Raw genomic sequence first — 144,179 nt, 5'->3', positions numbered from 1 at the left:
TGTAAACACATACATGGTGTCAATACACACAAGTTATTATACAAATCCTGACAGACTACACATGGAATATTGCTATTCAGGAGAATTGAGAACTGTATATTGTTGTAAAGTGATTGATCTGTGTAATAGCCTATAAGTCAAAACCTTACTCTTTAGCTTCTGTACATCAGTGGTACACATGCTTGACAAAGATATAGACCAAATCAGACTACTCACCTTGGCTTTTATGCTCTCTGACTGTAACTGTTATCCTGTCCCATCCCCACAGATTCAATAAGAATGGTAACTCCATAGTAACTTTACAGATGTAGGTACCCGTGTCATTTCTAGTGAGGTTTGAGATGCTCCAATGTGAGCAGTTACAGGCTACAGTCTGTTGAGATGCCCTGTCATGACACTGCTTTGTTGACCAGTAAACTATTATATTTTCTCGGTGTGTCCTTCTTTATGCCAATTAACTGTCGCTCTCGACACATTTGTATTCCAGCACACTGGATCTGAACAGTGTCACCCTCTGTTACTGTTACATTATGAGGAGACTGGATCACCACCAACGTGCCGCTTATACCTGTGGAGAGACAGAGAAAACAACATATTACTATATCAAATGACAAGGATACACATAAAATCCAATGTAATGTATAGATCCTTATGACACACACACATCTGAGTCATTATTCACTCATTTTACCATGGTATAAACAAGGTTTTCTTTTTGTCAACAATTGATTTTTATTGAGTCGGTATAATCAATGAATCTCACCACCATTTAACAAACACACAACCTCTTCCAAACAAACCGGTTTTATGAGTTCTACATCAGACACGTAAAACAAGCATGAGGAAGAATACAATCATTTGTTTCACCAGTTATTTCAAATAATTTCTAAAGTATAAGTTAGGTTTTGATCAACCCAATATGAACGGTCTGCACTTACCGCAGGATGAGAGAAAACAGATTGACGAGCAGAGCAGGTGTAACAGTATAGCTTCCATCCCTCTCTTCGCCCCAACCTGGGCTCGAACCAGGGACCCTCTGCACACATCAACAACTGACACCCAAGGTCTCAGAGCGAGTGACGTCACCGATTGAAACCCTATTAGCGCGCACCACCGCTAACTAGCAAGCCATTTCACATCGGTTACACAGGCAGCAACACAACAAGTTATAAAAGCACCTCATGTGAGATGACTGATGGGGTGATCTGTTCTCTCACTTATACCAACCCCTTTCTGACTCTCCCTCTCTCTCCGTATTTATTTATTTCACACTTTCACAGCCAATCACAGCTTGGCATTTCTCTCTCCCCTTTGTACTGGCAACACTGCTGTGGACTCCACTACCCATCTCCCCTTGCGTAAGTATAGTGAAAATTGACCTCAAAATTACAGTAAGCTTGGAAAAAAAATTCTGCAGACTGGAGAAATGTAACAGTCATACGATCTGTATTAAAGGAATCTTAACTAGGGCCCAGAGTGTATCCAGGGACCATCTCCTTGGTATCCCTCACGTCAACCTTCAGAGGCTTCACCTAGACCAGGGATGTCAAACTCATTCCACGGAGGGCCGATTGTCTGCTGGTTTTCCCTCCTCCCTTGTACTTGATTGATTAATTAAGATCATTGATTAGTAAGAAACTCTCCTCACTTGGTTGTCTAGGTCTTAATTGAAAGTAAACACCAAAAACCAGCCCAACACTAGGCCAGAGACGGTATAGAAACCAAGACATCCCTCCGCCTAATTTTTTCTGATTGGGGCGAAACCACTCTGGTCCACTATGGGGGCGTCTCAGAGCAAGACATCTCACTGGCAAAGAAATGTGGGTCGGGGCGGGTGAGCAGACAAGTGGAGCCTGATGTTCCCTCTCTTGCGTGAGCATGCCAGATATTGGTTGCGTTCCCCTGCTCAGATGTTGCATGCATCAACGAGTAATATGTTAACAATACCTATCCAGGTATTTGTTGAGACTGGAAAAATCGCACACACACCTGGGTAGAGGAACAAGCCCCATTTGGATGAACCAGTTAGCTCACATGGGAAAGCCATGCTTACGCAGAGGGGAACACCCACTTAGACAGGAACATTCATATTTTTTACAATGGTAAATGGCTTGAGTGAACCCCATCTTCATTTATCCACCATCTTTGACTAGGCCAAGGAATGAGTTTGGCACCATTGACCTAGGCAGGGCTGCCCAACCCTCTTCCTGCGAGACCTCTGTCCTGTAGATTCAGTCCAACCTAATTTAGCCTATCTGATTAAGCTAGTTAAGGTGTTGAGCAAGCTATTAGCAGAAAACAGGTGTGTTAATTAGGGTTGAACTGAAAACCCACAGGACTGTAGATCTCCAGGAAGAGGGTTGGACAGCCCTGACCTAGAGTGTGGTCCCAGCACCATGTCCTTTCTGAAATCTCAGTATGTCCACAGTAACCAAGCAAAGTATCTCCCATCATCCTTTTGCAAATGTGATAAAACGCATGTCAGGTAAAGTGGCAAAGGTCTATCCCTTAGTTTGATCACTTCGTACTATTTGCATGCTTGCCCAAAACTGCCCCTTCAAAATGACGCTTGCTCATCTCATTGTCTTTCTCCATTGAACAGGTGCAAAATCCTATGAGTCACCGCTGTAGACGTCACAAGAAAAAGCAATGCATTTAATGGAAATTTCTCTGTGTGTGTGATCATGTTTGGCATAATGCTGCTTTTCTAATAACCTGTCTTGGTTGGGTTCATGCGAGTGGCGAGTTGACTGCACAAAGGAGTTAACCACACTCATAAGCAATTTGGCAGTACGCCCAGAACATTGCTCTGGGAACAAGGAATGACAATATCTCATTTAAGGTAAGAAGCCTGGTGTGCTATCAGTCACATGCAGGAACCAACCATGCTTAGAGGACTTGTTTGTGTTGCAGTATAAAGGGAACCTCCCCTTTAGAGTTCCATCAGGCTTGTACTGAATTAATGAACCTCTGTGTATTAAAGATTGCTTAACTTACTTCGACTTTTGGGGCGGCAGGTAGCCTAGTGGTTAGATCGTTGGGCCAGTAACCGAAAGGATCGAATCCCCGAGCTGACAAGTTAAAAATCTGTCATTCTGCCCATGAACAAGGCAGTTGGCCTACCGGCGAACAGTTAGTTGTCATTGTAAATAAGAATTTGTCCTTTACTGAGTTGAATATATATATATATATTTGTTTTAACTAGGCATGTCTTTAGCGGTGAATTTCCACAACTCCTCTATCAATGGATCTGAACAGAAACCCTGGATGAGTTTATATTTGAACTTTCAGATTGATCACTGGGTGCTCTTGATTTGAACGGCGCATTTTAGAGCCACTGGAAAGGGACAATTCAAGTGAACCAAGTGCAGCTATAGACTAATGTCACCCTACCTTTACACTTGTAGTTGTGAAATTGATAGATGTTACGGCATGGTCGGAACTAGAAGCACAAGCATTTCGCAACACTCGCATTAACATCTAACCATGTGTGTGACCAATAATATTTGATTTATAGACTGTCACCCTATGGAAAGTTGTTATTCGCTAAGGCCAATAACAGGAAGTGGCCGTGTGGTCTACTGTGGACTGTCAGCACTGCGCTCACTTGCAAACAGGAAGACCGTTTCTCACCTACGGCGTACAGATGAACAACCTTACCGCTACTCAAACAGTGAGAACCTAACCCAGTAGTTATGAGGGTATCAGATGCTTTGAGGCATCAATAATGACCTTCCCCTCTCCAAGGCCTTAAAACAGAAGCACTTCAACTGAGGAAAATAAAGAAATAGACAAAATGTACATTACAGAATGTTTAATCCCATGTTCTACATGTCAGAAGGCCTCTCTGCAGACTAGTTATCCATCTTCACAGAAGACTGAAGGGGAACTGGAACTTTCTACTTGAGCTTGAAGTAAACAAAGAAGGTCCTGATTTCTTTGGGTGATATGGTCACGTTGAACTCTCCTCTCACACCAACACTTGACCTCTTGACCCCTGAAACAAACAAATACGAACACTCAGGACATAGACAAAAACAAACAATTGTAAACACATTTTCTTCTTCAGATTTCACAGCTGGTTAACAAACACTACAGCCTACTCCATTGTGAACTGAATTGACAGCTCCTGAATCTCAAGGTACACTGATACAGTAACTTCTCTCATCTTTAACAAAAGGCATGTGTCCAGATGCAATATTTCACCCCCACCAATGCTGAACTGAAGCTTACCAACACTCACACCCCTCCCTGGGTCTTCTGAAGCCTTCCACTTCCACCTCTGGAGGTCGGCGATATCCCAGGTTCCTGTGAGAGAGCGCTCCTCCAACGCTCTCACTTCCCCCATGCCCCGCAGCACTTCCTGGTTTACACAGGAAATGGATTTTCAAACCAAATACAGTGTAAATGGAGTAGTGACCTGGGCTGTTGCAGTGACCGTATTACCGGCAGTCAAACTCCAGGTCAAATCAAAGTTTGTTACATGCGCCGAATACAACACTAAGGTCTACACCTGAAATGCTTACTTACAGGCTCTAACCAATAATGCAAAAAAGGTATTAGGTGAACAATACGTCTTTAAAAAAAATAATAAAACAGTAAAAAGACAGGCTATATAGAGTAGCGAGGCTACATACAGACACCGGTTAGTAGGGTTGATTGAGGTAGTATGTACATGTAGATATGGTTGAAGTGACTATGCATATATGAACAGAAAGTACCAGTAACGTAAAAGAGGGGTTGGCGGGACACAATGCAGATAGCCCGGTTAGCCAATGTGCGGGAACACTGGTTGGTCAGGTCAATTGAAGTATGTACATGAATGTATCGTTAAAGTGACTATGCATATATGATAAACGAACAAATGTGACCGTTTAGTCACGGTAATTAGGCATCTCCAAGCTATGATGCCGATGGTCGTTATGAGCCTACCAAACTTGCTAACTGCCTGGTACTCAGCTCTCCATTGTCCCACTAATCACTCCGATATCAATGCAAATGTCATTGAAAATCTAATCAAACACTTCAAGAGTGCCCATGTTGCGCAACATTTCTATAAGCTATGCAATCGCACGAGAAAACAGGGTGATGGCCTCATAAAGAGAATGATCCCATCAGCTTTCTATAGGCTAGGTCTACTATATTTCTCAACTTTACTAATATTAAACACATTGCATCTTTACAACAGGAGTATAGCCCAGTTGAATTAAAAAAAAAAAATTGCCAAAGAAAAAACCTGTTATTGCTTTGTCATTATGGGGTATTGTGTGGAGATTGAGGAACAAAAACTATTGAATCCATTTTAGAACAAGGCTGTAACGTAACAAAATGTGGAGAAAGTCAAGGGGTCTGAATAGTTTCCGAATGCATTGTAGGCTAGTGCTTTTGCTATCCGATGTGTCTTCACTGTGAGAAAGACCCAATCACATGGAGAGCCATGTGAGTGAGAGGAGCGTAGGAAAGCACAGGGCACAACGCAGCATTCCCGGGCAAGGGCACAATGGCCGCTGCTCGCAAAAGGCATGGATTTTCATCGGGTGCATTACAGACAAAGGGGATGGGGCAGTGACATGAGGCATTATCAAGTGCTTGTCAAATTGTGAATGAGAGAGACTAATGAAGGGTGTACAGCATGAGCAAAACAAAGCAGAGCTCAAGCCTTTCAAGAAACTTTTTTCAAGTCATTATAGTTACATTGTGCACAATTAGAATATATTTAAAAAAAATAAACATACAACTAAACTTGCATAAATAACTAAACTTGCATAAATAACTAAATTAAGCATATACAGAAGCAGTCAAAAGTTGACACCTACTCATTCCAGGGTATTTTGATATTTTTACTATTTTCGACTTTGTAGAATAACTATGAAGTAACACATATGGAATCAACTAGTAACCAAAAAGAAATAAAAATAAAAATAAGGAAAATTAAAGAACTTTGAAAGTTTCTTCAAGTGCAGTCGCAAAAACCATCAGCCGCTATGATGAAACTGGCTCTCATGAGGACCGCCACAGGAAAGGAAGACCCAGAGTTACCTCTGCTGCAGAGGAAAAGTTCATTAAAGTTACCAGCCTCAGAAATTACAGCCCAAATAAATGCTTCAGAGTTCAAGGAACAGACACATCAACAGTTCAGAGGAGACTGCGTGAATCAGGCCTTCATGGTCAAAGGACACCAATAACAAAAAGAGACTGGCTTGGGACAAGAAACACAAGCAATGGACATTAGACCGGTGGAAATCTGTCCTTTGATCTTATGAGTCCAAATTTGAGATTTTTGGTTCCAGCTGCCATTTCTTTTGAGACGCAGAGCAAATGAACGGATGATCTTCGCATGTGTGGTCCCCACCGTGAAGCATGCAGGAGGTATTGTGATGGTGCTTTGCTGGGTACACGGTCTGTGATTTATTTAGAATTCAAGGCACACTTAACCAGCATGGCTACCACAGCATTCTGCAGCAATACGCCATCCCATCTGGTTTGCACCTAGTGGGACTATCATTTGTTTTTCCAACAGGACAATGACCCAACACACCTCCAGGCTGTGTAAGGGCTATTTGACCAAGGAGGAGAGTGATGGAGTGCTGCATCAAATGACCTGGCCTCCACAATCACCCAACCTCAACCCAAATGAGATGGTTTGGGATGAGTTGGACCGCAGAGCGAAGGAAATGCAGACGAGTGCTCAGCATATGTGGGAACTCCTTCAAGACTGTTGGAAAAGCATTCCAGGTGAAGCTTGTTGAGAGAATGCCAAGAGTGTCCAGAGCTGTCGTCAAGGCAAAGGGGGGCTGCATTGAAGAATCTCAAATACTTTTTGGTTACTACATGATTCCATATCTATTATTGCATAGTTTGGATGCCTTGACTATTATTCTACAATGCAGAAAATAGTAAAATAAAGAAAAACCCTTAAATTAGTAGGTGTTTCCAAACATTTGACTGGTACTGTAGGAGTACCCATTTCTTTGCTAACCTCTCAACTCAGAAAAGCTGCATGTACGCACTCCCTCAAATCGTTGAGAAAATATTTACTTTATTCAGCTTTGTTCAATTGTATTCCTCAAACTATAATATAAAATAATACACTGAATTCTAAGCAAATCTTGTCTGCTAAATGAACTAGTGTAGCCCACAGCCATATGGCATAAGCCAGATCAGGACAACTCAGAATATGCTATTCTGTTCTTCTGAAATAGACTACATTTTCTTCATATCATGCTTCTTTAGACCTGTCTAAAATAAATAATGGGTTTATTGTGAAGGTGTAGGCTATATTACATGGACTTATTAGACTTTATAATATGTAGAGGTTTGATAGGTCTGCATCAGTGGCTTGTAGGTTGTGTCTGGAAGCCAGGAGATGCTACATGTGTTTGTTAATTAACAGTCAAGTACCGTGAGACCAACAGTTATTTGCTTGACAATCCCCGGCTAACTAAATTTCGTAACCGCCACAGCCCAAGGAGAGACCACCAAATGTCAATATCTCAACTATTTGTTCACTAATTTAGCATTTAATACACAAACATCTGTTATCAAAGTCTCTTCATTTTGATCTCATCTAGCGGTGTTCTCTTACCTTCATGTTAATGGTAGATGGCTGAGACAGAACCGGGTCTTCCCCCTTCTCATACAGATGCATGATCCTGAGTAGGACCCGATCGTAGTCCGGCTGTGTGGAACCAGTCTCTATGTTGCGGAGGTGCAGGGTGTGGTTGGAGTTGTAGACCCAGCCCGGGACACTAAGCGTCAGCAGGTGGAGGTTGTCAGGCAGGACCACGGGGCGAATCGGAGATCTGGTCCGAGGCTCCTTCCTCCAGGCCTTCTCTAGAGGGGGCAGTGAATGGCATTGTGGGTATGAGATCATACATTGTGACAATGCATAGTACAGGTGAGCAAAAACATGGTCGACTCTATTTGGGAAGGTTTCAATTGTGTATTTGTTTTTAGAATGGATTCCACTATGGATTTCCAGGGAAAGTTTAGTGGAAAGTAGCTGTGCGTGCTTTAAGCAGGTTGGTATTTACTGTCATGAATCTTGTCCTGAAGGCAGCTCTGCAGAGTGGTCACTAACTAGCACAGCCACAAAGTCATAAAATCTGATTTTAAACCTAACCTTAACCCATTACATACTGCTAACCCTAATCTTAAATTAAGACCAAAATGCACATTTTGTTTTCATGAATGTTTACGATATAGCTAATTTTCACTTTGCAGCTGGAGCATCTAGAGGAAAATTGTTCAGTTCTGCCTCCAGGTCAAGATTCATGACAATAAAGTTCAACCTGCGAGCCTGGAAACAGGAGAGCTATAAGGAGTGGACTCACGTGGCCTGTCGATGGGCATGACCACAGGTCTGTGCTGCAGCTCTAGCGCCTCCCTCTGGTAGAGAGAGGAGGTAGCAGCCAGGGAGCCCAGTGTCATCCACAGGACAGGTCTCACCACCGAGCTGTCGTTCAGGGTCAGGTTATAACTCAGAGTCCACTCCTGGTTGTTCCACAGACGTCGGTGGAGCATCACCTGGGACAGATACAAGGGGTTGAGGTTGTGTGTGTGTGTGTGTGTGTGTGTGAGTGTACGCATCTCATACATAAAACACACTCACCTCCAGCTCTCCCTCACTCTGGCTGGATGCACCATGAGCTCTCTCACTGAGGAGGACCAGTCTGCTAGAGTCATCTTCAATGTAGGCCATTCGAACCATGGGGTAGTAGTTCTGCAGTACACAAACACGGGAAGAAACACAAGCAATTGTCACAAAGTCCTGAACAGTAACCCAGGCCTGAACCACCAAAAAGGAAAGCTGAGGAGACCAAACACCCAAGTAGGAAGAAACCTTGAGGAACCAGGCTCAAAGTGTAGCACATCTTCTGGCTGGCAAGGTACTGTGGAAGTTGTGTACATTTAATCCTCTACACAAAACTGTCCTTAAATACAACCCACTCACTCTGGCAACAGAATCATTGACGAACGTCCTGGAAGGCCTCTTCATCATCTGGTACCCGTTGTCGTCAGTGAACAGAGTCCTGTTGTTCTTCAGGCTGGTCTTGGTCCTGAGGACAGCCTCGGTGTTGACCACCAGGGGGCCCAGCGAGTAGCTCTGCTCCAGCCTGTAACACAGCCTGCCCCTGGGGAAACTCTGTGGTACTCTGGTGGTGACAGAGTAGGTGTAGTCCTCATCTGTTTCCTCCCTGCAGACAGAACCCATTGTTAATGTGAGCCACCCAATATTAGACCTGCACCTTACTAAGGTGTAGTGTGGTATGAGTGTGCGCGTGTGTGAGAACGAGAGGTGATAGATGGAATATTAAAGAGATAGTAGCCACGGAAGGAGGGTGCATGGAAACCAAAGACTGACAGAAAGGAGTTGTTCACATTCCCACCTGTAGAAGTACTGTCTGATCTCAGTGATGATCTTCCCAGGGACAATCTCCATCTTGACGGCCTTGTACGCCCTCACTGCCGAGCCGTTAGCACTGAAGATGTAGTTGTCAGAGATGGGCCCTGCGCTGACATTCCCATTGACCTGGTACTCCCAGAAATCCTGACTCATTCTCACCGTTCTCTTCTCATGCCTGTCAGGGTCACAGAAAGGTCTCAGGGGGCATTGTTGACCTAACACTTGGGCTGCATTCAAAAGGAAAACGTTGTGCAACGTTCAGTAAAATAAAGATGCTTCTCTTCTCTGTAGAAGAAATCACATCAGCTCTATTAATGACCTTTATCTGCAACGTTCCACAACGTTTGCCTGTTGAATGTGCCCCTAATGTGAATGTTGACTATAACTACCTGTCGGTGATGCTATGCAGTAGGTTAGTATCCTGGTCCAGCATGATCTTATAACACTCATTCAGAACCGGTAAGAGTCTCCTTCCTGTCTTCAACTCCTGTGAAACATTTAGTCTCTTGAACGACACAACCCAGGCCTGGTGGGTCAAGGACCCCTCTTTACCCGGCTTCTCTGAGAACTTGATGAGGTACTTCTTGTGTTGGAGACCGCCAAGGTCCACCACGATGAACAGGTCATAGGTCATGTTGGAGTCAGCTGAACTCTGGGTCTGTTGGGAGCAGAGAGACACAGGCCGTGTTCATTAGACACTAACAGAAGAAAACAGACAAACTGAGAAGGAATACCTGGACTCGTCCAATAAGAAACACTAATTTTCATTTTCGGTTGCAAAATGTTTCTTGCTGAGTGCCCAATGAACACAATCAGTTATCTGAAAACTGAGTGTGTTTATAAGGTATGATATATATCTGCAGTTCCATTAACCTCTAGGGTAGGGGGCAGTATTTTCACATCCGGATAAAAAACGTACCCGATTTAATCTGGTTATTACTACTGCCCAGAAACTAGAATATGCGTATAATTGTTTGATTTGGATAGAAAACACGCAAAAGTTTCTAAAACTGTTTGAATGGTGTCTGTGTATAACAGAACTCATGGTGTCTGTGTATAACAGAACTCATATGGCAGGCAAAAACCTGAGAAGATTCCCAACAGGAAGCGCCCTCTGACCATCTACACTCTCTTTATTGAAAACTGAGGATCTCTGCTGTAACATGACCCTTCCTACGGCTCCCATAGGCTCTCAGAAGGCGGCAAACCGGTGAATGATGTCTTTGGAGCCCCTGGCTGAAAAACATTAGCGCATTTGGTAAGTGGTCGATCTGAGAACAATGAGACGGGCGCGCACGTGCACGTGAAGAGGCCATTTTCAACTTTGAACGAAAACAGGGTTTCCCGGTCGGAATATTATCGCTTTTTTACGAGAAAAATCGCATAAAAATTGATTTTAAACAGCGTTTGACATGCTTCGAAGTACGGTAATGGAACATTTAGAAATATTTTGTCACAATACGCGTCCGCGCGTCACCCTTCGGATAGTGTCTTGAACGCAAGAACAGAACAGAGGATATTTGAACATAACTAGGGATTATTTTGAACCAAAACAACATTTGTGGATGAAGTATAAGTCCTGGGAGTGCATTCTGACGAAGAACAGCAAAGGTAATCCAATTTCTTATAGTAAATCTGAGTTTGGTGAGTGCCAAACTTGGTGGGTGTCAAAATAGCTAGCCCGTGATGGCGAGCTATCTACTCAGAATATTGCAAAATGTGCTTTTGCCGAAAAGCCATTTTAAAATCGGACACCGCGATTGCATAAAGGAGTTCTGTATCTATAATTCTTAAAATACTTGTTATGTTTTTTGTGAACGTTTATCGTGAGTAATTTAATAAATTCACCGGAAGTTTGCGGTGGATATGCTAGTTCTGAACGTCACATGCTAATGTAAAAAGCTGGTTTTTGATACAAATATGAACTTGATTGAACAAAACATGCATGTATTGTATAACATAATGTCCTAGGAGTGTCATCTGATGAAAATCAAAGGTTAGTGCTGCATTTAGCTGTGGTTTTGGTTTTTGTGACATTATATGCTAGCTTGAAAAATGGGTGTCTGATTATTTCTGGCTGGGTACTCTGCTGACATAATCTAATGTTTTGCTTACGTTGTAAAGCCTTTTTGAAATCGGACAGTGTGGTTAGATTAACGAGAGTCTTGTCTTTAAAATGCTGTAAAATAGTCATATGTTTGAGAAATTGAAGTAATAGCATTTCTAAGGTATTTGAATATCGCGCCACGGGATTCCACTGGCTGTTGAGTAGGTGGGCCGATTTCGTCCCACATACCCTAGAGAGGTTAACACATGGCTTTTAAGTGATATAATGGTGACTCATTGTTCTACAAAGTGTTTAACTGGATAAATCCACACTACCTGTGCAGGTACGGGCTGTCCTTGGTCGTCGAACACGGTTGCCATGGGGAAGGTTACCGTGACGTTGATGATGGCGGTGGTGTTCCATGCCAGGGGGTTGTACACAATGATGTGCTGCTCCAGGTCCTGATGGGAGCCTGCAATTACATTCATTATCAAAATGTTGATTTATGTAAAAAAGACCCATGTTGTAGTTGATGAAGATCGTCATGAAATGACGCCTTGGACCAAGCTGAACCTTGGGCCTTGTTAGAATACAAAATATATCCTTTTGCACCCCCTTCCTTGATGTGTACTCACTGATCTGTAGTGTGTGATTGGATAAGTGAAAACCCGCTTCCCATCCTACTACTTTCACAAATCCACATCTCTGAGTTCATGTCAAATAATTAAGGATAAATATTTTTCAATTATTCATTATTATTTTGAAGTACAGTACTTTACCCTTGCTATGAGAGTCTTGTCTATTGAAGGCTTCAGAGTTGCTAGCGGTGCCCAGGGCCTGGGGCAGGAGGAAGAGGGCAGCTAGGAGTTCTTCTACTCCCATCATAGCCTGGGTTAGGTGCTCTATGTACATGTCAGACACCTTGGGAGACTCTGTCCCTGTGATCCCATCATGGTGCTGCACCTGGAGATAAGACAGAAGGAGAATAAGAGGAGAACAGTACTTCTATTACATCTATTACAATAATTCCTTTTGTGGGTCTTTAATTTCAAAATGTGTCTGACAAAAGTGGGATATGAGATTGTTTAATCACTTGGTTACAATGATAGGTATAATTAATACATATAAATACACAATGAGTCACAATCAGTGAGTATTTTGATCAGGCACCTCAGAGACATCCCAGCAGTGGTCCTACAGCTTCTGCAGAGCTTCTTCTTTTGTGAATGGTCCATCTGGGTAGCTGACCCGGTACCGGGTGAACAGAGTCTCTGCAACCTGCAGCTGGGAACTAGCTCTCCTGGCTGTCCCCTTCAGGACATTCCAGGAGGCATAGAACCCAGTTCATGACTGAAAAGGTTCTGTAGAGATGAAAGGTTCCTTTTTAGCATTTTTCACCCCTCTGCTTCATAGCAGTTATTACTCCTACATGTTTTGACTGTGCCAAGTCTTGGTCATTGGAACCATTGATACTGTATATACAGTGCATTCGGAAAGTATTCAGACCCCTTGACTTGTTCCATATTTGTTATGTTAGTCTTATCCTAAAATGTATGAAAAAATATATAACTATCATCGATCGACACACAATACCCCAATATGACAAAGCGAAAAAAGTTTTTTTGAAACATTAGCAAATGTAAAAATAAAATAAAAATCTGAAATAACTTATTCAGACCCTTTGCTATGAGTCTCGAAATTAGGCTCAGGTGCTTCCTGTTTCCATTGATCATCCTTGATGTTTCAACAACTTTATTGGAGTCCACTTGTGGTAAAATCAATTGATTAGACATGATTTGGAAAGGCACACACCTGTCTATATAAGGTCCCACAGTTGAAAGTACATGTCAGAGCAAACACCAAGCCATTTTTTAAAAACCTTTATTTAACTAGTCTAGTCAGTTAAGAACAAATTCTTATTTACAATGAACTACCCCGGCCAAACCTAGACAACGTTGGGCCAATTGTGCACCGCCCTATGGGACTCCCAATCACGGCCGGTTGTGATACAGACCGCAACGCCACTCAGGAACCATGAGGTCGAAGGAATTGTCCGTAGAGCTCAGAGACAGGATTGTGTCGAGGCACATATCTGGGGACGGGTACCAACACAATTCTGCAGCATTGGAGGTCCCCAAGAACATAGTGGACTCCATCATTCTTAAAAGGAAGAAGTTTGGAAACAACAAGACTCTTCCGAGAGCTGGCCGCCCGGCCTGAGCAAATGGGGGAGAAGGGCTTGGTCAGGGAGGTGACCAAGAACCCGATGGTCACTCTGATGGCACTCCAGAGTTCCTCTGTGGAGATGGGAGAACAACCATCTCTGCAGCACTCCACCAATCAGGACTTAATGGTAGAGTTGCCAGACGGAAGCTGTTTCTCAGTAGAAGGCTCATGACAGCTTGGAGTTTGCCAAAAGGCACATAAAGTCTCCTAGACAATGAGAAACAAGATTCTCTGGTCTGATGAAACCAAGATTGACATTTTTGGCCTCAATGCCAAATGTCACATCTGGAGAAAACCTGGCACCATCTCTATGGTGAAGCATGGTGGTGGCAGCATCATGCTGTGGGGATGTTTTTCAGTGGCAGGGACTGGGAGACTAGTCAGGATTGAGGGAAAGATGAACGGAGCAAAGTACAGAGAGATCCTTGATGAAATCCTGCTCCAGAGCTCTTAGACCTTTGCCCCAGTCGGAGGTCCTGGGGATGAAGGTTCACCTTCCAACAGTACAATGGCCCCTAAGCACACAGCCAAGACAACGCAGGAGTGGCTTCGGGACAAGTCTCTGAACGTCCTTGAGTGGCCCAGACAGAATCCGGACTTGAACCCGATCGAACATCTCTGGAGAGACCTGGAAATAGCTGTGCAGCTACGGTCCCCATCCAACCTGGCAGAGCTTGAGATGATCTGCAGAGAAGAAATGGGAGAAACTCCCCAAATACAGGTGTGCCAAGCTTGTAGCGTCATACCCAAGAAGACTCGAGGCTGTAATCGCTGTCAAAGGTACTTCAACAAAGTACTGAATAAAGGCTCTGAATACTTACGGAAATGTGATATCTTTTTATTATAAAATGTTCAAATTTCTAGAATCCTGTTTCTTTTTTCATTATGAAGTATTGTGTGTTGAGAGGAATAAAGACTATTTTATACATTTTAGAATAAGTATGTAACGTATAATGTGGAAAAGGGTTGTTATTCCTTTCCGAATGAACTGTAAAAAATAATAATAATGTTTAGACATAGGTCTTAAACATATAATAGATAAGAACATTTAAGGAAAAACCCACCGATGTGTTACGTGGAGCAGGTGAACCCAAGAGCAGACTCAGACGAGAAGACTGGGATCAGGTAACCAAGGTATTTATTGAAAAACAGGGGGAAGATGAGGTGCAGGCCAGGGAAAGCTTGGGCGAGTTGCAGGGAGCCAGGTGCTGAGGTTGGAGCGAGGGGAGTTGGGGCTGGGTGAGCAGGTCCGGAGAGGAATCCAAGGAAACAGTAGAGTGGGGGATCCAGGACAGGGTAGCAGGATTGACGAGATGTGGGACCGGACACAGGGACCAGAGTCAGAGCGGACAGACCTGTAGCGGCGAGGAAAACCAGGAACAACACGAAAGCAGGCGTAAACAGCTAAAACCACAGACTGACTGAGCAGAGATTACGATCTGGCTACGTGGAAGTGGCAGGGCTGCGTATTTGTAGAGGTCTTGATTATGGAACAGGTTGCAGCTGGTGGGGATCTGCTCCGCCTCCAGCACACCTGTCAACGCCCACACAATCACACACACACACACAGAAAGACGGAGAGAGCACTGGGGGAGTGGCGGCAGAGTAGGGAAACACAGGATGAGCAGTAGGGGGCGTGGCAGGCACAGATGTAACACAGTAAGGAAGGGAGTCCTCTCCACACACTGAAGTCTCTTCTTTATGTGCGTAATTTGTTCTTTCTTCATGCTGAACATTTGACCCAATAATGTCATCTTCTTTTGGTCTTGCTCTCTGCTTTATACCAGATGATTTCAAGTATCGGCAGTTCTGAACCAGCTTTATTTGTTGATTAAAGATCTAGTCTGTCATGTGTGCTCCCTCTCTGGCCTCAAGGTCACCAGGCTGCTCATTATGGCGCACACCTGTCACCATCGTTACGCGCACCTGCGCGTCATCAGACTCACCTGGACTCCATCACTTCCCTGATTAGTTCCCTATATATGTCACTGCCTTTGGTTCCTTCCCCAGGTGTCATTGTTTCTGTTTCATGTCTGTGCGTTGTTCGTATTTTGTATTATGTTGCGTTTATGAATTAAAACGCTCACTCCCTGAACTTGCTTCCCGTCTCTTAGCGCAGGGCCGATTGTCTGCGGGTTTTCCCTCCTCCCTTGTACTTGATTGATTAATTAAGATCATTGATTAGTAAGAAACTCTCCTCACTTGGTTGTCTAGGTCTTAACTGAAAGTAAACACCAAAAACCAGCAAACACTAGGCCAGAGACGGTATAGAAACCAAGACATCCCTCCGCCTAATTTTTTCTGATTGGGGCGAAACCACTCTGGTCCACTATGGGGGTGTCTCAGAGCAAGACATCTCACTGGCAAAGAAATGTGGGTCGGGGCGGGTGAGCAGACAAGTGGAGCCTGATGTTCCCTCTCTTGTGTGAGCATGCCAGATATTGGTTGCGTTCCCCTGCTCAGATGTTGCATGCATCAACCAGTAATATGTAAAATACCTATCCAGGTGTTGTGAGATCTGGCATCAGCAACACCTGGGCAGAGGAACAAGCCCCATTTGGATGAACCGTGAGCTCACATGGGAAAGCATGCTTACGCAAGAGGGAACACCCACTTAGACAGGAACATTTCATATTTTTTACAATGGTAAATGGCTTGAGTGAACCATCTTTATTTATCCACCATCTTTGACTAGGCCAAGGAATGAGTTTGGCACCATTGACCTAGGCAGGGCTGCCCAACCCTCTTCCTGGAGACCTACTGTCCTGTAGATTCAGTCCAACCCTAATTTAGCATATCCGATTAAGCTAGTTAAGGTGTTGAGCAGCTAATTAGCAGAAACAGGTGTGTTAAATTAGGGTTGAACTGAAAACCCACAGGACTGTAGATCTCCAGGAAGAGGGTTGGACAGCCCTGACCTAGAGTGTGGTCCCAGCACCATGTCCTTTCTGAAATCTCAGTATGTCCACAGTAACCAAGCAAAGTATCTCCCATCATCCTTTTGCGAATGTGATAAAACGCATGTCAGGTAAAGGTCTATCCCTTAGTACGAAGTGATCAAACTATTTGCATGCTTGCCTAAAACTGCCCCTTCAAAATGACACTTGCTCATCTCATTGTCTTTCTCCATTGAACAGGTGCAAAATCCTATGAGTCACCGCTGTAGACGTCACAAGAAAAAGCAATGCATTTAATGGAAACTTCTCTGTGTGTGTGAGATCATGTTTGGCACAATGCTGCTTTTCTAATAACCTGTCTTGGTTGGGTTCATGCGAGTGGCGAGTTGACTGCACAAAGGAGTAAACAACACTCAGAAGCAATTTGGCAGTACGCCCAGAACATTGCTCTGGGAACAAGGAGTGACACAATATCTCATTTAAGGTAAGAAGCCTGGTGTGCTATCAGTCAGTCACATGCAGGAACCAACCATGCTTAGAGGACTTGTTTGTGTTGCAGTATAAAGGGAACCTCCCCGTTAGAGTTCCATCAGGCTTGTACTGAATTAATGAACCTCTGTGCATTAAAGATTGCTTAGCTTACTTCGACTTTTGGGGCGGCAGGTAGCCTAGTGGTTAGATTGTTGGGCCAGTAACCGAAAGGATCGAATCCCCGAGCTGACAAGTTAAAAATCTGTCATTCTGCCCATGAACAAGGCAGTTAACCAACTGTTCGCCGGTAGGCCGTCATTGTAAATAAGAATGTCCTTTATTGACTTGAATATATATATATATATATATATTTTTTTTTTAACTAGGCATGTCTTTAGCGGTGAATTTCCACAACTCCTCTATCAATGGTTCTGAACAGAAACCCTGGATGAGTTTATATTTGAACTTTCAGATTGATCACTGGGTGCTCTTGATTTGAACGGCGCATTTTAGAGCCACTGGAAAGGGACAATTCAAGTGAACCAAGTGCAGCTATAGACTAATGTCACCCTACCTTTACACTTGTAGTTGTGAAATTGATAGATATTATGGCATGGTCGAAACTAGAAGCACAAGCATTTCGCAACACTCGCATTAACATCTAACCATGTGTGTGACCAATAATATTTGATTTATAGACTGTCACCCTACGGAAAGTTCTTATTCGCTAAGGCCAATAACAGGAAGTGGCCGTGTGGTCTACTGTGGACTGTCAGCACTGCGCTCACTTGCAAACAGGAAGAACGTTTCTCACCTACGGCGTACAGATGAACAACCTTACCGCTACTCAAACAGTGAGAACCTAACCCAGTAGTTATGAGGGTATCAGATGCTTTGAGGCATCAATAATGACCTTCCCCTCTCCAAGGCCTTAAAACAGAAGCACTTCAACTGAGGAAAATAAAGAAATAGACAAAATGTACATTACAGAATGTTTAATCCCATGTTCTACATGTCAGAAGGCCTCTCTGCAGACTAGTTATCCATCTTCACAGAAGACTGAAGGGGAACTGGAACTTTCTACTTGAGCTTGAAGTAAACAAAGAAGGTCCTGATTTCTTTGGGTGATATGGTCACGTTGAACTCTCCTCTCACACCAACACTTGACCTCTTGACCCCTGAAACAAACAAATACGAACACTCAGGACATAGACAAAAACAAACAATTGTAAACACATTTTCTTCTTCAGATTTCACAGCTGGTTAACAAACACTACAGCCTACTCCATTGTGAACTGAATTGACAGCTCCTGAATCTCAAGGTACACTGATACAGTAACTTCTCTCATCTTTTAACAAAAGGCATGTGTCCAGATGCAATATTTCACCCCCACCAATGCTGAACTGAAGCTTACCAACACTCACACCCCTCCCTGGGTCTTCTGAAGCCTTCCACTTCCACCTCTGGAGGTCGGCGATATCCCAGGTTCCTGTGAGAGAGCGCTCCTCCAACGCTCTCACTTCCCCCATGCCCCGCAGCACTTCCTGGTTTACACAGGAAATGGATTTTCAAACCAAATACAGTGTAAATGGAGTAGTGACCTGGGCTGTTGCAGTGACCGTATTACCGGCAGTCAAACTCCAGGTCAAATCAAAGTTTGTTACATGCGCCGAATACAACACTAAGGTCTACACCTGAAATGCTTACTTACAGGCTCTAACCAATAATGCAAAAAAGGTATTAGGTGAACAATACGTCTTTAAAAAAAATAAAAAAAAACAGTAAAAAGACAGGCTATATAGAGTAGCGAGGCTACATACAGACACCGGTTAGTAGGGTTGATTGAGGTAGTATGTACATGTAGATATGGTTGAAGTGACTATGCATATATGAACAGAAAGTACCAGTAACGTAAAAGAGGGGTTGGCGGGACACAATGCAGATAGCCCGGTTAGCCAATGTGCGGGAACACTGGTTGGTCAGGTCAATTGAAGTATGTACATGAATGTATCGTTAAAGTGACTATGCATATATGATAAACGAACAAATGTGACCGTTTAGTCACGGTAATTAGGCATCTCCAAGCTATGATGCCGATGGTCGTTATGAGCCTACCAAACTTGCTAACTGCCTGGTACTCAGCTCTCCATTGTCCCACTAATCACTCCGATATCAATGCAAATGTCATTGAAAACAACAACACTTCAAGAGTGCCCATGTTGCGCAACATTTCTATAAGCTATGCAATCGCACGAGAAAACAGGGTGATGGCCTCATAAAGAGAATGATCCCATCAGCTTTCTATAGGCTAGGTCTACTATATTTCTCAACATTACTAATATTAAACACATTGCATCTTTACAACAGGAGTATAGCCCAGTTGAATTTAAAAAAATAAATTGCCAAAGAAAAAACCTGTTATTGTTTTGTCATTATGGGGTATTGTGTGGAGATTGAGGAACAAAAACAATTGAATCCATTTTAGAACAAGGCTGTAACGTAACAAAATGTGGATAAAGTCAAGGGGTCTTAATAGTTTCTGAATGCATTGTAGGCTAGTGCTTTTGCTATCCGATGTGTCTTCACTGTGAGAAAGACCCAATCACATGGAGAGCCATGTGAGTGAGAGGAGCGTAGGAAAGCACAGGGCACAACGCAACGGGAGAAAGGCACAACGCAGCATTCCCGGGCAAGCGCACAATGGCCGCTGCTCGCAAAAGGCATGGATTTTCATAGGGTGCATTACAGACAAAGGGGATGGGGCAGTGACATGAGGCATTATCAAGTGCTTGTCAAATTGTGAATGAGAGAGACTAATGAAGGGTGTACAGCATGAGTTAAACAAAGCAGAGCTCATGCCTTTCAAGCAACTTTTTTCAAGTCATTATAGTCACATCGTGCACAATTAGAATATATTAAAAAAAATCTAAACTTGCATAAATAACTAAATTAAGCATATACAGAAGCAGTCAAAAGTTGACACCTACTCATTCCAGGGTATTTTGATATTTTTACTATTTTCGACTTTGTAGAATAACTATGAAGTAACACATATGGAATCAACTAGTAACCAAAAAAAATAAAAAATAAAAAAATAAGGAAAATTAAGAACTTTGAAAGTTTCTTCAAGTGCAGTCGCAAAAACCATCAGCCGCTATGATGAAACTGGCTCTCATGAGGACCGCCACAGGAAAGGAAGACCCAGAGTTACCTCTGCTGCAGAGGATAAGTTCATTAGAGTTACCAGCCTCAGAAATTGCAGCCCAAATAAATGCTTCAGAGTTCAAGGAACAGACACATCAACAGTTCAGAGGAGACTGCGTGAATCAGGCCTTCATGGTCAAAGGACACCAATAAGAAAAAGAGACTGGCTTGGGACAAGAAACACAAGCAATGGACATTAGACCGGTGGAAATCTGTCCTTTGATCTTATGAGTCCAAATTTGAGATTTTTGGTTCCAGCTGCCATTTCTTTTGAGACGCAGAGCAAATGAACGGATGATCTTCACATGTGTGGTCCCCACCGTGAAGCATGCAGGAGGTATTGTGATGGTGCTTTGCTGGGTACACGGTCTGTGATTTATTTAGAATTCAAGGCAAACTTAACCAGCATGGCTACCACAGCATTCTGCAGCAATACGCCATCCCATCTGGTTTGCACCTAGTGGGACTATCATTTGTTTTTCCAACAGGACAATGACCCAACACACCTCCAGGCTGTGTAAGGGCTATTTGACCAAGGAGGAGAGTGATGGAGTGCTGCATTAAATGACCTGGCCTCCACAATCACCCAACCTCAACCCAATTGAGATGGTTTGGGATGAGTTGGACCGCAGAGCGAAGGAAATGCAGACGAGTGCTCAGCATATGTGGGAACTCCTTCAAGACTGTTGGAAAAGCATTCCAGGTGAAGCTTGTTGAGAGAATGCCAAGAGTGTCCAGAGCTGTCGTCAAGGCAAAGGGGGGCTGCATTGAAGAATCTCAAATACTTTTTGGTTACTACATGATTCCATATCTGTTATTTCATAGTTTGGATGCCTTGCCTATTATTCTACAATGTAGAAAATAGTAAAAATAAAGAAAAACCCTTGAATGAGTAGGTGTGTCCAAACATTTGACTGGTACTGTAGGAGTACGCATTTCTTTGCTAACCTCTCAACTCAGAAAAGCTGCATGTACGCACTCCCTCAAATCGTTGAGAAAATATTTACTTTATTCAGCTTTGTTCAATTGTATTCCTCAAACTATAATATAAAATAATACCACTGAATTCTAAGCAAATCTTGTCTGCTAAATGAACTAGTGTAGCCCACAGCCATATGGCATAGCCAGATCAGGACAACTCAGAATATGCTATTCTGTTCTTCTGAAATAGACTACATTTTCTTCATATCATGCTTCTTTAGACCTGTCTAAAATAAATAATGGGTTTATTGTGAAGGTGTAGGCTATATTACATGGACTTATTAGACTTTATAATATGTAGATGTTTGATAGGTCTGCATCAGTGGCTTGTAGGTTGTGTCTGGAAGCCAGGAGATGCTACATGTGTTTGTTAATTAACAGTCAAGTACCGTGAGACCAACAGTTATTTGCTTGACAATCCCCGGCTAACTAAATTTCGTAACCGCCACAGCCCAAGGAGAGACCACCAAATGTCAATATCACATCTATTTGTTCACTAATTTAGCATTTAATACACAAACATCTGTTATCGAAGTCTCTTCATTTTGATCTCATCTAGCGGTGTTCTCTTACCTTCATGTTAATGGTAGATGGCTGAGACAGAACCGGGTCTTCCCCCTTCTCATACAGATGCATGATCCTCAGTAGGACCCGATCGTAGTCCGGCTGTGTGGAACCAGTCTCTATGTTGCGGAGGTGCAGGGTGTGGTTGGAGTTGTAGACCCAGCCCGGGACACTAAGCGTCAGCAGGTGGAGGTTGTCAGGCAGGACCACGGGGCGAATCGGAGATCTGGTCCGAGGCTCCTTCCTCCAGGCCTTCTCTAGAGGGGGCAGTGAATGGCGTTGTGGGTATGAGATCATACATTGTGACAATGCATAGTACAGGTGAGCAAAAACATGGTCGACTCTATTTGGGAAGGTTTCAATTGTGTATTTGTTTTTAGAATGGATTCCACTTTATGGATTTCCAGGGAAAGTTTAGTGGAAAGTAGCTGTGCGTGCTTTAAGCAGGTTGGTATTTACTGTCATGAATCTTGTCCTGAAGGCAGCTCTGCAGAGTGGTCACTAACTAGCACAGCCACAAAGTCATAAAATCTGATTTTAAACCTAACCTTAACCCATTACATACTGCTAACCCTAATCTTAAATTAAGACCAAAATGCACATTTTGTTTTCATGAATGTTTACGATATAGCTAATTTTCACTTTGCAGCTGGTGCATCTAGAGGAAAATTGCTCAGTTCTGCCTCCAGGTCAAGATTCATGACAATAAAGTTCAACCTGCGAGCCTGGAAACAGGAGAGCTATAAGGAGTGGACTCACGTGGCCTGTCGATGGGCATGACCACAGGTCTGTGCTGCAGCTCTAGCGCCTCCCTCTGGTAGAGAGAGGAGGTAGCAGCCAGGGAGCCCAGTGTCATCCACAGGACAGGTCTCACCACCGAGCTGTCGTTCAGGGTCAGGTTATAACTCAGAGTCCACTCCTGGTTGTTCCACAGACGTCGGTGGAGCATCACCTGGGACAGATACAAGGGGTTGAGGTTGTGTGTGAGTGTGTGTGAGTGTACGCATCTCATACATAAAAACACACTCACCTCCAGCTCTCCCTCACTCTGGCTGGATGCACCATGAGCTCTCTCACTGAGGAGGACCAGTCTGCTAGAGTCATCTTCAATGTAGGCCATTCGAACCATGGGGTAGTAGTTCTGCAGTACACAAACACGGGAAGAAACACAAGCAATTGTCACAAAGTCCTGAACAGTAACCCAGGCCTGAACCACCAAAAAGGAAAGCTGAGGAGACCAAACACCCAAGTAGGAAGAAACCTTGAGGAACCAGGCTCAAAGTGTAGAACATCTTCTGGCTGGCAAGGTACTGTGGAAGTTGTGTACATTTAATCCTCTACACAAAACTGTCCTTAAATACAACCCACTCACTCTGGCAACAGAATCATTGACGAACGTCCTGGAAGGCCTCTTCATCATCTGGTACCCGTTGTCGTCAGTGAACAGAGTCCTGTTGTTCTTCAGGCTGGTCTTGGTCCTGAGGACAGCCTCGGTGTTGACCACCAGGGGGCCCAGCGAGTAGCTCTGCTCCAGCCTGTAACACAGCCTGCCCCTGGGGAAACTCTGTGGTACTCTGGTGGTGACAGAGTAGGTGTAGTCCTCATCTGTTTCCTCCCTGCAGACAGAACCCATTGTTAATGTGAGCCACCCAATATTAGACCTGCACCTTACTAAGGTGTAGTGTGGTATGAGTGTGCGCGTGTGTGAGAACGAGAGGTGATAGATGGAATATTAAAGAGATAGTAGCCACGGAAGGAGGGTGCATGGAAACCAAAGACTGACAGAAAGGAGTTGTTCACATTCCCACCTGTAGAAGTACTGTCTGATCTCAGTGATGATCTTCCCAGGGACAATCTCCATCTTGACGGCCTTGTACGCCCTCACTGCCGAGCCGTTAGCACTGAAGATGTAGTTGTCAGAGATGGGCCCTGCGCTGACATTCCCATTGACCTGGTACTCCCAGAAATCCTGACTCATTCTCACCGTTCTCTTCTCATGCCTGTCAGGGTCACAGAAAGGTCTCAGGGGGCTTTGTTGACCTAACACTTGGGCTGCATTCAAAAGGAAAACGTTGTGCAACGTTCAGTAAAATAAAGATGCTTCTCTTCTCTGTAGAAGAAATCACATCAGCTCTATTAATGACCTTTATCTGCAACGTTCCACAACGTTTGCCTGTTGAATGTGCCTCTAATGTGAATGTTGACTATAACTACCTGTCGGTGATGCTATGCAGTAGGTTAGTATCCTGGTCCAGCATGATCTTATAACACTCATTCAGAACCGGTAAGAGTCTCCTTCCTGTCTTCAACTCCTGTGAAACATTTAGTCTCTTGAACGACACAACCCAGGCCTGGTGGGTCAAGGACCCCTCTTTACCCGGCTTCTCTGAGAACTTGATGAGGTACTTCTTGTGTTGGAGACCGCCAAGGTCCACCACGATGAACAGGTCATAGGTCATGTTGGAGTCAGCTGAACTCTGGGTCTGTTGGGAGCAGAGAGACACAGGCCGTGTTCATTAGACACTAAACAGAAGAAAACAGACAAACTGAGAAGGAATACCTGGACTCGTCCAATAAGAAACACTAATTTTCATTTTCGGTTGCAAAATGTTTCTTGCTGAGTGCCCAATGAACACAATCAGTTATCTGAAAACTGAGTGTGTTTATAAGGTATGATATATATCTGCAGTTCCATTAACCTCTAGGGTAGGGGGCAGTATTTTCACATCCGGATAAAAAACGTACCCGATTTAATCTGGTTATTACTACTGCCCAGAAACTAGAATATGCGTATAATTGTTTGATTTGGATAGAAAACACGCAAAAGTTTCTAAAACTGTTTGAATGGTGTCTGTGTATAACAGAACTCATGGTGTCTGTGTATAACAGAACTCATATGGCAGGCAAAAACCTGAGAAGATTCCCAACAGGAAGCGCCCTCTGACCATCTACACTCTCTTTATTGAAAACTGAGGATCTCTGCTGTAACATGACACTTCCTACGGCTCCCATAGGCTCTCAGAAGGCGGCAAACCGGTGAATGATGTCTTTGGAGCCCCTGGCTGAAAAACATTAGCGCATTTGGTAAGTGGTCGATCTGAGAACAATGAGACGGGCGCGCACGTGCACGTGAAGAGGCCATTTTCAAGTTTGAACGAAAACAGGGTTTCCCGGTCGGAATATTATCGCTTTTTTACGAGAAAAATCGCATAAAAATTGATTTTAAACAGCGTTTGACATGCTTCGAAGTACGGTAATGGAACATTTAGAAATATTTTGTCACAATACGCGTCCGCGTGTCACCCTTCGGATAGTGTCTTGAACGCAAGAACAGAACAGAGGATATTTGAACATAACTAGGGATTATTTTGAACCAAAACAACATTTGTGGATGAAGTATAAGTCCTGGGAGTGCATTCTGACGAAGAACAGCAAAGGTAATCCAATTTCTTATAGTAAATCTGAGTTTGGTGAGTGCCAAACTTGGTGGGTGTCAAAATAGCTAGCCCGTGATGGCGAGCTATCTACTCAGAATATTGCAAAATGTGCTTTTGCCGAAAAGCCATTTTAAAATCGGACACCGCGATTGCATAAAGGAGTTCTGTATCTATAATTCTTAAAATACTTGTTATGTTTTTTGTGAACGTTTATCGTGAGTAATTTAATAAATTCACCGGAAGTTTGCGGTGGATATGCTAGTTCTGAACGTCACATGCTAATGTAAAAAGCTGGTTTTTGATACAAATATGAACTTGATTGAACAAAACATGCATGTATTGTATAACATAATGTCCTAGGAGTGTCATCTGATGAAAATCAAAGGTTAGTGCTGCATTTAGCTGTGGTTTTGGTTTTTGTGACATTATATGCTAGCTTGAAAAATGGGTGTCTGATTATTTCTGGCTGGGTACTCTGCTGACATAATCTAATGTTTTGCTTACGTTGTAAAGCCTTTTTGAAATCGGACAGTGTGGTTAGATTAACGAGAGTCTTGTCTTTAAAATGGTGTAAAATAGTCATATGTTTGAGAAATTGAAGTAATAGCATTTCTAAGGTATTTGAATATCGCGCCACGGGATTCCACTGGCTGTTGAGTAGGTGGGCCGATTTCGTCCCACATACCCTAGAGAGGTTAACACATGGCTTTTACGTGATATAATGGTGACTCATTGTTCTACAAAGTGTTTAACTGGATAAATCCACACTACCTGTGCAGGTACGGGCTGTCCTTGGTCGTCGAACACGGTTGCCATGGGGAAGGTTACCGTGACGTTGATGATGGCGGTGGTGTTCCATGCCAGGGGGTTGTACACAATGATGTGCTGCTCCAGGTCCTGATGGGAGCCTGCAATTACATTCATTATCAAAATGTTGATTTATGTAAAAAAGACCCATGTTGTAGTTGATGAAGATCGTCATGAAATGATGCCTTGGACCAAGCTGAACCTTGGGCCTTGTTAGAATACAAAATATATCCTTTTGCACCCCCTTCCTTGATGTGTACTCACTGATCTGTAGTGTGTGATTGGATAAGTGAAAACCCGCTTCCCATCCTACTACTTTCACAAATCCACATCTCTGAGTTCATGTCAAATAATTAAGTATAAATATTTTTCAATTATTCATTATTATTTTGAAGTACAGTACTTTACCCTTGCTATGAGAGTCTTGTCTATTGAAGGCTTCAGAGTTGCTAGCGGTGCCCAGGGCCTGGGGCAGGAGGAAGAGGGCAGCTAGGAGTTCTTCTACTCCCATCATAGCCTGGGTTAGGTGCTCTATGTACATGTCAGACACCTTGGGAGACTCTGTCCCTGTGATCCCATCATGGTGCTGCACCTGGAGATAAGACAGAAGGAGAATAATATAAAAGTACTGTTTTCATAATTCATTTTGTGGGTCTTATTTCTAAATTTGTGTGACAGAAATGGGGATATGAGAACGTTTAAATCACTGGGTTACAATGATAGCTATAATTAATACAGACAAATACACAATTAATCACAATGAGTATTTTGATCAGGCACCTCAGAGACAGCCCAGCGGAGGGCCTTCAGCTTCTGCAGGGCCTCTTCTTTAGGGACCGGTCCATCTGGGTAGTTGACCCGGTACCGAGTGAACAGAGTCTCTACAGCATGCAGCTGGGAACTAGCTCTCCTGGCTATCCCCTTCAGAACATTCCGGGAGGCATAGAACCCAGTCCACGCCTGGAAAGGTTCTGGAGACATAAAAAGGTTCCTTTTTAGAACTTCAAGAAGCAGATTGGAATTATGTGAAAAAAAGCATTTTTTTGTCCCTTGGCTTCATAATAGTTTTACTGCTACATGTTTTGAGTGTGCCAACTCTTGGTCACTGGAACCATTGATATATACATATTCCTATAGAAGTTGTATTCATATTCCATTTACATGTTTGAAATGTATAATAGATAAGCACATTTAAGGAAAAACACACCAGTGGAGTAAGGAAGGAAGTCCTCACTTCCCCTCACCTCCCAAGTGAGATTTGATTGGTGGACAGCCTGGAAATACTCGCTGAGAGTGGCGTACTGGACTGTCACTCCAAACTCCTTGCTGTTCTGGTTGATGTATTCCACTAAGGGATCCATGTTGGAAAACTGCACAGAGGAGTTGTAGAACTGCTTGTCACAACCCTATGGAGTGAAATAACAGGAGAAACATATTGCTCAATGGTGAAGTTACTAGAAAGAATACTCATTAACTTGTGATTGGAAACAGTTTCCTGATCTCTGTACATCCATGTTGACTCACCCAGGGCCAGAGGACATGGTTTGTCCTGAACCACACTGCCCTCTGCTGGATGTTCTGCACCATGGTCTTGGCATAGGAGTGCAGCGTCTCTTTGGTGACAGGCAGACTCATGTTGGGGTAGATGCCGTTTTTAGGGGGATCAGGGAACAGAGCCACGCCATTCCAATAGAAACCAGAGCTGAGAGAGAACAACTGATTAGTTTCACTGAGACAAACATGTGCTTGTAATCTATTAAGAGCCCATTGTGATAGGCAAAACTGATCAAATGGATCAAATGGAGATTTAACTAAAAAAAAAAACAATATGGAGACTTAATTCAATTACAGCCTGTAGGGGTAAGTCTAAGTGAGTAGAATATGCTAGGAGAGTTATGGGGGAAAGGAGATGTAGGAGACCTGTTAGAGAAAGGCAGGTAAGATGGAGTACAGTAGCTGAACTGGTCCATGGTGTGAGTGAAGATCTCCTGCTGCTCTTTCAAGGAGGGGGAGCCTCTCCAAACAAACTGTAGTTTCTGTTCCAAACATCAAGACCATGAGAATAACTTCATGTAAATATACTGTAAACATTACTGTAGCTCAGTTCATAGAGCATGGTGCTTGCAACACCAGGATAGTAGGATCAACTCCTCGGATCCCCCATACATAAGATGTATGCATGACTAAGTCGCTTTGGATAAAGACAGCTGCTAAATGGCATACATTATTAAGTCATGCCTCTAAACCAGTTAACTGCTTATAAGTGACTGATCATGGTCAAGACTGCTCAATAGAGATGGTAACCTGCCTGGTAGGCTGTAGCTGAAACGATGGTGACTACCATACCTTGCTCTTCTGCATGCCATCTTTGAGGTCATAGTCAATACGTGAGATGAGGTGGGCATGGAACCCAGCCAGGGCAAAGAGGACAGGGGTGGTGGCAGAGGCTCCAAACGGGTCCACGTGCCACGAAAACCGGGGACGCACCCCAAACGTCTCGTACAGGAACCCATGGCCCTCTAATTACAGTGTGTGTATGAGACAGAAAGGGAAATTGAGTCCATGCGTGTTTAAACCAACCAACGAAACAAATATTCTACATCAAGTATGAAACCACTTTACCCGTCAGCTGCAGTATCTCATCATCTAGATCGGTTACAGCTTCATCATGCATCACCTGCCCCCCGATGACGAACTCAAGTCGACTCTCCTTCAGTAGCTGTCGCACCTGGGGGGAGGGAAATAGAGTCATACAAAGATGAGACTTCTGCATGAGCAGCACTGAATTCACATGGGGGGGTATATAAAGATTATTCTATAGTATTCTACTTGTTTCTTGTGCTTGTCTGTAGCCACAGAATCCCACCACAGCCGAAAGAACTCCTGCTCTACTGCGATGAACTTGCGCTGTTTGTTCTGTGTCAGCGCCTCTGTCACGCTGGAGTACACGTTCGCTGCATAGGCATGCATGCTCTCCTGTTTGAAGAGACAAGAGACAGAAGAACACCATGTTCAATGCAGTGTACTGTGAACACTGACAGTATAGAGTTGTAGCTATATTTGGACTGACATTTCAGTTTGTGACATTCTTGAACCTCCCAAAATAAAATAATGTCCCTAGTTCTAACGTCCAAGAAACCAACATAATACAATAGTACAGGAGTTAACGTTAGCTCGGTAAGCTAGTAACAAACCTGAATAGTATATACCCAGCCAACATCCATGTGACTGTGCGGGATAACAAACGTCTGAATTGGTCCATTTCTCTCTGCACAGATAACCGTGAAAAATAAAAACAGTGTGAAAATTAAAAACCCCATCTCTGTCAAAACATGAGATGTTCTACAAGTTCAAGCTAGTCCACGTCCTTATTATGGTTTTGCAGCATGTGACAATCACGCGGCGCCCCGCCCCTGGAGGTACGGTGAGCGCAGAGGTAAAAAAAAACACGTGAAACCGCAAATTAAAACCAACCGTTTTAAACAGCGCAGAACTTCGTGATAGTGAACAAAGTTCACTGGTAAACTTTACCCCGGAAAAACATTCAGGGAAACACACATATTGTGCATTTGGAGGTGAATGCGCAACAAAGATGTCAAGAAACAGAAGAATCACGTTAATATTTGGAGGATTTATAACAGCAATTGCTGCTGCATTTTACCCTATATTTTTCCATCCACTCACGCACACAGCTGACTACAGTAAGTAACTATCGTTACTCGAGGAATGTACTAGTCGACTCTGTCACAAGAGCGCATCCATGTCTTGTTACACAACGACATGCTAGCTAGGAAGTCTTGTCAGGGTACTTTTTTTAAAACTAGCTGCTATTATCCTCATGTGGACACAATTTTGCCCTGGCCAGTCGGACCGTAAAAATTGCATTGACAAATTAGCTATGCCATTTGTTTGTAGCTGTAGCCGTGTCTTCTAAAAACCCATGCGATAACGTAGCACCATGGTCTCAGTATAACAGTTTTCTGTTTTTAAATATACACTGTTATTTTAATGCTGTACAATTGTGATCATACTACAAGTTCTGTCAAACAGTGGTCTGATTGCACCAGTGGACAATGCCTGTGGTAGTGCACTTGCCTTGTCTATAAGGATCCTGGTTCAAACCCACCCCAGTCCCCCGCAACACAATTGAAAACCCCACTCACTTCTCTGCAGATCAAGTCCAGAGAGCAAACCGAGCAGGAATCAATCAAGCAGACGTGCAACCAGTGGGTAAGTAGCCTACTAACTTCTGTCATGCAATGGTTCTTCTTTGTTGTTGCCATTGTGTATTGTTCCATCCCCTGTCCTGTCAGCAGACTTGAATTTTTCACTAACCATATATACATCAGTTATAATTTGGTGTATTTTCAGGTGTCAAAGTATGGTCTGATCCCTACAAGCCAAAGTGAAGCCTGAGACAACTGTTCCCTGGTATGGAAAAGAAGACGCTATGCTGATGAAGACTGTCCACTGAAGATGATGCTGAATCCCAATTGGAGTGTGTTTGTATGAGTGAATGCTTAGGTGTGGTGGATGGATGCTTACCACTTTATCCTATGAATAAAGTTTAAAGACCAATGTGTTTTTTTCTTTGTTTTTGGAACTGTTTGGGCCTATGTATTTGGGAATTAAATTGGCCACTTCATTTCTTTAGGCTACTTGTAGTGCATTGGATGTTATACACATGACCACAAGGTGTCACTATTTGCTCAGACAGTGGCAGAGAGGCCGTTTAGTACATTATGTGCTCAGTAGGCCTATATCCTAGATGTATTGCTTTCAAAGAAAACCAATTCGTTTTTTTCTTCTTTCGGGTATATTTAAGCAATAAGGCCTTAGGAGGTGTGGCATATGGCCAATATACCACGGCTAAGGGATGTATCCAGGCACGAAGAGTTGCGTCGTGGATAAGAACAGCCCTTAGCTGTGGTATATTGGCCGTATATCACAAACCCTGAGGTGCCTTATTGCTATTATAAACTGGTTACCAATGTAATTAGAGCAGTAAAAACTTTTGTCAGACCTGTGGTATACAATCTGATATACCATGGCTGTCAGCCAATCAGCATTCAGAGAACCACCAAGTTTATATTTGTCAATACATTAGTAGAGGTGCTTTAGAACCAACTAAAAGGCAAATGATTAAATGAAACTTGAGCCAAGCTCATCTAGACAAGTGCTGCTAGAGGCAAGCACTGTATCCACGACAACGGGAATGCACCCACACTTGGAACACCTGCAGATCTTTCAAAACCTCCTCCCACTTCAAACTCTCGCACACTCAACCATTCCGTAGTTGGTAGAAGGCCCAGTTTGTGGAATCGGATACTTTTGCTTCACAACTGGAAATGGTGTGATAATGAGATTAGTAAGATACAGTTGAAGTCAGAAGTTTACATACACTTAGGTTAGAGTCATTAACACTCCACAAATTTCTTGTTAACAAACTATAGTTTTGGCAAGTCGGTTAGGACATCTACTTTGTGCATGACACAAGTCATTTTTTCCAACAATTGTTTACAGACAGATTTTTTCACTTATAATTCACTGTATCACTATTCCAGTGGGTCAGACGTTTACATACACTAAGTTGACTGTGCCTTTAAACAGCTTGGAAAATTCCAGAAAATTATGTCATGGCTTTAGAAGCTTCTGATAGGCTAATTGACATAATTTGAGTCAATTGGAGGTATACGTGTGGATGTATTTCAAGGCCTACCTTCAAACTCAGTGCCTCTTTGCATGACATCGTGGGAAAATCAAAAGAAATCAGCCAAGACCTCCACAAGTCTGGTTCATCCTTGGGAGCAATTTCCAAAGGTACCACGTTCATCTGTACAAACAATAGTACGCAAGTATAAACACCATGGGACCACGTAGCCGTCATACCGCTCAGGAAGGAGACGCATTCTGTCTCCTAGAGTTGAACGTACTTTGGTGTGAAAAGTGCAAATCAATCCCAGAACAACAACAAAGGACCTTGTGAAGATGCTGGAGGAAACGGGTACAAAAGTGTCTATATCCACAGTGAAACGAGTCTTACATCAACATAACCTGAAAGACCGCTCAGCAAGGAAGAAGCCACTGCTCCAAAACCGCCATTAAAAAAAGCCAGACTATGGTTTGCAACTGCACATGGGGACAAAGATCGTACTTTTTGGAGAAATGTCCTCTGGTCTGATGAAACAAAAATAGAACTGTTTGGCCATAATGACCATTGTTATGTTTGGAGGAAAAAGGGGGAGGCTTGCAAGCCAAAGAACACCATCCCAACCTTGAAGCACGGGGGTGGCAGCATCATGTTGTGGGAGTGCTTTGCTGCAGGAAGGACTGGTGCACTGCACAAAATAGATGGCATCATGGGGAAAGAAAATAATGTGAATATATTGAAGCAACATCTCAAGACATCAGTCAGGAAGTTAAAAGCTTGGTCGCAAATGGGTCTTCCAAATGGACAATGACCCCAATCATACTTCCAAAGTTGTGGCAAAATGGCTTATGGACAACAAAGTCAAGGTATTGGAGTGGCCATCACAAAGCCCTGACCTCAATCATGTAGAACATTTGTGGGCAGAACTGAAAAAGTGTGTGCGAGCAAGGAGGCCTACAAACCTGACTCAGTTACACCAGCTGTGTCAGGAGGAATGGGCCAAAATTCACCCAACTTATTGTGGGAAGTTTGTGGAAGGCTACCAGAAACATTTGACCCAAGTTAAACAATTTAAAGGCAATGCTACCAAATACTAATTGAGTGTATGTAAACATCTGACCCACGGGGAATGTGATGAAAGAAATAAAAGCTGAAATAAATCATTCTCTCTACTATTATTCTGACATTTCACATTCTTAAAATAAAGTGTTGATCCTAACTCACCTAAGACAGGGAATTTTTACTAGGATTTAATGTTAGGAATTGTGAAAAACTGAGTTTAAATGTATTTGGCTAAGGTGTATGTAAACTTCTGACTTCAACTCTATCTCATGCACAAAAACATCATGGCCCATGCGATCTCAGAAAGGCACTAATCTGAAAAATGTCCAAATAATTTTTGGCTTTGCCTTGTGATGTTTCACTGTGACTGACCCTAACTTTCCCATCAGAATGCAGGACCCAGAACTGTCCTGCAGAATCTTTTAGAAATAAAAGAGGTCTGGATAAATTATGGGATTTGATTACCTCCCTAAAGAGATGGTGCATTTCTAAGTTATAAGCAGTCCAGTCCACACTACAATGTAGCCTACGTCTAAAACTTTCAGTTGGGGCCTTCTGCCAACAAAACCCAGTGCCAAGGCCTTACACTCACCCCCCCAATTAACAAGCCCCATTGTTTATGAGATGTTGTTATTGTTCGTCTGCTTTCAGAAACAAAGGAAAACTCAAAGAGCCCAGTGAGCGCAGCCACTTCCAAATAAAGAGCGGAGAGAAAGGAAGAAAAAGTAAGGCGAAATTACTCTCATTCCCTGCTGGTGTTTTCCAGATTCTTCCAATGACAGCTCCCGGCATGTGTGAGTGAAGTAATACGACAGAGGGGAAATCAGTGCTGCGAGAGGAAGAGAAGCACATTCTTGCGGGGTACGCGTCACCTCCACGCACACTGAACAGAAAGACACGTCATTGCGGGACTATGTATTTTGGTAGGGTGAAATAGTATGAATAAATTCATCAAAATACATGTTTTTATGAAAATATGGCAATCATTTTAATATGTTGGTAATCCATTATATAAAAGTGATAACGGTTTGCCCCATGCCAATATATCCTCCAAACACCGGCTTCTCGGGCATTATCACTTAACAATTTACTGTACAGTTTACCTCAATAAATCACTTCTCATTACTGAAGTCTATTCTCACTTCACTGAGGTGTAAGAAATCCCTGACTCTCCAATTACCTGGGGCAAGTCTTTTAAATGTCAAACGTCTCACTCCTAGGCCTATATCTGCAATTTGTAATGAAAAGGCCTATATCATAATCCTATCATATGGTATCCTGTTGGTTCTACAGCCCTCTGAATAGAGGTCGTGACCCCGGCCCGCTATAACCAACAACAGTCACACATTGCATCTCCGCAACAGTTTTATCACCAAGCAATCGATCCATTACCCAAATCATAGAGTGCTTTCCTGAACTCAACGGTGACTTAAATTCGACCAGTTGTTTTGCCCACCTTCAAGAGTGCCGGTAATTGGCAACGTTTCTCCCCCTAATTACTATGGGAACCAGGGTTGAAATACAGAGAAGCCGGGGGGATTGAGAAGCAGCAGGATGTATTTAAATGTAGGAGGGGGAGGAACTGAATGTAATATACTACTTGGGTTCTAAAGGGGAATCTGTCATGAATGGAGATGAATGGAGATGCATGGAGATGAATGGAGATGCATGGAGATGAATGGAGATGCATGGAGATGAATTGAGATGAATGGAGATGCATGGAGATGCATGGAGATTAATGGAGATGCATGGAGATGAATGGAGATGAATGGAGATGCATGGAGATGCATGGAGATGAATGGAGATGAATGGAGATGCATGGAGATGAATGGAGATTAATGGAGATGCATGGAGATGAATGGAGATGAACTGACAGAGTGAAATTAGTGGATACAGGGAATGAGAATTAACAAACCAAACAACTGTAAAGAGTTCTAACAGTCGCTAATGAAAGACAGAGCGAGCTTTGAGGCATGTTGCTTCTGTTGTTGGGGAAGTTTTCCAATCAAATTGGGATGACTTTTACAGCTCTACAGTCTGTGAACACTTTGTTGTCAACTCTCACTTTGGAGGATCCTTTGGATCAATGGAACACGTGTATCCAAGTTTCGGTTATTGTGAGGACAATTGTGTCGACATGTTTTTTTTGTCACAAAACACAGGCATGCACACGTCCGTACACACGCACGCACACATACACACACACACACACCACATCTCCATTCATTATCACACACATGCACACACACACTCTCGCTCTCTTGCTATCTCACTCTCTCTCGCCTGCGCTTTCGCTCTCTCTCGCACTCTCCATTTCACACACGGCCAATTAACCATGGTCCATGGTCCATGGTCCTTGCCCTCAAAAACAATGTACCGTAGCGCTGGGCCACATCCTTGGGTTACCAGGCCTAAACGCTGTGGAAACTGATACCGTAAGTATTTAACAATGTCTGGAAAAAGCACATCCTAGCAAGCAGTCTAACAGGTCAAGTGACAGTGTGGTCCTGGGCGAGCTAACAGCTACATAACATTACTTCATCTCATTGGCAGAAAAATAGAAAGAAGCATCTTGGAACACACATTCACGCACGCACACGCCACACACACACACCTCCCACAAACACGCACATACATTTTCTGTTTCTCCTGGGTTTTAATCAGAGCACTGTGGATGACAACAGAAACTCTAAACTAAACAATAATGTTAGACTTACTGGAAGGCCATCATGGTTGTCCTGTGTGTGTGCTTGTGTTGAACAATGTTAAAAAAAAATCTGCGAAGAACCGCAATACATAATTATGGTCAGTGTTGGGTTCCATCTCTGCTGCTCTGTTTGTGGAGATCTGTAATTTGTTTATTTCAGCAAATCTTTAATGGAAGCCATGTGCATGGGCAGAGACTTTGAAATGTGACTGACGTATTGATGCTCTCCCTTTTCTTACTGTTTGTGTTTGTTTGTGTTTTGAGGTCTTTTTGAAATGATTAGACACATGCTGAGGTCCGTGGAAACATCATGGAAGAGTCTATATGTGTGTTCTTGTGTGTGTGTGTGTGTTCTTGTGTGTGTGTGTGTGTGTGTGTGTGTGTGTGTGTGTGTGTGTGTGTGTGTGTGTGTGTGTGTGTGTGTGTGTGTGTGTGTTTGTTCGTGTGTGTGCATGTGTCATGCGCCCGAGCACATTTGTGTGAGCACAATAAAAGGTGATTTTTCACTCTCTTCTAGTCCCAACAACTGACCTCCTGACCTGTCCGGCCCATTAGCTTCGTAAGTGTGTCACCTACACAATAACAACCACCCTCCACACAGAATAACTATTTCTCTCTTTCACCCTGATTTCAAAAATCAGACAAATGTGAGGTAGCGAGAGAAACAACACTCAGCAACCTCTTACTCATGTAAAACAGGTTCTCCTTCGCCATTCTATGGAATTATATGGGTTAAGCTCAGAAGGGTTCTTAAAGGAAGTTGATGGCACGTTTTAAGGCTACATTGTATAGATGTAAGTGGGAGGAAGGTAGGCTCCTAGGCTCTCCATATGTCACGTCCTGACCAGTGAAAAGGGTCATTTGCCATAGTAGAATGGTCAGGGCGTGGCAGGGGGGTTGTTTTGTGTGTTTTGGTGTTTTTTGTTTCTAGGGTATAGGTATTTGTTCTAGTTTTCTATTTCTATGTTTCGTTTTCCATGTTTGGCCGAGTATGGTTTCCAATCAGAGGCAGGTGTCTTTCGTTGTCTCTGATTGGAAGCCATATTTAGGCAGCCTGTTTTCCTTTGAGTTTTGTGGTTATTTTCCGTTTAGTTGTTTTACCTGACAGAACTGTTGGTCGTTTTTGTTATTTTGTAAAGTGTCATTCATTAAAGAATTAAGAATGAGCACTACCCACGCTGCGCCTTGGTCTATTCAATACGACGCTTGTGACACCATACAGCTGGTGAATGAGACTTAAGACGGAGGTGAAAAGGGAGTTGAGGTCTTGAACGCTGCCAAGTGTTTTGAAATGTGTCAACAATGTCTCAGAGTGTCAACACAATTTATTTTTTGATAACGAATATTTACCTAACTATTTTCCACATCTCCACAGAATATTACTGTTTTACAATATACTAAATCTGTGTCTGTAGTTTTTCTGCATTAACATTTTCCGTCAGAACATAGCTGATTGAAGTAGTTCTGTCTCTTGTCCAATACACACCATTGCAGCACTGATGTATCAGGTCAGGTGCAGCTTGGCTGTCACTCAAACTGCTCTACACAGTTCCATTTTAATACAGTTCCATTAGAATCTTTATATCCATCATACATTTAGCAGCATTCCTGAACTTTCTTGAACGTTCTCAATAAAAGTAAGAAAATTAGTTGTGATTTACTAGGAGCATTAAGACTTCACACTTTAATTTGTGAAAATAATTCCACGTCGTAATCAAAGCGATCACCCACATTACTTGCTGTGGAAAGCTCTTTAATAAAAGCGACTTTACACGCGCTCAGCTGATTTGTATTCATATTTCCTGGCAAGGGCGTTTTTTCAGAAGTCACAGGAACTAAATAAAAATTAACAGCAAAGCCTCTAGACGGTGCTTTTGGATGGGTGGAGGCTCCTCGGAAGAGGAAGGGGAGGACCATCCTCCTCAGTGAAATTTCATACAAATAAAAATTGTGAAACATGAAAAAAGTTATCCTTTTTAGATAAAACTATATTAAATATATTCATATGTCACCAAATAATTGATTAAAAAACACTTTTTTGCAATGAAGGTCTACAGTAACTTCAACAGCACTGTCTGGGCTAGCACCACGATGCAGCCGGAGGACAGCTATCCTCCGTCCTCCGCTGGCTACATTGATCTTAATACAAAACATAGGAGGCTCGTAGGCCTCACCCCCTTCCATAGACCTACATGGTAATTATGATCATTCTCCAACCAATCAAAGCTTTTGCAGTATGAACTGACATGTTGTCCATCCAATCATAGAATTAGGATCAGATTACGGACCTATTGAGTTGTATTGGGATTGTGCCACAGAGCATTATGCCACAGAGACTATGTGTTGAGAAGCTTGGTGACATTAAGAGTGAAAAGTGATAGTTGAGCAATTTTTTGATATTGTAATGAAACAGCAGAGAGCAGGCCTTGAACCCTCGACCTTCTAGCCCGAAGTCCAGCGCACTATCGACTGTGCCGCAAAAGCATGCTCGAGCGCCAGATTCGATATCCGCGCTTATAAACCCAGGGTCCTTACAATATTATTAATTTCAAATTAGTTTTTTCAAATGATAGGATACTGAGGAGGTATATTATAAATAGTTTTCTTGGTTTTAGAACTTTATTTTTGTGTCCTGTTAGTGCAATTTATTTAAATTGTTCTTGCTCACTTAAGTAGCTAGCTACCAGCACGAGTGTGCAGTTTTCTGCGCCAGAATGGTCTACGCTGCCGAAAATGTTGTTGACTTTTTGTTGAAGAACCCCTTTCATTCTCTGGGGTAAACAGAAAAGGTGCGAATTAAAAGCGAGCGTTGACCTTTGCCTGAGATCAGTTTCATGAAGAAGGATGAAAAAGTGAGGGCGTTCAATACCACCTGGTATCAAAAGTATAGCTGGTTAACAGGGTGGCCTTGCCTGCGTTTTTGGGCATTAAAGAATTTGCCTTTAGAGGACACTACGAGATAGAAAGTTCCGGCGACAAGGGCAACTACAAGGAGCTTGCAGAGGTAATTGCACGTTACGATGCTTTACTTGCTGAACATATCGAACTTTCAACTGTCTTTTCTGGGATGTCGAAAACAATTCCGAATGATTTGATAGCTTCCATCGCATCATCCATTAAAAGTTAGATTAAAGAGGGAGGTTGACGCAGCACATTTTTCCGTGTGCACTCAAGTAGGCTTTCCACTTTCCTCCGGTATTTATTTAGCAAAGATGATAACACATAATCACTCCGGACAGACACAAGCAAAAACTCATGACATAAATGTTGCAGCAGCCTAGGCTACACCTCGACATTAGAAATCTGACATGCTGTATGGGATGAAACTAGACCATTTTTCAGTATGATCAACTGTACAGTCGTGGCCAGAAGTTTTGAGAATGACACAAATATACATTTTCACAAAGTCTGCTGCCTCAGTTTGTATGATGGCAATTTGTATATACTCCAGAATGTTATGAAGAGTGATCAGATGAATTGCAATTAATTGTCCTTCTTTGCCATGCAAATGAACTGAATCCCCCAAAAAACATTTCCACTGCATTTCAGCCCTGCCACAAAAGGACCAGCTGACATCATGTCAGTGTTTCTCTCGTTAACACAGGTGTGAGTGTTGACAAGGACAAGGCTGTAGATCACTCTGTCATGCTGATTGAGTTCGAATAAAAGACCGGAAACTTCAAAAGGAGGGTGGTGCTTGGAATCATTGTTCTTCCTCTGTCAATCATGGTTACCTGCCACCAGTCTGACCGCTGGTGGACCTATGGTGGCACCAGTCTGACCGCTCTGGGACCTATGGTGCCACCAGTCTGACTGCTCTGGGACCTATGGTGCCACCAGTCTGACAACTTGTAACGACTGCCATGAGAGAGAGTGGACCAAAACGCAGTGGAGTTAGTGTTCGTCATATTTAATTGAGAAAGAACACTATACAAAAACAAAACAAGAAACTGACAGCCAAACAGTCCTGCCAGGTGAAACACAATGACAGAAACAATTACCCACAAAACCCCAACGGAAAAACATGCACTTATGTGTGACTCCCAATCAAGAACAACGAACTTCAGCTGTGCCTGATTGGGAGCCACACACGGCCCAAAACAAAGAAATACAAAAACATAGAAAAAGAACATAGAACGCCCACCCAATGTAACACCCTGGCCTAACCAAAATAAAGAACAAAAAAACCCCTCTCTATGGCCAGGGCGTTACAGTACCCCCCCCCCCCAAGGTGCGGACTCCGGCCGCAAAACCTGACACTGAAGGGGAGGGTCTGGGTGGGCCTTCCTACGGCGACGGCTCAGGTGCGGGACGTGGCCTCTGCCCCACCCTCTGCGTCGCCCTCTTAGGTGGCGTACCTGGCCGCGCCGAAGGTCTGGTGGGCGACCCTGACTTCGCCCGGCTGGCGGGCGACCCTTGTTGCGCCCGGCTGGAGGACGACCCTGGCTGCACCCGGACAGGCGGGCCACTCTTGCAGATCCGGCACGGCGGGCCACTCTGGCAGATCCAGACAGGCGGGCCACTCTGGCAGATCCGGACAGGCGGGCCACTCTGGCAGATCCGGACAGGCGGGCCACTCTGGCAGATCCGAACAGGCGGGCCACTCTGGCAGCTCCGAACAGGCGGGCCACTCTGGCAGCTCCGAACAGGCGGGCCACTCTGGCAGCTCCGAACAGGCGGGCCACTCTGGCAGCTCCGGACAGGCGGGCCACTCTGGAGGCCTAGTCCTGGGAGGTGGCACCGGACGGACCAGGATGGGGAGACCCACTGGTGGCCTGGTCACTAGGAGGAGGCACAGGACTGACCAGGATGGGGAGATCCACTGGGGGCCTGGTCCAAGGAGGAGGCACAGGCTTAACCAGGATGGGGAGACCCACTGGAGGCCTGGTCCGTGGAGCAGGCACAGGACAGACCAGGATGGGGAGACCCACTGGAGGCCTGGTCCGAGGAGGAGGCACAGGCTTAACCAAGATGGGGAAACCCACTGGAGGCCTGGTCCTAGGAGGAGGCACAGGACTGACCAAGATGGGGAAACCCACTGGAGGCCTGGTCCGTGGAGCAGGCACAGGACAGACCAGGATGGGGAGACCCAATGGAGGCCTGGTCCAAGGAGGAGGCACAGGCTTAACCAGGATGGGGAGACCCACTGGCGGACTGGTCCGAGGAGGAGGCACGGGCTTGACCAGGATGGGAAGACATGCAGGAGGCCTGTTTCTGGGCGTAGGCACAGGACGTGCAGGGCTGGGAAGACATGCAGGAGGCCTGTTTCTGGGCGCAGGCACAGTCTTCAACAGACGGCCAGCACGCACCTCAGGACAAGTATGGAGAACTGACTCAGGTGACATCAATTCACTGACACGCTCCGTAGGGCGAATGCCGTGCCTTATGCACCAAACCAGCAGGTCTCTCATCTCTCTCTCCTCCAATCTCCCCATCAACTCCTTCACTGTCTCTGCTTTCCACCCTTCGCTCACCTCCAACGTCAACCCGACTGGCTCTGGTTCCGACCTCGGCACCGCCGACTGTCCCTTGTGCCCCCCCCCAAAAAAATCTTGGGGCTGCCTCTCGTGCCTGTTGCGCTCTCTCTCCTCATACCATCACCTCTCCGCTCTCGCCGCTTCAATCTCCCACTGCGGGAGGCGATACTCCCCAGCCTGAGTCCATGGTCCCTCTCCGTCCAGTATTTGTTCCCACGTCCATGAGTCCATCATGCTGCTCTCCTGGTGCTGCTCCTTCCTCCGCTGCTTGGTCCTTTTGTGGTGGGTAATTCTGTAATGACTGCCATGAGAGAGAGTGGACCAAAACGCAGTGGAGTTAGTGTTCGTCATATTTAATTGAGAAAGAACACTATACAAAAACAAAACAAGAAACTGACAGCCAAACAGTCCTGCCAGGTGAAACACAATGACAGAAACAATTACCCACAAAACCCCAACGGAAAAACATGCACTTATGTGTGACTCCCAATCAACAACAACGAACTTCAGCTGTGCCTGATTGGGAGCCACACACGGCCCAAAACAAAGAAATACAAAAACATAGAAAAAGAACATAGAACGCCCACCCAATGTAACAACCTGGCCTAACCAAAATAAAGAACAAAAAACCCCTCTCTATGGCCAGGGCGTTACACAACTCTGGGACCTATGGTGCCACCAGTCTGCTTGCAGTTGTCAGTTATTGTCAGGTATGTGGATGATCAGGGCTTTAGTCAGGAACATTTCTTGGGATACTTTGTTTCAAGTGGGCGAGATGCACAGTCTGTGTTTGACTTTATGAATTTTGAGATATCTGAGTTTAACTTCATAGAGAAACGTGTTGTCCAAACCTATGATGGTGCAGCTGTAATGGATAGATCTGCTGTTTGTATTTACAGCTTAGTTCCCTGATTTAAGAGGTGATGACTACTCCACTCCACTACCATTGTCAACTTTCTCCTGACATGAACTGAAGCCATGTCTCATGTGCCCGCTCATCCCCTGGCACATTGCATGTTTCCCCTCCAAGCATTGTGAGAACCCCTATACATTTTCTCTCATTACTGTATGTAGAGTCAATCACAAACACAATCACATTGTTACACATCAGTGATTTTACTCCTTGCTTGGACTAACTCATTCTTAGCTCTTTTGTCTAACTGTTTAGTGTGTTGTGTTATTGTTTTTGTCTTCCCAGTCAAATCCTGTCCTGCGCTGGTCAAGCCTCTGAACACCTCATCTCATGCCTCATACCCTCATTTAATCACTGCTGTGATCTCTTTCCAACACGGTGTAAGTAGCCGTCTCATTCCCATTCCCCATAATATTGCACTTTAAATGTCTTTATTAGATGCTTTAGGTTAAAATAATTAGTCTTTGACGATTTTGAAACACACTTTGTCGTCTCCGTGTGTTACGCGCCTATACCGTGGGTCTCCCATCCTCCTTAATTTTAAGTCACCAGCCTCCACTGTTTTAGATAGTATGTTACTGAACACTTTGTTTGAATTGGACTGAACCAGTCATGGTAAACATGTCTCTGGTGCGTAGGTCTCTGGTGCGCAGGTCTCTGGTACGCAGGTCTCTGGTATGCAGGTCTCTGGTACGCAGGTCTCTGGTGCGCAGGTCTCTGGTGCGCAGGTCTCTGGTGCGCAGGTCTCTGGTGCGCAGGTCTCTGGTGCGCAGGTCTCTGGTACGCAGGTCTCTGGTGCGCAGGTCTCTGGTACGCAGGTCTCTGGTACGCAGGTCTCTGGTACGCAGGTCTCTGGTACGTAGGTCTCTGGTGCGCAGGTCTCTGGTACGCAGGTCTCTGGTACGCAGGTCTCTGGTACGCAGGTCTCTGGTGCGTAGGTCTCTGGTACGCAGGTCTGTCTTGTCCAACAATGTACCCTATTATTAGTGATAAGCACAGATTACTGGCTAATTCAATAACTCCAACCACGCTGTCTTACATACCACTGACAGAACAAAATGAAACAAGCTAATGGATGTTTTAATATCGATGATGAATTATCGTGAATCATATAACGGTATCTGTTTCTATCGAAGCCACCAAGCCTAAACCACACAAACACACACACACACATTTTCTATTTCTCATGGGTTTTCATTCGAGCCCTGTGGATGACAACAGAATATATGACTTGGCTTGGACTGAGGATTCTGGGAAAATAATGTAATTTTGGAACTGTTGATGGAACACAGGCTGTCTGCTCTTGGCCTGGCCTGTCCTTCTCTTGGCCTGTCCTTGTCTTTGTGCATACTGGTGGAGCGGCCACAGTGCTGGGTTTAGTTAGGCTTTCCAGACCAGAACAATCTGACCCAGCATAATGACTCGTTTACATTTAACAACTGTTTTTAAAACAGCTTCTGACATCCTCTCAAAGCATTGTTTCTGGCTTTTGTAACCAGTTATGTCAAAGAGCCAGGATAGTTCAGCCGGTAGAGCAACAGGCATGATCTATGAAGGGATGTTACAATACAGTAATGAAGTGTTGTTAACTTCATTCGCTATGCATCATTATCCCCTTCTATAGAAGCATTCACAAAGTGTGAAGCCGTACCATATAGAGGATACTAACTGTACTGGTGCCATTGCAGAAGAGGAGTTTTCCTCACTGAATAGAAGTGAAACATCCCACCTGAACATTCAAGCCATCTTCCTCTGTACCCGAGTGCTCTATGTTCTCTACCTCCCTCCTTCCCTTCCCTCGTCCTTCTCCTCCCCTACATTCAGAGAAAGAAACACTAACCACATATTTCTGTGTAGAAACCCAGACGGGCAGGGGACCATACCAGAAGTGGAGTTCTCTCTGCCTCCGTCTGCCTCTCTCTGCCTCCTGGCATGGTTGAGATTGCCCTGTAATTACAGGCGGATAGAGAGGCTAACGGTGGATGTTGGACAGGGCCCATTGTTTGAAGAACAATGGTGTGGATAGGAAGGAGGAGAGTGAGGTATGATGGCATTGCTGGTTTGGTTTGGTATGCGGCTGTCTGCCTGTGGTGGGGGTGCTCGGTATTGCCTTTGAGCTCGCTGGGGCTGGGGCTGTGTGTGTGTGTGTGTGTGTGTGTGTGTGTGTGTTACAGATTATATCTTCAAGAGATTGGAGGGGTGGCAAGCTGCAGAGAACAGTAGCAGTGTACGTGTGCATGCACGTGTGTGTATGAATGATTGTGTGGTTGGAAAAGTATTCACTGTTTTAAATCCCGTTTACCATTTGTTTGAATGTTTTTAGATGGATGGATCAGATAGTTTGGGCTTTTCTTGTAAGAGAGGAGAGGTTTAGAAGAACATGGAGCTTGTGTTTGTGTCCTCTGGAGTCCTTCTATAGTGTTGTTTTGTCCACTCCAGACATCTGGAATGTATGTTTGGATTGCATGGTAAATGCTGTGTGAGCCTATTGCACAATGACTGTTCACTTTTGACAAAAGAAGAGGACAATTATAGGCCTGTCTCCCCTGTTGTCTCCCCTGTTGTCTCCCCTGTTGTCTCTCCCCTGTTGTCTCTCCCCTGTTGTCTCCCCTGTTGTCTCCCCTGTTGTCTCTCCCCTGTTGTCTCTCTCCTGTTGTCTCTCCTGTTGTCTCCCCTGTTGTCTCCCCTGTTGTCTCCCCTGTTGTCTCCCCTGTTGTCTCCCCTGTTGTCTCCCCTGTTGTCTCCCCTGTTGTCTCCCCTGTTGTCTCTCCCCTGTTGTCTCCCCTGTTGTCTCCCCTGTTGTCTCTCCCCTGTTCTCTCCCCTGTTGTCTCTCCTGTTATTCCTATGTAGTAAATTATGTTTTGCATAATCAATATACAATATTAGTGCATACTTGCCTGTATGTAATCCATACGTGTGGATAGGTTATCATGATTCCATTGTACACAGCCTACTGCGTCACTAAGTCTTTAGTGAGAAAGGGGGACTTACGCATTTACAATGTAATCCCACACATTTGTTAGTGTTGCCTCCAATAATATTTGGATGAAACGGGGCTGATTCTAGATTGGAGCGACAATAACAGAGATTTAGAGCGCGGGTAATGGGAGGAGCACTGAGGAATGGCTTGCTGGACCGTTGCGGTGTAACCCGAACACTGTTTTGGGGAATAGCCAGAGAGGAATGAAGCTCTGTTTTCCAAACTCTATCTCCTGCGATATGTCAGCATGATCTGCAGAGGGACGGGGATGAGTTCTGATAGAGAGGGGGGGTGAGAGAGATGGAGAGACATAGAGAAATGGAGAATGAGAGAGGGAGGGAGAGACAGAGAGAGAGCGAGATAGAGAGGGGAGTGGACGTAGGATTTACAAGAACGGATAAGTCAGGAAAACAAGCCGCAGGAAACCCTATACCTCTCTCTGGCACATGCTCACATATTCTCTCTCTCACTCCCCCGCTCTCTCTCTTTCTCTCACTCCCTCGCTCTCTCCCTCCCTCTCTCTCACTGCTTCTCTCGCTCTCTCTCATCTCTCTCTCTGTCTGCGTGTGTCTCTCTCTCTCTCTGTCTGCGTGTGTCTCTCTCTCTCTCTGTCTGCATGTGTCTCTCTCTCTCTCTGTCTGCATGTGTCTCTCTCTCTCTCTGTCTGCATGTGTCTCTCTCTCTCTCTGTCTGCATGTGTCTCTCTCTCTCTCTGTCTGCATGTGTCTCTCTCTCTCTCTGTCTGCATGTGTCTCTCTCTTTCTCTGTGTACTTTGTCTCATTCTCTCTTTTGCCCTCTCGTCCAGCCACCCTCTCCGTCTCGCCCCTCCCTCCTGCTGACGAGCAGACAAAAGAGATAAGGCTAAGGGGGCAACTGAAGACGGGGCTACAAGAGAACAAGAGGCACACTTGACGCTACTGAGGAAATGACAATGACCTTGTTGAGGGCCGTTGCCAAACATCCATTTAACAATTTATCTGTTATCTGTTTATTTGTTTATCTCTGTTTATCCCTTCATCTGTTAAACCGATAAAGAGAAACAAATAAACAGATTATCTCTATCTGTTTATCTCTTTCTTCATCTCTCTCTTCTCAATCTCCCTTCTCCCTCTGTTTCTCTCTGTCAATTTCTCTTTTCTCTCTTCTCACTCTATCCTTTCTTTCTCTTACCCCATCTCTCTGACACCCTTCACGTCTCTGTTTCTGTCCCCCCCCCCTCCTCTCACCCTCTTTCAATATGCAGGGTAGTCAGGGCAGTGATGGCCGATTGTGCAGGCTGGCAGTACCCGGGGCAGTGGGACTGCTGGACCTCTGGGTGACTGCTGGACCTCTGGGTGACTGCTGGACCTCTGGGTGACTGCTGGACCTCTGGGTGACTGCTGGACCTCTGGGTGACTGCTGGACCTATGGGTGACTGCTGGACCTCTGGGTGACTGCTGGACCTATGGGTGACTGCTGGACCTCTGGGTGACTGCTGGACCTCTGGGTGACTGCTGGACCTCTGGGTGACTGCTGGACCTCTGGGTGACTGCTGGACCTCCGGGTGACTGCTGGACCTCCGGGTGACTGCTGGACCTCCGGGTGACTGCTGGACCTCTGGGTGACTGCTGGACCTCTGGGTGACTGCTGGACCTCTGGGTGACTGCTGGACCTCTGGGTGACTGCTGGACCTCTGGGTGACTGCTGGACCTCTGGGTGACTGCTGGACCTCTGGGTGACTGCTGGACCTCCGGGTGACTGGCAGTATGTCCAGACACACCTCCTGTGACTCCCTGCACTTTCCTGTCCCCGAGCCCAGACTGTGTGTGTGTGTGTGTGTGTGTGTGTGTGTGTGTGTGTGTGTGTGTGTGTGTGTGTGTGTGTGTGTGTGTGTGTGTTCCTCTGTCTCTGTCACACACAACAATGGGGTTAGGCAGCCACGGGTCTCCTCCACAGCTTACCAATGAATGTGTGTATGATGCAATTTGGGATGTTTACAATAGAATAACCTGATTTATATAAAAGGGTTTCCTCTCTGTTACCCAATAAGGCTAAACAGGAGCCAGCTCAGGACCTGGGCTTCAAACTTCAGTAAGTGGAACCAGACTAAAAGAGAAGGCAACAAAGTCAGGGTTCTATCAGTAGGGTTCTATCAGTAGGGTTCTATCAGTAGGGTTCTATCAGTAGGGTTCTATCAGTAGGGTTCTATCAGTAGGGTTCTGGGACATTGTGGACGGTTGTGTCACTGTTTCCATGTTATGGTTAACTAGCCTGTAGTTCCCCCCTCCTATCTCTCTCTCTCGCTCTCTCTATCTCTGGTGGAGCTTGAGGCCCATTTATCTCTTACTCTCCTCCTCCCTCTCCACTCGCATTCTCTCTCGCATGCTCTCTTTCGCCCCTCTTTCTCTCTCTCTCTTCCTCCCTCTGGTGGGGCCCATCTCTCTCTCCTCCTCCCCCCTCTCTCTTTTTCTCTCTCTCTCTCTTTCTGGTCAAACGTGAGGCCCATCTCTCTCTCCTCCTCCCCCCTCTCTCTTTTTCTCTCTCTCTCTCTTTCTGGTCAAACGTGAGGCCCATCTCTCTCTCCCACTCCCTTTTCCCTCTCTCCTTCACTCCTCATGTCTTGCCCAGCTTCCCCACAAACAATCACAGAGCTAGCCAGCAGAGAGAAGAATAAAGGAGCGTGTCATTTCACAGATGATGTGGATGAGCTTGCTAACTACCCTCAGAAGGCCCAGACTGTTCCCTGACACTTGGATGCCATGCAGTCATTGTGGTTTGGACCAATGAGGTCACCGTTGAAAGAACATCCATTACATCACCCTATTGGCCCATCACTCATCTCACCCAATCACACTCAAGAGTTAGGCGCTAACCCACAGAGAAGGAAGAAGACGGTCTAAAAATGAAACCAAATAAAATGAAGAAGAGGGGGAAAAGACTGCAATATGTTTTTATTTAAAAGTAATCATTTTTCTTTAAATGGGTAAAGAGGAGAAGACGGAGAGGTTTGTCCTATAGAGGACAGGCTGTTATGGCAGAGGCCTAGTTTCTCCTCAAACCCAAACCAGACAGTCCGAGGTGTGTCTGTATACAGTCAAAACTTTTGTTGTGCTGTGATACTAAGCAGAGACAGGTTCATTGTAGCTTTTGTGTCTGGAAATTTTACAGCTTTTTTTCAACTGGTCTTTTTAAATGTCTCTCCGTTTCTCCATCTCTCTCAATGTCTCTCTCTTGCTTTCCCTCTCTCTGTGTTCCCAGGGGTCATCAGCTGACTTGCTGGCTGTTGTTGATGACACCCGCTCACTTCGCCCCTCTGACCTCTAAACTTTCACCTCTTCTATTTCAGTTCTCTCTCTAGGAACGTGGAAAAACTGCCGCACAAACAAACACAACATTGACCAGTCTGTCCCTCTTGTGAATAAACAACTGATTTTCCGATATACCATCCTAACTAGAACTGCACTGTTCTGGTAACTTTCCTAAAATTCCCAATTTTTGTATTATTCCTTCCTGATTCCAGGTATCTTCCAACACTAATCCTGACCTAAAGGACCTTCGCCATCCCTTCAATTCTAAAACAAGAAGCAATAGGCATAATGAAATGATGTCTGACCAAGTTATTGGCACCTTAACTATTGTTTAACTACTATATCCATATAATGACTTACTGTAGTGTCCACATAAATCCTCTCCATCAATTTGAGTCATCTGAAGTTACCAGAGACTAAAACCGTGTCGTCTCGGCTGTTAGATGGGAACTGAGTTTAAGGGACTGATGTCTGAGATTATTCTTACTTTTATTTAGTCGTCATTAATCGAATCAGGTGGAACTCGTAGCTCCAGAAAAGAGACTGAAGTGAATTTGTAATGTACACACGTACTGTATGTTATAAATGGTGTTTACACAGGGAGAGAGATGTTCAGGCCAGCATTGTTGTCATGGTGGTCTGCACTCTGCAGGGTTATGGGGGTCTCCGTCTGGGATCTGTGACGACTGGAGAGATGGGGGGGGGGGGGGTGTGGCAAGTCTGATTTGTTTGTTTTTCTCCAGACATGATGAACAGATTTCTAGGGATTTAACCTTAAACCCTTAAACCCCAGCCTATCAACACGCATCATCACAATTAATAACAGTGTGTTCACTCTGCCACATGTCTCTATTATTTGTCCAATGAAACAATCGATGGAGCGGAAAGGAAGAGGGGAAACACCCTCTTGGGCATGTTGACACGTAGCTCGTAAAGATGTCTGATCAGCCAAGGCTTCGGTCCCTCCCTCCTTGCTACGGTTTAAAGATCCCAAATATTTAGCTGTATGCTGCCCTCACCCAACTCCTTACTTAAAAGGTTAAATGGGACTTATTTGTTTTAGAGGTCAAATATATACTTCTTTTCAAGATTAATTAATGTTGGTTTGCCAACTGTCTTAAAAGTCTGTGGAAAAATAATATATTAATATATTAATAATATATTAAAAATATATTAATTAATTGATTTGAGATGGGGGGAAATGCACCATCCCTCTCTGTCCCTCCCGGTTTTTTTTTTTTTTTCAACAGCACCACCCTGCCACGCTTAGAGAGGGGGACGAAACAAAACAAACGGCCAAACTAACACAACCGAACGCCAGGCTCAAATTAAACCATGACGGGCCGCCGAGCGAGCGAGCGAGAGCAAGCCTGACGTTTAAAAAAAAGCCCTTTTGTAATGTATATTAACTCCAGGAGGGCCTTGTCACCTGACAGGCCATTGTTCTGTGTGGGCCTGGGCCCCGTCACAGGAGCAGGTTGGCTGCATTGTTTATGGAGATTGGGTGCGGGTGCTGACTGGGTGTCTGCTAGGCAGGGGTTAAAAAGAGGGGAGACGGGGGGGGGGGGGGGGGGGGGGGGGGGCAGTGACCCTGAGCAGATGGCTGGGCAGGGGCTCTGCTGAGCCGGAATTAATAGCGTGTGCCATGTCACATTGTCTGAGACGGGCTGCCTAAAAACCAAACTGCCCCCCTCTTCCTCCCTCTGCCGTCTCCCTCTCCCTCACTACGCCTACCCTTCCACTCCCTCTCCCCCACTACCCCTACCCTTCCTCTCCCCCTCCTCTCCCTCACTACCCCTACCCTTCCACTCCCTCGCTACTCTGACCTTTCCCACTTCTCCCTCTGCCTTGGCCCTCCCTCTCTTCGCTCCCCTCCCTCTCTTTTGCTCCACCTCTCTGCCTCATTCTGCTGCCTCTACTCTCCTTCTCCATCCCTCTCCATCTACCTACCTACCTCTCTCCCTTCTGCTCCCCTCCCTCTGCCTTGTTTTTCTCCCTCCTCCTCCCTCTTTCTTCCCCTCCTCCCTCCCTCCTTCTCCCTCCTCCTTCCTCTCTCCTCCTCCCTCTACCCTAACAGCTGGAACTACAGTCTCCATGGAGTGCTCCTTCAATGGCAACTTCACTCTTTTTACAAACACTCCTTCGCTCTCTCTCTCTCATCCATTCATTCACTCCCTTGCTCATTCATCTTGCTCTCAATAGCTCAAATAAACATTCATTCACAGGTTTGCTCATTCAGAAGGGGCTTTATTGGCAGACAAATGAGGCACCTGTGTTTCAAACGCTCTCCCGCTGAATGGCCTGTTATCCCGTTTCCTCTAGCCCTCTAGCTCACTCTCCTTCTCCTCTTCCTCTCCTTCTCCTTCTCTCTTCCTCTCCTTCTCCTAAGTCGATCTTCCTCCCTCTTCCTCCTCCTCCCTCTTCCTCTCCTTCCTATTCCTTTCCTTGTCTCTCTTCCTCCCTCCTCCCACTTCCTCTCCTCCTCCCTATTCCTCTCCTTGTCTCTCTTCCGCCCTCTTCCCCTCTTCCTCCATCCTCACCCACTCATTCCCTTTTAACAGCCTACCATAACAAACACTATACATTCTGTCCTCCTAGCAGCTCCTACTGCTCATCACAAAACAGTCCCTGCTGTCTAGTCTGGGGTATGCATCCTCCAACAAACATTTCCGGGGCCTCTTCAGAATCCACGGCTGGCTGCCAGGAATTGGACAGTGGGTCAGAGGGCCGCCGGACCCCCTCGACGGGCCCCCTCTCCTAATCACCAGGGCTCTTCCTGTCTCTCTGGGCCCTCCGGCTGACAGCCAGAGAGATGGAGGACGAGGGGGAACCAGAGGGTCAGGGCCTCATTGCAGCTCACTTGGCAGGCTCATACTGTGGGGCTGTGTGTGTGTGTTTGCCTTTTTTGTGTTAATCTATGTCTATTTGTGTGACGCTGTGTTTTTTTCTGTGTGTTTTAGTGTGTGTGTGTGTGTGTGTGTGTGTGTGTGTGTGTGTGTGTGTGTGTGTGTGTGTGTGTGTGTGTGTGTGTGTGTGTGTGTGTGTGTGTGTGTGTGTGTGTGTGTGGCAGAGAATCTAAGGTCAGGGTTAAAAATGCTGCAGTTGACAAAGTAAAGCTGTCCATCCAAACACTATCTTCACAACAATAGCATTTAGCATTAGCAACAAGGAGGAAGCATGGGTCATGGGTCATGTAATACACCACTCAGACAGGATCAACTTGAAAGGTAAGGTATCGCCACTGCCATTCTGACGACCTAAAACATCAAGGAAAGTTTTATTTCATTTTGCTTCAACCAAGGTTTTATGAGTTGGATTTATCCATGGATTGCATTAGTATTTTGTAATTGCTGGGACTGCTCTAAATATATATATATTTTTTACATAAAGGTGTTAAGTTCTAGCTATATGTGACTGAACCAACTTTGTGTCTGGAGCATATTGCAGAATAAGGGCACTAACCCAAACTTAACCAGCTGTTGAGCTTAGTTTACTGTACATGAATATCTCATAAGAATTTACACAAAGTGGAGAGATGTAGTTTTTTTTGGAAACCTTTGTTATGACATCTCTGTCCTTTTCCCTCTTTGTTCTCATGTCTGGTTTAGGTTTGAGCTTTAGGTTTGAGCAGGGATTCTGTACAAGCCCTCACTACAATGGAAACCTCCCAAAACATTGGAACGGGTCCTTATTGACACTGCATATGAAGATTCAGGAGCAAATATTTCCACCACATCCTGACAACAAACAAAATCATTTCTGTTGAGGTTTGGAGAAAGGCCCATTTTGTTTTATAACAGAAACACAGTGTGGAAGTATGTATTGACTCATGATTTCCACATAGCCTGAAGGGAGGAACATGAGTGTCACTTACAGTAAAAGTATGTCTGCAGTAACATACTATCTAATAAAGACTTCCCGATCACATCAGTTTCCATTGCCATAGTATGAATGTAGTTGCTTATGCAAATCAACATGTGGCTCCAATGGCCTTATTGTATATTTTAGGTTACTACCATCGGATTAAACTTGCCTGACATTATACCAAACGTGTCTAATGTCATTAGCCTGTTAAGGGAAACTACAGTAGGCCTAAGGCGAATGAACAGTTCACAAAGCTTATTGCAGATGCGTTTTAAAGCGTTCACAAGTGTGCATGGTATTAAATCATTTTTCACTTTGCACATTGCTTTTGGGCATTATGAAAATATCGCCCTAAAAAAAACAATAAAAAAATGGCTGAAGAGAGAACATTGGAGTCACAAGACGTTTTAAGTAAAAACTGATAGAATCCACACTTAGGCCTCATTGTTCCTCTATCTTCAGTATGAACTTCTCAGACGAACTGTGGCAGCAGCAGTGCGTCCTATCAGATCCTTATCAATGATATGATATTCCTTCTCCTGTTTGGAATTGCTCTGTCATTTGACTAATTACATTTTCATTGAATGGTTGCGCACACACGAAAGGTCGCTTGTTCGAATCCGTCAGCCGACTAGGTTAGAAATCTGTCAATGTGCCCTTGAACAAGGTACTTAACCATAATTGTTCCTGTAAGTTGCTCTGGGTAAGAGCGTCTGCTAAATGACTACTGTTAAAATCAACTTGCATTATCTCACTGTGACTAAGACATTCTTCTAGATATCTGTTCCCTATATAGTGCACTACTTTTGACCGGGGTCCATTAAAAGTAGTGCACTATATTATACGGAATAGCTGGCCATTTGGGATGCAAGCCAGGGTGTTTGGGTCTAAACTGAGGGGAGAAGTCAACTTTAAGGGGGAGAGTTCAGTCTGTCCCTGAGGGGAGAAAACAAATGATGTGATCTCGACCAGAAAATGTGATCTATACTGAAAACGCATCATGTGAACGGCTGATGTTGTTATCGTAATTCGCTTATCACTATTTTGGTGGCCTGTTCCAGGGTCTTAGTTTAGAAGATTGGACATCTTCTATGGAATATAGAAAACACTCAAATATCACAGCCTTGCCATTTGCTGGTGTAATATGGACATGCCAGGAAACCTGTTGATGTGGTTATAACCTCATTCTAGTACTGAGAAATGTGAGCCAAAATCGATAAGTTCCTTCTGGCTCACACAAGCCAAGGCTACTTACTTTACTACAAGTAGAGGGTTGCAGCTATTATGGCAAAATACAAAAAGTTATTGTTTCGCAAATAACTCATTTGGGATAATTCATAGTCTTTTTAAAGGATTCAACATATTCCTGTTTTCATAATATAATGAATAATACATATTTTCAGAACTCATGATCATTTGCACCATTTTTTTGGTTTATATCAGACGGTGCACTGGCCCAAAGGCAAAGACTGAACTGTAAAAGACAGTGCCAAGGCAGAGCCTGCTCAGAGCCAGGGACATCAGACGACACTCAAAGACTTTTTATTAAACTGTTTCCCTCATATGAAATGAGAATACAATCTGCCATGGACAACTCCACGGAGGTGATTATAACACAATTGTTGTCATAGGGGTAAGGTCTAGGACTTGGTAAAATAGAGAAATTAAAGATATATATATATATATATATATATATATATATATATATATATATATATATATATATATATTGTAATGTTTTGTTAATAGTGTAATTATAATTTCCAATGCTGATAAGAATAATTTTTTTTACATTTATGGTCCATGTGTTACACACAACTATGACTCATTCCAAATGCTTGTAAAATACATTTGACATAGATTTTATGTCTAATCCATCAAGACTTTGATTTCTTATCAAGTTTTAGATTGATTAACAAGCAATAAAACCTCATTAATCCCATAATGAAGGCAATAAATTCTCCCATTGTGACCGATACACATGGACAGGTATTTCTGGTTTCACTTTAACAGTACATATGTAACCATGTCAAGTAACTTCATTTTGTAAGTCTAAAATGTCATGATTGTATAGATAATATATCGTGTAACTGAATCTGACCCCTTAAGATTTGTCAAGTGACAGAAATGCAAATATTACTCCCCAAAGCAGATTTTCTTGCTTTATCTCTTTATCAAAGCTGGTAAAAATGTTACTCATCATGTTTGTAACATACACAGTCAGAATTCTCTTAGCACTATATGTGCAACTTATCACCCCGTCATTTTGACACCATAACAGAAAAGCTCTGATCCAGGCTATAGGACCACTCACAGACAGTCATGTGATGGGGGAGCTTTGAGTGGAGGGTGAGAGATGGGATGGGGGGGGGTCGGTCAGGCCTTTTCAAGCCCCAGCACCAGCCTCTCCCCCTGGACTCCATGTCACCTCCAGGTCCCCTCCATTTGTAAAGCTGTCTGGCCTGTGCCCCTCCTAGGCGTCCCCGTACAGGCAGACATAGCCCACCCTGTCTCACCGTCCTTCATGCCTTGAACTCCCTCACCCCACACACTAGCCATGCAAAGTGATGTGTGACTCTCGTCTTGTGAGGCGCTGTGGCTTTGATTCATAAAGAGAACCAGATAATATCTGAGTTGGTTCTGACAGATGCAGAGGCTTGAAAAAGGTTTGTTTATATGGGGGAGAAGGAGAGAAGCGCATGCTAGGTTACAGGGTAAATATGGTTTTCCTTCCTGTTTTTGTCTGCCTGTCAGTCTGGCTGTCTGGCACCTACACTTTCTGTTCTTTTTGTGTCCATCTGAAAGTCTATGTCTGAGTCTGAAATCTTCACCTCTCTTTCTCTCTCTCTGTCTGTATGTCTGATTCTCTATCTGACTGTCTGTCCAGCTATTTTAGGAAGTTTCATCACAACAGATTCCACACAAATCCCCGAGGTGTCAACTGAGTTGCTTTCCAAGGAACTGCTGAAGAACCTGTAGTCCAACTTTGTTACTTGTTTGATCGTCTGGCTTTTTTTCTCATTTGCTTTCACAAAGCTCAAAACAAAAATAAAAGGCCAAATATCCTCTCATAATGATTCATTACGACCCTGAACTCAAAACCATGAAAATTTGTTTTCAGAGTTCAAAACACACTATAATTTCCCCTCATTCATTTGACTATTTCAGCTAGATGCTCCAAAGAAAAAGGCTATCCAGACTTGTCTATCCTAGTGACGAATATATAAACATATCAAAATGGAAGACGAGCTGCCAAATCCATCGTACAGTAGTTAATCACGTGACTCAACCTACCTTGTGGCAAATTCACAACATGACAAAGTCAGGTCTGGTTGGAAACAAGGAGGTTGGCGAATGATGACCAATCTGTCTATTGGCGGTAGACGCTCGGGCAGTCAAGTGAGAGGATTTATAGATGGAGCACTCGTGGCATAGTCATGATTGCTTGAATTGGCAGCTTCCCTTCCGTTTATTGAGCTCTAGAGAGCGTTCCTGTCCATTTAAAATAATTGTTTTATACCTTACGAGAGAGAGGGGCGAGGAAAGACAAGGAAAGATTGAGTAGATGGAGAAATTCTGCTAAATGATCGACGTCGCTTGATTAGAACCAAACGTGGTGCTTTAGCCTTTAATGGGAATGTTTTACCACATTATTTTGGTTGTGAGGTCACACATGAATTTTCCAAAGTACTCGGAATCATGATGCGGATGCCAAAAAGCAACAGTCGGAGACATCAGGATTACAAGGGGGGGGCAAAAAGGAAACGTTAAATCACGTAGGAAAGTATCCATAAAAATATGTTATGAGTTTTACAACAGTGAGTGGTTAGAGGTCAACTTCAGTTGTTAAACCAAATTTTTTTAACATATTGACAACCATCGACAGCAATAGCTTGATTCTCTCTCTTTTTTTCCCTCCCTCTTCTGAAATGTACTTGCACTTGTGTTGTCTTTTTTACTGTGTTCAGCTGTAAAACATTTGGAGAAACTTTACTCTTCCTGTATTCAGTGCTGGGACTAGCTAGAGGTCTTTGGCTGACCATTAAAATGATGAAAGAATGGAAAATCGGATTGGGGAGGATGTGGTCCTCCTCTCTCTCTGTGTCTTCATAGTGTGGGCGTCAAGCCAGTCACACTCTCATGCAACCCCCCCCCTCTCTCACTATTTCCCTCTCACTCTCTGACTTCCTCATCTTTCTTACTCTCCCTTTCTCTTTTGCTCTCTCCCTGACTCCCCCTCTCTTTCTCTCTTCCTCTCTTTCCCCCTCTCTCTCTGGCAGACCTGCAAAGGGTCAATAAAAATGAGTTAAGCTGAAGGATATGAAACGTGAGGATTTATATGGTATGCACTGGGAAAGGTAGCATCTGGTGCACTACGTAGAAGATGTGGGTATATGGATTCTGCCAGAGTTATTTAGTCAGTTATTTTGTTTTTCCTCTAGGATTTTGCCTGTGCTTAGCTCCATTTATCCTGAAAAACGTAACGATTATAAGCATACCCATAACATGATGCAGCCACCACTATGCTTGAAAATATGGAGAGTGGTACTCAGTAATGTGTTGCAGAGGTGTGGACTCGAGTCACATGACTTGGACTCGAGTCACAAATATGATAAAATGACTCGTGACTTGACTTGGACTTGAGCCTTATGACTCGACCTGATTTGATACCCTCTCCAAGCCCAAATATTAAAAATGATGCTCTTTAAGCGGATTACAGTTTGAATCAGACAACAGCAGCCAATCAAATTGTGCCAGCTGAGAAAAAGTTGTGCGTGGCAGTGCAGAGGAACGTCGGCGGGTGAATTCAGATGGAGCCCTTGGAAAGATGATACCCAAAACAATTATTTTTGGGATATAAAGACAACACTGTATCAACAACAAAAACGGATTGCAACTTGCAAAACATGCGGGATGAAAATTACAGACAGAGGCGCAACAATTTCCAACTTTGTTCGACATTTGAAGCTGCACAAAGAACGGTAAGTCGTGGCTAATATAGCCGACAGCTATATATAACTTTGCTAATGTAGCATGTAGGCTAACATAACATTAAATCAATGAGCCTCCACACAGTCAGTCAGTGCGGGAACGTGATCACTGCACCCAGATTGAGCTACAACAGGCTAGGCAGTTGGTGGCTTAAATCCTGCCTGAAGTTACTGCTGTTCCTTAAACCATTGACATACGTTAGCCTACTGTAACCACACACAGAGAGGGTGTGTGTGTGTGTTAAGGTTGGACGATTGTGTACATTTACATTTTTTTTTTTTACATTTTAGTCATTTAGCAGACGCTTTTATCCAGAGCGACTTACAGTAGTGAATGCATACATTTCATAAATTTTTTCTCTACAAGCCTACATCACCCGATTGCGCACCATAGTGATCCTCGATAGTCGATCACTATTGGGGGGGGGGGCTCTTTCTCATGATTTACGTAAATGTAATATACTATTACTCTTGTGAAAAATATGAAATGGTGATGAGCACATTATGACTTGTTTAGGACTCGAAACTCTAAGTTTAGGACTTGCGAGTTGACTTGATACTTGACGGTCTTGACTTGAGACTTGACTCGGACTTGCTTGTCTTGACTTGGGACCTGAGTGCTAAGACTTGAGACTTACTTGTGACTTGTAAAACAATGACTTGGTCCCACGTCTGAGGTGTTGTATTGGATATGCCCCAAACATAACGCGCTGTATTCAGGACAAAAAGTGAATTGCTTTGCCACATTTTTAAAAAAGTTTTACTTTAGTGCCTTGCTGCAAACAGGATGCATGTTTCGGAGTATTTTTATTCTGTACAGGCTTCCTTCTTTTCACTCTGTCAATTAGGTTAGTATTGTGGAGTAACTAAAATGTTGTATTTAACCTTTATTTAACTAGGCAAGTCAGTTAAGAACAAATTCCCCAGCCTACCAGGGAACAGTGGGTTAACTGCCTTGTTCAGGGGCAGAACAACAGATTTTGACCTTGTCAGCTGGGGATTCAATCCAGCAACCTTTCGGTTATTGGCCCAATGCGCTAACCACTGGGCTACCTGCTACCCCAATGTTGTTGATCCATCCTCAGTTCTCTCCTATCACTGCCATTAAACTTTGTAACAGTTTTATGCCTCATGGTGAAATCCCTGAGCGGTTTCCTTCCTTTCCGGCAACTGAGTTAGGAACGAAGCCTGTATCTTTGTAGTGACTGGGTGTATTGATACACCATCCAAACTTCACCATGCTCAAAAGGGATATTCATTGTCTGCTTAGATTTTTTTTTTTTTACCCATCTACCAATAGGTGTCTTTCTTTGTGAGGAATTGGTCTTTGTGTTGGAATCTGTGTTTGAAATTTACTGCTCGATTGAAGGACATTACAGATAATTGTATGTCTGGGGTACAAAGATGAGGAAGTCATTAAAAAATCATGTTAAACACTATTATTGCATACAGAGTAAGTCCTGGGGGCCTGGGAAAATACAGGCTTCCTCACAACATTGTGCAAAATTCTATGCCAAACTATGTTCCAATCGGTGCTGTAATTTATTACCCCGTAAACACGTGGGAATACTATTTCAGCGCTATAAAATAAGCAACAACTCCACTCCACGTCCATCTCGCGATAGGACCACGATCCCTCCATGTTTGTCTATGGTGAGAGTTTTCCTGATCTCGCGTGATGTCTGAAGTTTCCCACGCCTATTGTTGTGGTGTCTGCCCTTTTTCTCTCACTCGCTTTACCCGCCGCCTCCCCCTCCTTTCTGGACTCCTCTCCATCGTCCCTGCTTCGCCAGTCTGCTTCTGTTGTCTCCGCGGATTGTTGGTCTTGGGGAGAAAGGATATCGCGAGTGTTGGAGTTTTGGTGAGAGTTTGTGGAAGATGGCGCCTGTTGTGACAGGGTAAGTCTGAGATTCAAGGGGCTGGTGGTTGTGCTGGAGTTAAAGTGAATTTAAGTTTTTCACAGAGAATCGGTTGCTTAATGTTCGAGCATAGATTGCCGACTACATTTGGGCATTTATGGACATTTTGTTTTCAGTCGGGTGAAAGCATTTTCTTTGTCTAAATGTATTGTGTGTGTGTTTTTTCGTTTGACTACTTCACTGTACTGACTGTTGCTGCACCACGGTGCGGTGTTGTGGGGTTGTAGCTAGCTCGTTGCTGTTAGCATTGAGGTCCTTTTTCAGCACCAGGCAACGACACGAGTACAATCGGTCTGGGTTGGGGGAAAAAAATAAACGGTTGTGTTTGTCTATATATTTTTAGAGAACATTATTAAACAATATATCCCACGATATAAATGTATTCACCTTCTAACCATGTTGCAATTGAATATAGTGTTCCGCTGTGCTTGAAACACGTTGTGGCTTTGTCAAGCAAGGCATCGTTTTCTGTCTACATTGCGTTCAACTCAAGTCTGTGTTGTTAGCTGGCTGGCTAACTAGCTAGCTGTCTGGATATTTCTCTATCGATTGTTGGTAAATACACTTGCAGACGTGTGATTGAGCGATGTTTTGCCGTGCGTAAATGTACTCGGAATATAAAGTGGTGTTTATAAAACAGTGCCGTGCTTTTCCATGCCATATCCTCTCCATGCGCGGTGCAGACTAATGTTTATTTTATTTTTGAGCGCAACTAGGGGCATAACCTGACGCTAATTCTCTAGAAACTACCCGAAAGTCCAAAAACATCACGTTGTGGATATTTGTTTTTATTTTGTACATGTGTAATTTTGTATCTTTCTATATAGGTCGGTAAACGTCAGATAGCCAGCACAGAGCCAGTGAAATGTAAAGCTCAAAGAAAATATGCCTGAAATGTGACGCCCCTGTCCAACGTTGGTTCGCTGCTTTATGAAATAGCTAACGCTCTAATAAATTAGCTACTGTAGTTATTTAACTAGTTTTAAGCTACTTACATTTCTGAAAGGCAATCCTAAAAGAGGCAGCCATCTAATCTGTCTAAATACCCTGTATTTTTGCTGCTGCAGGCGACGAGGTAAATGATAACCTCAGACTCGCCATCTTCTTGATTGTTCGTCAGTTTCATGGGCTTTGTCTAATTTCTTTGATTGTAGCTAATTTTGCAATTGGGAGATGAAACGTGGGTATTTCTTTTATGAAAAAAGAAAAATGGAATGTGCTTTATTTAGCCAATATGTCGCCAGACTTTATAATTGACTGGGAAATAGTAATGTCATCATAGCTTGCCTTAAGTCTACTACTCTATAGCTTAATTTTCAAAGTTTCCAATGCTCTTATGATGCAATAACTAGTATTAATGTTACTATAATGTATTATAAACTACTATCAAAATAGCATCTACAGTAGCTATCTGGTCTATGGATATCTCCCATGCCCAAAACAGTCCTGTAATTTCGATGGTTTGCCTGCACATTAGCCAAACACAGGCCTTTTTGTACTGTGGAGTCAGTAATCCCCACAGACAGCTCAGTGGGTGACAGACATTAGCTGGGCCTTTTGGGGGAGGGGGTGGGGCAATGCGTGCGTGCTCATTTGGGGCTTTCCAGCAGACCTGAGCTGATATCTGTTTGGAGAGAGGGCAGGCGGGGTGGGTCTGGGTGGCTGGCCACCTGTCCAGATGATATTTACTAAAGCTGTGTGCTTTTTTTTTTCCTGCGGGGGATGGAGTGAGTGTGTGTGGGGGGGGGGGGGGGGGGTTAGAATGCCATAAGGGGTCATTATTATCATGTGGCTGGACACGAGGCTGGAGGCTAGGGATGAGAGAGAGAGAGCCCACAGCCCAGCCGGCCTGTACACAGCCCAGTGCCCCCACAGCCCCACAGGGTCAGATCTGACAGACAAGGCCCCCTCTCTGGGTTGGCAGGGCAGGGACCTGTGGTTGAGGTAGGGCACTAGTGCAGAGATGAGAGGGCAGTCTGAACTGGGTCCAATAAGAATATGCATTCTTATTGGAAAAATGTAAGCGGTAGGCTTTATATAGCCTATGTCTGAGTTTGTGAGCAAAGGTGTAAAAAAAATGAACACATTGTAGGGGCTTACTGAAAGTCTTGCTTAAGTTAAGATGGTTGTAATGTACAGTACCAGTAAAAAAAATCTGCCTTGTAGAATAATAGTGAAGACATCAAAACTATGAAATAACATATGGAATCATGTAGTAACCAATCAAAATATATTTGAGATTCTTCAAAGTAGGCACCCTTTGCCTTGATGACAGTTTTGCACACTCTTGGCATTCTCTCAACCAGCTTCATGAGGTAGTCACCTGGAATGCATTTAAATTAACAGGTGTGCCTTCTTAAAAGTAAATCTGTGGAATTTCTTTCCTTCTTAATGTGTTTGAGCCAATCAGTTGTGTTGTGACAAGGTAGGGGGGTATACAGAAGAGAGCCCTAATTGGTAAAAGACCAAGTCCATATTATGGCAAGAACAGTTCAAATTATCAAAGAGAAACGATAGTCCATCATTAAATCAAATCGGCGTTTATTTGTCACGTGTGACGAATACAACAGGTAGGTTAGAGCCTGCTTACTTACAGGCTCTAACCAATAGGGCAAAAAAGGTATTAGGTGAACAATGGTTAGGTAAAGAAATAAAACAACAGTAAAAAGACATGTTATATACAGTAGCGAGGCTACATGCAGACACCGGTTAGTCAGGCTGGTTGAGGTAGTATGTACATGTAGATATGGTTAGTGACATGCATATATGATGAACAGAGAGTAGCAGTGGCCTAAAAGAGGGGTGGTGGGTGGGACACAATGCAGATAGCCCGGTTAGCCAATGTTCAGGGGCACTGGTTGGTCGGCCCAATTGAGGTAGTATGTACATGAATGTATAGTTAAAGTGACTACGAATATAAGATAAACAGAGTAGTAGTAGTAGTAGCGTAAAAAGAGGGGTTGGGGGGGCACACAATGCAAATAGTCCGGGTATCCATTTCATTACCTGTTCAGGAGTCTTATGGCTTGGGGGTAAAACTGTTGAGAAGCCTTTTTGTCCTAGACTTGGCACTCCGGTACCGCTTGCCATGCGGTAGTAGAGAGAACAGTCTATGACTGGGGTGGCTGGGGTCTTTGACAATTTTTAGGGCCTTCCTCTGACACCGCCTGGTGTAGAGGTTCTGGATGGCAGGCACCTTAACCCCAGTGATGTACTGGGCCGTCGCACTACCCTCTGTGGTGCTTTGCGGTCAGAGGCCGAGCAATTGCCGTACCAGGCAGTGATGCAACCAGTCAGGATGCTCTCGATGTTACTTTAAGATATGAAGGTTAGTCAGTCTGGGAAATTAAGAACTTTGAAAGTTTCTTCAAGTGCAGTCGCAAAAACCACCAAGCGCTATGATGAAACTGGCTCTCATGAGGACCGCCACAGGAAAGGAAGACCCAGAGTTACCTCTGCTGCAGAGGATATGTTCATTAGAGTTACCAGCCTCAGAAATTTCAGCCCAAATAAATGCTTGAGTTCAAGTAACAGACACATTTCAACATCAACTGTTCAGAGGAGACTGTGTGAATCAGGGATTCATGGTCGAATTGCTGCAAAGAAACCACTACTAAAGGACACCAATTAGAAGAAGTGATTTGCTTGGGCCAAGAATCACGAGCAATAGACATTAGACCGGTGGAAATCTGTCCTTTTGTTTGATGAGTTCAAATTTGAGATGTTTGTTTCCACCCGCCCTGTCTTTTTGAGACGTAGAGTAGGTGGACTGATGATCTCCCCATGTGTGGTTCCCATCATGAAGCATGGAGGAGGTGGTGTGGGGGTGTTTTGCTGGTGACACTGTCTGTGATTTATTTAGAATTCAAGGAACACTTAACCAGCATGGCACCACAGCCTCCTGCAGCAATACGCCATCCCATATGGTTTACACTTAGTCCCACTATCATTTGTTTTTCAACAGGACAATGGTCCAAAACACACCTCCAGGCTGTGTAAGGGCTATTTGACCAAGGAGAGTGATGGAGTGCTGCATCAGATGACCTGCCCTCCACAACCACCCGACCTCAACCCAATTGAGATGGTTTGGGATGAGTTGGACTGTAGAGTGAAGTAAAAGTAGCCAACAAGTGCTCAGCATTTGTGAGAAATCCTTCAAGACTGTTGGAAAATATTTGAGGTGAAGCTGGTTGAGAGAATGCCAAGAGTGCAAAGCTGTCATCAAGGCAAAGGGGGGCTATTTTGAAGAACCTTAAATATATATTTAGAATTTTATTTTATTAGAAACATTTTTGGGGGGGTTACTTGCAAATGTGTTATTTCATCGTTTTGATTTCTTCGCTCTTATTCTACAATGTAGAACATTGTAAAAACAAAGGAACCCTGGAATGAGTGTGTCCAAACTTTTGACTGGTACTTTTATATCTGAACTCTTTCAGCTCAGTTTATCCTAAATAGTATCATGTGGCATTGTACATGATCTGTCCTTTTGATAAGAGAAGCGGTGAAGAATTCAGTCAGGATGTCTCTTCAGGGCAGAAAAACAACAAGGGAAAGGACCATAGTAAATGTTTGTTTTGTCTAAAATGAGATAAAAACCTCTTCCAAATTATCCACAGGAATTCATATTTGAGCAGTCACAGAACATAAGACTAGCTTACCTGCAGCCTATCTCCTCAACACAGCTCACTGAATGTTAGAAAACTGGAATAAGATCAGATTACACAGCAATCTTTCTTCCAACCTCAGTGAGGATACCAGTGAGCCTAGCAGCTCTGGCTGAAAGAACACAATCTGGGCATCGCCTGGGATGATAAAAGCATGAATCACTTATTTCAACACAATGCTGCCTCTGCTTGGCCCCAGGGAACGCTATTTGATTCAACTTTCTTCTTATTTTTTTCTCATGTCCTCACACTTTTTACCCCTTTGCCAAAAGGCGTACGTCGGGAAGACTTAGTCGAGTCAACGCCAGTCCTCTTTTCAACCATGTCATGACACCATTAAACCTGCCTGTGAGGGACAGAGGTGGTGTGTGTGCATTTTTGCGTGTTTGTGGCTATTTGGGGAGTGTGTTGTGTTAAGCGTATGTGTGAGTCAGTGTGTGTGTATGTGGTGTGCGAGTTCCCTGACACAGGAGTTGAGGTGTGTGCGTGTGTGAAGCGGTCTCCAGGGTCCTCTCCCTCATCCAGTTCACACATTATGAAAGGAGAGGTTCAGAGAGAGGAGCAGATGTGGAACCAGTGACCTTTCTTGTGGCAGAGGGCTGGGGTGGAGTTAAAAGGGCCCACCGATTCATCCCTCCTGACACTCGCACTCCCCGCCTCACTCCCTCCTCTACCTGAGCCGAGGCATTGAAGGATTGGGTGAGGGAGGAGATGCATGCTGGTAAAGAGCCGATCTGTTTGACATGTTGTGACCTGAGAGCTGTACAGATGGTCTTACTGAAGAGATGTACCCCACAGTCAGTAAATGCTCTGAAACATCTCCAAAGTCGGAGGCAGATTCATTGAACATGGAAGGCAATGAATAACATGCAGTTTGCCTGTCTTGTAGTTTTTACCTGACAAAGTTTCCAGGATGATTTGAAAAGGTGCTATGGCTTCATTTCATTGTGATATCTCCTGATGCGTATTGGCCAACATGGACCAGCTAGGTTGCACTCAACTTGATGGAGTTGTGACTAGGGCCGTGGCGGTCATGAAATTTTGTCAGCCGGTTATTGTCATACAAAAGACTGCCGGTCTCACGTTAATTAGCATAAACACATCTACATTAAAAAATATATAGAGATATACACCATCACACTAAATCCATTATTTATTTTTGGTCAATCTGAAGACTCATCAATAGTAACATGTTTTCACAACAAAACATATTTCATTAAACTGTCAGCCGCTCTCTCTGCATGCTTAAGAAGGAATGAAGGAGAGAGGAGATGGAAACGCACAACGGTGAGATATTCTGTAGCTAAAGGTAATATTTCAGCCTATGAATTATGTAAATATATAAAAATGCCCTATTACTAGGCTATTCAAAACCAAATATTGAACCAACCGCATCAGCTAGACCTGTACATTTTCTCCCAGACTCATGGATAGAAAGTTTGGAGCGTAGCATAAGGTAACCAGTCCACCCAGTATGCATAATAATACAGTCCTCACTCAAAGGCCATTAAAATAATTTTTTAACGTTTGGAATAGGCTAGACCAATTATGTTCTAAATACTACTTAAATCAGTTTTTTTTAATGTTCTGCCGTGTGTAATATGCTGTAGACTATGTATTGTCTAATGGCACAATAATTATTTAATTTTCGGGTTTTTTTCCGGGCTCATCAAGGCATATGCTTCAATATGCTTATGACAGTTTTGAGTGAATCATCACTTTAGAAAGCTGCTGTCCATTTCATTGTGTTTGGCTTTGAAACAACATCCACAACAACCATGTTTTCCACTTAGTTACAACCTGTTGTTGAACTTCTTTCTTCAAATTAAGGTGAGTTTTAAAAGCACAATACTGTTTTGCTAGGTTTTTGGTGCGATTTAAAAAAAATAAGTAATTTTTTTTAAATTTAATTTAATTTATTTTTTGATAGCATTTGCATTGATGTTAGAGGGACAATAGAGTCCTGAGTACCAGGCCATTAGGACCTGATGGAGGGACAATAGAGCCCTGAGTACCAGGCCATTAGGACCTGATGGAGGGACAATAGAGCCCTGAGTACCAGGCCATTAGGACCTGATGGAGGGACAATAGAGCCCTGAGTACCAGGCCATTAGGACCTGATGGAGGGACAATAGAGCCCTGAGTACCAGGCCATTACGTCCTGATGGTTGTTAGTGAGTTGGGTACTACCAACCATGTCCAGACTGCATAAAAGGAGATTACCGTGACTCAACGGTCACGTAGAATTTTACTGAGGTCATGACTGCTGGTGTGGCGGTAATACGGTCACTGCAACAGCCCTAGTTATGACATGCTTCCCTATCACGCTCAGTCTTGTTTTATCTCCATTCTTCATTTCTTCTTTCTTTTTGTATTTCACTTTCTCTTTGTTTCTTTCTTGCTCTCCTTTCAATCTCTTTCTGAGGAAACACAAGGGATGAAAAGGCACATTTTTGAGTCATTTGGCTTGGCATAAGCCCAGCTTGGCGCTCCCCATACTTGGTCCTCCGCCACACGCTAGTGTGAGTGTGGAAGAGGCAAGGATGTCTGCCAATGAGAATAAGCCCAATCCACATATATCTCATACATTAGTTAACCACTTGTTATGTAAAAAAAAAATGGTTTTCTTTATTTGTCAATTCCAGGGTTGCAGTGATGCTGACACTCACTCTTTCACTTTCAAGTGTTGCCAAGCATCAACCATTGATTACAACGTTTTAACAAACCATATGCCTATATGCTGAAGTCTGCTTTTAACAAGAAATTGTTTCTAAAACACTTGAGGAACAGTGCAGATGCAGTTTGGTAACAGAATTGACAGTAAAATCTTTTTTTTTTGTTAGACCTTGTTTTCTAAAAATCTGTTAAATATCTACTCTGAATTAAGATTTTCTGCAGAAAAAAATGGTTTTCCACTATGATATGACACTGAGTTTGAAAACATATATTTTGGTTGTTGAACGACAGTAAGATGGACAGTGGATCAACACCCCAAAAACAGAATGACTGTAACAGAATGACATCATGGGTCCTTGAACTGTACTATACAGAAATGGAAAATGTGTAGTTTTAATGTGTTTATTGTATTTTGATGTGTATTGTGGTGCTATACAGGGCTAATCTGGAAAAGAGACCTTGGGTCTCAGCATTGACTGTCTGTCAAAATAAAGGAAAAAACAATAATGCTACAAAAAAAATCCCTTCATGGTGATGTATCTTGAATAGGTGCACAAAGGTATAAACATTTAATATCCTCCTTTGCATGTTTGGTTATTATTCTACACACTGGCCAGGGCTTGACGGTAACTCTTTTTTTAGGCACTTGTCCTTCAGACAAGTAGGACTAGGGTTGGGCGGTATACTGTATTTTATGATGTATACCGGTATTGATTCAGACACTGGTTTGGGTTTTTACTTTACCTTCTATACCGGTATTTGAATGTTTGGTTTGTTAAATGTAATATGCCATGTGTAATGTCAATTTTTATAGTTTACTTCGCTACTTGAGTCATCTCTTTCTGCTCTTTCTCTTCGTGACACTTTCCACACAGACCTTGCCATGCCTCCTGTCACTCAAGGAGAGCGTTTGATGTTCCTCAACCGCGATACTCTTGCGTTCAGTCTGCATGGTCAAAGCAGCACATGCAACAATTCTGTTTTCACTTTGCTAATTAATATAAATCCGCTAGTGTTCTATAATGACACTATATTAGTTTCTGTTTCTTACATCAGCAAACATCAAGTTTGTCTTGTTTTAGCAAGTTGCCCTAAATCTTGAGATGCTAATTGTTAGCCGCTAATGCTAATAGCTAGCTAGCTAATACATGTACTGAGTAAGAGCAAACGTAGCTAGGTAATACAGCCTGATAATACCAGTGATGGCGTAGACCTAACTCAGAATGTTGTTTGTGCAACAGTATCTTCTAAATCAAAGAGGAATTTGCAAAGCAAGAATATGTTTGCTACACGAAGTAGCTAAGAAAAAGCATGCAATGTAGCTAAGAAAAAACAACATGCAATGTAGCCAAAGCTTATAGGAAACACTTATCAACACTTTAGTTCCTACTCTGTCACAATAACTCCTCCCTGGCATTTTAATTTGTTGTCATGTCAAACAACACTGTATTCAAAGTGCTCACTATTATATTCTAACTATAGAATTAGAATAGTCATTCAAACAGTTTTGCTCTAAATCGCAATTGCAACATTTGGTTAAAAATAAGTCTTAGATTATTTGCCCACATGGCAGTGTGGAAATTCTCAAATGAGCAGTGGTGTAAAGTACTTAAGTAAAAATACTTTTAAGTATTACTTAAGTCGTTTTTTGGGGGGGTATCTGTACTTTACTATTTTTGACAACTTTTACTTCACTACATTCCTAAAGAAAATACTGTACTTTTTACTCCATACATTTTCCCTGGCACCTAAAAGTACTAGTTACATTTTGAATGCTTATTAGCAGGACAGGAAAATGGTCCAATTCACGCACTTATGAAGAGAACATCCCTGGTCATCTACTGCCCCTGATCTGGTGGACTCACTAAACTTACAAACAAAGCATTTGTGTTATGTCTGAGATTTGCAGTGTGCCCCTGGCTATCCGTAAAGAAAAAAAGAAATTGGTGCCATCTGGTTTGCTTAATATAAGAATACTTTTTCTTAAGTACATTTTATCAATTACATTTACTTTTGATACTTAAATACATTTTAAAACCAAATACTTTTAGACTTTTACTCAAGTAGTATTTTACTGGGTGACTTTCAGTTTTACTGGAGTCATTTTCTATTAACATATCTTTACTTTTACTCAAGTATGACAATTGGGTACTTTTTCCACCACTGCAATTGAGTGCAGGAAATGATAAAAGTGCTGAAATTTGTTTTGTTTGAATTGAACAGTATAAAACAATCAGAATGGAGAAAGACTCATTGCAATCATGTATGTGTTGCCACCCTGGGATCACTCACTACTCATAAAGCACCCTGGGATCACTCACTACTCATAAAGCACCCTGGGATCACTCACTACTCATAAAGCACCCTGGGATCACTCACTACTCATAAAGCACCCTGGGATCACTCACTACTCATAAAGCAAATGTAGAACTTTTATTATTCCAAAACATTTAAATACTATCACAAATGTAGTATATTTTTCCTGTGATATAATATTATGGCCATATCGCCCAGCCCTAAGTAGGACAGATATTTTTTACTTGTTCAAAAGCTCAAGTCACTTGTCACCAAATAAGGATGCATCTTTACAAAATACAATGCATTACTATTTTTTTTTTTACCATAGAGAATCAGACAAATGTAGGCTACACACTGTCTATTGGTTTATCTGCATATTCAAGCCTGTCTCAAAATACAACACTGCCCCTTTAACACTCTCCTGGAGGATGGTTGGCCACACTTAGTAGCCTATAAAAATATTGCAACATTACAACCAAATACTTTTGTTTTTAAAAAATAATTCCCTCCAGGGCTCGAATTATTAAGAAATATATTTACAGTTAAAAACAGACTCTGGGACACTTCTGGGATGACGGAACCAAAATACGACCTATGACATACGACCTCAGCACATGCATAAAAAAAAGAAGCCATGAGACTGATGCAACAACCGTTTCAGATGAAAATGCTTATAATATTTATTTATTCCTATGATAATGCACAGATGGCTGTAGGCTATGCACCAGTTTAAAATATGTGTTTGAAATTAAGAGGGGAGATCTAAAGATGCAACAACTAGCATGGGTTACTAATATGACTTGGATTATGCCTTTGGCTGCTGGACAATAAAATAACTTTGAATTGGAAACCAATAGATGAGAGATGCTGATTTCAATGGCATATTAAGGGTTTATTAATTAACTCCCTCAAAATGTCTATGGTTGTGTTTTGATTAGGGTAGGCTACTTTGAAAGCAGTTAATATGTACTTCATAAAATGATATCCAGGTTTTAAGCAATTAAGTTAAATAGTTTCAAAATGCTGACCGCCTCCGCTCAGTTGTGGGTGATGTGCGGTGCGCAACAAATGACTGTCCCTCACCCTCGTGACCATTTGATCTGAGTAAACCGTGCCTCGAGTATGTCGACAGAATCAAGCCTTTATTCGTTAATGTTAATTATCCGTCATTATTGTGGTCCTTTTTGCCATTTTTTAAATTATTATTGTGGTTCTCTGTTGCTCAGTTGGTGGAGCATGGTACTTACAACGCTAGGGCAGTGGGTTCGATTCCCGGGACCACCCATACATTAAATGTACGCATGTGCTCTGCTGTGCTGTGCTCTGCTGTGCTCTACTCTGCTGTGCTGTGCTGTGCTCTACTCTGCTGTGCTCTACTGCAACTGTGGTTTGTGACTGCTATGATTTCCTGTTGTGGCCAATTCAATTGTAGTTAACTCTGTTACTGCTAAAAAAAAAATGTTGGTCACTCTCTTACCGATTTTGGCAAGAGTGACACGTTTTAATCAGTTAATAATTCAAAAACCAAATTTGTTATCAGTAGAAACATTAACTTGTGTGAACTTTCATAATCCTTCCTCATGAGGGAGAGGAATTTAGATAATATCTTAAAGATATGTGGGTTTCTGGTAACAGAAACAGACACTATGCAATATTTCTTAGAGAAGGCAAATCATTTCTGCAGATGACCCCTCTTCCATCTGTGTGACCAGAATTTAAAGCCTTTGCTTATTCTGAATTTTTAGGATGGAAAATGGTTGAAAAACTTGCCTTCATGCCTGAAAAATATAGACTCTTTTTGCTTTCATTTGACACCAAATTTGATACGCTCCAATAAACTTCACATGTTGAATGCTAATGTGTCCTTTTACATGGAAATGACCTTGTGTATTTGATTAACCTTTTCTTGTTGGGGTTGGGGGTGCATTTCCTTATTCCCAAAAGCCTGAGGGCCAGAGTTTTTTTTAAGTTATTCCCTTACCGTCACCAGACAAGAATTGAATTCTTTGTAGGAGGAAAGAGCTCCCCCCTCTCTTTACCCAAGTGAGAATGCAGTATTTGCTTGCGTGAGCTCTGCATGAGCTCCAACTTTATCTCTGGGGCTCAAAACGCGTTATTGTTTCAAGAAGGACAAGATAAGAAGAATTCTCCATGCAAATAAGCCGGTGTGGTTTTGAAAACACCCTCGCGTCATGGTTGAACAAAGCCCAAGTTCCCTGTTGTTGTTGGCCTTGCTAATCCTCTCTCCGAGGCTAGAGAGAGGGAAAGGGCAAGCTCAGAAAGTACTGTTTTGCGGTGCCCCCTCTCTCCTCAAGCCAAGCGAGTTTCAGCATCGCCAAGGGAACCAGCCGTCTTTATACCGGCGTCAGCGTTTTCTGCCCCACCGTTACATTTCAGGATGTTTCATTCAGAAAACATGAAGTGATCCCCATTTCTGTCTTGCTCATTTGATTTCATGCAACGTCTTCTCCAACCATCCCAGAATCATGTCATGTTTTGCAGCACACACAGTGGAAAAAAACAAAACTTTTGGATACAGCTTGAATGGTATTGACTTTAAAAAAAAACAACATTTTTTTTATTTATTCCTGCTGCAGTTTTTTTTTTTTCTTGTGAAAAGAGTGGGGGCGGACTCCTAGGGTGAGAAGGGGATTTGTTTTTGGACACGTACTCTTTTAATAGGGGGGAAAGAGTTCTGCCAAGCGCTGTTTATTAGACATTCATAATATGCTTGACGTTACCAAGAGACCCTAGCAGGAGAGCATCTGTTTAGAAAGAAATCCTTTGTTCTCTAATGTTTTTGGCCTTGCAAAAATGGCTTGTTGAATGTGTTGTTTTTGGACCTCAATGGATTTTTAGATTGTGGTTGATAGTTGACTAACCACCAGACTCTTTAGTCAGTCAAAGTTCTGTCTCTTTTCAGACTGGTGTTTTTGAATCTGGACTGTAGGCAACATTAGCCTTTTTGGAAGTCTGTTTCCTTTACTAGGCCATAGAGTTCACATGAGGGAAACCCCCATCACCGTCAGCATCACCGTCAGCATCCCCAACTGCCACGCTCTCCCATCTGAGGAACAAGGAGTGGCAGTTGGCAAGGAACCTCCTCACAGAGACGGACGAACCATTTCAGAGACCCGTTAGTATAGCCTACACCAGCTATGAGGTCATCATTATCCAACCCATGCTAGGATGCTGCAACCACCACCATAAAATTAGCCCTTCATTCCATTTCTATGTCTGCAACACAACCATGGCTAAGAGCTAGGAAAATATTGAGAACCTCCGACAACCAGTCAGCCGCCTAGGTAACCATTTTGTCTTTCACCAGCCCTGGCATTCACCCTCTTCCTGCTACCTCTGTCACCCTCCCCAGTCAGAGGCTAATATTAGCCTGTGGCACCATGGAGACTGGCAAGGGCCAGACACACACACACACAACCTGTCAATTCCTTTGTGTGGCCCCAGGGGCTCCACTGCCACTGTGCCCTTGCAAGTGACGATTGCATCCAGGGAGAAGGAGAGGCTGCCTCCCTCTGCTAAAAGAGGGATTGAGGGAGAGAGACACAGAAAGAATTAGAGGGAAGAGAAGCAGGGATCTATGAAAAAGAAAGTAGGTGACAGACTCCGTCTCTTCCTTTGCTGGTCAGCGACAGACATGAGTTGTGTTTTTCTGTTTAAAACATCACACCACGTCAGTCCAGACAGAGACTTGAAAAAGGGGAACAGGGTAGCTGAAACCTTTTTTTTCTTTTTTTACTCCTAACATGACAACAACACAGAAACCAGACAGTGGGCTGGAGGTGAGAAACTCGGAGCGCAACAAACACACAGACTTCAGTCTGCTGAGGATCACACAACATGTGGGCTAAAGGGCGCTGAGATTTCTCATGTCTGACTTCGCTCTCTCGCTCTCTCGCTCTCTCGCGCTCTCGCGCTCTCGCGCTCTCGCTCTCGGTCTGTCGCTCTCTCGCTCGCTCTCTCGCTCGCTCTCGGTCTCTCGCTCTCGGTCTCTCGCTCTCGGTCTCTCGCTCTCGGTCTCTCTCTCTCTCTCTCTCTCTCTCGCTCTCTCGCTCTCTCTCTCGCTCTCTCTCTCGCTCTCTCTCGCGCTCTCTCTCGCGCTCTCTCTCGCTCTCTCTCTCGCGCTCTCTCTCTCGCGCTCTCTCTCTCGCGCTCTCTCTCTCGCGCTCTCTCTCTCGCGCTCTGTCGCTCTCTCTCGCTCTCTGTCTGTCGCTCGCTCTCGCTCTCTCTCGCTCTCTGTCTGTCGCTCTCTCTCGCTCTCTGTCTGTCGCTCTCTCTCGCTCTCTGTCTGTCGCTCTCTCTCGCTCTCTGTCTGTCGCTCTCTCGCTCTCTCGCTCTCTGTCTGTCGCTCTCTCGCTGTCTCTCTGTCTCTCTCTCGCTGTCTCTCTGTCTCTCTCTCGCTGTCTCTCTGTCGCTCTCTCGCTCTCTGTCTGTCGCTCTCTCGCTCTGTCTCTCTGTCTCTCTCTCTAAGCAGAGGACAGATTGTGGTGGAGTGGATTAATGACCAGAGGATAGCTTTGAATTGGTTCACTGACGTGTGTGTGTCAGGGTTTCCATTAGCTTGTAATTGTTGGCTTTTGGCCGCTAAAATGAATGAAAGCTGATAAATAAAATTGGATCTGTCCAAGGCTGCCCTGCTGCTGAGGAGAGAGCGAAGCTATTATTGATTGCTAAGATTGAGGCCTTTTTCATTGAAGTTAAACGAAAGTTAGAGTATGCCTACAGTGAATAGCCTACAAGGCAGGGCTCCGGAGGGCGACCATTTAGTCACGTTTTGCGACCCTTTGACTATTTTATTGGTCGCGCCGATGCGGGCTGCACGTTCAGTCACCTCACTAAAATGTTTAAAAAAAATGTATGGGACTAAAACCATGATTTGGTCAAACTGTATGAAAGTGTCTGCCTGCCTGACCCTGTAACTGTTTCTCTGGGGTCTGCTGCTGTGTTGATCCAGCCACTATCGCTCTCCTTTCCCAGCGGGGGGAAATACTCCAGGAGAAAAAAGTATTCTGATTGTATAAAATGTTACATCCAATTGCTAGGAATACACAGCTACCCTGTTGTCACAGGTGGAGAGAGGAGGTTCTCCGCTTTCTGTAGGTGTATGTGTGTGTGTGTATATATATGTATATATATATGTGTATATATATGTATGTGTATATATATGTATATATATATGTATATATATGTATATATGTATATGTATATGTATGTATATGTATATATGTATGTATATGTATATATGTATGTATATGTATGTATGTATATATATGTATATATGTATGTATGTATATATATATATATATATATATGTGTATGTGTATGTGTGTGTGTGTATATATTATTGCTCAAAAAAATAAAGGGAACACTTAACACAATGTAACTCTAAGTCAATCACACTTCTGTGAAATCAAACTGTCCATTTAGGAAGCAACACTGATTGACAATACATTTTACATGCTGTTGTGCAAATAGAATAGATAACAGGTGGAAATTATAGGCAAATGGCAAGACACCCCTAATAAATGAGTGGTTCTGCAGGTGTGGACCACTGACCACTTCTCAGTTCCTATGCTTCCTGGCTGATGTTTTGGTCACTTTTGAATGCTGGCGGTGCTTTCACTCTAGTGGTAGCATGAGACGGAGTCTACAACCCACACAAGTGGCTCAGGTAGTGCAGCTCATCCAGGATGGCACATCAATGCGAGCTGTGGCAAGAAGGTTTGCTGTGTCTGTCAGCGTAGTGTCCAGAGCATGGAGGCGCTACCAGGAGACAGGCCAGTACATCAGGAGACATGGAGGAGGCCGTAGGAGGGCAACAACCCAGCAGCAGGACCGCTACCGCCGCCTTTGTGCAAGGAGGAGCACTGCCAGAGCCCTGCAAAATGACCTCCAGCAGGCCACAAATGTGCATGTGTCTGCTCAAACGGTCAGAAACAGACTCCATGAGGGTGGTATGAGGGCCCGACGTCCACAGGTGGGGGTTGTGCTTACAGCCCAGCACCGTGCAGGACGTTTGGCATTTGCCAGAGAACACCAAGATTGGCAAATTGGCCACTGGTGCCCTGTGCTCTTCACAGATGAAAGCAGGTTCACACTGAGCACGTGACAGAGTCTAGAGACGCCGTGGAGAACGTTCTGCTGCCTGCAACATCCTCCAGCATGACCGGTTTGGCGGTGGGTCAGTCATGGTGTGGGGTGGCATTTCTTTGGGGGGCCGCACAGCCCTCCATGTGCTCGCCAGAGGTAGCCTGACTGCCATTAGGTACCGAGATGAGATCCTCAGACCCCTTGTGAGACCATATGCTGGTGCGGTTGGCCCTGGGTTCCTCCTAATGCAAGACAATGCTAGACCTCATGTGGCTGGAGTGTGTCAGCAGTTCCTGCAAGAGGAAGGCATTGATGCTATGGACTGGCCCGCCCGTTCCCCAGACCTGAATCCAATTGAGCACATCTGGGACATCATGTCTCGCTCCATCCACCAACGCCACGTTGCACCACAGACTGTCCAGGAGTTGGCGGATGCTTTAGTCCAGGTCTGGGAGGAGATCCCTCAGGAGACCTCCGCCACCTCATCAGGAGCATGCCCAGGCGTTGTAGGGAGGTCATACAGGCACGTGGAGGCCACACACACTACTGAGCCTAATTTTGACTTGTTTTAAGGACATTACATCAAAGTTGGATCAGCCTATAGTGTGGTTTTCCACTTTAATTTTGAGTTCCACTCCAAATCCAGACCTCCATGGGTTGATAAATTGGATTTCCATTGATTATTTGTGTGTGATTTTGTTGTCAGCACATTAAACTATGTAAAGAAAAAAGTATTTAATAAGATTATTTCTTTCATTCAGATCTAGGATGTGTTGTTTAAATGTTCCCTTTATTTTTTTGAGCAGTGTGTGTGGTATGTATGTATGTATGTATGTATGTATGTATGTATGTATGTATTTATTATTATTTTTTTCTTCCTCAACTGTCAAAAATCAGTCATTTTTGGAACAGTGAAGTATAACAACAATAGCGTTATTTTCTACCCAAAATTAATGACAATCACTGGATTAGGTTTCACATTAAAATATTTAGATTCACAAGATGATGAATCACCTTATTTCTCCCATCTCAGTAGTCTTTTACACTTTAAAAAAGATATCAAGTTGTGAATGACTTTATGAGATGATAGGCCTACACATCTTTATTTTCTCTTGAGTGATGACACAAAAATAAATTGGTGCGTCCAAATCATGGACTGGTGCCACCAACTGAAAAACGTAGTGGCACAATGGGGAATGTTAGGGGGATGTCCTCCGTATGAGCGAGTTGTAATATTAGTAGTGAACACAGATGAAGAGAATGTTGCCGTGGCCAAATGCAGGCTATTGTGCAACTCGCTATTCCGGTAGGATGCAACAATTATTATAAAAATTTTTTGTATATACAGTATAAATCATTTGTTTTATCATTATTGTAAATCATTTCTATTATTGTAGGCCTATTTATTAATCTAAACCAGTCCTTTAAGTATGCTAAACTTGTTTTTGTTTCGTTGGCTAAATGAAGTTAAATGTGTGTATTTAATTGGGTGCTCTGTATTTAGTTAAAGATACGTTATTAGTAGGCCTTTTGTTAAAAAATAAAAATATCTAATTTGCCTATTGCTGTCATATGTTGGGTATGGTTAGCACTCACCTTGGGAAATGCTGTCATATGTTGGGTATGGTTAGCACTCACCTTGGGAAATGCTGTCATATGTTGGGTATGGTTAGCACTCACCTTGGGAAATGCTGTCATATGTTGGGTATGGTTAGCACTAACCTTGGGAAATGCTGTCATATGTTGGGTATGGTTAGCACTAACCTTGGGAAATGCTGTCATATGTTGGGTATGGTTAGCACTCACCTTGGGAAATGCTGTCATATGTTGGGTATGGTTAGCACTCACCTTGGGAAATGCTGTCATATGTTGGGTATGGTTAGCACTCACCTTGGGAAATGCTGTCATATGTTGGGTATGGTTAGCACTCACCTTGGGAAATGCTGTCATATGTTGGGTATGGTTAGCACTCGCCTTGGGAAATGCTGTCATATGTTGGGTATGGTTAGCACTAACCTTGGGAAATGCCACAATATAGCCTGTTCAAAACATTTTAGAAGGTTTAAACCAGTTCACAAGTGTTTTGTTCCATTTTGTTGAGCATTTTCTTTGACCAAATTTAAGTTCCAACTGTAATGTTGTGTTACCCTGCATGCATTTTCCCTCTCAATGTGATACCCTGCATGCATGTTCCCTCTCAATGTGATACCCTGCATGCATTTTCCCTCTCAATGTGATACCCTGCATGCATTTTCCCTCTAAACAATAGCTTGATTTACCTAATAAAGTTTAGAAATGTTTGTGAATCTTTGGTGCTGTGTGGCTATTGGCCTATGATATGAAGGCAGTGGTCTCAGACGATCCTGCAGGTGAAGAAGCCGGATGTGGTATCCTGGGCTGGCGTGGTTACACGTGGTCTGCAGTTATGAGGCCGGTTGGACGTACTGCCAAATTCTCTATAACAACATTGCTTATGGTAGAGAAATTAACATTCAATTATCTGGCAACAGCTCTGGTGGACATTCCTGCAGTCAGCATGCCAGTTTGAATGCCCCCTCAAAACTTGAGACATCTGTGGCATTGTGTTGTGTGACAAAACTACACATTTTAGAGCGGCCTTTTATTGTCCCCAACATAAGGTTCACCTGTGTAATGATCATGCTGTTTAATCAGCTTCTTGATATGCCACATCTGTCAGGTGGATGGATTATCTTGGCAAAGGAGAAATGCTCACTAACAGGGATGTAAACGCATGCACCAAATTTGACAGAAAGAAGTTTCATTAAACACGGGACCAACACTTGACATGTTGTGTTTATGTTTTTGTTATATCTCGTACCGTGGACGCCTAAAGCCTATGCATGCAATGCCCTGATGCAATTTACTGCTAAAATCCGACAGCTGAACCATGCGGTGGACAATTGTTTTAGGAAAGGAAAAACCAATAAAACAATAGGCTATAAAGTTTTCCATGGAAACACAAGGAATAGTGTTTCTGTAATTAGTTACAGGCTTTTTTTGGGGGGGCAATTTGGGCAATATCCCTCATCTATTGACGTCTGGCTGTGTGGGTGGATACCCTTAATGGGTTACGAACCCAATGCATTATGGATGACCGGTACGTTTCTCAAATGTCCGTTTTTTTTTAAATTTAATTTTTAATTAATTTATTTTTTTATTAAATCTTCCCGGTCACTTATCCGGTGCCAAAATTGACTGACGAATATCCTGGTGTGTGATTGTGTTTAAAAAATGTTTAACCTCAGTAAGAACAAATTGTTATTTGCGTGGGGGGAGTGATGATACTTCGGTGGTTTGTTGCACCACAGAAAACTACAGAAACCCTTTCTAATTTACACCCCCCCCCTGCTATCTAAAACACCGCCAGGCTCCTAGAGGGGTTGGTTGGGGGGGGAGTGTCGCTCTATAAACTCTGACCCCCTTTTCCCCCTGGAGAGGGAAAGTAAGGGGGATGAAGATAGAAAAAGAGAAGGTCATTGAGGGTGCAGAGGAAAGAAGAACGTCAACTCTATGCTCTGTGAATGGTCTCTCTCTCTCTCTCTCTCTCTATCTCTCTCTTCCCCCCCCCACTGGGCAGAGCACTTTCACACAACCCACACTCTGAGGCCTAATTTACATCTGTATGTAAATTTGTGTTTGAGAGACTCATTCTGTCCTGTAGGCTACAGTTGTATACATTTGCCACTATTCTATTGTTGTTATCAGTATAGGCTACACAGCCCAAAAAGGGGGGGTGTAAAAATAAGTGTTAACCCAGGATGAGTATTTTCAACACTGAGGAGTCAATGAGCTTTAGTGTCGGAATTCATTCGGAGTGTAAAATTATGCAGTCATTGCAGTGTAAATTCAACTCAATTCAGTGGAATTTTAACACCATTTTGAGTCAAATTAACTCAAAATGTGACACTACCGACAGAATAACTTTAACACTCTCTAGACTGGGACCTAATGTTATCTAAACAGTGTTGAATTCAACTCTACAGAAGTTAAATTAACACTTTAAAAAAAAATTATTATTATTTTTTTTAATAATGTGTAGTAGGCCATAGTATTGTTTAGGGTAGTGGACATAGCGCTAGTATAAGTGTAGAATGGAAACCCAGTGAAAAGTCCACTCATGAAGATGCTCTCCAACAATCTTCTTGTGGGCTGACCGACAGCGCTCATAGTCCACCAATAGAGATTGATTACCACACTTTGGTATCTAAATTTGACCAGGGATTCCTCTTCAGAAAGCCTGTCACTTCACTCTTGAGTCCTACGTTCTATCGTCAGACAATGTCAGAGTCCAGACTACTATGTTTGGGAGGTGATAAAAGCCACGATAGGAAAAAGGAGCGAATCAAAGCGCTGTGATTCAGAGATGAGACCCCCCAGGTAGAGTTGTGAGCATCGTGGCGTTGGCGAGGAAGCTCTGTTTGCAGCTCAAACCTGACTTAGAGTATCTCCAGGTCCACTTCCGGAGAATCTCACACACACACACACGACTGTGTGGTGGATTCATCTCATCTGTACTTTCTGTTTGGGGAGATGGTTATTTACTGTTCTGTAGATGGTACTGTTCTGTAGATGGTACTGTTCTGTAGATGGTACTGCTCTGGGCTCTGTAGATGGTACTGCTCTGTAGATGGTACTGCTCTGTAGATGGTACTGCTCTGTAGATGGTACTGTTCTGGGCTCTGTAGATGGTACTGTTCTGTAGATGGTACTGTTCTGTAGATGGTACTGCTCTGTAGATGGTACTGTTCTGTAGATGGTACTGCTCTGTAGATGGTACTGCTCTGTAGATGGTACTGTTCTGTAGATGGTACTGTTCTGTAGATGGTACTGCTCTGTAGATGGTACTGTTCTGGGCTCTGTAGATGGTACTGTTCTGTAGATGGTACTGTTCTGTAGATGGTACTGCTCTGTAGATGGTACTGTTCTGGGCTCTGTAGATGGTTCCGTTTGGACCTGCTGCTTTTCGCATTGATTTAACTGCATTCTTATTTCTCTGTGGTTTTAGACTGTGTGTGTGTGTGTGTGTGTGTGTGTGTGTGTGTGTGTGTCCCTCTGTATACTGTGTTTGGCAGAGTGCTTCAGGCGCGAGGCCAACAGTTAAAGGTCTCCCTATAGAGCCCCATATGGAGCAGCCTGCTAGATGTTGGAAGGCGGTCAGAGAGGAAAGAGAGAGAGAACGAGTGACGGAGTCTTTTCTCTGGTTTCCCCTCTGTCATTAAACTCTCCCATGTCAAAGCTGGTGCTGTGTGGACCCAGCCAGAACCAACTGTGTGTGTGCTCTCAGTGCTTTGCCTCAGGCGACCCAACCAGAACTACACACACACACACACACACACACACACACACACACACACACACACACACACACACACACACACACACACACACACACACACACACACACACACACACACACAACAACAACAACCCCCCCCCCCGCCTAAGCCCGCCCGTTATCCCTTAGAGGGGCATCCCAGAGAAGCCACCAGCCATCTGGACCCAGTCAGTCAGTGAGTTCCAAGTTTAACTCTCCTACTCTGCCTCTTTCAAGGAAAAGGGGAAAGTTTCCTAGAGCAGACAAGCCTGATAATCAATCTCCCTTATCCTCTTTCTATCTACCAGTCAGTCAGTCAACCAGGAAATGTATTTTTAATCAATAAAAATACAGTTTATTTCTATAGTGCTTCAGGGTATTTGTCACGAAGCACACCAGCCTTATATTTTTGTTTCTTTCATCCTCTCCTCCATGTCTCTCTCCATGTCTCTCTCTCTCTCTTACCCCCCTCTCGCTTACTCTCTCTCTTACCCCACCTCTCTCTCTCTCTCCCCCATCTCTTTCTCTTACCCCCTCTCTCTTTCTCTCTTACTCCTCAGTCTCTCTCCATGTCTCTCTCTCTCTCCTCCAGTCTCTCTCCATGTCTCTCTCTCTCCTCTCCTCCAGTCTCTCTCCATGTCTCTCTCTCTCTCTCCTCCAGTCTCTCTCCGTCTCTCTCTCTCTCTCTCTCCTCCAGTCTCTCTCCATGTCTCTCTCTCTCTCTCTCTCCTCCAGTCTCTCTCCATGTCTCTCTCTCTCTCTCCTCTCCTCCAGTCTCTCTCCATGTCTCTCTCCCCTGCAGTATTATTTAATCCTAATTTTCTTAGGTATGGTGGCTAACAGGGAAGGTTGTGAGTGTTTGTATTGAGTCTTCCCTGAGCTCGCACCCCAGGCACTGATGTGATGCTTGGCATTGCTGGGTGCCACATGCTCGCACTGATGCCAAGCTCCGAGAGAGAGGGGCTGTGTACACACACACACACACACACACTGTTTTCTCAGTTATGAAATGGTTGTTTGAAAGATGAGTTCATACATAGTGCCTCAGACCACACACTGTCACCTAGGTGTTGGTTATGGGTTCTGTGTGTGGGGGTTTAAATTCAGCGTGACATGATGATGCTGGTATTTGTCATTAGGGAGTAAATGTAGCCAGTGTAAATCTCTACTCTCTCCCTCCCACTGTCTCCAAACCAGTCACTAACACACCCATGTTTTCCTTCTCTCCCTCACTAATGCTTGTGCATGTCCTCAAGACACTCACATTGAGGGATTGTTATCCAGAGTGACTTACCAACAACTTAGAGTGTTTTTAAATAATCACGATCACAAGGAAAACCTTTCTTAGAAGTCCATAAGCCTTCTCTCACCACAGTTCATATCTCTAGCTGTGGATTTCTCCTACCACCCATGCCTACACAAAGGTATGAGTGAGAGGTTGGGTAATTACAGGGTTGTGGAGAGAGAGAGAGAGCCTGTCAGCCCTCAGGTATTGAAATCAAACAGCTATAATCCCCCTAAGTGTTGTTCTCCCCTGCACAACCCCTCCAGGCCCCAACGAGTGTTGAGCGTTCCTAAATTCATCAGCTATTCTGCACACTTAGACAAGAGTGCTCTGAAATCGGAGTAGATAGCCAAAGTGAATTTACGAACGCACCCTAAGCAAAGGGATCTGACTAGGGCGTCTCTCCGCTGGGATCTGACTAGGGCGTCTCTCCGCTGGGATCTGACTAGGGCGTCTCTCCGCTGGGACCTGACTAGGGCGCCTCTCCGCTGGGACCTGACTAGGGCGCCTCTCCGCTGGGACCTGACTAGGGCGCCTCTCCGCTGGGACCTGATTAGGGCGCCTCTCCGCTGGGACCTGACTAGGGGGCCTCTCCGCTGGGACCTGAGTAGGGCGCCTCTCCGCTGGGACCTGAGTAGGGCGCCTCTCCGCTGGCACCTGAGTAGGGCGCCTCTCCGCTGGGACCTGACTAGGGCGCCTCTCCGCTGGGCACCTGACTAGGGCGCCTCTCCGCTGGGCACCTGACTAGGGCGCCTCTCCGCTGGGCACCTGACTAGGGCGCCTCTCCGCTGGGCACCTGACTAGGGCGCCTCTCCGCTGGGCACCTGACTAGGGCGCCTCTCCGCTGGGCTCCTGACTAGGGCGCCTCTCCGCTGGGCTCCTGACTAGGGCGCCTCTCCGCTGGGCACCTGACTAGGGCGCCTCTCCGCTGGGCACCTGACTAGGGCGCCTCTCCGCTGGGCACCTGACTAGGGCGCCTCTCCGCTGGGCACCTGACTAGGGCGCCTCTCCGCTGGGCTCCTGACTAGGGCGCCTCTCCGCTGGGCTCCTGACTAGGGCGCCTCTCCGCTGGGCACCTGACTAGGGCGCCTCTCCGCTGGGCACCTGACTAGGGCGCCTCTCCGCTGGGCACCTGACTAGGGCGCCTCTCCGCTGGGCACCTGACTAGGGCGCCTCTCCGCTGGGCACCTGACTAGGGCGCCTCTCCGCTGGGCACCTGACTAGGGCGCCTCTCCGCTATCAGTTGAAGCAGCAGACTCAAACTAACGATGAAAAACAACCAAGCTTATGAACAAAACAATGTAAATAGCCAAGAAACACGAGGACAAAGTCTCACTTTATGTAGCCTGGTTGTATTCATTTGGGATCATTCCATAACTGTCCCAGAATCTGTTTGGAAAAGGCCGTTTCTTTCTCAACAAGCTGACCGATGGAATCAGTCAACTTTTCTACTATGGAGGATAGTAGATTTGATATAGGCTAGTTATGTTGATGTTCGGTACTCGTCTTGTTGGCTGAGGGGAAAAAGTAAATGGGGCGGCAGGTAACCTAGTGGTTAGAGCGTTTGACTAGTAACCGAAAGGTTGCTGGATCAAATCCCCGAGCTGACAAGGTAAAAATCTGTCGTTCTGCCCCTGAACAAGGCAGTTAACCAACTGTTTCTAGGCCGTCATTGTAAATAAGAATATGTTCTTAATTGACTTGCCTAGTTAAATAAAGGTCACATAAAAAATAAATAAAAATGTGGACAGTTATTCTCACCTCTTCAAAGTGCACATCAGAATTTCCTAAGAAGGACTGGACGTGCATGTTCTGTTAATAAATGTGATTTCTGTGGTTCTGAGCACTGTGGGTGGACACCGTAATCAGGTTACGCACCCAATGCATATTGGTCCGGTAAATTTCTCATGTCTGGTAAGCTAAAATGCTGCTGTGCTAATGTCCGGTGCCACATTTTCCTAACGTGTGTGTGTGTGTGGTGCACATGTCGGTGAGTTAGATGCGTCTTTCAGCCAGCTGTCAGCCATGCATATCATTGTATGATAATCAGTCAACTTGATTTTCAGCCATAAACAAGCTGCTCCCCCTGACACACACTTGAGTTGACCTTAGAGATCACACTATGACTCTTGACCTTTTTGAAGTGCTCTGTGTATTGTGTGTTTGTCTATGCAGGACCATTGGGGGGAAAAGTGGGCGGTAGCAGACGTGTGTGGTGTGTGTGAGGGTGGCCTGCATATGAAGGGCGGGGGAGGAGGTGTATTTTGGTCTCTTTGCTGTGTGTTTGTGTGTGTGTGTGTGTGTGTGAGGGTGGGTGGCCTGCGTATGGAGGAGGAGGTGTATTTTGGTCTCTTCGCTGTGTGTTTGTTCCATTAGACTTTTACAGCCGTCAGTCAGAACTAACACCCCCGGTCTAACACACCCTGGTATAAATGGCAGGCTGGGTACTCACTCACTCACTCACTCACTCACTCACTCACTCACTCACTCACTCATCTCCCCATCTGTCTGTTTGCCTGTCTGTCCTGTCTGTCTTGTCTCCCTGTCCTGTCTACCCGTCCTGTCTGCCTGCCTGTCTGTCTGTGTGGCTTTCACTTACTGCTGTTCTATACATAGTAGAGGTCGACCGATTTATGTTTCAACACCGATGCCGATTATTGGAGGACCAAAAAAGCCGATGGCGATTTAAAAAAAAAAAATATATATTTGTATTTTTTTAAAGATTTTTTTATATATACATATTATATATAATGACAATTACAACAATACTCAATGAACACTTTTAACATGCATAATGTAACCTACCACCAATACATCACGTAATCTCTCATCTACCACCAATACATCATGTCACCTCTCATCTACCACCAATACATCATGTCACCTACCACCAATACATCATGTCACCTCTCGTCTACCACCAATACATCATGTCACCTACCACCAATACATCATGTCACCTCTCATCTACCACCAATACATCATGTCACCTCTCATCTACCACCAATACATCGTGTCACCTCTCATCTACCACCAATACATCGTGTCACCTCTCATCTACCACCAATACATCACGTCACCTCTCGTCTACCACCAATACATCACGTCACCTCTCGTCTAGCACCAATACATCATGTCACCTCTCGTCTACCACCAATACATCACGTCACCTCTCGTCTACCACCAATACATCATGTCACCTCTCGTCTACCACCAATACATCACGTCACCTCTCGTCTACCACCAATACATCATGTCACCTCTCGTCTACCACCAATACATCATGTCACCTACCACCAATACATCACGTCACCTCTCGTCTACCACCAATACATTGTGTCACCTCTCATCTACCACCAATACATTGTGTCACCTCTCATCTACCACCAATACATCGTGTCACCTCTCATCTACCACCAATACATCACGTCACCTCTCGTCTAGCACCAATACATCATGTCACCTCTCGTCTAGCACCAATACATCACGTCATCTCTCGTCTACCACCAATACATCATGTCACCTCTCATCTACCACCAATACATCACGTCACCTCTCGTCTACCACCAATACATCATGTCACCTCTCGTCTACCACCAATACATCATGTCACCTCTCGTCTACCACCAATACATCGTGTCAACTACCACCTATCAATATCAAACACATTTCCTCAAGCTAAAGGTTCACCTAATTACTACTGTGATAAAGCCGGCCTCCCTGTAGAGACATTTGGCTTCAATGTGTTTCAATTGAACAATTGTGACCCTACCGCTGACACTAAATGTAGAAGACTGTTGGAAACCTCTTGATGTTGCTTTCAGGGGGCTTTTACATGCAACACATTCAATTGGTAGACAATGATCCCCTCCCCCCACTCAAGTCACCGCACCCCCTGGCTGGCTGACAGACTTGACCTCCGGGGGGGGGGGGGGGGGGGGTTGTTAGGTCTTCATGAAGTCCTCGTCTGTCGTCAGTGGTGCAGAGCAAAAGGGACACCAATCAAAACCCTGCACCCTGACCATTAGGGTGACAAGTGCGAGTCCTCAGGATGTTGTGTTCAGTATAATACCAACAGGAATGTTTGTGTTTTACAACATCTGATTATTACCTAAGAGATGTGCGGTTGCTGTCATGACTGTCATCAGAGCTTGGTGAGGATTTGGAGAGTCATTGATGTAACACGACGTTGTTCAACCACGTTTTGACTCTTCTGAGCCCTCCAGTCTACCACACAGTCACAGAAATTAGCCTAGCTAGATGTCTGGTGTTGATGACTCACCACTGGTGTTATTTCATTTGGGTAAAGTGTTGTTCTGAAGAATCCGGCAGTACGATTCCATGCAGTGTGTTAGTACATTTCTCTGCAACAGCATCTCTCCTACTGACTCTGATGCACTATGCCTCTGTGTGTGTTGTGTTTTTATCAAGGACCCTGACTTAGCTTGTCAATGTCTGTCTGCTTCCTATTGAACCTCTAAAAGCATGAGGATGTTTTTGTGCCAAACCCAGCATTGACCTTCTAGTGCCAAACCTGGTGTGTGTGTGTGTGTGTGTGTGTGTGTGTGTGGTTTTTCAGAATGTCATTCAGCCTGCCATGCACTGTAAGGTAGGGGAAGTACAGCCAGGCCAGTCATCACACAGTGACTTATTGACCCACTTTACATAAATGCCTGTCATGGTCTTTATCCTGGCGACCTCGTGCACGGCTACGGCTGCTTGGTGGACAGTCCACAGCTCAGTATATGGCAAGAAGTATTCATTCATATCCTTACTAGGTCCAGGTGGGAGTTTTGGCCGGAGAAAACGGTGGTGACTTCACTCTCACTTCCTGTTGGAAAAGAGAGAGTCAGGACTTCCTGTTATTATGAAGGCCTGAGTATTTTTATATGGAACTACCGTTTGGCTTGATTAGTAGTGTTAAAATGGAAGTGCATAGGCCTAGTGACCTATGGTGGTGCTACCCTCTGCTTGCCAGGTCCACAGACACACTGAGTCAGAATCAGGATCCTTTGGTTTTACTGTGGGATGTTACATTGATTCCCAGCAAAGACCACATGCACTAATACGTTGTCCCCAGCTGTATACATTCCAACACTTCAGTGTTTTATTTCCCTGTCCTAATTGACTGTATATAGACTAAAGAACATCAACACTGTCTGACTGGGGAAGTTGTCTCTGTGTAAATGAACTCCCAAAAACAAAGTGCTGCAGACTGAACCAGTTGCAGTGAGGAGGCGGGAGGAAGCGAGAGAGTGATAGCGGAGGGAGAGAAAAACAGAAATCCCCTTTTGGACAGAGCTTCCTTTTCCTCTATTGGCCTCCTCTCTGAAGAGGTGGAAGTGTCACCAACAGACCAGACATTTTTTTTTTTTGATTCTCATTTCCTTTCTTCCCCCTCTCTTCCTCCCTCCATTCAGCATCCACCATCCGGGGTTAGCTTGTTTTGCTGCACTCGTCCAGACAGAAAAATAACGAGACATTTTATGTCCGTCTCGACGTACGCTAGCTAGCACTCTTGGGGTCGTCAAGTGTTTTGATTGACAGCTGGCTATTTTTAATCCCAGTGTGCTGTTGGGCCTCTGAGGCCAGGAAGTGAACCCAGCTGGCTGAAGGACAGAAAGGCATACCTCTTTCTGAATAAAAGTGTAAATGAAGGTATTATAGCCTAGTGGTTAGAGCGTTGGGCCAGTAACCAAAAGGTTGCTATATCGAATCCCCGAGCTGACAATGTAAAAATGTCGTTCTGCCCATGAACAAGGCAGTTAACCCACTGTTCCCTGGTAGGCTGTCATTGTAAATAAGAATTTGTTCTTAACTGATTTGCCTAGTTAAATAAAGGTGTAAAGAAATTTTTATAAAATTAAAAATGATTTGCCAGACAGTCTACCTCCACCTCTACTTCACTGATCTAAATTGGTTTTGGACCTCTGACACGCTGAGTGTGTTCCTTTTCTTGTTATTTTCTGTCATTTGCTTGCGGTGGTTCACTAGGCCTATTTAAAGATTGCGCCGGAAAATCCCCCACACAAATAAGCGATCAAGCAAACCAATAAATATTCCCTGTGTGTGTGTGTTGTTGTGTGTTTGCAGTCTGTACATAGAGCTGTGAAGAAACAGCTGTGGTTTTCCTGGAACTTGGTTTTCACACTAAGCGCTGTGATGGCCAGAGACACCATCTCTAAGCTACGCCTCAGAGATAGCAACAAGCCTGAAACTTCTACCAATCTCCATTTGAGATTCGCTTTTTCCAATGTCTCCTTCTGTTTTTGAAACCAGTTTTATACCAGAGAAGTTTGATTACTTCACACTTGATAATTTTTGTTTGAGTATTTAGTTATATATTTTAGTATATATTTTAACCCCCTTTTCTCATATCCAATTGGTAGTTACAGTCTTGTCCCATCGCTGCAACTTCCATACGGACTCAGGAGAGGCAAATGTCGAGAGCCATGCGTCCTCCGAAACATGACCCAACCAAGCTGCACTGCTTCTTGACACAATGCACCCAGAAGCCAGCCGCACCAATGTGTCGGAGGAAACACCGTCCAACTGGCGACCGAAGTCAGCTTGCATGCGCCCGGCCCGCCACAGGGGTCGCTAGAGCACGATGGGACAAGGACAATTGTGCGTCACCTCATGGGTCTCCCGCTCGCGGCTGGCTGCGACGCAGTGCCTTAGGCCGCTGCTGTGCTCTTTATTATGAGAAAGTGATATCCTCTCATTGCCTGATATTGACTTAATCTAGTTGTGTGTGAGAGATATTTACAATGTTATCACCGTAGCTGGCCTGAGTGTTACGAATCCCTTTGGCCCTGCAGTCTAGGGGGGATGGCAACGAGACCCGTAACATAACTCATGCCAATTATAACAGTGAAAAGGAACAGTGAGAACAAATAACCACAGACAACTTAAATTTACCGTCAAACACTCATGGTTTATTTCTAAACACATGGTAAAGGGGGCTGGAAAAGTGGCTGAGCTGGACCCAAGGAAAGAAATAATAAGTATTCAGAAACCCCCCTAAGCTAGTCTACCTGCTTCAACAACAGCTAGCTCACTAACCAAAAATACAGTGGGTGGTCCACCCAGTTCTAACTAGTGTATTTAGACAATATTTACCTATGGGTAGTGTATGCCCATGGACGACTTGTCTTGGTACCCCCTTTTCCCACCAACAAACAAAGTCAAACACCAAAACAATACTCACAGGATAATGGACAAAATGACATGTAGGTGTAAAAACAAGAGAGATCTCCAGAGAACTGATTGGATCCTTTTAAACCAAGGGGATGTGATTGGATAAGGGAAAAGGAGCAGGTGTGTCTTCAGATTGGTGACAGATTGGTGACAGATTGGCAGCACCTGTGAATAGGGCAGAAGGAAAGAAAACACACACAGGATACCTGTATCTGTAACACTGAGCATGATGCTGATATTTAGGCAAGTGTTTGTGGTGATGATTGCAGCAAAGTTTGACCATGGTGTTGATCAAGCCTTTAGCCTACTATAAAGCAGGAACTTGCCTGTTTTAGAAAGATAAGGTTGAAATGGACTTGGTCCAACACATATTAAACTTTTAGCTTTCTTAATAATACAGAAAATCAACAATTTATTTCAGGTTGCTTTAACTTGTCTTTTTCCGTTCTTCTCCCTTTCCTCTTTCTCTCCACATTCAAATCTCCTCTTATAGAGGGTCTACTGTAGCCCCCCCCTCCCAGGACTGAGGGGATGCAAACTAGTCACCTTTTGGCGAAATTCGCCGTTTTGAATCCAAAATAGGTGACCTATGTGATTCGTGTAGACCCGATGAGAAAAGTTTGTGCGGGGGGGGACTTTGGATCACTACTGGCTGTACGCGAACTAGTGATGAGCATTTGGAGCGATACTTGCTGTATCCAAGGCTCAGCCAATTATTGTTGACAGGCTCTCCCGCTGTCTGGAAAGGCAGTCTGTCTGTTAACTTACAGAAACCCTGAACCTAAACGAAGAGGTAGGTGAGAGGCCTGACCACGGAGACGGGGGCGAGAAGGTGATTTGAACTGTAAAAACAACTGGCATTTGGGAAGTGTGGTGGAACAAGGTATTGTTAGCATTGTTTATTAAGTATCTTGCTAGCTGGATCAAATTTTCCGTTAGCTAGCCAGAGAAATGTTGGGCAACATTAGCCAACTTAACCGATCAAATAATTGAGTTTATGGTGTGAAATATTAGCTGGCAGATAAAGTCAGACAGCTACTGTAACGTTAGCTAGCTAACTTTAGTAAACTAACCAATTCGCTATAGTATTAATTTAACCGGTAACGTTATACGACTCCTTGCCGTTCCTCAAGTTATAACGTGTTAGTTGCTTACTGGATCCTGGCAATCTGTGTGAAATGTTAACGAGCTAACAAACTAACTACTATCTATGAACTAATGTTTTCCCTCTACAGTATGTGGTTTAATTTTCAGAGTGAGAGAATTAGGTGGAAATGAGGCGTTGCTTGTTAAACAAGTGGATTCAGGGATGAAGTGGAGCTGGGCCTGGTTTAAACTATATGCCACTATAGAGGTGAAAGGACCACCACACACTTTCCCTCTTTCTCACTTCTTCAATACAGTGGATAAAACGGGGTTGGCCAGGTGTACTCTGCCTGAAAGAGATCAATTATGCCAACAAAGGGTATCATGCTCTGCTGGCACATTGTAGAACAGATATCCACAGGCAGTAAGTGTACATAATGTGCAGTGTAGCCCAAAGATATTGTTTTAGATGTGTTGAATTTAACAGTAACACGTGTGAGTGAGGGGGGATTATTATAATTTCTTTACTCGGTGAAGGTTATTTTTGCACCCATGTAGCCTTGTGCACTTGATCGATGTCTACTTTAGTGGCCACTATAATAGAGCAACAATAGATTGCCTGTTTGTTTCATTCTATTTCTACTAAAGATATATTTTTTCCCCAAGTTAAATATTTAGATGTTTGTTTGTGTGTGTGTGGTCACGAGCGTTCTATTATAAAGGCTGTCATGGTAACTGCAATATTAGTCTATTGTTGTTTTTTTTCGACTTGAGTGTCATTTGCAGTAAAGTCTAGGTAACAAATAACATTGGAATGCTTTTCTTACAATTTTTTTAGTTGTGAGTTCGCTTCACATGATCCACTTTTTTATTTTACACACAGAGACTGATCATGTAGATCATATTCTTTGTTTAATTAGTTAAAACCTGCATTTCCCTCAAGCAGGGATTTATTTTTAAAGTGTTTCAGTGCAAAAAAAGAAAAGTGTCACCTTTTTTGTGCCCTCAGCAGTTTGCATCCCCGAGGACAGGGAGGAGAAGAGCTGCCTGGAATCCATTAACTGTGACATCACTGAGTTAACTCTCTGAGTGATGCATCAGTTAACTCGCTATGTCGTTATGTACAGTGTTGTAATGACAAAAAGGGAAAATAAATAAACATAAATATCGGATGTATTTACTATAGTGTTTGTTCTTCACTGGCTGCCCTTTTCTTGTGGTAACGGGTCACAAATATTGCTGCTGTGATGCCACACTGTGGTATTTCACCCAGTAGATATGGAAGTTAATCAAAATTGGGTTTGTTTTCAAATTCTTTGTGGGAAATATGTGTCTCTAATATGGTCATACATTTGGCAGTAGGTTAGGAAGTGCAGCTCAGTTTCCACCTCATTTTGTGGGCAGTGTGTACATAGCCTGTCTTCTCTTGAGAGCCAGGTTTGTCTACGGTGGCCTTTCTCAATAGCAAGGCTATGCTTACTGAGTTTTCCTTAAAAACTCTCTGTTTAGGACTCGCTCTCTGTCTCTCTTTCTCTGTAGGCATCTATCTCTCTCGGCATGTAGGAGTCAGATACTGACATTGGGGCTAGAGGTCGACCGATTAATTAGAGCCGATTTCAAGTTTTCATAACAATCGGAAATCGGTATTTTTGGATGCCGATTTGACAGATTTTTTTATTTTATTTATTTATAAAATGTTTTTGTTTTTTTTAACCTTTATTTAACTAGGCAAGTCAGTTAAGAACACATTCTTATTTTCAATGACGGCATAGGAACGGTGGGTTCACTACCTTGTTCAGGGGCAGAACGACAGATTTTTACCTTGTCAGCTCGGGGATTCAATCTTGCAACCTTTCGGTTAACTAGTCCAACGCTCTAACCACCTGCTTTACATTGCACTCCACGAGGAGCCTGCCTGTTACGCGAATGCAGTAAGAAGCCAAGGTAAGTTGCTAGCTAGCATTAAACTTATCTTATAAAAAACAATCAATCATAATCACTAGTTAACTACACATGGTTGACGATATTACTAGTTTATCTAGCCTGTCCTGCGTTGCATATAGTCGCTTAGGTACACGTTGCTCCAACCATAAACATCAATGCCTTTCTTAAAATCAATACACAAGTATATATTTTTAAACCTGCATATTTAGTTAATATTGCCTGCTAACATGAATTTCTTTTAACTAGGGAAAATGTGTCACTTCTCTTGCAAACAGAGTCAAGGTATATGCAGCAGTTTGGGCCGCCTGGCTCGTTGCGAACTGTGAAGAATATTTCTTCCTAACAAAGACAGCCGACTTCACCAAACGGGGAATGATTTAACCAAAGCGAATTTGTGAAAAAATAACAATCGTTGCGCGACAGTACCTAACCATAAACATCAATGCCTTTCTTAAAATCAATACACAGAAGTATATATTTTTAAACCTGCATATTTAGCTAAAAGAAATCCAGGTTAGCAGGCAATATTAACTAGGTGAAATTGTGTCATTTTGCGTTCATTGCACGCAGTCAGGGTATATGCAACAGTTTGGGCCGCCTGGCTCGTTGCGAACTAATTTGCCAGAATTTGACGTAATTATGACATAACATTGAAGGTTGTGCAAGGTAACAGGAATAACGTTTTGTTTTCGAGATGATAGTTTCTGGATTCGACCATATTAATGACCTAAGGCTCGTATTTCTGTGTGTTATTATGTTATAATTAAGTCTATGATTTGATAGAGCAGTCTGACTGAGCGATGGTAGGCAGCAGCAGGCTCGTAAGCGTTCATTCAAAATAGCACTTTCGTGCATTTTGCCAGCAGCCCTTCGCAATGCATTGCGCTGTTTATGACTTCAAGCCTATCAACTCCCAAGATTAGGCTGGTGTAACCGATGTGAAATGACTAGCTAGTTAGCGGGGTGCGCGCTAATAGCGTTTCAAACATCACTCGCTCTGAGACTTGGAGTAGTTGTTCCCCTTGCTCTGCATGGGTAACGCTGCTTCGAGGGTGGCTGTTGTCGATGTGTTCCTGGTTCAAGCCCAGGTAGGAGCGAGGAGAGGGACGGAAGCTATACTGTTACACTGGCAATACTAAAGTGCCTAAAAAACATCCAATAGTCAAAGGTATATGAAATACAAATCGTATAGAGAGAAATAGAAGATACTGTAGATGGATGAAGGGGGGAGGAGTTATCCTTGGGTTCCTGGTTTAGACTGCTAACACGTCAAGTTTCCCCTGTGATGTCCGGGGCAGTGTTGGGATACGTTTCCCCCTGTGATGCCCGGGGCAGTGTTGTGATACGTTTCCCCCTGTGATGCCCGGGGCAGTGTTGTGATACGTTTCCCCCTGTGATGTCCGGGGCAGTGTTGTGATACGTTTCCCCCTGTGATGCCCGGGGCAGTGTTGTGATGCCCGGGGCAGTGTTGTGATGCCCGGGGCAGTGTTGTGATGCCCGGGGCAGTGTTGTGATGCCCGGGGCAGTGTTGTGATGCCCGGGGCAGTGTTGTGATGCCCGGGGCAGTGTTGTGACGCCCGGGGCAGTGTTGTGACGCCCGGGGCAGTGTTGTGACGCCCGGGGCAGTGTTGTGACGCCCGGGGCAGTGTTGTGACGCCCGGGGCAGTGTTGTGACGCCCGGGGCAGTGTTGTGACGCCCGGGGCAGTGTTGTGACGCCCGGGGCAGTGTTGTGACGCCCGGGGCAGTGTTGTGATGCCCGGGGCAGGTGTTGTGATGCCCGGGGCAGTGTTGTGTTAAAAGAAATAGCTTGAGAAGAAAAAGCGGTGTTGGTAGGATAGGAATGACTGTTGTATTCCTATGATGTCATTGTTGTAAAAGAAACAGGTCATCTTTTCTGGTATGACTATAGCTGTGACATCACGTGTTAAAGGTTGTTTTCACAGATCACTTATGTGAAATGTTTTGTGGGTCATGTTTCAAAGTTTAAGATGAGATCACCTGGTTTAGCATCTCTCTCTCTATCTCTCTCTCTCTATCTCTCTATCTCTCTATCTCTATCTATTAAAATTCAATTTAAGGGGCTTTATTGGCATGGGAAACATAAGTTTACATTGCCAAAGCAAGTGAAATGGATAATAAATAAAAGTGCAATAAAAATTAACAGTAAACATTACACTCACAAAAGAATAAAGACATTTCAAATGTCATTATGTCTATATACAGTGTTGTAACGATGTGCAAATGGTTAGTGGTGTTTGTTCACCGGCTGCCCTTTTCTTGTGGTAACAGGTCACACATCTTGCTGCTGTGATGGCACACTGTGGTATTTCACCCAGTAGATATGGGAGTTTATCAAAATTGGATTTGTTTTCGAATACTTTGGATCGGTATAATCTGAGGGAAATATGTGTCTCTAATATGGTCATACATTTGGCAGGAGGTTAGGAAGTGCAGCTCATTTTCCACCTCATTTTGTGGGTAGTGTGCACATAGCCTGTCTGCCTACGGCGACCTTTCACTCTCTCGCTCTCCCCCTCTTTCTTTCTCTCTCCCTCTCTCTCTTCTCCCTCATCTCTCCCTTCTCTCTTTCTCTGTGTTAAAGCGTCTGTCCTCGCCACCTGTCTGTGTTTGGCCACTGTCAGATGGTCTCATGCTGCCAAGGCCACAAGGACAGCAGCTGCCTGTCTCTGTCTCTCTCTGTCTTTCTCTCTCTCTCTCTCTCTCTCTCTGTCTGTAACCAGGTGTGCTTTCTCATCTCCTACCTGGTGTGTGTGTGTGTGTGTGTGTGTGTGTGTGTGTGTGTGTGTGTGTGTGTGTTTAGCTGCGTACTCAAGTTTTGGTCTCTCGCTTTCTCTGCAGGAAGTTTGGGGAGCGCCCTCAACCACAGCGCCTAACAAGGTGAGTACACACACACACACACACACACACACACACACACACACACACACACACACACACACACATTTCAGTATGCTTGTTTTATTCACAGACAGTTCAACAGGGCTTGTTATGGTTAGGGGTGAGATGAGGCCAGGAGACTGGTCTGTTGGTCCTTTGGTCAGTCAGCCAGCCTGGAGAGAGAGGAGGATATTTCTGTGTGTGTGTGTGCCTATCAAATCAGATTTTATTGGTCACAGACACGTGGTTAGTAGATGTTATTGTGAGTGTAGTGAAATGCCTATGCTTCTAGATCCGACAGTGCAGCAATATCTAATATCTAACAATTCCACAACAAAACCTAATATCTATCTCTCTGTGTGTACGTACGCGGAAAATGATGGATTGAGCATTCTCTGGAACACACAAGCGTTGTTTTGGAGGGGGCCCTGTCCTCTCCGCCTTTTGATCTCTCCCCCTCTCCATTCACCAAACACTTATATTTTACATTTTAGTCATTTAGCAGACGCTCTTATCCAGAGCGACTTACAGTAGTGAATGCATACATTTCATTTCATGCATTTTATTGAAAAAAAATGTATTTATTTTTTGTACTGGCCCCCCGTGGGAATCGAACCCACAACCCTGGCGTAGCACACACCATGCTGGTGTTGCAAACACCATGCTCTACCAACTAAGCCACAGGGAAGACTGTTGTTACCGACGGTCAGGAGAAAGACACTGTAGTTAGTTTAGAGATGTTGTCTATGAAAGGTGTGTGTGTGTGTGTGCAGCTGTGTCTATGTTGCAGTTACCCCAGAGCGTGGCCCTGTTGATTTTAGTTTGGAAGTGACGGGGGCAGCTAAAAGCCAGGGTCCTTCAGGGCCCCACTGTCAGCCAGGCTGTTCCACTGTTCAGCTGATACAAAACACACTGTAGACGGCTTGAAATGCTGCCTGGCTTTGTTGCTTTGGAGAAGAAACCTGGTCACCAATGCTTCAGGGGAAACTTCGGAGACACTTGAGACTCATTCTGAAAATGAAAATCTATAATATATGCTGTGAGATCTGACTCAATTTTACACTTACCTGTAGCCTATATGAATGTAGGCCTTATTTATTGTCATGTGATTTTAATGAACTAGAATGTGCCTGACGTCACAAATTAAGTTGACTGGGGGGGGGGGATTTCAGTTTCCTCTGACAGTCAATTCTCAGCCCATTGTGCCTTAATGACAATGGGAGAGGGTATGCTGACTGACGTGACTGTTTTTTGATGTTTTCATTTAACCCAAGGGTCCTGTGTTGAGGACGGGTGTCATGTCCCCTTTGTGATCCAAAGGGGCGTTCACCAATAGGCCTCGAAGACTCAGTTTTTTTCCTCTGTGTGTGTGTGCCTTTTTGACTTTGTGTGTGCCCGCATTTGACCCTGTGTGTGTGTGTGTGCCCCTCCCTCTCCTAGCCAGCTGCAGGTTTAAAAAAAAAAAAGTGTATTTTAATTTGATTTAACCTTGATTTAACTAGGCAAGTCAGTTAAGAACAGATTTTTATTTACAATGATGGCCTACCCCGGGCCAACCAGGACGACGCTGGGGGGGGTCTGGGTGATTACACTCTATTCTGGTGTAGCTAGACACTGTGACAGATACACTGGACAGATGCTGTCTGCTGTGCCGTATCTGTAGCCCGGCTTAACTCCACACACGCAGACACATCATTACTGAGCCCCACTTTGCCCTTTGTCTCTGTCTGTCAATCTCTCTGCCAGTGGCACACAAAGCTATACCGCCAGCCTGTAGCTTTCTGTTGTATACCGCTAGCCTGTAGCTTTCTCTTGTATACCGCTAGCCTGTAGCTTTCTCTTGTATACCGCTAGCCTGTAGCTTTCTCTTGTATACCGCTAGCCTGTAGCTTTCTCTTGTATACCGCTAGCCTGTAGCTTTCTGTTGGATACCGCTAGCCTGTAGCTTTCTGTTGGATACCGCTAGCCTGTAGCTTTCTGTTGGATACCGCTAGCCTGTAGCTTTCTGTTGGATACCGCTAGCCTGTAGCTTTCTGTTGGATACCGCTAGCCTGTAGCTTTCTGTTGGATACCGCTAGCCTGCAGCTTTCTGTTGGATACCGCTAGCCTGCAGCTTTCTGTTGGATACCGCTAGCCTGCAGCTTTCTGTTGGATACCGCTAGCCTGCAGCTTTCTGTTGGATACCGCTAGCCTGCAGCTTTCTGTTGGATACCGCTAGCCTGCAGCTTTCTGTTGGATACCGCTAGCCTGCAGCTTTCTGTTGGATACCGCTAGCCTGTAGCTTTCTGTTGGATACCGCTAGCCTGTAGCTTTCTGTTGGATACCGCTAGCCTGTAGCTTTCTGTTGGATACCGCTAGCCTGTAGCTTTCTGTTGGATACCGCTAGCCCGTAGCTTTCTGTTGGATACCGCTAGCCCGTAGCTTTCTGTTGTATACCGCTAGCCCGTAGCTTTCTGTTGTATACCGCTAGCCTGTAGCTTTCTGTTGGATACCGCTAGCCTGTAGCTTTCTGTTGGATACCGCTAGCCCGTAGCTTTCTGTTGGATACCGCTAGCCCGTAGCTTTCTGTTGTATACCGCTAGCCTGTAGCTTTCTGTTGTATACCGCTAGCCTGTAGCTTTCTGTTGTATACCGCTAGCCTGTAGCTTTCTGTTGGATACCGCTAGCCTGTAGCTTTCTGTTGGATACCGCTAGCCTGTAGCTTTCTGTTGGATACCGCTAGCCCGTAGCTTTCTGTTGTATACCGCTAGCCCGTAGCTTTCTGTTGTATACCGCTAGCCTGTAGCTTTCTGTTGTATACCGCTAGCCTGTAGCTTTCCGTTGTCATTTAACTTGTCCCCTTTGCTTGGTGTGTCCATGTGACTCTTGGCTTGTTTAAACATAATTTTACGTTTACATTTTAGTCATTTAGCAGATGCTGTTATCCAGAGCGGCTAACAGTAAGTAATGTTAGTGAGTGCATACATTTTCATCTGGTCCCCCATGGGAATCGAACCGACAACCCTGGCATTGCAAGCACCATGCTCTACCAACATGTTTTCATTGCATGTTTAGTTTTTCTGTCCAGTATTGACTTGTGTAGTATAGATCTGTCCTCCATTCTCCTGTCCGGCAATCTCCTATTCAGTTTTCCTTTTGATGTGCTGTGGCATCTCTTGTGTGGTTGCGTACCTCGCGTCTCCTTGCATGTCTCTTTTGTTTGTGTGTTGTGTTCCGGTCATCTTTTGTTGTTTTGTTGTTGCATGGCTGTTGTAGTGTCAGCTGTGCGTGTCGGCTGTGCGTTTGGTCTTTTTCACCGGCCACATTGGTGGTTGGTCAGGGCTCCACAGTGTAAAAAATGGAAAAAGTACCCAATTGTCATAATTGAGTAAAAGTATAGATACCTTGATAGAAAGTTACTCAGGTAAAAGTGAAAGTCACCCAGTAAAATACTACTTGAGTAAAAGTAAAACATTTTTTTGGTTCTAAATATACTTAAGTATCAAAATTAGAAGTATCAATAATTTCTAATTCCTTATATTAAGCAAAGCAGATAGCACCATTTTTCTTCTTTTGAAAATGTACTGATAGCCAGGGGCACACTCCAACACTCAGACATTATTTACAAATGAAGCATGTGTGTTTAGTGAGTCCGCCAGATCAGAGTCAGTAGGGATGACCACATGTTCTCTTGATAAGTGTGTGAATTGTACCTTTTTCCTGACCTGCTAAGCATTTAAAATGTAACTAGTACTTTTGGGCTTTAGGGAAAATGTATGGAGTAAAATGTAGATTACTACATTCCTAAAGAAAATAAAGTAAAAGTTGTCAAAAATATAAATAGTAAAGTACAGATGCCCCCAAAAACTACTTAAGTACTTTACACCACTGGACCTGCAGTAGCTGTTTTCAAAGTATTTCTGCCATTTTGTTTCATAGCTGCTAAATGAATCGCACAAAGTCAAAGAACTACATATCCTATAGACTATCTATCCCACCTTGCATTGCAACACTGCCTGGTTGGGGGCTGTGCACATGTGAAGAGCTGAGTGAAAGATTCACTTTTAGAAGCGCTGCATACAGGCATAAAAGTTGATCTAAAGTGAGTCTGTCCTTGTGTTTCTTGGCTATTTCCATTGTTTTGTTCACAAGCTAGGTTGTTTTTCTATGTTTGAATTTCAACTGCTAGGGAAGAGAAGACAACACTTCAACTAGTCAATCTTACAGGTACAAACATGACTAGTCGCGTTACCATGGTAACCTCCCGCCCTTAAAGGGGCAGGTGAACATTTTTGCCTCAACTGTGATATTTTGGTTAAAAGACTCACTTCTTAATAGTAATACATTTATTGTTTTAGAAACATTTACAAAGCATGCTCATCTGTTTTTTTTGTGTTTTTGTTGGTGTAAATTTAGCTAAAAATTTGGGCTGGTAAAAAATCTGTGTTGCTGGTGGCCACAGTGGCTGGTGGACCAAAAAGTTAATTTTATGCCTTGCTTGTGTCACCCCACCCCTCTTGTTCTTCCTCTGTGTGTGTTTGTGAGCACATGTTTGTCAGTGTGTCCATAACACTGTTATATAAATCATATAAAAAAATTATAGAAAGTTAGAGCACGTCTGTCCGTGTTAGTCTGTCCGTGTTAGTCTGTCCGTGTTAGGGTGTGTGTGTGTGTGTGTGTGTGTGTGTGTGTGTGTGTGTGAATATAGGAAGTTGAGTTGGTGCTGTACCCTGGTCAATCTGACAACTCTTTGAGCCGTTCTCACTTCTCCTTTCAACTGTTAACTACTCTTCTCATTGAAAATGGCCCACATAGACAGAGGCCGATGGGTAGTTAATAGGTTAACTACTCAACCAGTGTTCATTTCATCAAAAAAATATTAGTCAAACACCTATTTTTCAAGTGTCAATTGATGAGACTATAACTCATAGCTTATCATTAATCCCAGGGCCCTGGGTCTGAACCCCGCCCTGTGCAACTTGGTCCTGGATTTCCTGACGGGCCGCCCCCTGGTGGTGAAGGTAGGAAACAACACCTCCACTTCTCTGATCCTCAACACTGGGGTCCCACAAGGGTGTGTGCTCAGCCCCCTCCTGTACTCCCTGTATACCCATGACTGCTTGGCCACGCACGTCTCCAACTCAATCATCAAGTTTGCAGAGGACACAACAGTAGTAGGCCTGATTTACCAATAATGACAAAAAAGCCTACAGGGAGGAGGAGAGGACCCTGCCGGAGTGGTGCCAGGAAAATAACCTCTCCCTCAACGTCAACAAAACAAAGGAGCTGATTATGGATTTCAGGAAACAGCAGATTGAGCACGCCCCTATACACATCGACAGGACCGCAGTAGAGAAGGTGAAAAGCTTCAAGTTCCTCGGCATACACATCACTGACAATCTGAAATGGTCCACCCACACAGACAGTGTGGTGAAGAAGGAGCAGCAGTGCCTCTTCAACCTCAGGAGGCTGAAGAAATGTGTCTTTGCACCTTAAACCCTCACAAACTTTTACAGATGCACAATTGAGAGCATGTCACAGGAAGGCCAAAAAGATCATCAAGGACAACAACCACCGAGCCACGGTCTGTTCACCCTGCTATCATTCAGAAGGCGAGGTCAGTACAGGTGCATCAAAGCTGGGACCGAGAGACTGGAAAAACAGCTTCTTTCTCAAGGTCCTCAGACTGTTAAATAGCCATCACTAGCCGGCTACCACCCGGTTACATAACCCTGCACCTTAGAGGTTGCTGCCCTATATACATAGACATAGAATCACTGGCCACTTTAATAATGGAACACTAGTCACTTTAATAATGTTTATATACTGCTTTACTCATCTCATATGTATATACTGTATTGTATTCTACTGTATTTTAGTCAATGCCACTGCGACATTGCTCGTCCTAATTCCATTATTTTACTTTTAGATGTGTGTATTGTTGTGAATTGTTAGATACTACTGCACTGTTGGAGCTAGGAACACAAGCTTTTGCTACACCCATAATAACATTTGCTAAATATGTGTATGTGAATTTGATTTGATTTGAAAATGGGATTTGATTTGAATTGACTAAATAGACCCAGAAAAAACAGATTTTTCATTTCAGTTGACTAAATCGAGACAAGTGCAGTTCTGTTCAGCTGGTGAGCTGTGGGGGAGCAAGTGATGAGTGTGGGCAGACAGGCTCAGCTCTGCTCTGGCTCCGCCTCCGATTATGCATACCGTGCATTGCTTCCTCGTAGCTAACCAGTCACCACCAGCATTCTAGTTAGCTACCCTTTGCCTGGTTAGCCTAGAGTCTGATCCTGATGGGCGTTCTACTAAGCTAACATTGCTTGCATTGCTAACTAAGCTAACATTGCTTGCATTGCTAACTAAGCTAACATTGCTTGCATTGTTACCTAAGCTAACATTGCTTGCATTGCTAACTAAGCTAACATTGCTTGCATTGCTAACTAAGCTAACATTGCTTGCATTGCTAACATTGCTAACTAAGCTTACATTGTTTTAAGATGGTCATACCAAGGGTCATTTTGTTATTTGATTTAGAATTTTAGTTAGAAATAAATGTAAAAAATGTATTTGATTAAACAATGAATTTGGCCTTACTGCTTAACTCAGCAAAAAAATGTACTTCCCTTTTTCAGGACCCTGTCTTTCAAAGATAATTTGCAAAAATTAAAATAACTTCACAGATCTTCATTGTAAAGGGTTTAAACACTGTTTTCCATGCTTGTTCAATGAACCATAAACAATTAATGAACATGCACCTGTGGAACGGTCGTTAAGACACTAACAGCTTACAGACGGTAGGAAATTAAGGTCACAGCTATGAAAACTTAGGATACTAAAGAGGCCTTTCTACTGACTCTGAAAAAGATGCCCAGGGTCCCTGCTCATCTGTGTGAACGTGCCTTAGGCATGCTGCAAGGAGGCATGAGGACTACAGATCTGGCCAGGGCAATAAATTACAATATCCGTACTGTGAGACGCGTAAGACAGCGCTACAGGGAGACAAGACGGACAGCTGATCGTCCTCACAGTGGCAGACCACGTGTAACAACACCTGCACAGGATCGGTACATCCGAACATCACACCTGCGGGACAGGTACAGGATGGCAACAACAACTGCCCGAGTTACACCAGGAACGCACAATCCCTCCATCAGTGCTCAGACTGTCCGCAATAGGCTGAGAGAGGCTGGACTGAGGGCTTGTAAGCCTGTTGTAAGGCAGGTCCTCACCAGACAGGACTGGCAAAAAGTGCTCTTCACTGACGAGTCGCGGTTTTGTCTCACCAGTGGTAATGGTCGGATTTCCGTTTATCGTCGAAGGAATGAGCGTTACACTGAGGCCTGTACTCTGGAGCAGGATCGATTTTGGAGGTGGAGGGTCCGTCATGGTCTGGGGCAGTGTGTCACAGCATCATCGGACTGAGCTTGTTGTCATTGCAGGCAATCTCATCGCTGTGCGTTACAGGGAAGACATCCTCCTCCCTCATGTGGTACCCTTCCTGCAGGCTCATCCTGACATGACCCTCCAGCATGACAATGCCACCAGCCATACTGCTCATTCTGTGTGTGTGGTTTCCTGCAAGACAGGAATGTCAGTGTTTTGCCATGGCCAGCGAAGAGCCCATTGAGCATGTCTGGGACCTGTTGGATCGGAGGGTGAGGGCTGCCCCCCCCCCCCTTTGTCCAGGGACGCATTGTTCAATTTCTGTTAGTCACATATCTGTGGAACTTGTTCAGTTTATGTCTCAGTTGTTGAATCTTATGTTCATAGAAATATTTACTTGTGTTAAGTTTGCTGAAAATAAACACAGTTGACAGTGAGAGGATGTTTCTTAGCCCATAGAAAGGCATTGAATAACAGATAGTAAACAAAAAAGTGTCTGTCCTATATCTGAGATTAGGAATTATATTTTTTAAACATATTTAACCCCTTTTTTTTTTTTTTGGCACAAACTACTTCCATGTATACATTACTTATATTCATTTTTTTTTTTTACCGGTACCTGGCTACTTTCAGACAAGTCTTTTGGCGTTCTAGAGCAAAACAACCGATAGGTGTATTCGTAAAGTATTCAGACCCTTTCCACATTTCGTTACGTTACAGCCTTCTTCTAAAATAGATGAAATATATATATAGTATTTAAAAACGTTTTATTTTTTATTTTTATTTTTTTAGATCTAGACACAATAATGACAAACTGAAAACAAGTTTTTAGAAATGTTTACAAATGTATTAAAAACAAAAACAGATACCGTATTTACATAAGTATTCAGAACCTTTGCTATGAGACTCAAAATTGAGCTCAGGTGCATCCTGTTTTCATTGATCATCCTTGAGATGTTTCTACAACTTGATTAGAGTCCGCCTGTGGTAAATTTAAATTGATTGGACATGATTTGGAAAGGCGCACACACCTGCCTATCTAAGGTCCCACAGTTGACATTGCATGTCAGAGGAAAAACCAAGCCATTCAGGCCTTTATGGTGGAGTGGTCAGACGGAAGCCACATGACAGCCCACTTGGAGTTTGCCAAAAGTCACCTAAAGAACCCTAAAACCATGAGAAACAAGAATCTCTGGTCTGATGAAACCAAGATTGAACTCTTTGGCCTGAATGCCAAGCGTTACATCTGGAGGAAGCCTGGCACCATACCTACGGTGAAGCATGGTGGTGGCAGCATCATGCTGTGGGGATGTTTTTCAGCGACAGGGACTGGGAGACTAGTCAGGATCGAGGGAAAGATGAACGGAGCAAAGTACAGAGAGATCCTTGATGAAAACCTGCTCCAGAGCCCTCAGGACCTCAAACTGGGGCGAAGGTTCCCCTTCTTACAGGACAACGACCCTAAGCATGCAGCCAAGACAACGCAGGAGTGGCTTCGGGACAAGTCTCTGAATATCCTTGAGGGGCCCAGCCAGAGCCCGGAGAGACCTGAAAACAGCTGTGCCGCGACGCTCCCCATCCAACCTGACAGAGCTTGAGAGGATCTGCAGAGAAGAATGGGAGAAACTCCCCAAATACAGGTGTGCCAAGCTTGTAGCGTCATACGCAGGAAGACTCACTGCCAAGGGTGAGTAAAGGCTCTGAATACTTATGTAAATTAGATTTTTACGTTTTTTATTTTTACAAAATGTGCTAAAATTATCTGTGTAGATTGATTTGATTTTAGATTTTTATTTATTTAAGTGAAAGTTGATCCATTTAGGCCATTCATATGAAATATTGTATTTTTTTAAATTTTATTTAACCTTTATTTAACTTGGCGAGTCAGTTAAGAACAAATTCTTATTTTCAATGACTGCCTAGGAACAGTGGGTTAACTGCCTTGTTCAGGGGCAGAACGACAGATTTGTACCTTGTCAGCTGGGGGATTCGATCTTGCAACCTTTTAGTTACTAGTCCAATGCTCTAACCACTAGGCTACCTGTCGGCTGCAACGTAACAAAATGTGGAAAAAGTCAGTGGGTCTGAATACTTTTCGACTGCACTGTACGTTTGACTGGTCATGCTGTTGGTCTATAGATTTAATTAGAATAATTTAGTGGATTTAAATTGGTACATGTGTACAGTATATTTGTTATTTATCACACACTTACAGCATACAGAGACAGAGCCTTTGAGATAAAATCTGTCAGACAGCACGAGCACATTTTAAAACATATACTTAATTGTTTGAAACCTGAACGTTTTAATACATATTATTAATACCTTGCTTCAAAGTAGCCTATTAGATGATCAAAATGTCTAAATTACATCTGACCCATGAAACCGTTTTCATGTGCACTACCCTTTTGGACAACGCTGTTTTCCCGCTAATTGCATTATGGAACGAACATTTGAATGTAGCCTACTGCCTTGTGTGCATTGCTGCGCTTATAATGTGAAGAAATTAATCGTTTTTATCAGCATTTAAATTGTATGAATTTGGAATCTATTGTCCCACAACGGTCCAAGAGTCTGTTTGGAATAGGCTATTTCTTTCTCGACAAGCTGAGAAATAGAATAGGTAAAATCGTCTACTATGGAGGATAGTGGATTGATATAGGCTAGTGATGTTCGGTACTCGTCTTGTTGGCTGAGAGAAAGTTAATGTGGACAGTTATTGTAACCTCTTCAAAATGCAGGTCAGAATTCAGTCAGAAGGACCGCACATTGTTGCATCTTCCATTTGCATGTTCCGTTATAATTAATTACCATAATCTAAATGTGACTTATGTCATTCTGATCACCGTGGGTAATTCAAAATGTTGCCGGTCAAATGTCCAGAGCCACATTTTCTTAACAGAAACCCGTGTGTGTGTGTGTGTGTGTGTGTGTGTGTGTGTGTGAATGAGAACATGATGTGTGAATGCTGGTTGAACTTGGCCTTGTGCCATCTGGCCTCTCCAGGGGGTGTAAGAGATTTAATGGTGCTCCCTTCACTGCCTTCACACACACACACAAACACACACACATGCTCTACGACAACAACCACATCTTAACCAACAGTCGTCCCCCAGGACTGTTAGTATGAACTTCTGAACCAACATGGGACAACAGTCTTACTATAGGACCAACCATTTGTAACCAGGATTGAAATGCATTTATTGGTTTTTGACCAAGATCTGCTTTTGGAATATCCCATCGTTTTTGTGGAGAACAGTCCTGTTACACTCTAATCCTACTTTAACTATCAACTAGTGATGGGGGGGAAAAAATTGATAGTTACATATCGTAATATTATTTTTGACAATATATTGCAATATTATTTTTGTGCCAGTTTGCTGAACCTCCATCGAAACCTCTATTTTTTTTTTTAATAGCTTGTTCTCAACCTTTTAAATTATTTCCACGACTGATCAAAACTGGTTTTCCCATGGCTCTCTCGTTCTTGTGCAGCAGACATACGGTGAGCAATATGTTTGGAACATCGAATTGTAATGAAATCACAGTATCGAATCTCAATTCATGAGAATCTCAATACATATCGTATCTGCAACTGAGTTTTGTGATAATATCGTATCATAAGGTCCCTGGCAATTCCCAGCTCTACAATCAACCAGTGCTTGTGAGGTAAAAAAAACTAAACAAAAACGGGCTATTTTCTACTCTAGATGCTGCAGCAATCTCTCACTCTTTTCTCTCTCTCTTTCTTTCGTTTTTTTCTTGGTTAGCTTTGAGGCCATCTCTGCCAGTCAGCTCTGATCCAACAACAAATCGTGTAGTTTACCTCCAGTCATCCACAGGGCAGCAGCCATATTTGTGAGGTGGCAACAACACACTGGGGTGAATCTTAACCCACACACTTCCTCAAAAGTCTCATCTTTAGGGTGAAATCTGGAACTTTCATTTCCCCTGCTCTGGCAACTCGAGGTACTAGCTACAAACACAACTGACCAACGAGAAAAACAAACTACAAAATAGCTTCGCCAATATGACAGCTGTCTCCCCCCCCCCTAGAAGTTGTCACTTAGGCACAGATCCAGGATCAGCCTACCCACCACATATCCAAATAGTGACCATTAGGCAGGGAAGTGCAAAACTGTCCTCAGACCAGTGTCTAGGGGTCACGTTAATTCCACATCTCTTTTCCACCTTAGTCTTATATCTGATGTCACCCTCTAGGCAGGAAGGTCACAATCAGTATCAGTGGTGTCCAATGACACCCTGTGAGCATGACATGACCGTGTTCTGAGCTGAGCGAGTGTGTTTCCCTGTAATCACTCAGGGCTGTGGGTTCCTGTGTGTGTGTGCACGCCCAGTGCCATGCCAAAGCAACATGTAGAAATATCAGTGGAGGAGATCACTGTAGCATCAGATGATTATAGGCACCGCAGAGTGGTGTCGATTTTGAACTCATTAAAAGAAAGAAATCATTAGACGTGGCTTAGGTTTAGAATCTGTTCTCTCTCTGTTCTGTTCTCTCAGATGATTATAGGCACCGCAGAGTGGTCTGTTTTCTTTCCATCCATCTCTCTGGCCTTGGTCTTTCCACTAATGGTTAGTGAAGTGTAGTAACCAATGGTTCCCTGCCTCCCTCCCTCTCGTGGTTCAGGGAGCTCTTTGCTTTCCGTAAAATAGGCCTGTCTAGTGTGTGGACTGGGTGGTATACTGTATTTTACTCGACACCACTATTGATGCACGGACCAGTTTTGGTTTTTACTTGCCCTTCTATAACCAATGTATGGTTTGTTAAATGTGATACGCCACCCGCCCCTGCTCGCTCATGGAGTGCAGTTGATGTTTTTCGACCACAAGATAATTTGTCAACCATTCTCTTCAGTCTGTGCAGCAGATGCAACAATATGTTGATGACAATGATGCTGTTTCCGCTTCTTAATATAAATCCACAAGCGTTCTATAATTACACTATTAGTTTGTGTGTCTTACTGTCTGCAAACGGCAAGTATGTTTATTTATTTTTTATCAAGTTGTGGATAAAATAGTGTTAGCTGCTAATCTCTAGCTAGCTGCGTTAGTTGGCTAGCTATCTAGCTAATACAGCCTGATGGCAGTGCTGGTGGAGGCCTAAATCAGCATGTTTGTGCAACCGTATCTTCTAAATCCGAGAGAAATAGGGGACGCATGAATATGTTAACTACATGAAGTAAGAGAACATTTAATGTAGTTGAAGTCTATAGGGTCCCACTCCCCTGGGAAACACTAACCAACACTTTGGTTCCTACCCCTGTCACAATAATGCCCCCATGGCTTTTTCATTCATTGTCATGTCAAACAACACTGTGTTCAAAGTGCCCAGTATTACATTCTAACTATAGAATTAGAATAATCATTCCCACAATTACCCCTAATAATTTCCATGATTCCAACAGTTCACACAAGTCCAATCGCAATTGGGGCGGCAGGAAGCCTAGTGGTTAGAGCGTTGGACTTGTAACTGAAAGGTTGCAAGATCGAATCCCTGAGCTGACGAGGTAAAAATCTCATTGAAAATAAGAATTTGTTCTTAACTGACTTGCCTAGTTAAATAAAGGTAAAAATTTAAAATTGCAATATCACCTTTTGGTTGAAGTTTGATTGAACAGTATAAAACAATCAGAATGCAGAAAGCCCCATTTGAAAACACTTAAAATGAATGTGTTGCCACCCTAAGGTCAAGCACTACTCATAGAACTTGTATTATTCAAATACCGCGAAATGGCATCATCCCGCCAAATGGCATCATCCCGCCAAATGGCATCATCCCGCCAAATGGCATCATCCCGCCAAATGGCATCATCCCGCCAAATGGCATCATCCCGCCAAATGGCATCATCCCGCCAAATGGCATCATCCCGCCAAATGGCATCATCCCGCCAAATGGCATGATACCGCCAAATGGCATGATACCGCCAAATGGTATCATCCTGTCAAAAACAAATCTAGTGATATATTTTGGCCATATCGCCCAGCCCTAATGTGTGTATGTGTATGACTCCCTTTCTGTGTCACTGGACATGTCAGGTGACACTGACATCTGTGCAAATGGGCCATTGTGTCTGTTCAGGGTCACCCTTGACCCCTGCTAGTCTGAAAATCTTTAGCTGTGTGCTTTTCAACGAGTACACACACAGTAACCAGGTGTCTATCCAACCTTTTTTATGCCAGTAAAGTACGTCGAATACATTTTTTTTTGCGTGACAGGCCTGATGGAAACAGCACATTTGTCGGTCAAATTTCCAAATGTTGACCAAACAAAATACGCTCGACAAGGTGGGATCTTTTTGTGCCGGTAAAATGAATTATGCGAGAAATGGCGGTGGAAATGCTTTTATGCGCAGACATTGATATAATAACCATCATATCAAAGTAAACTGAGCCACACGATGTCATGGTGTTCGGTTCTCCCGCTACGAGTCGGGACAGTTTATTATCTTGACTTCCGTTTGACAAATAGAAATCTTGCTCTTTTGTCCATAATCTCATTATGTAGGCTATACCTGCAATGAAGCTGGTAGCTGTTGGCTAGAGCACTGTTGCTAAGAGCAGAGTGGGCACATTCGCTATATAACGCAACATTTGTTGTGCCAAAACCATCAGTAGAGTTGAAAATGCGATGGAAACCCATTTATGTTTTTGCTTAGGTGACAGAAGTAATTGGAGCACGGGCCTTGCAACATTTTGACACGAGATGTGGATTCTTTGGTGGTGAGCTCAGGACTTTGGTGTTTTATTTTTCCCTCCCTCCTTTCAGTCAGCCCAGCTGGAGAGAACATAGCTTTTGGCACCAAACTGTGTGTGTCCATGTGTCTGTGTGTGAGCGGTCTGTGTGTGCAGAGTGTGTGTGTGTAAGCAACACAACCTTCAGCACACCAGAGAGTTGGCTAATCAAACTGGAACTTGTCAAAATATTCCTGTCTCTCCATGTTTAAAATGTTAGTTTTATTGACCCGGAGTTTTCATGTTCCTGTTTTTTGGTTTTATCTATACTGAACAAAAATATAAATGCAACATGTAAAGTGTTGGTCCCATGTTTCATGAGCTGAAATAAAAGATCCCCGACATTTTCCATACACATAAAAAGCTTATTTCTCTCAAATTTTGTGTGAATTTTTTTACATCCCTGTTAGTGAGCATTTCTCCTTTGCCAAGATAATCCATCCACCTGACAGGTGTGGCATATCAAGAAGCTGATTAAACGGTATGATCATTACACAGCTGCACCTTGTGCTAGGGACAATAAAAGGCCACTATAAAATGTGCAGTTTTGTCACACAACGCAATGCTACAGATGTCTCAAGCGTGCATTTGGCCGGACGATTGCAGGAATGTTCGCCAGAGCTGTTGCCAGAGAATTTAATGTTAATTTCTCTACCATAAGCTGCCTCCAACATTGTTTTAAAGAATTTGGTAGTACGTCCAACCGGCCTCACGACTGCAGTGTAACCACGCCAGCCCAGGACCTCCACATCCGGCTTATTTACCTGCAGGATCGTCTGAGACCAGCCACCCGGACAGCTGATGAAACTGAGGAGTATTTCTGTCAGTAATAAAGCCCTTTTGTGGGGAAAACGCATTCTGATTGGCTGGGCCTGGCTCCCAGTCGGTGGGCCTATGCCTTCCCAAGCTCACCCATGGCTGTGCCCCTGCCCAATCGTGAAATCCATAGATTAGGGCTTAATTCATATATTTCAATTGACTGATTTCTTTATATAAACTGTAACTCAGTAAAATCGTTGAAATTGTTGCATGTTGCTTCTATATTTTTGTTCAGTTTACTTTATCTCTGTCGCTTCTGTCATCTATAACTTGTTTATATAAATGGATGAATAACAAACCTCTCTCTCATGTCTCCCACTTTCCATCCCTCTGTTTCTAACTTCTTCCCTTCTTCACAGAGAAGCGATGAGGAATTACCTGAAGGAGCGAGGAGACCAAACTGTCCTGATCCTGCATGCAAAAGTTGCCCAGAAATCTTATGGCAATGAAAAAAGGTAATCAACCATCACTTACCCTACACACAACTTTCCATACTCTTCCATACTTCCCACATTCCTCGCACAGCCCCTGCCTGGTGTAGTACCTCGCACAGACCCTGCCTGGTGTAGTACCTCGCACAGACCCTGCCTGGTGTAGTACCTCGCACAGCCCCTGCCTGGTGTAGTACCTCGCACAGACCCTGCCTGGTGTAGTACCTCGCACAGACCCTGCCTGGTGTAGTACCTCGCACAGACCCTGCCTGGTGTAGTACCTCGCACAGACCCTGCCTGGTGTAGTACCTCGCACAGACCCTGCCTGGTGTAGTACCTCGCACAGACCCTGCCTGGTGTAGTACCTCGCACAGACCCTGCCTGGTGTAGTACCTCGCACAGACCCTACCTGGTGAGTGTGATGACCTTCACCCTAGTCTGAGGTCCTGAGCACTCTGGAGCAGGATTTCATCAAGGATCTCTCTGTACTTTGCTCCGTTCATCTTGCCCTCGATTCTGACTAGTCTCCCAGTCCCTGCCACTGAAATACATCCCCACAGCATGATACTGCTACCACCATACCTGGTGTAGTAACTAACACAGTCCCTACCCAAAAAGGCACGTTGAAGAGTTCCCTGTTTCATTATAAGTCAATAGGTCAAGGGTTAATAGTATGGACTAAAAGGAGGTTGAAAAAAAAGCGAAGTCACATTCCGTTGTGTCTGTGTGTGATGTAGGTGTTTTGGCCCCTCCGGCTTTCCATTTCCTACTGCGTCCAGACAGGGTTAAGCGGTTAGGTTTTCTGCAGGGCACATCCAGGAGGTTAAAGGGTAGATGGCAGGGGAATGGCAGGGTTACAGGGTTGGGGAGCACACTGTGGTAGGTAGGGGGTTATGACTGGGTAGAAGTGGGTAGACTGTTTCCTAGTTGCTGTACTAATGTTAGGTTAGAATGGTGGATGGGGTGTGTGTAGGGAGTAAATGAGCTGTTCTGAATATGGTCATCCAGTTGTAGGGGATTAGACAGAATAATGCCTTGGAGGGGACCTTGCATATCTCTCTCGCTCTCTCGTTCTCGCTCTCTCTGTCTCTCTCTGTATCTATGTATACAGTGCCTTAGGAAAGTGTTCAGACCCCTGGACTTTTTCCACATTTTGTTAGGTTACAGCCTTATTCTAAAATGTATTAAATAGTTTTTTTCCCTGTCATCAATCTACACACAATACCCCATAATGACAAAGCAAAAACAGGTTTTTAGAAATGTTTGCTAATTTATAGAAATGTTAAATATTATATTTATGTAAGTATTCAGACACTTGACTCAGTACTTTGTTGAAGCACCTTTGGCAGCGATTACAGACTTGAGTCTTCTTGGGCATGATGCTACAAGCTTGCCACACCTGTATTTGGCGAGTTGCTCCCATTTTTCTCTGCAGATTCTCTCAAACTCTGTCAGGTTGGATGGGGAGCATCGCTGCACAGCTATTTTCAGGTCTTTTCAGAGATGTTTGATCGAGTTCAAGTCCGGTCTCTGGCTGGGCCACTCAAGGACATTCAGAGACTTGTCCCGAAGCCACTCCTGCATTGTCTTGGCTGTGTGCTTGGGGTCATTGTCCTGTTGGAAGGTGAACTTTCACCACAGTCTGAGGTCTTGCGAGCTCTGGAGCAGGTTTCCATGAAGGATCTCTCTGTACTTTGCTCCGTTCATCTTTCCCTCGATCCTGACTAGTCTCCCAGTCCCTGCCGCTGAAAAACATCCCCACAGCATGATGCTGCCAACACCATGCTTCACCGTAGGTATGGTGCCAGGTTTCCTCAAGATGTGACGCTTGGCATTCAGGCCAAAGAGTTCAATCTTGGTGTCATCAGACCAGAGAATCTTGTTACTCATGGTCTGAGAGTCTTTAGGCGCCTTTTGGCAAACTCCAAGATGGCTGTCATGTGCCTTTTACTGAGGAGTGGCTTCCATCTGGCTACTCTACCGAAAAGGCCTGATTGTTGGAGTGCTGCAGAGATGGTTGTCCTTCTGGAAGGTTCTCCCATCTCCACAGAGGAACTCAAGAGCTCTGTCAGAGTGACTATCGGGTTCTTGGTCACCTCCCTGACCAAGGCCCTTCTCACCCGATTGCTCAGTTTGGCTGGGCGTCTAGTTCTAGGAAGAGTCTTGGTGGTTCCAAAGTTCTTCCGTATAAGAATGATGGAGGCCACTGTGTTCTTGGGGACCTTCAATGCTGCAGAAATGTTTTGGTACCCTTCCCCAGATCTGTGCCTCGACACAATCCTGTCTCAGAGCTCTACGGACTATTCCTTCAACCTCATAGCTTGGTTGTTGCTCTGACATGCACTGTCAACTGTGGGACCTTATATAGACTTGTGTGTGCCTTTCCAAATGATGTCCAATCAATTGAATTTACCACAGGTGGATTCCAATCAAGTTGTAGAAACATCTCAAGGATGATCAATGGAAACAGGATGCACCTGAGCTCAATTTAGTCTCATAACGAAGGTTCTGAATACTTATGTAAATAAGGTATCTGTTTTTTGTTTTTAATTCATTTGCAAACATTTCTAAAAAACTGTTTTTCGCTTTGTCATAATGGGGTATTGTGTGTAGATTGCTAAGGATTAAAAAAAACAAATTTAGAATAGGGCTGTAATGTAACAAAATGTGGAAAAAGTCAGGGTTCTGAATAACTTCTGAAGGCCCTCTCTCTCCCTCTTTCTTCCTCCCCCTTCCTCTTGGCTGGGTCTGATCATTGAAGCCCTGCCTGCCATCACACCAGAACTATGTCTTAGTAAATCAGTAGCCCTCAGCCAACACTGTGACACCTCTGAGTTTTGGAGCACGAGAGAGGAGGAGCAGCGTTGTGTGTGTGTGTGTGTGACTGCGTGTGTGTGTGACTGCGTGTGTGTGTGACTGCGTGTGTGTGTGACTGCGTGTGTGTGTGACTGCGTGTGTGTGTGACTGCGTGTGTGTGTGACTGCGTGTGTGTGTGACTGCGTGTGTCAGTATGTGTTTGTTAAATAGCTGAAGTCCTCTACTCTCCTCTGTCCTCTGGTTAAAGTCACACTGACCAGGACAGAAGATGTGAGTGGTGCCTGTTTTGGGGGTAATGGTGAGGGGGTCTGGTTTTGGGGGTAATGGTGAGGGGTCCGGTTTTGGGGGTAATGGTGAGGGGTCCGGTTTTGGGGGGAATGGTGAGGGGGGGGCCTGTTTTGGGGGGAATGGTGAGGGGGTCTGGTTTTGGGGGCCGACCCTTTTGTAGCAATGCACCCTGGGACACATCAGACTTCAAGTCATTGGAGTTTTCATAGTTGGTCATTAAGTCTCCAAAAACAGAACATTTATATATGTCCCATTTCTCTTATCTGACACTTATTCACTCACGATTGAGTCATTCACTATTGGACCGGGATTAGTTTTACTAGGGGAGGTTGGGTAATGTCATTATGTGCACGAACACAAAACACCACATATGTATATATGTTTTGTCCCGTCTGCCATGGTGGTCATTTTCACATGGCAGAGGAGTTCCGGACAGAATAACTGTTTTTTTGACAAACTCCAAGTTCCTCTGACAAAGCTTTCGTGCGTAACGAAATCCCCTGTGTTATTCTGAGAGTTACGTAGTTTGACAGGTGCTTTGCGCAGTTTGAGAAAGAAAAGAAGCAGCACTACGCATATATTAAGGCCCCCCCCAAGTGGCACTGCATCTCAGTGTTAGAGGAGTCACTACAGACCCGGGATCGAGTCCCATTGGGCGGCGCACAATTGGCCGGGTTAGGGTTTGGCCGGGGTAGTCCGTCATTGTAAAATAACAATTTGTTCTCAACTGACTTGCCTAGTTAAATAAAGGTTAAATAAAAAATGAATACAATATTTCATATGCATGGCCTAAATGGAGAAACTTTCACAATGAATCCTTTTGTTTATAGGCTTCGTCTTGTGCCAATGAATAGAAATTGAACATGGCCAAATGCGTCAGTTTGATTAAATGTTGTATAGAAATGTATTGCTCCTAGGCCTGTTTAATGAAACACTGACTGTGAATACAGGTAGTAGATGGCACATCAGGGCATCTCCGGTTCCCCGCTGAGCTAATCTTAGTAGAAATGGCCAGATCACTTTCTCATAACGCATCTCAGGTGCGTTGTTCAGCAGCTCTCATCAGCAGGATGGAGTCACGTCCACCCTGGATCGCTAAAATATACATTATGATCATACTTCCTCAATGTAAATCGTATGGAGACACCAACACATTCAGCAGCCAAGCGCGAGTATTCAGTGCTTGGCATGATGTTGAATGTCTTCATGCTTAGAATAAAACCCCCCCCTAAGGTTTCCGTCATAAGAGTCAATTGAATGAAAAAAATAGAATAATTACCGGGGGGGCAGTTTGGAAGAACTATTCCAGTGTTCTCTGGAATAAGGCACATGATGGGCTAAAAATTACACAACGAACATTTTAGTCTCTATGCAGAATAACTGTAGTTAGTGTAACTGTAGTCTCTCTGCAGAATAACTGTAGTTAGTGTAACTGTAGTCTCTCTGCAGTATAACTGGAGTTAGTATAACTGTAGTCTCTCTGCAGTATAACTGGAGTTAGTGTAACTGTAGTCTCTCTGCAGTATAACTGGAGTTAGTGTAACTGTAGTCTCTCTGCAGTATATCTGCAGTCTCACTGTAATCTGTAGTTTAACTGTCTCTCTGTAGTGTAATTGTAGTGACTCTGTAGTGTAACTTATCTCTCTAGTGTAATTGTCGTGTAACTGTAGTCTCTGTAGTGTATCTGCAGTCTCACTGTAATCTGTAGTTTAACTGTAGTCTCTCTGTAGTCTCTCTGTAGTGTAATTGTAGTGTCTCTCTAGTGTAATTGTCGTGTAACTGTAGTCTCTGTAGTGTAACTTTAATCGCCAACTCAACACTATGAGGTTGTTCCTAATGTTTTGTACACTGTACATAGTCACACACACACACACGTTAGTTCGGGTTTCATTCTGAACCGACCGACGGTGGTTTGGGTCAGCTCTCCGGGAGTGTGTCCCTCTGAGGAAGAGCGTAGCATCGTGGCATCGGTGTGTGTTTACAATATGAAAGCTTGTCTGTGTTTTGATACACAACAGGAGCTCTGAGCATGAATGAATTGCGTGTGTGTGTATAGATGGGTTTTCCTCAGAAATCTCCCTCTTTCTCTCTCTCTTTTAGGAGGTGAAAGCAGACTGGTGTTATGTGTCACTCTCCTTCTCCACAGACTAGACTGTCTCATGACAAGTGTCTCCTTATTGACCTACTTTCCTTCTTTCCCTGCACATGCTCATAAAAACAAACCGCTTTAGTTCTTTTGAAGAGCAAAATGGGTGAAAACATTTGATATTTCTACCTAAAGAGGGGACATGACTGAGACTAGTAAAAGTGTTGTTTTAAGTAATCTACGTGTTTTTTCTCCTGACATGTCTGGCTTGCTGAGGTACTGGCTAAAAGTCTAGTTCTTGTCAGATTAGACTCGAGGAAGCCCAATTAGTTATTGTATTAACATTTCACCTTCTCCTTTGAAATTAAACAAGGTTTTACAGGATTTTAGTAGCTGTTTTTGGCTGAAACGTCATTCCCAAGTACTGCTCTTCTTCTTTTGTTTATGTCACACTGCCATCTAGTGGCAGAAAGTCTAACATGCAGTATGTCACACTGCCATCTAGTGGCAGAAAGTCTAACATGCAGTATGTCACACTGCCATCTAGTGGCAGAAAGTCTAACATGCAGTATGTCACACTGCCATCTAGTGGCAGGAAGTCTAACATGCAGTATGACATGTTTTTGAAAATTCTGGACCGACCAGAGCAGAGTAGATTCCAGACTGTTCTATCGTTTGTGTGTGTGTGTGTGTGTGTGTACAGTATTATAGCTACTAATCATTTGATGTGTGTGTAGGCTGGGCAGTGGTGTGTACACTGAGGATACAAAACATTAGGAACACCTGCTCTTTACGTGACAGACTGATAAGGTGATGATCCCTTATTGATGTCACTTGTTAAATCCATTTCAATCAGTGTAGATGAAGGGGAGGAGACAGGTTAAAGGAGGATTTTTAAGCCTTGAGACATGAATTGTGTATGTGTGCCATTCAGAGGGTGAATGGGCAAGGCAAAATATTTAAGTGCCTTTGAACGGGGTATTGTAGTAGATGCCAGGTGCACCGGTTTGAGTGTATCAAGAACTGCAGCGGTGCTGGGTTTTCACGCTCAACATTTTCCCGTGTATTTCAAGAATGGTCCACCACCCAAAGGACATCCAGCCAACTTAACACAACTGTGGGAAGCATTGGAGTCAACATGGACCAGCATCCCTGTGGAATGCTTTCGACACCTTGCCGAGTCCAATCCCAGACGCATTGAGGCTGTTCTGAGGGCTAAAGGGGGGGTGGGGTGTAACTCAATATTAGGAAGAGGTTCCTAATGTTTGCTATACTCAGTGTATGTAAATTATACTGGTGTGTGTGTGTGTGTGTGTGTGTGTGTGTGTGTGTGTGTGTGTGTGTGTGTGTACAGGTTCTTCTGTCCACCCCCATGTGTCTACCTGATGGGCTCTGGCTGGAAGAAGAAGAGAGAGGAGATGGAGAGAGAGGGCTGTTCAGAGCAGGAGGCTCAGCCCTGTGCCTTTATAGGGATAGGAAACAGTGACCAGGAGATGCAGCAGCTCAACATAGAGGGAAAGGTAGGGTCCTTTACACTTCTTTCTCTCGCTCTCTCATTCCCTCCCTTTCTTCCTCTCCCACTCACCTCTCTCTCTCTCTCTCTCTCTCTCTCTCTCTGTCTCTGTCTCTCTGTCTCTCTGTCTCTGTCTCTCATTCACTCTCTCACCAAAGAAATGACTAACTGGTGCCTGACTTCATATTTTCCTCTCACTCAGAACTATTGCACAGCCAAAACCTTGTACATATCAGACTCCGACAAGAGAAAGCACTTCATGCTGTCGGTCAAGATGTTCTACGGCAACAGCGCCGACATCGGCGTCTTCCTAAGTAAGAGGATCAAAGTAATCTCCAAGCCCTCCAAGAAGAAACAGTCCCTGAAGAATGCAGACCGTGAGTCACACAAACGCCAACACACACACACACACAAAATCTACATGTCAGTATCACTCATAGGGCCCAGCTCAAATGCTTTCAAAAGGCATCCTTCCTTCCTCTCCTTGAGGTAATCATTGCTCTAACACGATGTGTATTGAAACTATTCTATCGTGTTTAAACAATGCTCATATCTACCGTTCAAAATGCTACTATTGCTCTTCAACAAAGTTAGCCGGTCTTGCAGCTAGAGGGCGCTACAGCTCTCAAACCAGATGACAACTGATGCCTGAAAATGACCCAATGTTCAATATTCTTAAGTAGCTGTAGAGGTTGTTTTGTGGCTGCTTTCTCCCCTTTTCTCACATGTTATCACCCAGCCCGGGACATGTTATTGTGGTTGTTACATGTAGTGTGGTCTCTTTATCTCTCTCTCTGTGTGTGTCTCTCCTACTGCAGTGTGTATTGCATCGGGGACCAAGGTGGCCCTGTTCAACCGGTTGCGGTCCCAGACGGTCAGCACGCGCTACCTACATGTGGAGGGGGGCAACTTCCACGCCAGCTCCCAGCAATGGGGTGCCTTCTACGTTCACCTGTGTGAGTGTCGTACACACACACACACACACACACACACACACACGCTTTTTCTGTAAAAATGTGTGTAAGGGCAATGTGTATGTATGTATGTATGTGTGTATATATATATGTCTGTCTGTCTGTCTGTCTGTCTGTCTGTCTGTCTGTCTGTCTGTCTGTCTGTCTGTCTGTGTGTCTGTGTGTCTGTGTGTCTGTGTGTACTGCTCAAATAAATAAAGGGAACACTAAAACAACACATCCTAGATCTGAATGAAATAAATAATCTTATTAAATACTTTTTTCTTTACATAGTTGAATGTGCTGACAACAAAATCACACAAAAATAATCAATGGAAATCCAATTTATCAACCCATGGAGGTCTGGATTTGGAGTCACACTCAAAATTAAAGTGGAAAACCACACTACAGGCTGATCCAACTTTGATGTAATGTCCTTAAAACAAGTCAAAATGAGGCTCAGTAGTGTGTGTGTGGCCTCCACGTGCCTGTATGACCTCCCTACAACGCCTGGGCATGCTCCTGATGAGGTGGCGGATGGTCTCCTGAGGGATCTCCTCCCAGACCTGGACTAAAGCATCCGCCAACTCCTGGACAGTCTGTGGTGCAACGTGGCATTGGTGGATGGAGCGAGACATGATGTCCCAGATGTGCTCAATTGGATTCAGGTCTGGGGAACGGGCGGGCCAGTCCATAGCATCAATGCCTTCCTCTTGCAGGAACTGCTGACACACTCCAGCCACATGAGGTCTAGCATTGTCTTGCATTAGGAGGAACCCAGGGCCAACCGCACCAGCATATGGTCTCACAAGGGGTCTGAGGATCTCATCTCGGTACCTAATGGCAGTCAGGCTACCTCTGGCGAGCACATGGAGGGCTGTGCGGCCCCCCAAAGAAATGCCACCCCACACCATGACTGACCCACCGCCAAACCGGTCATGCTGGAGGATGTTGCAGGGAGCAGAACTCATGCTACCACTAGAGTGAAAGCACCGCCAGCATTCAAAAGTGACCAAAACATCAGCCAGGAAGCATAGGAACTGAGAAGTGGTCAGTGGTCCCCACCTGCAGAACCACTCCTTTATTGGGGGTGTCTTGCTTATTGCCTATAATTTCCACCTGTTGTCTATTCCATTTGCACAACAGCATGTGAAATGTATTGTCAATCAGTGTTGCTTCCTAAGTGGACAGTTTGATTTCACAGAAGTGTGATTGACTTGGAGTTACATTGTGTTGTTTAAGTGTTCCCTTTATTTTTGAGCAGTATGTATATATTTCATTTTTTTATATAAATTTCATTTTTTGTATTTTTTTTAATATATTTTTTTTACCTTTATTTAACTAGACAAGTCAGTTAAGAACAAATTCTTATTTTACAATGACAGCCTAGGAACAGTGGGTTCACTGCCTTGTTCAGGGGCAGAACGACAGATTTTTACCTTGTCTGCTCGGGGATTCGATCTCCCTACCTTTTCGTTACTAGTCCAACGCTCTAACCACTAGGCTACGCTGGCACCCCAAATGGGTTGTGTGTGTGTGTGTGTGCGTGTGTGCGTGTGTGCGTGTGTGCGTGCGTGCGTGCGTGCGTATGGGTAATGTGTGCGTGTGTGGTTAATGTGTGCGTGTGTGGTTAATGTGTGCGTGTGTGGTTAATGTGTGCGTTTATGGTTTGTATGGGTAATGTGTATGTGTGTATGGGTAATGTGTGCGTTTATGGTTTGTATGGGTAATGTGTATGTGTGTATGGGTAATGTGTATGGTTAATGTGTGTGTATGGGTAATGGGTATGGTTAATGTGTGTGTATGGGTAATGGGTAATGTGTATGGTTAATGTGTGTGTATGGTTAATGTGTGTGTATGGGTAATGTGTATGCGTGTATGGTTAATGTGTGTGTGTGTGTGTATGGTTAATGTGTGTGTGTGTATGGTTAATGTGTGTGTGTGTATGGTTAATGTGTGTGTATGGGTAATGTGTGTGTATGGGTAATGTGTGTGTGTGTGTATGGGTAATGTGTATGCGTGTATGGGTAATGTGTATGTGTGTATGGTTAATGTGTGTGTATGGGTAATGTGTGCGTGTGCATAGGGAAGCATTCAGAACCCTTCACTTTTTCCACATTTTGTTACGTTACAGCCTTATTCTAAAATTGCATTTTATTCCCTCATCAATCTACACACAAATACCCCATAATGACAAACATTACTCAGTACTTTGTTGAAGCACCTTTGGCAGTGATTGCAGCCTTGAGTCTTCTTGTGTATGATGCTACAAGCTTGCCACACCTGTATTTGGCGATTTTCTCCCATTCTTCTCTGCAGATCCTCTCAAGCTCTGTCAGGTTGGATGGGGAGTGTTGCTGCACAGCTATTTTCAGGTCTCTCCAGAGATGTTTGATCGGGTTCAAGTCCGGACTCTGGTTGGGACACTCAAGGACAGTTCGAGACTTGTCCCGAAGCCACTCCTGCGTTGTCTTGGCTGTGTGCTTAGGGTTGTTGTCCTGTTGGAAGGTAAACCTTCGCCCCAATCTGAGGACCTGAGCGCTCTGGAGCAAGTTTTCATCAAGGATCTCTCTGTACTTTGCTCCGTTCATCTTTGCCTCCATCCTAACTAGTCTCCCAGTCCCTGGCTCTGAAAAACATCCCCACAGCATGATGCTGCCACCACCATGCTTCACCGTAGGTATGGTGCCAGGCTTCCTCCAGACGTGACGCTTGGCATTCAGGCCAAAGAGTTCAATCTTGGTTTCATCAGACCAGAGAATCTTGTTTATCGTGGTCTGAGAGTCTTTGGGGGACTTTTGGCAAACTGCAAGCGGGCTGTCATGTGCCTTTTACTGAGGAGTGGCTTCCGTCTGGCCACTCTACCATAAAGGCCTGATTGGTGGAGTGCTGCAGAGATGGTTGTCCTTCTGGAAGGTTCTCCCATCTCCACAGAGGAACTCTGGAGCTCTGTCAGAGTGACCATCGGAATCTTGGTCACCTCCCTGACCAAGGCCCTTCTCACCCGATTGCTCAGTTTGGCCGGGCGGCCAGCTCTAGGAAGAGTCTTGGTGGTTCCAATCTTCTGCCATTTAAGAATGATGGAGGCCACTGTGTTCTTGGGGACCTTCAATGTTGCAGACATTTTTTGGTACCCCTCCCCAGATCTGTGCCTCGACACAATCCTGTCTAAGAGCTCTACGGACTATTCCTTCAACCTCATAGCTTGGTTTTTGCTCTGACATGCACTGTCAACTGTGGGACCTTATATATAGACTGGTGTGTGTGCCTTTCCAAATCATGTCCAATCAATTGAATTCACCACGTGGACTCCAATCAAGTTGTAGAAACATCTCAATGATGATCAATGGAAACAGGATGCACCTGAGCTTAATTTTGAGTCTCATAGCGACGGCTCTGAATACTTCTGTAAATAAGGTATTTCTGTTTTTTTATTTTTATGGAATCTAAAAAAAAGTTTTTGCTTTGTCATTATTGGTGTATTGTGTGTAGATTGATGAGGACATTTGTTTATGTCATTAGTTTTAGAATAAGGCTGTAACGTAACAACATTTTGAAAAAGTCAAGAGGTCTGAATACTTTCTGAATGCACTGTATGGGTAAATGACAGTATCATGCTTTGTTTTAAAGTGGATTGTTGAGAGGCTCGCCTGACGTTACATTTCCACCCTAAAATGGTTTATACTCACTGTAAGGGTATGTGCTATTGGAACATAAGATGAATGTTGTGTGTCCTGTTCCCCAGTGGATGACGAGGAGTCTGAAGGAGAGGAGTTCACTGTGAGAGATGGCTACATCCACTATGGACAGACGGTCAAACTGGTCTGCTCTGTCACCGGGATGGCCCTGCCACGCCTGGTACTACCCACCACTTCACTCTCTTTTACGTCTGTTTCTCACCTCTTTCCACGTTTCTTTCCACGCTGCTCTCCTCTCTCCACGCTGGCTGCTCTCCTCTCTCCACGCTGGCTGCTCTCCTCTCTCCACGCTGGCTGCTCTCCTCTCTCCACGCTGGCTGCTCTCCTCTCTCCACGCTGGCTGCTCTCCTCTCTCCACGCTGGCTGCTCTCCTCTCTCCACGCTTTTCACAGAACTTTTATTTTTGTGTCTTGTATGTCTTTTATGTTAATATTCTCACTCTTTCTCTAAATTACCAACACACACACACACACACACACACACACGCACTAATGAAAGTTAATGTTATTTGTACACTGAACTCTAAGCAACTAAACCCTAAACCCCAGCCTGTCTGTGTGTGTCAGATCATCCGTAAGGTGGACAAGCAGACGGCCTTGTTGGATGCAGACGACCCCGTCTCCCAGCTGCACAAGTGTTCCTTCTACCTGAAGGACACAGAGCGCATGTACCTGTGCCTTTCCCAAGAGAGGATCATACAGTTTCAAGTGAGTGAGACACTACCTTCCATTACCCGTTGAGGCTACCTTCCATTACCCGTTGAGGCTACCTTCCATTACCCGTTGAGGCTACCTTCCATTACCCGTTGAGGCTACCTTCCATTACCCGTTGAGGCTACCTTCCATTACCCGTTGAGGCTACCTTCCATTACCCGTTGAGGCTACCTTCCATTACCCGTTGAGGCTACCTTCCATTACCCGTTGAGGCTACCTTCCATTACCCGTTGAGGCTACTTAAATTAACCCCATATTTGCAGTAACCAATCAGAATGATGTTGTGAGAAAATGTATTCTTGGATGGTGAACATTAGTTGGTTCCTACGGTAATACCCAGTTTACAATCTTCAAATTCTCCCGAGTGGCGCAGGCGTCTAAGGCACTGCATTTCAGTGCAAGAGACGACACTACATTCCCTGGTTCGAATCCAGGCTGAATCACATCCGGCCATGTTTGGGAGTCCCATAGGGCGGCGTGCAATTGGCCCAGCGTCGTCCAGGGTAGGCCATTTGTAATTAAGAATTTCTTCTTAACTGACTTGCCTAGTTAAATAAAGGTTAAATAATAAATTATATATTTTTTTTTAACGTTGTTGATCAGATCCCACCTGGCAATGGTCGGCAACCCTTGTCAGTGCTCTGTGCAGGTCCCCATTGATGGAATAATTCAGTCTTTGTTTTGCTAAGAGGTTGTTCTTCCCCTTTTTGATTCCATCTTCGATAGGTGACGGATTATAGGGAGTTAATATAGCGTTAGAGTGACGGATTAGAGAGTTAATATAGCGTTAGGGTGACGGATTAGAGGGAGTTAATATAGCGTTAGGGTGACGGATTAGAGGGAGTTAATATAGCGTTAGGGTGACGGATTAGAGGGAGTTAATATAGCGTTAGGGTGACGGATTAGAGGGAGTTAATGTAGCGTTAGGGTGACGGATTAGAGGGAGTTAATATAGCGTTAGGGTGACGGATTAGAGGGAGTTAATATAGCGTTAGGGTGACGGATTAGAGGGAGTTAATATAGCGTTAGGCTGACGGATTAGAGGGAGTTAATATAGCGTTAGGCTGACGGATTAGTGGGAGTTAATATAGCGTTAGACTGACGGATTAGAGAGAGTTAATATAGCGTTAGGGTGACGGATTAGAGAGTTAATATAGCGTTAGGGTGACGGATTAGAGATTTAATATAGCGTTAGGGTGACGGATTAGAGTTAATATAGCGTTAGGGTGACGGATTAGAGAGAGTTAATATAGCGTTAGGGTGACGGATTAGAGGGAGTTAATATAGCGTTAGGGTGACGGATTAGAGAGTTAATATAGCGTTAGGGTGACGTGTAATAGGCTCCCTGTGGAGGTGTTATCTCTACACCAGAGATCACCAGAGAAACAGCTAAGATTCATACCACACAGCTATATTCATTTATTTATCGATCTATATCTGAAATACGGTGAAGCGTTAGCAGCTCCCTTTAGTGTGTGTGTGTGTGTGTGTGTCCCAGGCCACTCCATGCCCAAAGGAACCAAACAAAGAGATGATCAACGACGGAGCGTCCTGGACAATCATCAGCACGGACAAGGCTGAGTACACCTTCTACGAGGGCATGGGCCCTGTCCACTCGCCTGTCACCCCCGTGCCTGTAGTCGAGAGCTTACAGGTTAGTGAGGGACGCACACAGATATACATGCACACTCCATTCCTATAAACAACAATTTGTTACTCTTGCAGTGCTCCAGACAAACACCCTTTAGTCTCTTTACCACATTCCATCTCTTCCTCTGTCAAAAACATTTACGCTTTTGTTGTATTGTGTGTGTGTGTGTGTGTGTGTGTGTGTGTGTGTGTGTGTGTGTGTGTGTGTGTGTGTGTGTGTGTGTTTAGCTAAACGGGGGTGGGGATGTGGCCATGCTGGAGCTGACGGGACAGAACTTCACCTCAAACCTGAGGGTCTGGTTCGGAGACGTGGAGGCAGAAACCATGTACAGGTACTGACAGACACACCTCATTGCTCCTTTCAACTGTGGGCTGGCTCAATACAGCCGTGCAAAATTATGCTACATTTCCCAAAGTTGTCAAGTTTTTCCTGCCAACCAGACAAAACCTGTTTAGGACAGAATACTGTAGCTTGACCAGACAGAATACTGTAGTTTGAATACTGTAGTTTGACCAGACAGAAAGGATTTACGATCAGAAACACTATTTCATTCTACTAATGTCAAACTGAAACGGCTACAAACGATGAATTAGTTTTATCTATGAGATACACATTTCTGTAAAGGGGCAGAGGATGTTCCTGTTCAGTCTGACCTTGTTACTCATTCTAATCTCTATATGAGTACTAACCAGGGGATAACCCAGACAGATTACAGCCGTGCTTTGATCCAAGTCAATGTTCTGGGCTTATGAGTACTAACTGAACAAACGTGAATTCAATTTAGGCTCAGATTTTTCCATTTTCAAAGCACACCCTTTAGGCTATGCCAAACATTCTTCAAAAGGTACTGTTTTTCCTTTTTCGTGTAGAATTTTCTAGATGAATTAGCGACCCAGTGTTTATGTCTGCCACCCATGGAGGTAGAGAGAGAGGTCTTTAGAACAGATGAAAGAGCTCCATGGTTGTACTGTAATAAACAGTAGGATTCACCCTGGATTTAAAACCCCGCTGGGAGAAACGTTGAGGTTGTTGTCAGCTGCAGAATGGTGTGTGAGTGGCCCTAATGTTGACTGAGAACGCCACGATCCCCATTTGACCCATTTGTGTGAGATGTGTGTATCGTAGTGAGGTTTTACAGGACTGTTTTTGTACAAGTTCTGAGGCTCACCAATCATAGACACTATGGAAAACGTGACCCTCACATAGTGCTTGATGGATCCATATTATCAGTGGTGTATACTTAAGTCATTTGTTCAAATCCTGCTCGAAGGACCATGAAAGACAATACTCAACTGATGTGCGATCTTTACATGACCTACCTTTTTTTGTTTCTTTAGTCAACAGTGAGGTCGGCACACAGCGAGGCATTCAACCCAGATAGCTTGAGTCAAGCCTGTCTGACTCTCTCCTCTCTGCTTGCTGGTGTAGGTGTGCGGAGAGCATGCTGTGCGTGGTACCCGACATCTCTGCCTTCCGCGAGGGCTGGCGCTGGGTACGCCAGCCGGTGCAGGTTCCCGTCACGCTGGTACGAAACGACGGCATCATCTACTCCACCACGCTCACCTTCACCTATACGCCGGAGCCCGGTCCGCGGCCACACTGCAACGCCGCCGGAGCTATCCTACGGGCTGGCAGCGACCGCCTTCTAACGGCTAGCAGCAACAGCGCTAACAACAGCGACGCTAACAACAGCTACGGCCCCAACAACGCAGGAGTCACATCCTCTTCCACGGCCGCAGCCGTGGTGTCCTAACACACACATACACACACACACACTCTTATACACACACACACACACACACACACAATATGCCTCGAGAGCAAAATGTACCACATTGTAAAAAGACTATGAAGTAAACTGACTCTCTAAAAGTGCTGCATATTGATTTGGGATTCAAAAGAAGCTGAAATTGAAAATTGATCGGACGGAAAAAGGAGGAACTCAAAGATAGGAACGATGTTAAAAGTTGTCAACCAGTGGAAATAAGAGAAACTGTGTGAACTCCTTACCGCTGCCCTCTTGTGATTCGTAAGGGACATACCTGTCGGTTTATGGTGTTGGAGCTGTGTAATAGGGAGTTCCTATTGGCTCAGCGCGCCAGTGTCTTTAACGGAGACCTCAACAACTATACATCCACCACATGTATAGTACGTTAAGAAAAAGGTCGAGTTTGTGCGGTTTTTTTCCTCCCTCTGTTAATTTTTTCCCTCTTTTTTTTTTTTTTGTCGTGTTAGTCGTCTATGTTACTGTAAAGGGACGAAATGTATCGTTGTTGGAGGGAGAGCGAGGAGTGGACATAGTGGGACACATATATATATAAAAATGTTATGAAGATAACATCGTTTTTGTGGACCAAGGATCTTGTATAAGCTTCAGTAAAGGTACATTTTCACCTTTTTTGTATGAAACATATAGTACACTTTTGTTACCAAATAGTTTCTATTCTCTTCCTCCGAGCTTTGGGCTTTTTTTGTTGTCCAAATCCCGACCTGGCATGTGTATTATAGCTACCTTTACTTCTTGTCTCCATCAAATGCCTGCTTCTTTCGGTCTTTTCGACGGAACGTTGAATTTTTGATACTTTGCTAGTCTTGGATTTTTTTTATTTTTTTTTACCTAACCGATGGTTTGTTTTGTGTTAGGGAGTAACCTCAGCGGGCCTAATTTTTGTATTCTCATAGTTTTTTTTATGAAGTCTTTAAAAAGAAAAGCTTTAAGCAACGCCTCTGCCTTGCCTGCAATACTATGTGCGCTACAAGCTACATTTCCTTTGGAAAGTACCACATGTCTGTACATCACACATGGAGCCATGGGGAAGTGAATTCTTCCATTTATTTCAAATGTAAAAAAAACTGGACTTCCACTTCCAGCAACAAAATAGTTAGTCATTTTCACACACATTTAATGAGTCTAGTCGTTAAAATGAAATGGTAGCCTTAGTGCAGTAATATTATTACAGTCAACTGAAATTATGTCACATTTCCAAAGTTGAGATCATGTTGCTGTATTGGTCGCCACAGAAGTGTCCAGCGACGTCTTCAAATCTGTCAGTCAGTATATTGTGTTACCAGGCCTTGGTGTCTTCCTGTGTATAGTTCTGGTGGCATTTAAAACTTTCATTGGTTTTTAGAAAACGGAAAAGACAAACCTTTCCAATTCGATGTGGCCTTACCGCTAACTTAAATGTCAAAGAGTAACATTACCCTTCCAACGACCTGCCCTTTTCATTTACGTAACTAGAAAGAACCTGTGTGGGGAAAAAAACAGTCTGTCTTATCTCTGCTCATTACTAGGAGCTAAGATGACAAAGGGATTCTAATATCCCATAACTCTTTACAGCAATGGGACCAGCTATGCTAGTTAGCAACGGCACTAGTCCAATTAAGTTGTTTGTTTTCTAACGCTGCCCAATGGAATTATCACGTTGTCCTAACCTGTATATTTTTCACCTGGACTCGTTACAGGAAGTTGTTTCATTGGACAACATATCCCATAATGCTATCTTAGTGTGTTTTTGATGCAGTGACACAGTCATACATACGATCAGCGTTCTGGAGGATTTGTTGTTAAAACAAACTCTGTTCAGTGTAAAAGTACAACACTTACAGTACCAGTCAAAAGTTTGGACACACCTACTCATTCAAAGGTTTTTCTTAATTTTTTACTGTTTTCTACATTGTAGAATAATAGTGAAGACATCAAAACTATGAAATAACCAAAACAGTATTTTATATGTGAGATTCTTCAAATAGCCACCCTTTGCCTTGATGACAGCTTTGCACACTCTTAGCATTCTCTCAAACAGTTTCATGAGGAATGCTTTTCCAACAGTCTTGAAGGAGTTCCCACATTTGCTGCTTTTTCTTCGCTCTGCGGTCCAACTCAGCCCAAACCATCTCAATTGGGTTGAGGTTGGGTGATTGTGGAGGCCAGGTCATCTGATGTAGCACTCCATCACTCTCCTTCTTGGTCAAATAGCCCTTACGCAGCCTGGAGGTGTGTTGGGTCATTGTTCTGTTGAAAAACATATGATAGTCCCTCTAAGGGCAAACCAGATGGGATGGCGTATCGTAGCAGAGATCATCCGTTCACCTTCTCACAAAGACACGGTGGTTGGAACCAAAAATCTCCAATTTCAACTCCAGACCAAAGAACAGATTTCCACCAGTCTAATGTCCATTGCTTGTGTTTCTTGGCCCAAGCAAGTCTCTTCTTATTATTGGTGTCCTTTAGTAGTGGTTTCTGTGCAGCAATTCGACCATGAAGGCCTGATTCACACAGTCTCCTCTGAACAGTTGATGTTGAGATGTGTCTGTTACTTGAACTCTGAGGTGCAGTTAAATGCAGATTTCTGAGGCTGGTAACTCTAATGAACTTCACCTCTGCAGCAGGGGTAACTCAGGGTTTTCTTTTCCTGTGACGGTCCTGCTTGATGGTTTTTGCGACTTTCAAAGTTCTTTAAATTTTCTGCGTTGACTGACCTTCATGTCTTAAAGTAATGATGGTATTTTACCAAATAGGGCTGTCTTCTGTATACCACCCCTAGCCTGTCACAACACAATTGATTGGCTCAAATGCATTAAAAGGGAAAGAAATTACACACATATTAACTTTTAAGAAGGCACACCTGTTAATTGAAATGCATTCCAGGTGACTACCTCATGAAGCTGGTTGAGAGAATGCCAAGAGTGTGCAAAGCTGTCAAAGGCAAAGCGTGGCTACTTTGAATAATCTCAAATATATTTTGATTTGTATAATACTTATCTTTGGTTACTAGATGTTTTTTCATCGTTTTGATGTCTTCACAATTATTCTACAATGTAGAAAAGAGTAAAAAAATTAAGAAAAACCCTTGAATGAGTAGGTGTTATAATTTGTTTTGCCTGGTACTGTATGTCTACTTCATCATCACAGCACTCGTGTTTTCTCTGTTTTAGAGACATTGTCTTGTGAGCACTGTGACTCATTTAAAAGCCTTTTAACTAGCGTCCTGTGGTTTTTGACCGAACAAAACAATTATGTCACTGTCTGAAAGTAGTCAAACCCAGCCAGTGTATTTATGGTGATCAAGTCTTCTGTTAGAAGTAACAAGGCCTTCTAGATGTAGGCTGTATTATTGAAGATGTATATTTAGAGAAACGTACAGCAATATTATACAGGTCGTGTCTCTTGGGGTTTTGTATGCCTGACCACTTACTTCACCAGCTTGTTTGCGTGTGTGCTCACGATCAGCTGTATAGTCTGTAACAATGGATCGGTGAGCGAGACTCGTTCCGTTTCAAAGTGTGTTTGTTCGTGTACACCGTTCATGTTCAAAACAATCAATGTTCTTGTAAAGATGGATTTTTGCAGGTTGGTTGGCCATCTGATTTGATCCAAATATAAAACAAGTGATTATTTCTCTGGCATAATAATATGTGGATGAAGAAGACGATGAAAGCCAACAGTTTGATCATAGTGTGTTACAGTGGAACTGTATACTCTTCCAGGAAGAACTATGATGCTGAAACTTGAATATGTACGCTTTTTAATTAACAAGTATTACTGGCCTCTCTCATCATGTACCCATTTAACAGTCAAATCCATTTAATAAAAGGGAACAAAAAAGTGCTAAATTTACCCTAAAAATACAAACTTAACAGATGGGATGCTTTTGCACCCCCCCCCCACCCCACTCACCTGTTTCTTCAGCCATTGATCTTAATGTAAACAGTGTAATATTGATGATATCTTTTTTATTATGGTGTAAAGTTTCCCCATTTGTCTTATTTTATGTCAAAGAAATAAGGGCATTATTGCCCTTGCTGCCTACTTTTGCCCGGGAGTCGATTTAGAAAAGGCCAGTTGCTGGACCGTTCCAGCAACACAGTTGTTTTATGTTTTTAATTAATTCAAGAATGGGTGCGATCAACCTGAATTGAATAGTTTGCAGCAGGGAACCAACATGAGCTTTGTCACCTATCACCTTACTATGGAATTTCTTTACACAACAAAGAGAAAAGCTACTGGCCTTTTCCAAACCCTTTACTCTATTGTGATGTCATGTCAATACGGTGGCTGCTGAATCTGTTTGCTCGCTGTTTTTAGGATGTCAGCTCGGAGAAGTGAGTTTGGGAAAGCCTGTCTAATGCCTGAATCATTCTCCAGTCACCTGTCTTTCTGCTTTGGGGTTTTTGTTTTGGGATTCTAATATCCCATAACTCTTTTCAACAATGGGACCAGCTATGCTAGTTAGCAACAGCACTAGTCCAATTAAGTTGTTTTCATGGTCAAGAAAAGCATTAGTTCTCATGTTTTACTCAACAAGGAGAAGGCAGTTCTCTCTTACAGGGGTGGAATGTTGTTACATGCCTTTTTATAATCTGAACAAACGATTAACCTGCTAACAAAAGCTGATGAAATACTCTCTTAACCTTGTGTGAAGCTTTTTGCAAATACTGTGTACATACTGTACTTGCAAGCGGTTGTAATTTTGTCAGTCATATTGTTTGTTTTCTTCCAAAAGCAGCTGTTTTTTTGGAGGGGTGGGGGGTTAATGAGCTCTGAACAACATATGTATGTATCCTCTAATATGCCAAATGTCTTTTTATAACATAGATGTGTCATGCACTGCTAAACAGGACGGAGCGAGAAGCAGCTTTAAATAAATGGAAAGCCGTGTGGGAGGAGTTCTGACACGCTCTGCCTTGAATACTCCTCAAGACGATTGGCTGGCTGCATTATGGAGTAGTAATGTTTCTCTCTCCTCTGTGTCTCTCTGTACCGACGTTTTGACTTCACTCTTTTAGCTCTGCACGCTTCGCTGCAGTCCCATTTCTGATCTTTTCTTTCTTGTCCCCCTCACACATCCTTTTACACACAGTCTGTCTCTATCTTTCTCTCTCTGTCTCTGTGTGTAATGTTCCATTAATGGTCAACAGAGGTGTCAGTCAGTGGTAGTATGCTCAGCGATCGAAGGGTTGCTGATGGTAGAAATCTGTGCAGTTTGTAACATTTTTAGCAATAACGTGAAACAAGGGGACTGTTTTTTGATACCATTATGATTGGTTGTTTTTTGTACATATTGAAATTCCATATGTCATTTAAAGGAAAAAACAAGAAAAAAGTTGCTATATTGGCATATAAAAAACAAGAAATAAAAAAGTGACAAAATTATGTGTGAAATTAACTGTCTTTAACTATATGTATTTTACATTGAAGGACTTAAAGTATGCATAAACATGGTAATAGCCTTGTAGGGGGCTAACATTTGTACTGCGAATAGTCAATCTTTGATGCAACTCTACCTTCAGTTCAGAGGTTACCCACTGGGCACAAACTGGTAAAATCAACGTTGTTTCAATGTAATTGGTCAACGTATTGTGACGTGGCATCTACACTAGATAGAGAAAAGTACGTGAACACCCCTTTCGCTAACAGGTGTATAAAATCGAGCACACGGACATGCAATCTCCATAGACAAACATTGTCAGTAGAATGGTTTTACTGAAGAGCTCAGTGACTTTCAACGTGGCACCGTCATAGGATGCCACTTTTCCAACAAGTCAGTTCGTTAAACTTCTGCCCTGCTAGAGCTGCCCCGGTCAACTATAATTTCTCTTATTGAGAAGTGGAAATGTCTAGGAGTAACAACGGAGGTGGGAGGCCACACAAGCTCATAGAACGGGGGTGCTGAAGCACGTAGCGCGTCTGTCCTCTGTTGTAACCCTCACTACCGAGTGCCAAACTGCCTATGGCAGCAACATCGGCACATAAACTGTACGGCGGGAGCTTCAGGAAATGGGTTTCCATGACCGAGCAGCCGCACACAAGCCAAAGATCACCATGCGCAATGCCAAGTGACGGCTGGAGTGGTGTAAAGCTCACCGCCATTGTACTATGGAGCAGTGGAAACACGTTCTCTTGAATGATGAATCACGCTTCACTATCTGGCAGCCCAATGGACGAATCTGGATTTGGCTGATGCCAGGAGAACCTGCCCCAATGCGGTGTCAACTGTAAAATTTAGTGGAGGAGGAATAATGGTCTGGTGCTGTTTGTCATGGTTTGGGCTAGGCCCCTTTTTAGGTCCAGTGAATGGAAATATTAACACTATAGCATACAATAACATTCTAGACGATTCTGTGCTTCCAACTTTGTGGCAACAGTTTGGGGAAGGCCCTTTCCTGTTCCATCATGACAATGCCCCAGTGCACAAAGCGAGCTGGGCCATCTACAGCACCTCCTACTGGAGAGCTGGGCCATCTACAGCACCTCCTACTGGAGAGCTGGGCCATCTACAGCACCTCCTACTGGAGAGCTGGTCCATCTACAGCACCTCCTACTGGAGAGCTGAGCCATCTACAGCACCTCCTACTGGAGAGCTGGGCCATCTACAGCACCTCCTACTGGAGAGCTGGGCCACCTACAGCACCTCCTACTGGAGAGCTGAGCCATCTACAGCACCTCCTACTGGAGAGCTGGGCCATCTACAGCACCTCCTACTGGAGAGCTGGGCCATCTACAGCACCTCCTACTGGAGAGCTGGGCCATCTACAGCACCTCCTACTGGAGAGCTGAGCCATCTACAGCACCTCCTACTGGAGAGCTGGGCCATCTACAACACCTCCTACTGGAGAGCTGGGCCATCTACAGCACCTCCTACTGGAGAGCTGGGCCATCTACAGCACCTCCTACTGGAGAGCTGGGCCATCTACAGCACCTCCTACTGGAGAGCTGGGCCATCTACATCACCTCCTACTGGAGAGCTGAGCCATCTACAGCACCTTCTACTGGAGAGCTGGGCCATCTACAACACCTCCTACTGGAGAGCTGGGCCATCTACAGCACCTCCTACTGGAGAGCTGGGCCATCTACAGCACCTCCTACTGGAGAGCTGGGCCATCTACAGCACCTCCTACTGGAGAGCTGGGCCATCTACATCACCTACTGGAGAGCTGGGCCATCTACAGCACCTCCTACTGGAAAGCTGAGCCATCTACAGCACCTTTTACTGGAGAGCTGAGCCATCTACAGCACCTCCTACTGGAGAGCTGAGCCATCTACAGCACCTCCTACTGGAGAGCTGAGCCATCTACAGCACCTCCTACTGGAGAGCTGAGCCATCTACAGCACCTCCTACTGGAGAGCTGGGCCATCTGGGCCATCTACAGCACCTTCTACTGGAGAGCTGGGCCATCTACAGCACCTCCTACTGGAGAGCTGGGCCATCTACAGCACCTCCTACTGGAGAGCTGGGCCATCTACAGCACCTCCTACTGGAGAGCTGGGCCATCTACAGCACCTCCTACTGGAGAGCTGGGCCATCTACAGCACCTCCTACTGGAGAGCTGGGCTATCTACAGCACCTCCTACTGGAGAGCTGGGCCATCTACAGCACCTCCTACTGGAGAGCTGGGCCATCTACAGCACCTCCTACTGGAGAGCTGGGCCATCTACAGCACCTCCTACTGGAGAGCTGGGCCATCTACAGCACCTCCTACTGGAGAGCTGGGCCATCTACAGCACCTCCTACTGGAGAGCTGGGCCATCTACAGCACCTCCTACTGGAGAGTTGGGCCATCTACAGCACCTCCTACTGGAGAGCTGGGCCATCTACAGCACCTCCTACTGGAGAGCTGGGCCATCTACAGCACCTCCTACTCCTCCAGCTTGGATATTAGTCACTGACTATTACCAATGTGCTATTATGAGAATGATTGTTGAGAAATCTCCACTTAATAGGTTCACTGTTGCTATGGAAATCATTCCAAAGGGTAGGTTCAACAGAGCAAATGTAATCCCACTGTAGCTCAGTTGGTAGAGCATGGCGCTTGCAACGCCAGGGTTGTGGGTTCGATTCCCACGGGGGGCCAGTATGTAAAAACGTAATAAAAATGTATGCACTCTACTGTAAGTTGCTCTGGATAAGAGCGTCTGCTAAATGACTAAAATGTAATGTAACCAGAGCCACCACAAGCTCACAATCAATGGGAGTGATAGGGACATGTGAGAATAAAAAAATAAAAAAACATAAAACCAAATATGTTGATTTCAGGTGAGTTTGATTTTTGTTTTTACATGCTCATGCTCCCATCAACCCCATTGATTGTTAGCTTGTGGTGGCTAAGGTTAGCTGAAGTTTGTAGTGGCTGTTTAAAATAAGCTGAACCATGGATTACTGTTTCTCTTGGCCCATAGACTCCTTTCAGGGTGAGGAGCCATCTAACATCAAGTTGTAACATAGTGGACTACTCCTTCAAAGAACTGTATAAAATCAAACTGTATTTAATGTGCATTTAAAGTGTATTTGATTTAGTCCTGGTCTTTAAGTTAGATTTTTGGGTGAAATGGAGACGTGAATCCAACATGTTCATTATTAATTTGTAGACAAACTCTAATTAAAGCCAGACTCAGTAGCAAAGATGGATGCGTCTCCTTCAAGTGTTGATATTTGGTTGCGTTGACAACCAAGCATAATTCAATATCACTTTTGCTATACTGTAAATAGCCAAATGGTAAGGCTATCTTACAAACTAATGTAACAGTATTTATTCAACCGTAAAATGAGAAACGCATCAGTGGCCGCATTGAGGTTACTGTAACATTTAAACGTCTTGTGTAATCAGAAAGCCTGCAGGTTCAGGGTCACAGGTCTGTGGAAATCGTCACAATTGCTATAATCGGCACAGAATCTCAAACGCCATTAATCATTTGCACCATGTAGTAAAATGTAATCTCAACTGCAATCCAGGTCACTTGGTTGTGCTGTTAGCTGAAGCACAGTGATCACGCAGTAAGTTGTTTTAGAAATCAACAAAATGTCTGACATTGTATTCACACTTGAACTTTGTTGTGGTTTTAAATGGTTGAAAGCGCAGTGATAACACATTTATGTGACAACTATACCAAAAATCAGACATTCATTTCAATTTGGTTGTGCTTTAGATGGTGCTTTTAGCATAGTGATAACACATTGTTGAATTCCCAAACTTTTGGCTGTCTTTTTGAGTGGGGGAATATAGGAATCTCATTGATCAACGGATCTATTAAATATTACCCAATTCTCCACATTGAAATGACGTGGTGTGTTTATGCTTCTCAGAAGCCTCATGTCGAATGAAGAAGACCACACTAGCCCTTCCAGTGCAATCCATCAGCGCGCACCTCTGCTGTAGCTCCTGACTCAGAGACTAACCCCAGAAACCAGCAAGTAGCTTAGCAGAGCAGAAATGCATTCTGACATTCTGACACAACACTACAGACTTTTAATATTTCATTTCCTTTTTTTGGTAATGTACCCCATGCACTTTACAGAACAATTCCCCTTAGAGAGCAACACTAAAATAATCCAATTAACAGTGACATGATGATACAAAACAACAAAGAAGAGAAAACCACACAATTTGCTACGTTTGTGCTGCAGTGTATTTAACAAGCCAAGTCAACAGAGACCAGGTGTGGTATGCTGGACAGGTAATGCTGGGAAAGGTCCTTTTGAAGTAGAGGGACAGACAGGTGCACAGAATCCCACACCACGATAAGGCCACAGTCATGTCACTTACAATAGTACACTAGGTACAACGATAAAAGATGACTGGGTCAAGGACAAGAAAACACAGCTTTTTTGTGCGCCCACGAGGATGACACTATGCTACGAGGCTAGGAACGCGTTTCAGAGCATGACACTGCCAGGAATGGTTACAATTAGTCCAAAGGTATTTACACATATGGGCATATTTCTGTGTCACACTGCCTGTAAAAAGGAGTCAGAGGTATGGGAAGTTATAAATGTCTTGAGGAACGTGGTGTCGTCATTGGGCTGTGGTTTGTAGCTTTCAAGTCCCTGACAAGAATGTGTACAGAGAGAATATTATGCAGAGAAGGGAGAAAACACACACACACGGATGAACCCTGGTCATCCAGGGTTCATGCGTTCAACATGCTCATGGAGATCTTACATGGATCTGAAAAAGCTGCTTGGACGTTCCTCTTGGATCATCTGGTCAACGTCAAACCAAGACAACTAAGGTGCTGCTTTACCCCGTGGGTGATTCGGGAGAGGAGGGAAGAGACACCGTGCCAATTGTACACATCATGGGTGTTTGAGGTGAATGTCTGTGTGGAGGAACAGCATTGAATGTAGACCTCATGGCCGTAGACATAAACTAGCCATGTTTTCTCACGGTCCCTATTAAAGAAGCATTTTAGGGTCCTGTACGTCATAAAGAGTTATATCGGATGCCACCGTTCCTCAGTCTATGTAGTTTGTTTACCGATACTTCTTTAAATTCATAACCTTCTCCTTGTTGAAAACCTTGGCTGATTATTCCATTTCTCCATTTCATGTAGTCAACATGCTATCGTTTGATTGACCTTTCTTTGTAATGGCAAGTTTATCATCAACCTATTGTCTGAGATTCTCTTCATACATACATGTCCACTTTCACAGGCATGGGGACTTTATAAGTTGAAAGCAGGCATGCATGACCTCATCAGAGACCGAAAGCTCAGTGTACAGTGTGGGGGGGGGAGGTGCTGCATGACCACTTACTCATTCTGATTGGTGAATGATGGAGAAAGGAAGCTATGCCTGGGCGGAGCCACGGATACTACTGTACGTGAAGCGCGTGTTATTACCACTCTGCGGCGTGTGCCCATTCTCCTCTCCGCTCCTCATCCCTCCTCTTCCTCCCCCTCTCCCCGTCCCCATCCTATTCCCAGCCCTCCGCCCGACTCCACCGGCCTTGGGGCTGCTACAGCAGGTGAAGGTGGACAGAATCCCTTGCCGGAAACGCTTATTCATGAAGCAGTATATAATGGGGTTGACACAAGCGGAGGTGTACGACAACAGGTGGATGAAGGATATCGGCGCCCCCGAGAGGAGCTTGTCGGCAGAGCGGCGGTCGAAGGCCCGCCAGGCGTTAACGGCGAACACGGGCGTCCAGCAGAGGAAGAAGAGACAGACGATGACCAGGAGCATGCGAATCACGCGCTTCTTAGCCATCAGGTTACAGGTGGAGCTGTTGCTGCACACACGGCTCAGCCTGGACTTGTTGCTGCCCATGTTCTCTCTGCTGTTGATGGTCATGTTAGGGGCGGGGGTCGAGGGAGGGTTCTGGAGGTGGGAAAGCTCGCCCTTCTTCTTCTTGGCGGGCTGAAGGTAGCAGCCGTCGTTGTCGCCGGGTTTGATGCTGCCCGTGCTGCACTGTCTCTCTGTGACAGATCATAACAGCAGAAATGAATACAAATGAACTTAAACTAAAGTTGATTTCTCTAAATAAAAATGATAGGTGATAGAAGTAATAATAAAGATAAGGAAATCATCTCTGTGATAGATTAGAAAAACAAGACATGTATAATGACTGAGCCTCTGCATATTCAATTTACCAAAGATTAGCCAATTATAAACAATGACCAATAAGGATGCCACCAAATTGATATGGCATGATAATATCGCCAGAGCTGAACATTTTCAAGAGGTCAGTTGAGGTTTTGTATATGTACCTCTGCTAGACTTCCTGTTGGCCATCTCAAACTTGATGCCCCTGTAGAGCTCCAGGGAGATGAGGCCATAAGCTGTCATCATCATGATCCCAGGAACCAGGAAGAGCAGCAGCAGCAGGGACACATACCTGTAAGGAAGAAGGCTCGATGTTGTCACCGGATTGGTCGAAAGCAAGTGCACATTCAGTATGCATCAAAGTGATTTGACCTGACCGAGAACCGATCTCTGAGCTCAGTGATGATCTACCTCATCATTGTTAAGTATCTATCATCGAACAGACCAACAAATCAGTGAATTTGATACTTCCCCCTTAAATGAATAGACATGAATAGCCCATTTCATCTTTTGCACAGACATTTCCATTATTTACAGTGAAAATCACCTAGCAGTTGAAACCCCTCTTTGTGATGGTACCCGTCTACCGAAATGAAACTATCCTCTCACCAGGACTGCTGGATGACATCACTGGGCCAGACCAGGCGGCACATGTTGCCCGTGCTGTTGTTGACCCGGGTGAAGGGCACCAGGGTGCTGGAGATGGGGTAGGGCAGCATGAACAGGAAGCTCACCACCCAGGTGGCAGAGATGACCTTGGCAGCGTGGGACTTGGTTTGCCAGGTCCGGGTGGTCAGGGGGTTGCAGATGGCACTGTAGCGCTCCAGGGAAATGGCCACCAGGTTGAAGGTCGAGACGCTCACCGAGATCCCTGGAGAGATGACGACGGTTAGCGTACCACAGGACTGAGTATACAATCTGATTAATAGATCGATAACAGACAAGAATGTAGGCTACACTAGCATATGTGATTTTGTACGTCTGTGATTTTGTACGTAACAGAAGTTCAGTTAAACCAAGCTCATTAGGCATTTATAAGTTAAATTTTTTAAGAATCAGGGTATAGTAAATATCATTCATTTAAAAGTCCAAAAATGAAGATAGCAATCGCAGATTGTCCCTTTAAACCTTGTACAATGGCTAATGTAATACTGTACACACAGCAGGTGGGAATGACACTTTGTCTACTGTAATACTTCTAATAGCTGGCCTGACACTCACGGCTATACACTTTGTCTACTGTAATACTTCTAATAGCTGGCCTGACACTCACGGCTAGACACGTTGTACATTACGAGCATGTAGGAACAGCAGTAAGTTCCCACACTTGTAGATGATCAACAACCCCATCCGTTAACCGGTGGGTGTTACAAAACTCACAAAATAACAAACGACGACACCCATAAATACATGCACGTTACCTTGGTTACACACCGTGACAGATGAGGTAATCATCGCTACTGACCCAAGTCAAGAACAAACAGATCAGGGAGGATGTGAACTATCTGACTACAAAGAAACACCACGGTCCCAAAGACAATTAATAATACAACCTTAACCCAGCTGACAGAAATGCATGTACATAGGATATATCCATGCCATATCCAGTGAGGAAATATTGTTGAAAAGGATTTGAACTACAAGGACACTTGAAATTGCAGCAATGCTGTATCCGGGACCTGTATATCCATACAATATCCAGACATTGAACGGGTTATGAAGCACGAGAACGGTGCAGCCTTGTCTGTGAATGGCTGTAGGGAATGGAACCTCAACTACATAGACATTGATATTTCTGTGCCTGAGAGTTTCAAGTCATTGAGACACTTGTGAACAACGAACATCCCTTTTGTACCCCGTTCTTCTTCCTCGTCTTCTTGTCTTGTGACCTGGACCTTTCAGCTCAGAGTAAATGGCAGTGGTGTAATGTACTTAAGTAAAAATACTTTCAAGTACAACTTAAGTTGTTTTTTCTGTGTATCTGCACATTACTTTACTATTTATATTATTGACAACTTTTACTTTTACTTCACTACATTCCTAAAGAAAAGAATGCACGTTTTACTCCATACATTTTCCCTGACACCCAAAAGTACTCGTTACATTTTGAATGCTTAGCAGGACAGAAAAATGGTCAAACTCAAGCACTTATCAAGAGAACATCCCAGGTCATCTCTACTGCCTCTGATCTGGTGGACTCACTAAACAGAGAACATACCTGGTCATCTCTACTGCCTCTGATCTGGTGGACTCAGTAAACAGAGAACATCCCTGGTCATCCCTACTACCTCTGATCTGGAGGACTCACTAAACAGAGAACATCCCTGCTCATCCCTACTGCCTCTGATCTGGTGGACTCAGTAAACAGAGAACATCCCTGGTCATCCCTACTGCCTCTGATCTGGAGGACTCACTAAACAGAGAACATCCCTGGTCATCTCTACTGCCTCTGATCTGGTGGACTCACTAAACAGTGAACATCCCTGGTCATCTCTACTGCCTCTGATCTGGTGGACTCACTAAACAGAGAACATCCCTGGTCATCTCTACTGCCTCTGATCTGGAGGACTCACTAAACAGTGAACATCCCTGGTCATCCCTACTGCCTCTGATCTGGTGGACTCAGTAAACACACATGCTTTGTTTTTAAATTATGTCTGAGTGTTGGTGTGTGCCACAGGGCTATCCATACATTAAAATAACAAGAAAACAGTGCAGTCTGGTTTGCTTAATATAACGAGTTTGAAATAATTTATACTTTTACATTTACTTTTGATACTTAATTATATTTAAAACCAAATACTTTTAGACTTTTACTCAAGCAGTATTTTACTGGGTGACTTTCACTTTTACTTGAGTCATTTTCTATTAAGGTATCTTTACTTTTACTCAAGTATGACAGCTGGGTACTTTTTACATCGCTGGTAAATGGCTCCTTAAATCAGGAGACGTGCCAGTACGTTTACAGCCCCGGTGGACGAGAGACAATGTGGGAACGCGGCCACGGCTAATAGCCATCAGATTACTGTATTTTGTGTCTCTTCACACCAGGCACCAGGTCAGAGCCAAAATTGAGGCTTTAATGGCTTCTGGGATTTGCTTCTCTATTGATTTTCTATCATCAGGACAATTTAATCCCCCCAACCCCCGCCTAGTGAGTGGCTGGAACTGGAAGGAATCTTCCTATGTGGACAGAACCTACTGTATTTCTTCCCTTACCTGACCCCTTGAAGTGAGTGGCATCAGTGTAGAAGACAATAACAAGGTCAGACCATGCATGGGGCGGCAGGTAGCCCAGTGGTTAGCACGTTGGGCCAGTAACCCAAAGGTTGCTGGATCGAATACCCGAGCTGACAAGGTAAAAATTTGTCGTTCTGCCCCTGAACAAGGCAGTTTAACCCACTGTTCCCCGGGAGGCTGTTATTTTAAATAAGAATTTGTTCTTAACTGACTTGCATGGTTAAATAAATAAAAAATCTGACCCTACTGATTGTGTACAATACAATACCTTAACTATGCAACACAGAAGTGGACAAGAGCATGTAAACACCTTCTATTGCAATACCACACAAATCCCAACAGACAAACCCATTACGGTTTGTGAATACATAACCAGGGCCCATATCCACAAAGCATCTCAGAGTAATGAATGAGATTATATCATGAATGAGATTATATGGACAGATCCTAGATCAGCACTGTGAATACGGGCCCAGGTTAGGACCTGTGTACGTATAGTGCATCCATGTGACTCACCCATGAAGCACATGGCCACGACCTTGTTTCTCAGGTACCATATCGGCACCAGGCTCATGACCTGTGTACAGTAAACTCACCCATGAAGTACATGGCCACCTTGCAGATGCCCGAGCCGAACACAAAGTCCCTCATGAGGTTGGGGATGAGGGTGAAGGGCATGCAGAAGAGGCAGAGCATCAGGTCGCTGGCGGCCAGGGAGAGCAGGAACAGGTTGGTGACGGTGCGCATGCGGCGGTTCCTGACCAACACAGCGATGATCAGGCTGTTACCCAGCACGCTGACCAGGAAGATGAGGCTATAGAGGAAGATACGTACCGTCTGATTCAAATCTATACAGGGGGAGAGAGAAATGGTCAGCATAATTGTTGTGATAATTGTCTTTATCATCATCATTATTATTATTATTGTCATTGTCAAAATCATTATCATAAACATCCTTATCTTAATAATAATCAACATCATCATCCCTACATTGTTAAGGTCATCAATATCATCATGGTCATTATCATTACTTTCAAATAATCAATTCATTAAGTCAGTCTGTTTTCAATGGCATGGCCCTTGTGTAAAGAGGTTGACGTTCATTTAAATGTATCCTAATTTGATTGTAAAATATTTTTGTTGTGCATTACTCATCCTGGTTATTTTAGAGCCAGCATTAATAAAGGCAAGCTGGAATTCAGTTGGAGTCAGTTCTGATTGGTCGCATCACTCAGGGGAACAGCGTGTGCATGTGTGGGGCTTGAATTAGCAACACTAAATTCAACATGTTCTGTCCCTTGTTTAATGTTTTAAAGATTATAGATCTATATTATACATATCAGCTCAATTGCAATGAGAATTCAGAGATACTTTCCGTGAATGTAACACTCAGACCATTTTGACTTAAGCAAATAGACAATACGTGTTGACCTGGTACTAACTTCTAGTCTTAATTTATGTTAAAAAATAAATGATATTCAGTCCTAGGGCGCTCCATCCAAGCAGAGGAGCCGAAAGAAGGCATGCTACTTTAACCGCGCGCGAAGCTCGCTGGCCCTGCCTGGGGCTGTCCAATGGGTCCCTCTCCATGTGCAGTTGAGCAAAAATCCCAAAATAAGACTAACAGTTTAAAATATGTATTATTTGAGAAGCAAAGCATTTTCACAATAAAAAACAAATGGCCCAACGTGTGTGTAACAGTCTGGGAGTGTTATGGTCTCAAAATTAAACAGTTTTTTCACTTTTCATCAATATCTCCACAATTTTTTTTTGTTTAATTTAAAACATACTACAATTAGACATTTACTTTTTGTTAATTTAATTTCCCCCCCAATGTATGACTAACAATAGGATCGGTTACCTTTGGGTTCCGGAGGAGTCTCTCTTTCATCTTCACACTCTGAGACATTCTTGATTCCAAAGTCACATAATATCTTATAAAGATTAGTTGAGTTTATGAGCATATCATGCAATGTAAATGGTTCCATTTTTGCTGTTCTCCCTTATTTTTTTCTGGTGCATAAATTGATATTATAGGCTATGTAAAGGAACCCATTCTGTTCATCAGTCTAGGACGATGGCAAGCTTGACATTATAATGTCAGCAAATCACACTTCCCACATTCCATGTTTATATTCTTCAGGGAAAAGTCTGAAAAGATCCTCAAACTGAAGATGTCGCATTCAAAGAAGTTTGCATGACCCCATTTATATTTGATATAAGAGAATGATCCAGTTTTCAACGAAATCTACAAGTAACAGTCAGTGAGCAAAAATGATTGAAGTCAAGCGTCTGCTGCCTGCGGTCTGTTGCGCTCCCTCTCGCGTTTCAATGTTGATATGAGAAATACAGTAGGAGAGCAGTGGGTAGAGAGACACTGTGCTCTTTGGAGAGACCCCGCCTCTCCAGCCCATGGTCATGTCAAGGTGCAACAGCATTTTCAAATGGAGATTGGCGTAGTCCTACTGGGATTTTTCCGTCTGTTGCAAAAAGTAAACGTATTACTGACAATATTTCAAGAACATCAAATCAAATGTTTTCAACAAAACTAAAATAGTTTTAGATTTGTTATCTGAACAACAACAAAAAAGCGACTATATGCAGGATCTGCGAGATGTAACAATGTCAAAGACCATTTCCTCCCGTAATTGGTTGTTGACATGAGAGATAATAAGCAGTCGTTGTAGGAGAGGACTGGACAGAGGCTCACCTGATGAAGACAATCCATCAACATGCCTTAACTCCACATACATGTTTTGCATTAAAAAAATCTCCTCTCAGTAATTATATCACGTTGACTATAGTTAGACATAAAATGCATATCATATTCCAAAAATGACCCTTGTAAACCCTCAGCCATGGTAGCCTATAGTCTATATATGGTGGACACCCACAAACTTTTAAACTGATTTCTTACCTTTGGATGTGGGTGACAAAGTCATAGCAGAATCATAGGGTACATGTAGCAGGTCATTGTTATTATAAGCTTGGCTTACTCAAATGACTCCACCATTTATAGGCTAAGTAATGCTATGGTAGTGAGATGTTGTTGGATACAGCGCCACAAAAACATAGATCATCTAGAACATTTGAGTCAAAACAATGTTTTATCCATAGAGTTATACCATGTCCTACAGTATATACAGTACCAGTCAAAAGTTTAGATACACCTACTCATTCAAGGGTTTTTCTTTATTTTTACTATTTTCTGCATTGTAGAATAAAACTATGAAATAACACATATGGAATCATGTAGTAACCTAGAAAGTGTGAAAAAAAATCTAAATATATTTTATATTTGAGATTCTTCAAAGTAGCCACCCTTCGCTTTGATGACAGCTTTGCACACTCTTGGCATTCTCTCAACCAGCTTCATGAGGAATGCTTTTCCAACTGTCTTGAAGGAATTTCCACATATGTTGAGCACTTGGAAAGCTTTTCCTTCACTCTGCGGTCCAACACATCCCAAACCATCTCAATTGGGTTGAGGTCGGGTGATTGTGGAGGCCAGGTCATCTGATGCAGCACTCCATCACTCTCATTCTTGGTCAAATAGCCCTTACACAGCCTTGAGGTGTGTTATGGGTCATTGTCCTGTTGAAAAACAAATGATAGTCCTACTAAGCCCAAACCAGATGGGATGGTTTATTACTGCAGAATGCTGTGGTAGCCAGGCTGGTTAAGTGTGCCTTGAATTCTAAATAAATCATGACAGTGTCACCAGCAAAGCACCTCCACACCATTATATCTCCTCCTCCATGCTTCACGGTAGGAACCACACATGTGGAGATCATCCGTTCTCTTACTTTGCGTCTCACAAAAACAGGGCGGTTGGAACCAACATTTTCAAATTAGGACTCATCAGACCAAACGATAGATTTCCACAGATCTAATGTCCATTGCTCGTGTTTCTTGGCCCAAGCAAGTCTCTTCTTATTATTGGTGTCCTTTAGTAGTGGTTTCTTTGCAGCAATTTGACCATGGAGGCCTGATTTATGCAGTCTCCTCTGAACAGTTGATGTTGAGATGTGTCTGTTACTTGAACTCTATGAAGCATTGGGCTGCAATATGACGTGCCATTAACTCCAATGAACGTATCCTCTGCAGCAGAAGTAACTCTG

The 144,179-nt window shown here is 43.9% G+C and overlaps 4 protein-coding genes and 1 pseudogene across 9 annotated transcripts; 2 read left to right on the top strand and 3 right to left on the bottom strand.

The window, feature by feature from the left end:
* Window positions 1-3,799: 3,799 nt before the first annotated feature.
* Window positions 3,800-12,976, bottom strand: LOC115199213 (epididymis-specific alpha-mannosidase-like; annotated as a pseudogene).
* Window positions 12,977-18,027: 5,051 nt separating this feature from the next.
* On the bottom strand, window positions 18,028-29,441 carry man2b2 (mannosidase, alpha, class 2B, member 2). Its single transcript, XM_029759804.1, has 18 exons — window positions 29,236-29,441; window positions 28,871-29,017; window positions 28,664-28,769; window positions 28,388-28,560; window positions 27,962-28,077; window positions 27,566-27,743; window positions 27,249-27,447; window positions 26,822-27,012; window positions 26,450-26,633; window positions 26,006-26,142; window positions 24,012-24,280; window positions 23,606-23,797; window positions 23,170-23,413; window positions 22,828-22,938; window positions 22,557-22,749; window positions 21,807-22,054; window positions 18,463-18,592; window positions 18,028-18,225 (listed from the first exon to the last, which is right to left on the bottom strand). The coding sequence occupies exons 1-18, from the start codon at window positions 29,359-29,361 to the stop codon at window positions 18,128-18,130; spliced, it is 3,042 nt and encodes a 1,013-aa protein (XP_029615664.1). The 5' UTR covers window positions 29,362-29,441; the 3' UTR covers window positions 18,028-18,127.
* Window positions 29,442-29,533: 92 nt separating this feature from the next.
* On the top strand, window positions 29,534-30,619 carry smim20 (small integral membrane protein 20). Its single transcript, XM_029759805.1, has 3 exons — window positions 29,534-29,742; window positions 30,215-30,271; window positions 30,413-30,619. Exons 1-3 carry the CDS (start codon window positions 29,634-29,636, stop codon window positions 30,448-30,450), a joined length of 204 nt encoding a protein of 67 aa, XP_029615665.1. The 5' UTR covers window positions 29,534-29,633; the 3' UTR covers window positions 30,451-30,619.
* Window positions 30,620-58,702: 28,083 nt separating this feature from the next.
* On the top strand, window positions 58,703-125,480 carry LOC115198110 (suppressor of hairless protein homolog). Of its 6 annotated transcripts, none has more exons than XM_029759801.1 (12): window positions 58,703-58,872; window positions 94,353-94,391; window positions 108,452-108,515; window positions 109,706-109,801; window positions 116,323-116,488; window positions 116,684-116,858; window positions 117,297-117,437; window positions 121,180-121,292; window positions 121,699-121,839; window positions 123,344-123,499; window positions 123,724-123,827; window positions 124,925-125,480. In XM_029759801.1, exons 4-12 carry the CDS (start codon window positions 109,713-109,715, stop codon window positions 125,247-125,249), a joined length of 1,410 nt encoding a protein of 469 aa, XP_029615661.1. In that variant the 5' UTR covers window positions 58,703-58,872; window positions 94,353-94,391; window positions 108,452-108,515; window positions 109,706-109,712; the 3' UTR covers window positions 125,250-125,480. The 6 variants fall into 6 exon arrangements, with proteins under 6 accessions (XP_029615661.1, XP_029615657.1, XP_029615658.1 ...); XM_029759802.1 differs by lacking the exon at window positions 58,703-58,872 and adding an exon at window positions 89,115-89,345; XM_029759797.1 differs by lacking the exon at window positions 108,452-108,515.
* A 9,923-nt stretch (window positions 125,481-135,403) lies between these two features.
* Window positions 135,404-142,378, bottom strand: LOC115198109 (cholecystokinin receptor type A). Its single transcript, XM_029759796.1, has 5 exons — window positions 141,920-142,378; window positions 140,655-140,906; window positions 137,428-137,689; window positions 136,983-137,110; window positions 135,404-136,691 (listed from the first exon to the last, which is right to left on the bottom strand). Exons 1-5 carry the CDS (start codon window positions 142,044-142,046, stop codon window positions 136,063-136,065), a joined length of 1,398 nt encoding a protein of 465 aa, XP_029615656.1. The 5' UTR covers window positions 142,047-142,378; the 3' UTR covers window positions 135,404-136,062.
* Between the last annotated feature and the right edge of the window lie 1,801 nt (window positions 142,379-144,179).

The sequence above is a fragment of the Salmo trutta genome, chromosome 8, assembly GCF_901001165.1.
Source record: "Salmo trutta chromosome 8, fSalTru1.1, whole genome shotgun sequence".
NCBI lineage: Eukaryota > Metazoa > Chordata > Actinopteri > Salmoniformes > Salmonidae > Salmo > Salmo trutta.
The sequence above is the reverse complement of the archived record's forward strand: the minus strand, read 5'-3'. Positions and strand labels throughout refer to the sequence as shown.

Excerpts from the sequence above, each read along its gene's own strand:
- LOC115198109 (XM_029759796.1), bottom strand. The coding sequence starts at position 142,046 with ATGGAACCATTTACATTGCATGATATGCTCATAAACTCAACTAATCTT. Across the intron at positions 137,690-140,654 it reads GGTGGCCATGTACTTCATGG|GGATCTCGGTGAGCGTCTCG; the intron begins GTGAGTTTACTG and ends TCATCTCTCCAG. Across the intron at positions 136,692-136,982 it reads CAACAGGAAGTCTAGCAGAG|AGAGACAGTGCAGCACGGGC; the intron begins GTACATATACAA and ends GATCTGTCACAG.
- smim20 (XM_029759805.1), top strand. The coding sequence starts at position 29,634 with ATGTCAAGAAACAGAAGAATCACGTTAATATTTGGAGGATTTATAACA. Across the intron at positions 29,743-30,214 it reads CACGCACACAGCTGACTACA|ATCAAGTCCAGAGAGCAAAC; the intron begins GTAAGTAACTAT and ends ACTTCTCTGCAG. Across the intron at positions 30,272-30,412 it reads AGCAGACGTGCAACCAGTGG|GTGTCAAAGTATGGTCTGAT; the intron begins GTAAGTAGCCTA and ends GTGTATTTTCAG.
- man2b2 (XM_029759804.1), bottom strand. The coding sequence starts at position 29,361 with ATGGGGTTTTTAATTTTCACACTGTTTTTATTTTTCACGGTTATCTGT. Across the intron at positions 23,798-24,011 it reads CTGCATAGCATCACCGACAG|GCATGAGAAGAGAACGGTGA; the intron begins GTAGTTATAGTC and ends TGACCCTGACAG. Across the intron at positions 22,750-22,827 it reads AGAGTGAGGGAGAGCTGGAG|GTGATGCTCCACCGACGTCT; the intron begins GTGAGTGTGTTT and ends TATCTGTCCCAG.
- LOC115198110 (XM_029759797.1), top strand. The coding sequence starts at position 58,853 with ATGGCGCCTGTTGTGACAGG. Across the intron at positions 58,873-94,352 it reads ATGGCGCCTGTTGTGACAGG|GAAGTTTGGGGAGCGCCCTC; the intron begins GTAAGTCTGAGA and ends CTTTCTCTGCAG. Across the intron at positions 121,840-123,343 it reads AGAGGATCATACAGTTTCAA|GCCACTCCATGCCCAAAGGA; the intron begins GTGAGTGAGACA and ends TGTGTGTCCCAG.